General features: G+C 42.1%; 1 protein-coding gene across 1 annotated transcript; it reads left to right on the forward strand.

Annotated features, from left to right (window-relative positions):
- The first annotated feature begins 15,409 nt into the window (after positions 1-15,409).
- Positions 15,410-121,390, forward strand: LOC145406146 (ileal sodium/bile acid cotransporter-like). The gene is made up of 11 exons (XM_080277342.1): positions 15,410-15,475; positions 18,841-18,990; positions 29,549-29,716; positions 35,295-35,501; positions 86,590-86,776; positions 89,314-89,461; positions 96,516-96,521; positions 118,929-119,043; positions 120,321-120,507; positions 120,755-120,876; positions 121,277-121,390. Exons 1-11 carry the CDS (start codon positions 15,410-15,412, stop codon positions 121,388-121,390), a joined length of 1,470 nt encoding a protein of 489 aa, XP_080133468.1.
- The last annotated feature ends 20,363 nt before the right edge of the window (positions 121,391-141,753 follow it).

A 141,753-nucleotide genomic window follows, 5' to 3' on the forward strand; every position in this document is an offset into this window, starting at 1 on the left:
TACTGTACAGTCGTGGTCATATAATCATCTATCCTCCAGTACCCATTGCCTCAGGCTGGCTCCTTTATGCACTACAAGTCACAGTGGATTAAGAGGGGCTGAGAGGGAGGGGCCAGAAAGAGAAAAGAAGGTGGGTGGGACACGAACGATGATGCTGGGGTGGGGTGAGGGAGGGGACGGAGGGTAGGTAGGGGAGGGAGAATGAAATGCGAAGTGGTGGTCACATTACACTATGTATCAAAAAAATTTAAAAAAATCTGTTCCTGTGTAATAAGTACTATTTCCTTATTTGTTTTGTTCAGAACTATAGAGAACATATATCATCATCCTAAAACTTCTCTTTTGTAAACTGGAGAATAATTTTTTTTATATTTACTAATTTTCTGTAGAAAGAATGAGAGAGTTTGTCTTTTCCTTCGTGAGGAGCCAAACATATAAATATGAAAAGTGACATGTAACAATATTGAATATATAATGAATGAAAGCATAAAAGTCTAGAATCGAACATTTTTCGCGATTTGCGAATGCATAGTAGATCACTTTCACGAACCAGCCCCCAAATGTAGTCCCCCATCATGCTCACGTTATACTGTCCTTGGTATCTCCTCTCAAAGTCCATTATATCTTGATAGAAGCGTTCTCCTTGCACTTCAGAATATGCACCCATGTTGTCCTTGAATTCATCAAGATGGGAATGAGGCATATGAATCTTGAGTGACATTCTGCAGCCGTGGCGCTGTAGTTCTTGATGCGGTTGTCAGTCGGCTCCACATGGTCCCCATCCTTGTGATTTCCAAGAAAACAGCGAAACATTGCTTTCAGGCTGTCCCAGGTCACTTTTTCCCGTTTCGAAAGGTTGTTGGGAAGATCCTTGCGCTCCAGGATCATCTTAACCTGTGGACCGACGAAAATACCGGCTTTGATATTCGCCTCCGATAGCAGGGGGAAGACGTCTCGTAGGTACTGAAATGTTGCCGACCGCTTGTCCAGAGCCTGACAAATTGTTTCATGAAGCCCAATTTGATGTGTAAGGGTGGCATCAGTACTTTTCTAGGGTCCACAAGTGACTCCCATTTCACGTTGTTGCTCCCTACGGAGAAGTCGGTCTCCTTTGGCCACTGAACTCGATGGTAATGTGCTTCGGAATCTCTGCCGTCCCAAAGACAGATATAGCAGGGAAACTTGGTCCAGCCGCCTTGGAGACCCATTAGGAATACCACCATTTTGAAGTCTCCTATGACCTCCCAGTTGTACTTGTTGTACTTCAAGGCCTTCAGCAATGTCTTCACGCGGTCATCACTTTCCTTGAGATGCATAGAGTGAGCCAGGGGAAGAGTCAGGTACTTGTTCCTGTTGTGGAGAAACACAGGTTTTAGGCTCCTCGATGAACTGTCGATGAAGAGGTGCCACTCGCTAGGGTTGCATGCAATTCTGATCTCCTTGAACAGACCAGTTACATCAGAACAGAAACACAGTCCATCCTAACGGGTGAAGAAACTGGAAAAAAATTTTGGTGATGCTTCCTCTGACCAGAAACCTGCACGTCCTCACCCAACAGGTTCCACTGTTTGAGCCTAGATGTCAGTAGCTCAGCATTGGATTTTGTGAGACTAAGGTCTCTAATCAAGTCGTTGAGGTCTTTTTGGTTAGGGAAGTAAGGACGTTTTTCCTCGGCTGCTTCTGTGAATCCGTTGTCTGAAACTGCAGTGTCTTCCACACTCTCTGGTTCACTGCTCTCAGAAGATGGCTGTTATCTGGTGGGAGGAGTTGGTACAGGGAGCTCGAGGTAGTGAGGCACCGGGGCTATAGATGAAGGAATGTCCAGATAAGTGACCACAGGGGCATTCTTGCCAGCCTAACATTTAGAAGGATCCACTAAGCAGAAACAGCAGTCACTTGTGTGGTTTGTGGGTTCACGCCATATTCTTGGAATGGCGAACTTCATAGACATTTTTTCTCCTCTGTCCCGCCTGGAAAATAAAAAATAGTATTAAAACACACTGGTTTCACCATTAAGAATTACAAAACTATCCATTTTATATTTCAACAGCTAGATCATTTCAGTGTAATACGGACTTTTTATGGATCCAACTCACCTTCCTGAGTTTTTTTTTTGCAGTGCTCACAAGTGAAATAAGGTGCCCACAGCTTGTCTTGATCACCGACAGGCATGCCAAAATATGCCTTATAAGCTTCACACATCTTAACAGATGCTTCAACAGAATATATCTTCTTTCTCGTTTTAATAAATTGACCACAGATATAGCAAAACGCATCAGCGGAATGCTTACAACCTCTAGAAGCCATCTCTGAAAAAATAGATACATTCATGTTTGCAATGATCGAAAAAACAAAAACAATGGTATAGAATATAGAGTACAACAAAATTAGCACCGTTACTGTAAAAACCCACAATGCATCCGTAATTCGATAAAGATGTGATATATAATATAAATTTACAAGCCTTTTAACTCAGCTCCGCTCAGACTGACTTCATTTCAACTGACAGCTCCCACACCCGGAAAGGCAAGGCCCGTCCAGAAACGGTTCGTGTTCGAATTTTGTGCTTCATCCAGTCACCGAGCTCAGCAAAATGACGTGCAATGCTGACATCGACACATGCAAACACATGTAAAATCATTTATGAAATGAAGCTTTTCGTTCACCCAAGAACTCACGTCACTCTGCCTAGGCAGCCATTTTTCACGTGTTTGAAGGCATAAAAATCACTCTTCTTTTCACAAAAGCGAAGTCTGACGAGAGTAATAGCCATTTTTCATGGTTCTGAGACCGAAACTATCAGAAAATAACACCCACTACCAAGGAACAAAAATCGTGTTCGTGTTACATATTGTTATTTGTCCATTTTCTTTCATTCAGGACATGATATAAAGGAGTTAATATTTGGTAGATAATGCTGCATTACACCTTGTATAGCGGCGTCAGACAACAAGCTTTTGATAGGTGGTGATATCAACCTGGCTTGTGAGAGGAGTACATAGGAGTACGAAGAAAACCAAACAGCAACAGACCTTCTGGTCCTTTCGAGGCTGTTTGTTACAGCGTAGACTATGACTACGAGATCTAACTCTACATGCTGAAGGATAAGAATAGTAAAGCAAGAAGGTTCCCCCCGCCCCCAAACCCTCCAGTTAAAACTGGCAAGAAAAAGTGAGAAAAACCACCATGCAGCATGGGAAAACTGACATGGAAATTTCATAGGAAAGACTGAAAAGGAAAAGTTACACTCTATAATACTTTATCGATAAGCTACCAGTATAAATAACCTGAAAGAGAAAGTAGTAAAGTAAATTGAATAATCGAATAAGTACATAACTGACGCATGACCCTATGTACAGGGTACGCTGAGTTAACGGAGCGTCTGACGTGACAGATCAAACATTACTGCGGAGCCATGGAGACTGTGTGGCCCAGACTGTCAACGTCTGGGAGCCAGAGAACGAGAGGACACGGGCCCGCCTCCTCCAGCACACCAAGGACGGGTGGAAGTAGTTCAGACGAAACCAGCAAACCATCAACAAGACAACAATATTGTTTCCGTGAGGACTGCAAGATGTTATTGAGGCAGGAGGCCACTGAACAACTTTCTAAAGCTTTCCTGGTTGCGTTGGCTTGACCAATGTCGGGAAACACTGATATAGATATATTTTAGGACTTTGGGTAGGATTTTGTTTCATTTTCTCTCCTAACATTCAGTGAGAGGTAACTTTATTATATCCACCCATGTGCTCAGACATAATTTTTTTTTACCTTTTATGCACAATTATTATAAATAGCCTTTTCATATACAGATGCCATAAAATAGTTGACATGATGGTGACTGTATAGAGGGAGTGTATACCGAGACGATGATCGTTTACTCTGGACACAGCCATGTCAAAGGTTGCATATGATATTTAGTTCCAAAAATTAATTACATGCAAGTGTAGAGGACGTTTCCTACACAAACATTACAACATTACGGAAGCCAAAACCATCCAGATTCCATTCTGTGTCGGATGGCAAAATTCACGAATAAACACAAATATCTGGTTCCGCACTAATGTTTTCATCTGTCACGTCAGTATATTCCTCTCACGAGCCAGCCCTTGGCATTACCACCTATCTAAAGCTTGTTATCTGACCCCGCCATACAAGGTGTAATGCAACATTCTGTGCCGAATATTATCTCCTTTATATCATGCCATGAATGAAGGAAAATTGACTGATAATGTGACCACCACTTCTCATTTCATTATCCCTCCCCTACCTACCCTCCCTGTCCTCACTCACTCCACCCCCGCACCATCACTCGTCCCTCTACCCACCTTCTTATCTCTCTCTGGCCCCTCCCTCTAAGCCCCTCTTACTCCATTGTGACTTGCAGCGCATAAAGGAGCCAGCCTGAAGCATATTTTTTTTTTTTTTACGCAAGGCAGAAGGAACCAAAGGCCAGGAGCCTGCAAACCGTTTCCCCCCCCCCAAAAAAAAAAAAAAAAAAAATCAAGACCCGTTTACTTCGAGATGCCTGAACACACTGCGTTTGAAAGACTGGAGATCATAGGAAGTAGGATATACAGACAGAGGAAGATGGTTCCAGAATTGACTTATTGCATAAAGGAAGGACTGGGAGTAACGGTTAACTCTTGCATTAGAGAGTTGGACAGAAAAGGGATGAGAGTTTGTTGCTAGACGGGTGTTACGCACCCGTCGTAGAGGTGGAGGGATGCAAGCAGACAGTTCAGAGGAGCAGTGACCACTGAAGTAGCGATAGAAAAGAGATAAAGACGCATCAGTGCGGCGAAAAAACAGAGGTTGAAGGGAGCCAGTAAGAGGAGGAGAGTTAATAAGACGAAATGCCTTTGACTCCATCCTATTGAGAAGAGCTGTATGTGGGGAGCCTCCCCACACATAAGAGTTGTACTCTACACAGGGGAGAATAAAACCCCTGTATAAAGTCAACAACTGTGCAGGGGTAAAGAAGGTACGGAGTCGGTTTAGCACACCTAATCTGTTGGATGCAGATTTAAAAGAGATGCAGTATGATCTGTCCAAGATAAGTCCCGAGTGAATGATTCGAAACCCCAAGTATGTTCAAGGATGATGCAGGATTGAGCTGGATATTATTAAACATTAGTGTGTACTCTTGTGGAAGATTTTGTCGGGTTGATAGGTGTAAGAACTGAGTCTTTGATGCATTAAAAGCAACAAGATTATTTTTACCCCAGTCAAAGATACGGGCCAAGTCAGACATTAGATGTGCCATAGCCTCATCCTTTGTTTGCTGATGTAACTGCTGAGATGGATGTTGCCGGAACCGAATGGAAAGGTGAAGGGTGGAAGCAACAGCATACGAGTGGATAGGGTTAGATTTACGGCTTAGAAGGACATTGATGAGTAAAAGAAAGAGAGTTGGTGATAGGACAGGGCCCTGAGGAACACCACTGTTCATAGATGTAGGAGAAGAATGATGGCCATCTACAACAGCGGCTGTAGAACGACCAGAAAGGAAACTATAGATGAAGGCACAGATGGAAGGGTAGAAACCGTAAGAAGGCAGTTTGGAAATTAAAGATTTATCCCAGACTCGATCGAAAGCCTTTGAGATGTCAAGAGCAATGGCAAAGCTTTCGCCAAAGTCCCGAAAGAAGGATGACCAGGAGTCTGAAAGGTAGGTGAGAAGATCGCCAGCGGAGCATCCCTGATGGAATCCATACTGATGATCAGAAAGAAGGCTGTGATAGGAAAGATGCTTTAAAATTTTTCTGTTAAGAATTGACTCAAGAACTTTTGAGACACAGGATATTAAAGCAATTGGACGATAGTTAGACGGTTGGGAATGGTCATCCTTCTTTGGGACTGGTTGAATGAGAGTAAACTTCCAGCCAGAAGGAAAGGTACAAGTTGACAGACACAGGCAAAAGAGTTTACCTTGGCAGGGTGTAAGCACAGAAGCACCGTTCTTGAGGACAACAGAAGGGACTCCATCAGGCCCATATGCCCTGTTAGTATTAAGGCCCGTGATGGCAGAAAATATATAAGCTGAAGAAATTTTAATGTCAGCCTTGAGGAAGTCAGAGGGGGGAAGTGATGGAGGAATGGCACCGGAATCATCTAAGGTGGAACTGGAGGAGAAAGTCTGAGCGAAGAGACCTGCTTTATCAGTAGAAGAGATAGCTATGGAGCCATCAGAGTAGAAAAGAGGAGGGATGGATGATGAGGTAAAGTTGTTAGAAAGGTTTTTAGCAAAGTGCCAGAAGGAGCGCAAAGAACTCGAAATGCAGAGTTGAGAGCATTTACTACAGATGAAAATACTTATTTAGCAGAGCAGAGAACAGATTTAGCACGATTCCGTGCAGAAATATAAAAAAGATGTGATTCAGGGGTGGGTTGGCTCTGGTACCTTTCATAGGCCCTCTCCTTGTTGTGGACAGCATTAGAACAAGCGTGATTAAACCAAGGCTTTCTTGCATTAGTCAAAGGATATGAGAAGGGAATGTATGCTTCCATGCCAGAAAGAATAACGTCCATAATGCACAAGGCACACTCAGATGGCTCCCGGTCATGAAAGCAGTAATCATTCCAGGGAAAATCAAAGAAGTACTGCCTGAGGGCCTCCCACTCTCCAGCTTCAAAGTGCCACAGTCAACGTTTCTTTGCAGTGTCCACAGGCCATACCAGAGCAATAGGACAGGTTAAGGAAATAATGTTGTGATCAAAGGAACCCAATGGAGAGTAAAGATTAACAGTGTAAGCAGAAGGATTAGTTGTAAGGAAGAGGTCAGTGTTGGGGCTCTCTCCAAGGTGGTCAGCGATATGGGTAGGGTGCTGTACAAGCTGCCCTAGGTCATTAAGGATAGAAAAGATGAAGGTTTATTCACCAGTTAGATCAGTGAAAGGAGAGGAGAGCCAATGATGGTGATGAACATTGAAATCTCCTAGAATGGAGATTTCAGAGAAAGGAGAAATGGATAGAATGTGATCCATTGTAGAAGTAAGATAGTCAAAGAATTTTCATAGTCAGTAGAATTAGGGGATAAGTAAACAGTGCAGATATATTTAGTCAAAGAATGACAGGAAGCCGAAGCCAGAGAGTAGAGAATTCTGAAGAATCAAGTTCAGCAACACGAGAGCAAGACAAGTCGTTGCATACATATACACAACACCCACGTTTGGCTTTCAAATGAGTATAGGGAAAGTAGGAGGAAACAGAGAAGGGTTTGCTGTCAGTTGCCTCAGACAGTTGAGTCTCAGTTAAGAAGAGAAGGTGAGGTTTAGAGGAGGAGAGGTGGTGCTCAACAGAGCGAAAGTTCGACGAATGGCCGCAAATGTTCCAGAAATGAAGAAGTGAGTCATTCAGTGGTTCCAGACAGCTCGTTGAGTCGTCACTAGGAGAGGGGCGGATGGTGGGGGCATTTATGGTCTCCCCCCATGGGGACTCTGAGGCTTGGTTATTAGTCTCCATTTTTTTCTTTTCTAATTTTGAAAAGGAAGTGTAGTATGTACTGTGCATGTAGTTTGGTGTTGACAGTTAGAGAAACTTGTACTAGAGAGCACGCTGGCCTACTCTGTGTGTTACTGAAACACTGAAAAACTTCAGCAAAGGGGGATGGTCAGGAACTATTCCTGAGGGCTGATGAAACGGGAGCTCCAGCTCTCCCTGTCATCAGCTTTCCATCCACCTTGGGAGTACTGCCCTGCTCGACTGCTGCTACAGTCTGCTCCTCACCAGAATAGGTGATGATAGGTGATTATTAATGACCACGACTGTACATCCCTTCCACTACTATTATCCTGCTGTACATCCCTTCCTCCATGATTATCTTACCATACTCAGGCACGGTCGGAGGTGATGGCCAATACATCTCAGAGGATATCGATCTGGACCAAATTCAGAATGTCAGATGCTGAATCTCAAGATGGCATGTGTAAAGTTTCATTTACAGTATCATTCAGGAATTGAAGTTTTGCTAAATACATACAAACAAGGGCAGCCGGTGGGATCTAATACCGATAATCCGAGTCTGGTTCAGAACGATGTCCTCTGAAGTGGTGTTTTGGCTCCTAATGTAGCCAAAACATCCCTAATCTCTAAAGTTTTCTCTGTAACAACAACAACAACAACAACAACAACAACAACAACAAAAAGACTTATGTACGTTCAACTAATGAGATATTCTGGATTGGAGGAGTAATACAGAGTGTCCCAAGAGGAATCAACACAATTTTGGGAAATGATAGGTGAGAAAATACTTAGTAAAAATCCTTTATCAACATGAGTCCAGATCTCAGCCGTTATGGAGCTATAGTTACTGACGAACGAATGGGCAGTAACCCTTTCATTACAATAAGTCTACCCTGAGCTGAAAAAAATCGTCTAGAAATGATAAAAGTGAAGCAAAATAAATAGTAAAATAAGTAAATAAAAAGAGGTCACTGTAATAAAAGCATTAAGGATAGATGATCACCCTGCTCCCCTTGATGGCATTACAAAAAAAAAAAAAAAAAAAAAAAAAAAAGCCTCCAGTCACCTCTTGGGTGCGGAATCCATGCGCGTGGCAAGGACGATACTCCGAATGGGGATGTTCTAATCACTAAACCAAAAGAGAATATACCTCCCTCTCTCTCTCTCTCTCTCTCTCTCTCTCTCTCTCTCTCTCTCTCTCTCTCTCACACACACACACACATCATTCTATTCATGTATCGCCAGAAATCTTAATCGTACATGAAAATAATGGGCTTAAACAAATCGCCTCTGTCATCTTCTCCTTCGCCATCAACAGCCCGCCCTGCATCTTTCACCACCCTCACTCATATGCCTCTCCACCCCATCGCTGCGTCTCATCCTCGGTCGCCCTATCCCCCTCTCCCACTCATATGCATCTCCACACTATTCATCCACCTCATCCTCGGTGGCCCTATCCCCCCATCCCACTCATATGCATCTCCACCCCATTCCTCCACCTCATCCTCAGTCTCCCTCCCCTCCTTTCCCCCTCTACCTCACTTACTATAAATACACTTTCTTAGTCGACCTCTCATTGTCCATTCTCTCCACGTTGACAGGCCATCTACGGAACACTTTCAACACATCCACATCAACACGCAGCTTCCCTAACTCCTTCATTTGGGCGAAATCTTTTAATGGTGAATTCTTGCTACTCCCAGACGATTTCATTCAGCTTAGGAAAGACCTTTCGTGCAGTAGGGATTAATGACGGCTATATCTAATCCTTGCATTACGAAATTTCTCTGCCAAGTCAATAGAATCGTCTGATGGAAGCAGACATAAAATATGAACTACGTTATCAGATTTAAGAAGTAAACTTTATAATACTGTAAGTGGACACATACCACAAGTAATTACCCAGTGGTCTGATTAACAAGTGTCCATTGAAAGTTTTACGTCTTGTCAGACTGTTCGGAACCACAAATGGCGCATATATATATATATATATATATATATATATATATATATATATATATATATATATATATATATATATATATATTTTATGCAAGTAAGAAGGAACGAAATGCAAGGGACCCGCAAAACGTTCGTTCCAAGAGAGAAAAAAAAAAAGGAGAGCCAAATTCAAGATCGGACACACTGCGTATAAGACAGTAAACTTGCAGTAGCAATGTGGATTAATACTTTCAGTCTGATGACGCCTTTTTTGGATGAGGAACCATCTCTAGGAGCAGCTCTGTTTGTCTGTCTGTCTCTTACTAACGATTTTCGGACGCGGAATGCTTCACTCATTGACTTTAGCAATTGTAGGAAATCTACACCACACCACACAACGCACCACTCTCTCACTCTGCACCACACAAACTCACTCTCCCCCATCACATCATACCACATCACGGGCATTAACTGAAGAGTCCCTCCCACACCCAGTAGTTTTGTACATGTCACTTTCATAAGCTAGAGACAGACAGACAGAAACAGAGACAGACAGACAGACAGACAGACGATCTTGTAGTGAATGGGTTAATCAAGTCTATATCTAGCCTGTCCAATTGGTAGTCTCCCTTTACTTGAATATAAACCTCTGGTGGAAGCAAGAACGGACAATAAGACGACATTGTACTGAAGGGGTCAAGGTCAGAGCCTGAGTAAATGCACGTGAAGCTAAGGGCCAGAAAGTTTGTTTGTCACTTTTAAAGACTTTTTTTTTTTTTTTTAACGAGGAAGTGACGTATGAAAGTGGTGGACTTCAAAGTGCAAGGTCGCAGAGTTGCTTGCCAGACTGATGCAGGAAACAGTGAATTGATCTGAAATTGTTTTTTGTCTGCTTTTTATTTATACTCGTATTCTTACTCTTTTTTATTATCCCTTTAAATACGATTACTTTTCATCTATTTCTAGAGGATTTATGCACTTAGGAGAGATTTTTACACAGAAAAAGTCAGATGTAGCTTTCATTAACCCATTAACTAAAATAGGTACAACCTAAGCTGAAGAAAATCGTCTGGAGACAGCAAGAATAAAAAACAGGTTAAACCACTGACTCCTAATTAACCAACCCAGCATCGTATTTCGGCTATTGTACGATTTTATTTAGCTCGAAGAAAAGGACGTACGAAAAAAAAAAAAAAAAATGTATCGGGCACTGATCAAAGTTTTGGTGAAGAGTCACGAGCTTTGTTCTGTCCTCGGCTAACTCTAGACGATTTTATATTGCTCAGAGAAACCCGCTGCACCCAACGGCCCACTGACAGATCATGCAAATACCCCACTATACTCTTTTCACTCTGACGTGGCCTAAAATTACCATCTCTTCATCTTGAATGCCGAACTGAAAGAGAAGGCTTACAGTAGAATATGGTGCTACACACGAAGTGCAATGGAAAGTATGTTAATCCGCAGAACTGTCATAATCCGTTACTCGGCTTCGAGGAACTAACTGTAAAAGGACGGAAATCTGGATAAAGTGAAAAGATTACGATATCATCACATCACGTTTCAACGGGGTATGCCTAACACAGCATAGCATAGACGGTGGATATTGGTGCCAGAGTGGTGGCGAGTGACGGTGTGTGTGACGCCATCCGGTATTCGTGCACCAACGACTCAACCTCAGGAGTGGATATCCTTGCTTTTGTTCCGAACTGGATAAAAGTAAAAAAAAATCTGAACATGAAGTGCACGGAATACAGCCAAACATAGGATGGAATTTCCTCTCTCTCTCTCTCTCTCTCTCTCTCTCTCTCTCTCTCTCTCGCTTGTTCTCTCGCTCGTTCGCTGTCTCGCGTTTGCAATGATCAACCATACATCCTGCCAGGAATGGTCACAGGATGATCATGCTGAGTGACCAATATTTCCTGATAACAACATATAAGAACACACACACACACACACACATACACACACGCATATAAATGCACAAACGCAGGGAAGCACGCGCACTCACTCATGCATTCTTAGCCATATTCACATATAGTCTGATGTGCATTATTCACATATACACATACCCCTCACGCTCGCACACCCCAGCACTTACATAACACCCCCCCCCACACACACATTCAGTTACATACACAATCACTCTAATGTTATGCTTTTCAAAATGAGGTTCGATATGGGTTCACCTGAACATGTAAAGGAGTTCGCGGTTTATTATACCTTTGTGAGGAAAAAAGTCTTAAAGAGAAATTTACAAGTTTTAAGGGGATACTGTTCAACCAAGGCCATGGAGGTGGAGCTGCCTGCCATGACATTGTTTTGGAGAGAGGGTGACTACATCGAATCAGACTTAGCTAAATGGTCTCGTTGTGTTAAAATGTGTTGTCTGTGACCTGCAAGAGCAGTTTAGTCGCCAATCTCATCTATGCAGTCACCGGCACACACAATACACTCCATCTTGAAGTACATAATTCATACCCTACTGATGATTAACTGTCGGATTCTGAAGGACGTTGTGAGGATGGTGATCTTTTTTTAAGTAAACCCCTTGAAACAAAGACTGTTCGGTATTCTTTGCAGTGAAACAGATGCAGCCAAGGAGAGGCCAGTGTTTAATTCTGATTAGCATTGAATATGCTCTGGAGTAGTAATTCATGTTGCTTGTTTACACAACAGAGAGAGCCGGCCAACTACACTATCTTTCATCTTAAGTCATATTTAGCCAAGTGTTTCAAGGATAATTTTTGTGTGCTGAAAGCAGCATACCCGTCAGATATTTTTCTAACAATTAATTGGAGTGAGCTCAGTCAGAAAATATTAAGCCGGAAGTCTGCATACTGAGTGCGAAGAACGAACTTCGTGCTTTCAGACACAAAGCTTCTTCATGGAATGCTAACTGCAGGAAGAGGTCATTCATGTTTCTATTTTATCACCAGAGTTACAGAAAACATCACACCGGCTGACTCCCCCCCCCCCCTCCGGTACATCTGTATGCCATGACGACGTCAGAGAGTAATTCCCTGACCTTGATATCTCTCGCCTAAACCAGAGACCTTTGCTGGTGATATATATATATATATATATATATATATATATATATATATATGAGAGCAAAATTTGTGTGCATATCTGTCTGTCCTCTATGTAGATCGAAGGAGATATATACAAACTCTCTAAACAGCTCTTATAAGTAACTTTTCATGACAAATTTAGATGCGTGCATTACAGATGCTTAAGTGGAGCCCCTGATGGCCTAAGAACAGAACTAATTAGAAATAATCAACATCGTGGAAACCTGGTTGTTAATTTCCGTAGTTTTATACTTCTACAACCATATTATTATTAACTACGATGAGTTGGATGGGTGGACGGATTGGTAGGGAGGGTGGGAGGGGTGGGTGGGCAGTGTTAAAGGATTGGTGGGTACTGGGAAAATAGGTCCATGGGGAACACGTCCGTGGGGAAGTGGGCTCAAAGAGGAACCTAAGTTCAATTAGTAACATAGGAGCCCGGGAGTCCTCCCAGAGGGGGAGTGACCATCCAGGGTCCCAGGCAAAGCTATAATAGTACCCTATGCAAGATCATAGGGTTCTACTTGGGCAACGACCGGGTGCCCCTGGTAGTGAACATATAGATTTCAAGTCACGTGAAATCACTGAAATATCAAATGAAAGAGGACTGAAAAGTAGGATCGCTGCCATTATGACGTTATAGTTTGAGAGAGAGAGAGAGAGTATCCTATTACCATTTGCCACAGTGTGTGTGCGAGACGGGTTACTTCACATTCAGAGTGCTAAAAAAAACTCAGGAATTCATCTGGAGGTGAACCACTGCCTGTATATGCGCTAGACACATCAGCATCAAACACCGTATTCATAGATTGGTGAAGCCACCAAGTTCATCCTTCCCACTAATGAGCCAACAAAACTGTACGATTCGCGTTTTTAGTTATGTCCTTCTATACCAATTTGTCAAGGAAAGTATATTTTGTTGGAGTTGGGTACAGCCACGAATAAAAACTCGCCGACACATCACCGCCAGCCGTGGCAATGGAATCAGTTGCATGATCTTTTTTTCTTTTTTGCACAAACATCACAAAGTACACAACAAGAGTATTACAGGAAAATCTCTCTCTCTCTCTCTCTCTCTCTCTCTCTCTCTCTCTCTCTCTCTCTCTGTATATATATATATATATATATATATATATATATATAGTGTGTGTGTGTGTGTGTGTGTGTGTGTGTGTGTGTGTGTGTGTGTGTGTGTGAGAGTGTCTGTGTGTGTGTGTGTGCCTGCGCATGTGTGGATCCATGTATCTATGTACAGTACATGTTATGTATGCATATATATTTATGTATGCATGTTGGCTATAATATGAATCCGTCACTCTATATATGTATGTTTATACTGTATATATACTGATGCATGTGTACGGTTAAACAGATAGATAAATAAACAGAGACAAATATAGATATAAATATAGACTGCCAAACGCCTGAAGCCCGGAAGGGGTTGCCACAAAGGAATGACCTCCATGTAACCATGCTTTCCACCATCAGGCTACCCTCTCACACTCACACCCTCATCTCTCATATACCTCCCCATACCATCCCTCCAGCTCTTCCTCGATCTCGCCCTACCCATTCACACCTCAACCTCACTGTACACTCAGCTAGTTAGTCTCTCATTCTTCATCCTCTCGCTATGGCCAACCCATCTCAAGGTACTTCTCTTGATGCTTTCTTGAACATCCACAGCAACACCACAAGACTCCATTACTTCATTATTTGCCTGTCTCCCCACCTAACTCCACATGCATCTTTCATTTAAGTCATTTCCGCTGCTCACTCATGGCTTTTATCCTTCAAACACACACACACACACACACACACACACACACACACACACACACACACACACACACACACACACACACATGCACCTAGCTGTACACATACCCCCTTAGGGAAACTCCCAGGTTAAGAAAGGTTTTACGTCACAAGTGCAAACCTCACTGTGTACACAATGGCTGGACGCGCGCGTGCACACACACACACACACACACACACACTGTGGTGATGAGGTGAAGGCAACCCTTCTCAATATCCGTCCCAAATATTTGGTTTTCTGTTGGCGGGTTACATAAGAAAAAATTTTTCCGTCTTATAACGTACAGAATGTTATTTTTGCCACTGATTGGTATTAATCTTTTATTTGCACAGCTTGCTGTGACCAAAAGTTGAGGCACAAAAAACGGCCGCAATGCTGGTGGCTTCACAATTTAGGGAGGGCACTGTGGGTTGTGCGGCTGCTGCACGACACTGCCTGTTGTTGCTGAAGGAAGGTTGCACAGACGACTCGATGACTGCATGTCTTTACTTATATTACTCGTTGAATTTTCTTATTTTTTGGCTTGGATCCGTTAAAAAATCTCGCCTTACATTTAACTCATATTTAGAAAATCCTTTTGCTAGATAAATAGATTGCTTCAAAATTTAATGAAGTTGCAGTATACAACATGTACTGTACAACATCAATCGCTGCCAACATTACTCGTGAGTTTCAAGCACAACATAGCTTGTGAAGTGCATGTAAATATTTCGTATCGTACTGAAAGAGCAAGTTACCTTCGCACTCAGTTTTTTATTCATAATTACAGAATAAACCAGTCAATGGGCGTCACCATTTTACAGTTTCAAATGAAAATCCTCATGCGAGGTTAATCCATTCACGCTTAGTGTTATGAATTACTACCAAAGTCCATCCATCATTCAACTCCTTTTTCGCCCATCAGGAGCGCAGGGACCTGGGACTTAGCTATTACCCGACCTTTATAGGGAAGGCGAACATCTTCATACTTCCCTGAGTGACATTATGTGAGCAATGAACCCCAACCACTCCTCGGATGTAAACCCTTACAAGCCTTTTCTGGTTGGAGGGCCTTAACTCACTAGACCATCAGGCGTCAGTTGGTTATGTAGTTACCATCCAGCTAAGTAAATGGTGTCCTGGGTTGTAGAGACCATCTGCGTTGTTAGTTTAGAGCCACCTGAGGGCAACATTACAGTGAGTGCTGGATGATCCGCTGGGCATCCTGACCTACCACCTATCTTATAGTTATATTAAATACTGCCCCCATCCTCAGACAACGATGAGAAGACAGTACATGTTTAATAGACTTTGGCAAAAAAAAAAAAAAAAAAAAAAAGAAAGAAAGAAAGAAAAGAAAAAGTAGAAAGTTGATGGTTAGACAATAGAGAAAATTGGGAAATCGATGGGTAGACAATTAAACTTAGTTTTAAAAAGGAAAATACATAGCTAGTATATAATGCTTTGTTACAGTTACTTCGACAGATCTGCATGACAGCACTTTTTCAGGGGCTCCTGCTTCCTACTGTTTACATTAAATTTCTCATGGACTGTTTCTGCCCATTTTCTTGTTTGGCTTTGTGCTGGAGGGTGTGGAGGGACCTGGAAATGACCCCCTCCTATATTATCCTTTTCTTTTACTTAATGAATAGAGAACTAGAATGCCTCCGAGATGGGACCAACCGTCAGCTTGAGGTAGTTACCTTTTCCCTCCATTAATCATGACCTTCGATTTAGGGCCACAGTCTAACTTCTAGATAAGGTCTATAGCAATCAACATAAACACAGTGAGGTGTCTAGTCAAGGCATTCAAAGATTTAAACATAAAAAGATGGACAAACACACTAGCGAATAAACGACACCTAAAACACTTCCCACTCACTATACGGGCGGAAATGTGTTATTATATTGAGGCCACACCACCACCCTGGGGCCACAAACACTCTCTCTCACTCCCTCCCTCCCTCTCTCTCTCTCTCTCTGAGTGGTGTGTGGTTTTGCTAGTGTGTTTGTGTTATTGCTTGTCTTTGTTTGTGTTTGTGTTCAGGTTTGACATCAGTGTTCATCTTTACCTATCCATTTTTGTCTCTCACCTCTTAAATGTCAACTCATCTAACAATACAAGTATACACGAGTATGTGTTAAGTATTTTTTCTATCAAGCACCAGCTGATCAAAATATGATAATATACTGTATTATAAACCCATTATTAATATCTTTTCCCCTCTCTTTTCAGGTGATCTTCTACCCACGTCCACCTCCCAGTCTCCTCCCTTGAAAATAAAATAAATACAATAAAAATATATATATTTCCTTATACACAACAATACGTGACCTGCAATAAAGCCTATCATTCATATTAAAGTTATTTTGGATAAAAGTTATAAATACAACCCTTCCTAGCATTTTCGTTTTCTCTAAAAGTTCTCTGGAAATACAGAATTTGCCATCCGAGTTTCTGGTACCTAATACATGACAAGCGCATAATTTATGTTTAGTAATAATAATAATAATAATAATAATAATAATAATTGATTAGCTCTAAGAAAAATATTGCATCGGTAGGCTATTTGGAAATAACAATAATAATAGGCTAATAATAATAATAATAGTAATAATAATAATAACAATTGAAAGACATATCTATAGATGCAATAAACCTCTAGTAAAACGACTGATGAAAAAGATACTCAAACAAATAAACTGACGAGAAAAGAAAATTAATAGAAAATACAAAATTACAAAGAAATAATTTTAAAAGCATTATATCAAAATAAAATCCCAATTATAATATCCAAAACATATCACTTAAGCTGCTGGGAAAAATCAAGTTCAGGATAGTAATAATAATCGATCATGACCAACATCCATTTCTAAAACCTAACAGAAAAAAAGTTAAATCGTTCTAAGATAAAATTTCCAAGTGAGAGACAGGCGGAGAGAGACGGAGTGTTCTTGAAGGAGGTGAAGATGGTGTCGAGTGGCAGATGGACGTGGGTGGTTCCTGTGTTGGTGCTTCTACTCTCGGGATCTGTATGTTCTGTGGTGAGTAGGTGGAGAGAGACAGACAGACGGACATACAGACAGAGAAAGAGACAGACAAACAGACAGACAGACAGGGACAAGAAGACACAATGATAAACTTATTCAGTCCGGTGGCATATTTGTTTTATTCTTGTTAGCTTCAAACAATTTTAGTCAGCTTAAGAGTGAAATTTGACTGACTGTGGGATTCTGGTCACTGTTTTTAACCCGCTACTACAGACAGCTGCTCCAGAGTTTTAAAAAATCGTCTAGAGATGTCAAGACTATAATAATATAATTGCGTCATCAATTGTAGGGGCTATTTGTATTCTTGCTACCACCAGGTGATTTAATTCAGCTTGAGAGACGCCTAGTTGAGGTGTTAATGACGGCTGTACCTAACCCTCCCAGTTAGAAAACTCCTCCTAATCTCCAAAGAAATCGTCCAGAAATAAAAAGAATCCAGTAAGGGATACATCATTGGGCTGACAAGATTAATACAAGTGTCCTGACATTTTGAAATGCTTTACCGAGATGAAGAGTTTACAAGGATTGACAAATGGATCTACATAGGTATAGATGAACAGACTGACACAGACAAATAAACTGAATCAAACACTCAGATAGATAGATAATTAGACACAAATATATATGATAGGCTGATAGACAGATGGCCTAGGAGACTCACTGATAGATGCACTCGACAGACGAAAAAGGCAAACAGATAAATGGATAGGTAGCTTGGCAGACTCGTGAAGGAAAACTTTTGACAGACAAGTGGGTGGGTTAATGCCAGAGAGAGAGAGAGAGAGAGAGAGAGAGAGAGAAAGAGAGAGAGAGAGAGAGAGAGAGAGTGTTTGTGTTTGTGTTTATGTTTGCATGTTTTTGTTTTTTGTTTGAGTATGTTTGTGTGCCTGTGATTGTAATTGTGTGTGTGTGTGTGTGTGTGTGTGTGTGTGTGTGTGTGTGTGTGTGTGTGTGTGTGTGTGTGTGTGTGTGTGTGTGTGTGTGTGTGTCTGTCTGTCTGTCTGTCTGTCTGTAAGTTACTGACTGACTGACTGATTGTGTGTGTGTGTGTGTGTGTGTGTGTGTGTGTGTGTGTGTGTGTGTGTGTGTGTGTGTGTGTGTGTGTGTGTGTGTGTGTGTGTGTGTGTGTGTGTGTGTGTGTGTGTGTGTGTGAGTGAGTGAGTGTGTGAGTGAGTGAGTTACTGACTGTGTGTGTGTGTGTGTGTGTGTGTGTGTGTGTGTGTGAGTGAGTGAGTGTGTGAGTGAGTGAGTTACTGACTGTGTGTGTGTGTGTGTGTGTGTGTGTGTGTGTGTGTGTGTGTGTGTGTGTGTGTGTGTGTGTGTGTGAGTGAGTGAGTGAGTTACTAACTGACTGACTCTGTGTGTGTGTGTGTGTGTGAGAGAGAGAGAGAGAGAGAGAGAGAGAGAGAGAGAGAGAGAGAGAGAGAGAGAGAGAGAGAGTTTGCGAGTGTGCGTCCACAGGCCAAACAACCACTCAAAACACCACTTCCCATTTTCTTTCCGTCACACAGGAGGAGGTAGATGAAGAGGAGACTTTGGGGCTGGTGCAGTTCAGTCCTCCTGCCGTACTCAAAGTGCCGGATGGATCGAAACACCGAGTCCTGTGGTACACTAATTACACAGGCGTCGTGAGCAGGGTTGTGGCTAGGATGGATTCGACGGTGAGTGACTTATCTTTTTATATGCTATTCTCTTTTTGTCTTGACTTGGCCTAGATACTCGTCCTTTTTGCAACCTGGTCTGTTTATACCCCTAACCTGATCCACATTTTCGTCCTGTCGCAATACTATCTTTGTATGGCCCTAACTTGGCCCAGATCTTCGTCCTCTGGCAACAGTATCTATTTACAACCCTAACTTGCCCCAGATTTTCGTTCTTTCACAACATTATCTTTTTATAGCCCTAACTTGACCTAGATCTTCGTCCTTCCATAAGTGTCTTTCTATATGCTGTGGTTCTTTCACCTTAACTTGGCCCAAATTTTCGTGCTTTTTGGCATAATCTTTTTATATGCTATGCTCTTTTCATCTCAGCTTGGAAACATTAATATTTACTCCTAAATATTTTTGAGTAAAGTGACATAAGTCTTGGCGATGACTTTCTAAAGTAAATTTGACATGGAAGAAGTGACGGGACCTGGATAATGGGACATTACTTTCTTCTTTTTCTTTTTCTTTTTTTCCTTTGCACATAGGGTTCGACTCACTTCCCTGTTTTTGCTTGTGAACCATGCGATATCAAACACGATCCTCTAAACGATACTTGATTGTGTATCTAGTTTTTAATTATTGCTACCAAACACGTTATGTACTGCTAGGGAAGAGTTCAGAATTGATCTTCATGTTATATACATAGTGACATTATCAGGTTTGTCTTCAACGTTATTCTAAATATTATTCCTTGGGTTAATTGTAGCATCAAAGGCAATAGCGTTCGTACGAAATATAATTCCTTTTGCATCTCTTACCCTACACAAATCATACAAAATGAAAAGGTTCATCTCTATCTGGGGACTTGAGCTCTGGTACCAAGAATGTCTTTCTCAACCTAGGTATGACAAACAGCAGTTGTGAGCTCCTGACTTCAGTAAGCACAGTTTTTACTCGTAGTGGAGTAATGAAGAAAGTTAAAATGGGGACAGCCCCAGGAAATGATGGAGTGTGTGGTGAAATGCTGAAGCATGGGGGAGAGATAGTAGTAGAATGGATATGCAAGATGTGTAGCTTGGCCTGGGAGGAAGGTAAAGTCCCGGAGGATTGGAAGTCAGGTATAATTATTCCCCTGTACAAAGGAAAATGAGAAAAAGAAGTGTGTGGTAAACATGGGGGCAAATGTCTGCTTAGTGTAATAGGAAAAGTATACGGTAGGATACTGATGGACAGAGTTAGGGAAATAACAAAGGAATTAGTTGGAGAAGAACAGGGAGGTTTTAGAAAAGGAAGAGGTTATGTAGATCAGATATTCATTCTTCGGTCTACAGTGGAAAAGTTTCTAGAGAAGGGAAAGAAGTTGTATGCCGCCTTCATGGATTTGGAGAAAGTATATGACAGGTTAGATAGACAAGGATTGTGGAAAGTAGTAAGAGTATATAGAGTAAATGGGAAGTTGTTGAATGCCGTGAAGAGTATGCATGAGGGTGCTAAGGCTGCAGTACGTGTGGATAGTGAACTGAATTAATTATTCTATTTGTATCTGGGAGGTGAGGGCCCTCACCATCCACTCACTCAATGTAGTGCTGCCCTTGGGTGTCTGCCCTTTCCTCTCCTCCATCCTTCTTTCCTTCCTTCCTCTTCTGTCTTTCTTTCCTTCACACTTTCCTCATCCTTCTGCCTATGGGTGACTTTAGACTCACTCTTCTCTCTTTCTTTCCTTCATTCTTTCCTATTCCATATGCCTGTGAGTAACTCTACACTGAGTGACAAACCAAATGGTTTCCTGTACGCCAGGAAACCATTTACTACGCTGGGTGGTAACCATATAACCAAATTTTGGCACCTGGTGGTTTAGTGGGTAATTTTGGCTCTCCGGTTGGATTGAGCCGGTGAAGGTCTATATCCAAGGGGTGGTTGGGTTTGATTGCTCACGTAATGCCACTCAGGGATGAGTGAAGTTGGTCAGTCTCATCTTAAATGTCAGGACCAACTTGCCTAGCCCCGAGGTCCTGCGTTCCTCATGGGGATACGTAGGATTGGACGATGAATGAATGAATGCTGAATTTAAACAGGGATGTGTCATGTCCCCATGATTGTTCAGTCTATATATACAGTAGATGGGGTTATGAAGGAGGTACAAGGTAGGGCGGTGGATGTTGGAGCGACCCTAATGAGAGAGGGCAGTGTTTGAAAAATCCCTGTACTGTTGTTTGCAGATGATACTGTATTGTTACTTCGCCCGAACGGTGGCCGGCGAGGTATTGTTTTTGGTCAAGCCTCTTTGTTGGTTTCGTGTTTCTTTGTTTCTTTGTTTGTTAGTTAGCAATATTACGGGAAAACGGCGGAATGAAATCACATGAAACTTTCAGTGTATGTGGGCACTGGTCCCAAAAGAAAGTGATTAAGTTTTGGAGGTCATCGAGTGATCCTGAGAGGTTAAAATCAAGGTCACGGATTTTCAAAGGGCTATAACTTGAGACCGATTGAAGCTAGACATCTTCACTATTATCAACACACAGGAACTCCCACATTGGCTTTCATTATGCACCAGTACCTTTGACCTTAAGTGACCCTGAAAGGTCAAACTCAACGTCACGGACATTCAGGGGGCTGTAACTCGAAACTGGTTGCAGATAGATATTTACTATTATCAAGATATAGAAAGTCTCATATGGACTTTCATTTGGGACCATGACCTTTGACCTTGAGTGACCTTGAAAGGTCAAACACAAGATAATGAATTTTCAGAGGGCTATAACTTGAAAACGGTTGAAAAGGAAAGAACTACTGTCGGGCGAGGTTTGTTGTGCTTGGCACCACTTGTTAAGTGAAGACAAAGGGGACCTGCAGGGCTTGGTGAATGAGTTTGGGAGTGTGTAAGAAATGGAATTTAAAGGTGAATGTAGGCAAGAGTAAAGTTATGGTCTTCGAGAGAAATGAAATCACTGAATGTTCAGTGAGGCTGGATGAGGAGGATATGCAAAATGTGAGTGCGTTTAAGTATTTGGGTATTGTGATGAGTAAGGATGGGAGTTTAGAGGGTGAAGTGCGTGAGAGGGTACAACAGAGAAGAAATGTTGCTGGTTCCTTGAAAGCAGCGATAAGGAACAGGGAAGTGAACATGGAAGTAAAAAAAAATTGCTGCATGACAGTATTATTGTGATAGCAACCCTAACGTATGGAAGTGAAGCTTGGACCTTGTTGGAATGACACAAGTCTAGAGTGGGAGCAGTGGAAATGAGTTATTTGAGGGGAGCATCTGGAGTTTCGTGGAGAGACAGACTGACAACTGAGGAAGTGATGTAGATGTGATAGAAAGCGTTAGGAGAAAGACATTGAGGTAGTTTGGCCACGTGGAGAGAATAAAGAGCGAGAAAGTGTATGCGAGTGAGGTGAAGGGGGGGAAAGGGATGGGAGGCCGAGGATGAGATGGAGGAATGGAGTGGAGAGGTATAATTATGAGAGAGGGTGTGTGTGAGCTGGGCGCAGGACAGTGAAATGGCGTTGGACAGGGCTACATGGAGGAGATTTCTTTGTGGCCACCCCTTACGGGATTGAGGCTTCTGGCAATAGATAGATAGGTAGACCAACATATTATATTTAATGACTATAAATTCTGGAATACCTGTTAGCAAATTCTGCGCCGTACAAGAGTGAAGATACATCAAAAACTTCATTATACACAAAAGGCAAATTTGTGCTTGGGAATGCGAGGGGAATGGAGAATGAGTGACTGAGTAGGCCAGTATATGTGAGATGGAGGTGGAGAGGAAAGGGGAGACCAAGGATGTGGTGAGGTGATATAGTGGCAGTCGCTGCGATAGTCATAAATTATCTAGCTTACGAGAGATGGTGTTAATATAGAAGAGAGAGAGAGAGAGAGAGAGAGAGAGAGAGAGAGAGAGAGAGAGAGAGAGAGAGAGAGAGAGAGAGAGAGACTGATATAAAAAATGATCGAGAAGTGCAGGCAGGCGAAGATAAGTGTGCTGGATAAACGAACGTTCAACAGGCACAAACGCTGAAAATTACAACGAAAAAAAGACAGGGAAATATGCAAATAAAAACTACAATTGAAACCAATGACTTCTAGAAAATTTTTAGGTGGGTGAAACAGGTAAGGGCAATGATGAAAATAAGAAGGATGCTCTGCCCAACAAGTGTTACGAAAGCAGTTTAATCAGGTGAGGCACGTTATTGGGGATGGCATTACCTGTGGAATGATGATGAATTTTTTATAGGTTTTATTGCTGAGTGAAGAGAAGTGTGGCACATTTTCATTTGCCAGTCTGATGATAGTTATCCTAAGTTTGTTTACCTGTGTGTGTGTGTGTGTGTGTGTGTGTGTGTGTGTGTGTGTGTGTGTGTGTGTGTGTGTGTGTGTGTGTGTGTGTGTGTGATCCTAACTAGTCCATTTACAACGGTGAGAAATATATTTAAAACTTTCCACGTCCCTGTGGGAAATTTTCTTCTGTTTATCAGTAATACAGTATTATTATTATTATTATTATTATTATTATTACATATTTTAAAATTGCGATATTTCAAAGGCTATTCGGGCTAGAGCCTTCAACCTTGGTCAGCTTAGTCGGATAGCTGTCCGCATCAATCCGTCAGCCGGATCTCCGGATATTATCCGAAACACAGAAAAGGTCAAGATCATAATTATGGGTGTGGGCGCGATATCTCCTGAACCCCTAAACGGATTTCAACCAAATTTTTATCGATACAGTAAGAAGGGACGATGAACTGGTAAGGCCAGCAAGGTCAAGGGATCAAAGGTCAATGTAGGCGCGAAGTCTCCTGGACCCCTAGACGGAAAGACTAAATTTTTGTCAGCGATACAGTATTAACGGTCGATGAACTAATTATATCAGCAAGGTCATGCGGCCAAAGGTCAAGGTCATGAGCGGGTCGACTTAGGTTATCTTTAATTTCAACCCACAATGAACCCTGTCATGGAGGCTGTATAGCGAGTCCGTGTGCAAGACTTGGCGGAGGTATACCAAGTGAGCTTTGCGTCGAAGTATCCGGAACTTGATAATTAAGATGTGCGAATCACATTCAGATGAAAGGTAGTCTTTGCCAGAAAAAAAAAAAAAAAAAAAAATGAACGTGATCAAAACAGAAGAATCTTTACACTGAGAGTAAATGAAATACTGAGGAACCAACAGTATATAATTATGACTGACCTTCCAACTACATTCACCTCATTTCAGAAATCAAATAAAGGAGAGGAAATGCATGAAAGGTATTTGGTAAACGGAGCAACACCTCCTCCTTAGCGGTTTATTTTGGATATAGATGATTAATATCCTTTTGTACATTATTAATGCGGGGTGTAGTGAAACGGGAAGGATTTTTGTAACACAGAGGAGGACAGTAATGGATTAAAGAAATAATCAGGTAGGAAAAGATGTTAGGGAACTTCCTCAACGAGAATGTGGGGCTATGAACCTTAAACTAACGCTGTCTCTACGTAGGTTCTTGTTCTAGCTTAGGAATCGAAAACCTGGATCTTCAAGACGTCGATTTAACATGTACTTCCGTGAGCTCAAGAAATAATGTTAATCCCCTGTATGGCGTGTTTTAAATCTTTTTTTTTTCGCCTACCAAAAGATTTTATTTAACATACAAAAGACCACTTATACTAAAGGGGTATATGATGGATTGAAGTCTGACTCTAATCTCTCCATTTCCAAAGGGACGTCACCGGACTGAAGGGGCTAAGTGCAATGTTGGGGTCGTTATTATTGTTAGTTAAGAAGGCTTCCTAGCACGTCTTTCTTGCCTTCTTATTTCCCTCTATGGCTGGTTAATAATATTGAATATTATACCGATATGGGAAGGATTTAAGTAGTAGTAGTAGTAGTAGTAAGAAGAGGAGGAGGAGAAGGAGGAGGAGGAGGAGGAGGGGGTGTAGCAGTAGTAGTAGCAGTAGTAGTAATAGTAGTAGTAGTAGTAGCAGTAGTAGTAGTAGTAGTAGTCGGTGGTGGTTCTGGCGGTGGTGGCTGTGTTGTAGCCTCAGGTTCATCAGAAATGTGAACCCACTGGACTGCAGGCTTCAATTGTCCTTCCATTGTACACCGTTCTCGTTTGGGGGGACAGAGAGGGAACTGAGGGACGCTTTTATATCCGGGCAACTTCACATCCCAGTCATATCAGTGCCGCCACATGAAGGCGTCCCTCTCTCCAGCACCGAATGGCACATAAGAAAATATTAATGTGTAACAGGAAAAATCGCTTAGGGAGAGGTGTTAGGGAGCTTTCATAACCCACGAGAATCCGGTTACAGGCATCACGATTTTAATGGGTAAACCTATAGACGGCGACAGAAAATAATGGGTTGTATTTTCAGTGCCCTGGGAGAATTCGTAACACCTCCTTCTATGCGATTTCTTCTGCATTTTGACACCTTAATATTCTTTTGTATGGCAGAAATGCAGAGTGTAAATATTACCATCTTCAATCCTACGTAAAGAGAGAGAGAGAGAGAGAGAGAGAGAGTTTCATTACTATTATTTTGTATTTATCTTTATTATTATTATTTTTATTATTATTATTATTATTATAATTATTATTATTATTATTGCTCTTCAATCAATTTCACTAAGTTCAGAAGAGATTTCTTTTTTTGTACCATAAATAACATTCAACCTTCATTCACGTTTAACTGCATGCCTACTGCGCTAAAAGCAATAAAACTGTCTAAAAGTAGCAAGAAAAATATATATATATATATATATATATATATATATATATATATATATATATATATATATATATATATATATATATAATACGTTGTTCTCAGACTGAAGGGAGCACACATACTCCTATGTAGGTAAGATACTGGAGAATATCAAGGCGTAATAGGCAAAATAAATCGCTAAGGAAAAGGCTTTACTACGTCTCTTCTGCGAGCATGAACACAGCTCATATCACCACAGTTAAAAAGCGAAGATTTACATAAACAAGCCGTGTTCTGCAGGAAAAATAACAGATGAATTACGAGGGAAAGCGATTTACAACACACACTTAGGCTGAAGGGAAAATATAAGAGGGAAAAAGAAGGAAAATTTATATCTAAGTAAGGAGGACAAGGAGGCAGGGACAGAAGTAATTAAAAGCCAATGAGTAGGACTGGAAAAAGCTGAGAGGCATCTAGTAGTTTTATATAAGCTGATGAATATGTTGTGCAAGGTGTCTCACTCCCTGTCTATCCATTCATCTACCAGTCGTCTTATCTCTATCTATCCATTCATCTACTAGTCGTCTTATAATTCATTAGCACTTACGTCACACATTTTCGTCTCTCTCTCTCTCTCTCTCTCTCTCTCTCTCTCTCTCTCTCTCTCTCTCTCTCTCTCTCTCTCTCTCTCTCTCTCTCTCTCTCTCTCTCTCTCTCTCTCTCTCTCCACCTGCTGACTACCATGGCGTTTAATATAACATCAAGGTCACATACTTCTCTATTTAATTGTCATTCCCTCTGTTTGCCTGTTCATTTATATGCCTACGTATATATCATATCATCTGTTACCATGGTCTCTCTCTCTCTCTCTCTCTCTGTCACCGGTGTTTTATTGCTATGTGCTAAATCGCAGTTACATTGAAGCAAACACTGTCTTATGTATATAGTGTGTGGTGTGTACATATATCCTTACTTGTTAAGTGATAAAAGTACCCCTGCATTGACTGTGTGCCTTGTCTAACCTAACCAAACATAGCCTCATCACAGTCCCTTTTTCCTTAGGTAATCTGAGTTCACGCAGTCTAGTCGTTCTTAGCCTTATGTAACTCCATTCATCCTAACCTAATCCATATCAGGTTAATCCAGCCACCTCCAACCCTGTACCTAACCCTATATAACTCTACCCAACAAGCTTTACCATTTATAATTTTACCTAATCCTATAGTCCAACTATACCTTACCTAGTTCAACGATATCAAACTAAATCAAACACTATATTCACTTTAACCGAACGTAACTTGGAGAATCATTTTTAGAAGACTATTTATGAGGATTTTTTTTCGCTCCCTCTGTTAATCATCCTGTGCAGAAAATTCTTGGAGGCAATGCAAGATAAATTCTGCAGATGCAGAAGCGACTCTTTCGTCATAAACACTAGTAAAGAAGAACCTGACGGTGGTTGGCGTAAGAAAAAGACGTTACCCTGGTATAAGCAAATTGACTGTCTGGGTGCTTCAGTCTTGTCTACCTTTCTTTGCAAACCTGTTGCCTTCATACTTGTTCAGCACCAAACTGTAAAAACATAATCACTTCCGAATGTATGACGATCTCTTCTGCATATTCTGTGCTTCAGCCACTGATATCCCACTTGCTAGCAAAAACGCAGTTTTAACCGCACGACTAAAATTTTTATTATCTTTCCTTATCTGGGTGTTATTTGATCTGCGTGCACCGTATCTTTATTTTCAGCCACTTGGGCTTTTATCCCTTTGTACCCAGTCATTATGTTCATCCAAGTGCTGCTGCTTAGCTACTTTGAAGATGTAGAGGCCACAAGTGTTACTATAAGCAGTTCGGAAGGCCACAGGTATTACATGATTATTCCAGGAGCGGGAGGGAGGGGGGGGGGCACAGATGTTATCGTATTTAATCCTGGGGAGGGAGGCACAGATGTTATCATATTTAGTCTGGGGGAGAGCACAGGTGTTATCCTATTTAGTCTGGGGCAGGGATGTACAAATGCAGATATTTGGTCTTAGGAGAAAGGCGCACAGTTGTTAGTGTATTTAGTCCGCAGGAAGGGGGTACAGACATTATCATATTTAGTGTGGGGGAGGGGGCACAGATATTATCATATTTAGTGCAGGGGAGGGGGCACAAATGTCAGCTTATATACTTCAGGGAGGGCAAAGACGTCATCGTATTTAATCTGGAGGGGAGCACAGATGTTATCCTATGTAGGTCAGGGAGGCCAAAGAACGAAAAATTTTGTGAACCATTGATCTAACCCTTTCTACAGCAACCCAGTCTATCTCAGTCCAAGCTGATCTCACTTAAGCCAACCCAAACTGTAGTCTATTTGATTGACCTGTGCAGCTGAGATGTATTCAGCAAGTAGGGTGTGTTTGATACGCAGCTGTTGACTGGCCGCCGATGATGTCATTGAAGTAAATGGAGGCATATATTATTGTGCAACATGTGGACATAGGTGTACACCGTGGGAGGATATTATAGAGCAATATGCGGACGTAGGTACAGTATACACCGTGGGTGGATGTAGTGCATCATGCGGATGTGGGTGGGTAATTTATTTCAAACGTCACTCGTCGTTTTATGAAACTTTATAATCACCTTAAATTTTCTCTGATAACAGTAAACTTTTAAAGCTGATTTTGACCTCTTCACCTTCGGAAATTATTCAATATCTAATCTGGCAGCTTGTATTGAAGGCAGTTTAAAAATATAAATATATAAATGTTAAAATATGAAGAGGTGTAGATTTAAATCATCGGCAGCCAATCAGCTGCCGCGATTCAAACACACCCTACTCGGCGCATGCATCTCAGCTGCACAGGTCAGTCAAATAGACTATATTTCCTTCATATTAATGCAACTTAACTTAACCCTACTTAACCCAACTCAACCCAACTCATCCCTATCTAACGTAACCTAATGCAGATAAAGTAAGTTGCACTTAACCTGATTATATCCAGCTCACCTTTACAAAACCTAATCTAATCCACCCCAGTCTGAATCAACACCAAATCAAATCCAACTCGACTCTATGTAACCTAAGCTAACCTAATCCAGCTCGCCGTACTTAACCTACCCTAATCTAACTCAGCCTTATTAAGTTACCATTTGGTAATCCAACTCGACTCTATCTAACCTAATCCAAGTTAGTCTTATGTACCCTAGCCAAAGCCACTTCAGTCCATTGTCTATCTATCTATCTATATACCTAGGCTGCTTCCCACAAGGAAAGGGAGGTAGCCGAGACAGGACGACACACTCCCCATTTACTCATCCATTCAAACACATTCATTCGCATCTTTGCCCCAAAGGGGCAAGTCCATTGTACCCTAGCTTAACCTAATTCAATTCAACCCTAGCTAACCTCAGCCCTATCCAGCCGAACTTAGCCTAAGCCACTTCCTTTTTACCTAACCTAATCTAACAATCCTATTTAACCTAGCCTTATTCAGCTCAACAATACCAATATCTAATCCAGGTTAACCCTAACTACTCTAACCTAATCCAACTTAACTCTGTTTAACCTAACCTAGTCCACCTTAAGCCTATGAAACCTTGACTAATCTAACTCAACCGTACCTAACTTAATCCAGCCAAACCTAACCTAATCCAACTCAACTGACCTAACCAACCCACCCAAACTAATCTTATGTAATCCATCTAACACTTAGCTAACTTTTCTTACCTTACCTAACCCAGCCAAGCTTAACCTGATCCATTTCAATCCTGTCCAACCAAACTTAATCCACCCAAGCCTAACCTAATCGACTCAACTTCATCCAACCACACCAAAGCAGCCTAAACCCCCGAAGCCTGACCTCATCTCTCACCATTTCCCCTTAACAGATGGAGGCTGAGGTGATGGGGTACAGTGGCGTGATGGAGGGAGCCCCGGACAACTCTACTGAGGGGTTGGACCTGGAGGGCATCACCTACCACGGCTACGTCAACATCACCGCCCTCTTCGTCGGCTACAGCAACCTCCAAGTGACCCTTTACGACGACACAAACCAGGTGAGAGAAAACACCTGTGTATCTTGCAGGCTTAGAAGGCTTTTTTAGAATTTCTTCCCCATAGATTTTTTTTTATAATTTCTTCCTCTTAATTTTTTTGTAGAATTTGTTCCTCTTTCTTTTACCTCTTCCTCTTATGTATTTTTTTTCTTTTTTGCATATTACAGCTTATTTCTCTCTTGTATGTTAATTATGTCTTTTTTATATACTGTATATTGAAATGGAGTGGTAAAAAACATACAAGATTATATCAGCTTATCAGATACAGAAGTTTACCGATAAGGAAGTGGTGCTGGGGAGCCAACTTAATTACATATATCTTTCATCATCTCCATCTCTCCAAGTCGCTACCCTTTAGATGCTATAAAGAGCTTGCTGTCTTAATCAGGCTACAACCAGTCGATACTCATCAGCATAGAATATTCATGACAGTCATTTTTATCCGCTATAATAGATGTACTTAGGTAATATGCAAGGATTGTGAGAGCCATATTAAATGATATCTTTTTTACCCCTAGAATTCGGTGACGTATCCCACTAGTTTTTCTCTCGATAACTCAAGAAAGTTTTATTAATTGCAGGGTAGACCTTTAATATGTAGGGGTAAATGAAAGTTACATCTAATCCCTTAGTTTGATCAGTCTCTTAAACTGAATAAATTTTTCTGGAGGTAGCAAGGATTCTATCTATCTATCTATATACCTAGGCTGCTTCCCCCAAGGAAAGGGAGGTAGCCGAGACAGGACGACTCACTCTCCATTTACTCATCCATTCAAACACATTCATTCGCATCTTAGCCCCAAAGGGGAGAACGGACAGATCCTCACCGCATCACACCGCACAAGGGTCAACTGCGCAATGCAAGCAGTGACATCCACAGCAGGGCCCGACAGCAGAACTGGTTTACCCCTGCCACATCATAACAGACCCATCCCCTTACCCGCACCTGACCTGACTAGCTGATCAGACCAAATGCGGGAGAATATCCCCTCAGGGCTGCGTCATCACTTATTCATTCACAATTTCTCTCCATTTATTTCTGTCACGCACAGCCACTCTTCCTTGCTCAACAGACATCCCTCTCGCATCCAGCGCTCTCTTCACACTGTCCATCCATCCTATTCGTGGTCTTCCTCTCAGTCTTACACCTCTCACATCAGATCTAGTTATCTTTTTCACCAATCGCTCATTATCCATTCTCTCCATATGCCCAAACCATTGCAACACCCTCTGCTCAACTCTACCAGCCATCTCCCGAACAACTCCAGTTCTCCTTCGCACTTCATCATTTCGCACTCGATCCATACGCGTCACTCCACACATACTCCTCAGACATCTCATCTCCATTACATTCAAACTTTTCCTCTCTGCTACACCCATATTCCATGTTTCAGCCCCATATAACGCAGTCGGTACCACAACACCCTCATACAGCCTTCTCTTTACATCCATTCTAAGCGAACGACATTTAAACACTTTTTTCATTCCTCCCAGCACCTTTCCTACTTCATTTATTCTAAACTTCACTTCTGCATCTATTCTTCCATCCACAGCAACATGTGACCCTAGATATTTAAAACAATCTACCTCCTCAAGCAACTCACCATTCAAAACTATATTCATCCCCCTACCATCTATCAACCTCGTACACTTCATCACTTTACTCTTATTCTCATTTACTTTCAATTTCCTCCTTTCACACACCCTTCCAAACTCCTCTACCAACTGTCTCAATCTCTCCTCTGAATCAGTCACCAGTGCAGTATCATCTGCAAACAGCAGCTGCTTCAGATTCCACTCTCCTCCATCAACATTTACCAGACTCAGACCACCTAAAACTCTTGCATTCACCTCCCTTACAACACCATCCATGTAAATATTAAACAACCAAGGCGACATCACACATCCCTGTCGCAGCCCCACTCTCACTGGAAACCAATCACTCACAGCATTTCCCACTCTTACACACGCTCTACTATTTACATAAAAACTTTTCACCCCTTTTAGTAACCTACCATCAAGTCCATACAATCTTAAAACAGTCCACAAAGCCTCCCTATCAATTCTATCATACGCTTTCTCTAAATCCATAAATGCCCAAAACACATCCTTGCCTTTCGCTAAATACTTTTCACACACTTGTCTCACAGCAAACACCTGATCAACGCAACCCCTCCCTCTCCTAAAGCCACACTGCTCATCACTAATCACTCCCTCTGTACCCTCTCTAACTCTCATAATTAACACTCTACCATACACTTTACCTACAACACTCAACAGACTTATACCCCTAAAGCTAGTACATTCATACTTATCACCCTTGCCTTTATACAACGGGACCACACAAGCACTTGCCCAGTCAGCAAGGATTAATAAACAAAATGCATCACTATTTACGAGTATAATAAAATCGCTTGGTTTTGCCGCACAAATTGCGTGACTGTATCTATAGCAGTGAAAAAGTTGGACTCTTCACCTGATTCAAAGTCGTAGGTGCCAAAGGGGGCTCTCTCCTTCCGTCAGTCATTGTGTGCCAGTGTGTACCTGTCAGTCCTTCCGTCTGTCCACGTATGGTTTGGTGGTGAAGCAGTGCCGGCAGCAGTCACCACAGTTCCTCCCATTGAGCGTCATTATATCTCAACTGTCACTGGGCTAGGGTTGGCTGCCGATGAAAAAAATATTGCACCCCTTTACTGCAAACACTATTTTCCCTTATTTCACAGGACACTAAGGTGATGAGGTGTGTGTGTGTGTGTGTGTGTGTGTGTGTGTGTGTGTGTGTGTGTGTGCGCGCGCGCGCGTGTGCGTGCGTGCGTGCGCGCGTTTTTTTTTTTTTCAGGAAAGCCCCTTGATTTAATCCGTCTCTAAGCCTTAACCGTCGATCGTATAGCGCCCGATTTCATTAAGTGTATGGTACTCCACCCCCTACTCCACCCCAACAACAACCACTATCCTTGTCCATCCTGCCCATTCCTCTCCTGTTCCAATATACGGATCCGTCCCACTTAATGTACTGGGAATTAAGAGCAGACCAATGATGATGATGAGGATGAGGATGATGATGATGATGATATTGGTGATGATGGTGGTGGTGTTGTGGTAGTGGTGAAATATACTAAACATTAAAAACAGCGTGATCCGAAGCGAGACAGCCTTGGGAGGGCCATGACGGAACCACGCACAGCACGCCATCCATATCCCTACTGTTGCTGATAGAACGTCCCTGGCTTAAATCCCTTCAGTAAAATGACGTTCGTTTTTTAATTACATCGATATTCTTGTTATCTCCAGACTATTATATTGCGCGTAGGGAAGATATTTTTGAACTTGTAGGGTTATATACAAAAATAGTTGCAAAATTTTCAGGGTTTGTCCGCCCTTTTGCAGCTTCAGCCCATAAATAAATAAACACTTTCTAATGTTATTATTGCCACCTCCTTAGTATTTCACTCCTCTTACAAAACATTTTCATAGTGTTGGGGTTGGCTGTGCTGGGTAAAATTGCTTGGGAATAGCAGGAAAAAAAGGGTAATCGTATTCAAGAGATTAACCTACCGTACCCAATGACGATTTTTATTTATTTATTATTTTATTTATTTATTTATTTTATTTTATTTTATTTTTGCTGTGGTATAAAATTTTTCTCAGCTTTGGAGATACCTATCCTGAGCTAAATGTTTCTCCCGTACTGAGTGAAGTTATCTGGAGAGTGCAAAAATAAAATAAAAAAAGTGGTGTGATAGTAAAAGGTTAAGAATAAGGTCATACGTTTCCATTAACACCACTGCGATGACGTCTTTATGTTATATTCTTGCTTCCACCAGACCATTTCATTCCGCTTATATCAGACTTTTCTTTATGAAAGGGGGATTAATAATGTGTTTTAATCATTCCAGTACCAGACGTCCCCCCCAAGTTTGAGTAAAATAATTCGAAGATAAGCTAATAAACAAATAAAAGACATCGTCGTATTAAATAGGTTAGCACTTTCACTACGATGACCATTTTTTGAGTTCATTCTGTCTGTATTATTGAACCCAGTAGTATAAACTAGGTTTGTGAAGGCTGTGTCTTGTGTTTAAGCCCTACATTTCTGAAAGTCTCTCCAGAGCTTAAAAAGATCACCTGAGGATGGCATGAATGATAGGAAAACGGTGTCACCGGATTCAAGGGGGCTAACAAGCTTGCTCCCTTTTTCTTCCTACACTCCACATCTCATCAACCCTCTCCTATCTCCACCCATTTCTCCTGTCACCTCAAAACTCCCTCATCACCATCCTGTTTCCCATTCTCACAACTTGGCACTGGGCATGAAGGAGATAAGTGTCGTTTTCTTCTACCACAACATCAGCAACATCTCCACTACATCGTTCCCCATTCCTACAGTTCTCTCCCTCTCTATTATTGTCCTTGTATTTTCCCTTTTTTCTTTACCATCAACATCTTCCTTTTCTCCATATTTTTGCCCTAGTTTTCTCATCCTGTCATCCACCTTTCATCATCTAATTTTCACCTTCACTCAAACTCTCCACATTCTGAAAGGCGGCCTGCAGTCCTGATGGACCCAGGATCAAATCCCGGCTGGCGCAGGGAACAGTTTAAGGATTTGAATTTCCTAAAAGCAGACTTTACTGATCTACCAGATGACCTGCCGACATGTTAAAATACCCCCGCTAATACCAATACACCAGTCCTGTATGAGACAACCCTAGCATGTATTCAATATGGATGGTGGGTGTTAGCGCCGAAGTGGTGACATGTGGAGGCGCAGGAGGACTACTGGGCCTTGGGATAGGTCACTGCCCCTGAGAAATAGGCCCTGAAGCCTTTGCCCAGAGTCGGACACTTAAAAAAAAAAAAAAAAAAAAAAAAACTATCTTCCTTTTTTTTTCCAATCTTTCAAACTCACCGGATCTTATTTTCACATTCCAAATTCTCAATGTCCTTGCTTATCTTCATTTCTGTCCTCCTCCTCCTCCTCCTCCTCCTCCACCTCCTCCTCCACCTCCTCCTCCTTCTCCTCTTCCTCCTCCTATCCTTTTTTCTTAGTTAGCCCTGTCACCACTTTCTACGCTTATCTGTTCACCTGGCTTATCTTTATTTTTTTCATTCCCTCGTTTATCTCGAACTATCCCTACCACCCCTGCATTACCCACTTTTGTCTGTCCACCCTTATCATCTTCTTTCCCATCTTCTATACCTTACCATCTACTTTCCTATATTCCAGACCATATCATCTCCATTCACATTTTCCAGATCATGCATTAAATGTTATGGAGATAAGTGTCATCCTCCCCTCCTCAAAACAACACAAACTTCAGCTTATCACTCCTTATCCTTCCCTAGCTCTCCTGTTCTTATACTACCCATTATTTTTTTTTTCTATCACCCTCTCACCAAACTGTGACAGAGAGTATGATGGAGATGAGTCCCTTCTCTCCTACCACACACACACACACACACACACACACACACACACACACACACACACACATCTTCATTCAACATCTCACTAATTATACCTATCTCTCTGATCTCCCTGACACTCCCACGTCACTTCCTCCTCTCTCTTCTCCAGACAGTGGCGGCGGGTGTGATGGGGATGACGGTGATAATCTCGTACCAAAAGATCAACAACATCTTCACTATCCTGATGGCGGTGCTTATGGGCATCGTGTACTTCCTAATGGGCGCCACCATCGATCTGCAGGTGGTGAAGGGCATCGCCAAGAAGCCCATAGGACCTCTGGTGGGACTCTTCTGCCAGTATTTCATCATGCCCCTGGTAAGTGAGAGAGAGGGAGAGAGAGAGAGAGAGAGAGAGAGAGAGAGGGGGGGGAGGAGGGGGAAGACTGTTTTGACTAACAAATCCTGGAGTGAGAAGGAATGAGGGTAGGGAGATCGATGCAATGAAAGGGGGGGGGGGAAGGGAGAAAAAGATAGGTAATGGTGGTGGTGGTGATGGTAGTAGAAGAGAGGTAGAGACAGTGAATGGAGCAGAGGAGGGAGATGAAAACAGGGAATGAGAGGGGAGAAAGGAAGGAGGGTGATGAAGCATTGGTACTTTGAAGGGAGCGGTATGCGGTTTCGAAGGCTGATAGGGAACTAAAGTGGCATAAAACTTCCATCTCTCCATCTTATAAGCTCTGCCGTCTCTCCATCTTGAAAGTTTTGAGTCATTTAGTTCGAATAGGCCAATTAATCACCAGCCCACCCATAAGCCAGCACTTCCAACAGCACAATCAGCCTTTTTCAGAGGCTGACTTTATAATCCTTAGTGACATCTGCAGTGATACGGACCTACCCCTCATGGAAGCTTTGACCCCTCAGTCAGTGACATGGCTTATTCTGGCTTGTTTTTCTTCACACGCTAGATATGTTTACTGATGGTGTTTACGATAAAATGTTTGACTGCTGTGTTCGGTATAGAGGTCCTACTCCTACACCGACTGTGGATATACAGAGCGCTACTAACCTACAGGAGCAATCGCACTTTGGTTCCTTTACTTACTTTTCGGGTGTAAGTCTTATTTTAATAACTCATTATCTGACCGCATCATTTGACTGGACTTCGGCGATATATTTCCATTACTTTCCTTAAATATTATTACTAATTTTCGCTCGGTAAGATGTTTGATTGTGTCCAGTCGACAGCAGAAACTCGTCCTTATCACCGTGCGTGACGTGAGCCTGTTGATATAGTAACACTGTTGGGACTGTTGCCTGGTATGGTATAAAGGATTAATATGTAGGATATGGATGAAATAGCTGATACATAAGACATGGTTCTAATCAATAAAATTTAATGTGTTCAATGATAGGCTAGTAATATATCAATAGAAAAAATAATAATCATTAGGTGACATGTGTAGAATGAGTGTTACTGACAAAACTGACATGGTGAATGAAGAGTTTCAAGTACGGACACGGACGCACAGGACTATTATCACCCGCTTTTAGAACGCGGAGCAATAATATTTTTGCCTTCCTGTGTGTGTGTGTGTGTGTGTGTGTGTGTGTGTGTGTGTGTGTGTGTGTGTGTGTGTGTGTGTGTGTGTGTGTGTGTGTGTGTGTGTGTGTGTGTTCCCATTATATCTCATGGATGGCTTGAGTTATCAACATGAAACCTTCAGGGTATAAAGTCTGGCCAAAATCTTGGACTTGGCTAACAGCATATTCTGGGGGGTAATTAGCATTAGCCTCCCGAATGCTTTTCTTTCATTTTTGGTGATGTTACCAGCATGTATTATTTGAAACATTATGGGGCGTCTTCAGCTCTAATAACAAAATGCAGTACACTGATTATGGTTTATGGTTTAATGTTGTCGCTGAGCAAATTATATCGAAACCCTATCAAAGACTTGAATATCTCACGAAACAGTATTTCAAGATTTATATCGTTTCGAACATGTGCTTCGTGTCTAGTAAGAAGGGAGGTAGATGACGGCAGCAAGTGGAGGGAAGTAAAGCATGGAGGCAGGCATAGTGTGAGTATGGGAAAGGACAGATGTTAGAAACTGGTTTACTGTAAACAAACAAAGTATGACAAGATAAAATTTGTACAGGAAACATATAGTAGGTGCAGAGAGAAATAGAGAAGAGTACAGAACAATGCGAAGGGGAGGGAGGAGAGCAAGGAAATGGTCAAGGACAGAGAGGGAGAGGTTAAAACCCTGATAGTAAGTAACGTAGGGATGGTTGTTTGTGTGTAGTAGTGCTTAAAGCATAATATTTACAGTACAAGTGTTATACTGATCATGACACCCAGATGATTAGTTTGATTCCTGTTCACTTATACTCGCGTCATGAATATCCACTCATAATGAAGGGGTAAAACGATGCAAGAGTAATGGAATGAAGTTGAGGATGGGAGGACGAGGGGGACGAGAGGGGAGGAGTAATGGAGACAGATGGGACAGGGATGAAAAGAAGGCAAGGGTTTGGGAGAATGGAGCAGAAGAGTACTTGAAATTATTGAAAGAAAGGTAGATGTATGAATCAAAATAGAAGTACCACATAAACACATAATCTTATCTGTAACGTAATGACACAAACGTTAGCGAGTATGTTTTCGGGATTGGTAGGGGAGACTCCTTAACTCCTTTTCCTTAGCGATTTATATTGAATTTTTTTGTCTTTTAACCACCAAAGTATTCCCTTCCTTGTCGCAGCCATAGGAAACTTTAATGCACCTCCAGAGATATATATTTTTGCACATTAAGCTATTATATTCTTTTCTACGGGTATATATCATTTATATCTTCCCAATGTCGACATAGTGTGCATCAGTAATAAAAGGGAATACTACTACTTAGACAGATGACCTAGTACGGTATGTACTTTGGGCTTGCTATCCCAAGTTGTTATTATCTCTTCTTCATTCACATTAGCATAGCAGATTATTTTGTCCTCTTGCAGCCTATTTGTCGTAGCTCAGTGACAGAACAAGACAGTGTTACAGCTCTGCATTCTTTCCATGGCACTTCTTCTTGACTAGCACCATATTCTAAGGCTAATCTCCTGTCATAGTTCAGTATTCAAGACAGAGAGAGAGAGAGCAATTTTACATCGGTGTGGTGAACAGCGAATAATTTAGTTTTTTTTTTCTTTCTTTCTCTCTCTTTTTCTTGACGGGTTAGATATCGCCCTCAATCACCCATTCACTACTAGACGGCCTTCCTAATCTTAAAAAATAGTCTGGTAGTAATAATAATAAAAAAATAGACGTCGCCGTATTGAAGAGGTTCGTGGATGCCATATACGGCTTAAAAATGTAAAGAAGAGGTGCTAAAAACCAACGAAGCCGGCGAGAATAAAGATGCAGGTATGGTGTGGTGTGGTGTGGTGTGTTGTGCTGTGCTGTGTGTGGTGTGATGTGGTGTGGCGTGGTGTGTGGTGTGGTGTGCTGCAGTGTGGTGTGGTGTGGTGTGGTGTGTACGGTGTGCTGTGGTGTGGTGTGGTGTGGTGTGCTGTGCTGTGCTGTGTTGTGCTGTGTGTGGCATGGTGTGGTGTGCTGTGGTGTGGTGTGTGGTGAGGTGTGGCGTGGTGTGTGCTGTGGTGTGCTGTGCTGTGTGTGGTGTGGTGCGCTGTGCTGTGGTGTGCTGTGGTGTGGTGTGGTGTGTGGTGTAGTATGCTGTAGTGTGGTGTGCTGTGCTGTGTGTGGTGTGGTGTGATGTGGCGTGTAGTGTGGTGTGCTGTAGTGTGGTGTGGTGTGGTGTGGTGTGCTCTGGTGTGTCGTGGTGTGTAGTGTGGTGTGATGTAGTGTAGTGTGGTGTGGTGTGGTGTGCTGAGCTGTGCTGTGCTGTGTGTAGTGTGCTGCGATGTGGTGTGGTGTGTGGTGTGGTGTGCTGTAGTGTGGTGTGGTGTGGTGTGATGTGCTGTGCTGTGCTGTGTGGTGTGCTCTGGTGTGGCGTGGTGTGTAGTGTGGTGTGATGTAGTGTAGCGTGCTGTGGTGTGGTGTGCTGTGCTGTGCTGTTGTGGTGTGTTGCGGTGTGGTGTGGTGTGTGGTGTGGTGTGCTGTAGTGTGGTGTGGTGTGCTGTGCTGTGCTTTGTGCGGTGTGGTGTGGTGTGGTGTGGTGTGGTGTGCTGTGCTGTGCTGTGCTGTGCTGTTTTTGGTGTGGTGTGGTGTGGCGAGGTGTGGCGTGGTGTGTGGTGTGGTGTGCTGTAGTGTGGTGTGGTGTGACGTGGTGTGTGCTGTGGTGTGCTGTGCTGTGTGTGGTGTGGTGTGGTGCGCTGTGCTGTGATGTGGCGTGGTGTGTGGTGTGGTGTGCTTTGCTATGCTGTGCTGTGTGTGGTGTGGTGTGGTGTGGCGTGGTGTGTAGTGTGGTGTGCTGTAGTGTGGTATTGTGTGATGTGCTTTGCTGTGTTGTGTTGTGTGGTGTGCTGTGGTGTGTCGTGGTGTGATGTGTGGTGTGCTGTAGTATGGTGTGGTGTGGTGTGCTGTGCTGTGATGTGTGTGGTGTGCTGTGGTGTGGCGTGGTGTGTGCTGTGGTGTGACTTAGTGTGGTGTGGTGCGCTGTGCTGTGCTGTGCTGTGTGGTGTGGTGTGGCGTGGTGTGTGGTGTGGTGTGACGTAGTGTGGTGTGGTGTGTCGTGTTGTGCTGTATGGTGTGGTGTAGTGTGGCGTGGTGTGTGGTGTGGTGTGATGTAGTGTGGTGTGGTGTGCTGTGTTGTGCTGTGTGTAGTGTTGTGTGGTGTGGCGTGGTGTGTGGTGTGGCGTGGTGTGTGGTGTGGCAAGATGTAGTGTGGTGTGGTGTGCTGTGCTGAGCTGTGTATGCTGTGGTGTGGTGTGGCGTGGTGTGCGGTGTGGTGTGGTGTTGTGTAATGTGGTGTGGTATGGTATGGTGTGGTGTGCTGTCCTGTGCTGTGCTGTTCTGTGGTACGGTGTACTGTAGTGTTGTATAGTGTACTGCAATGCAGTGTGCTGGGCTGTTTTGTGCTGTTGTGTTGTGTTGTGAAGTGTAGTGTAGTGTACTGTGCTCTGCTGTGCTGTGGTGGTTTGTAGTGTGATGTGTTATGGTGTGGTGTGGTGTGATGTGTGGTGTGGTGTGGTGTGTAGTGGTGTAGTGTGATGTGTGGTGTGTGGTGGTGTGGTATGATGTGTGGTGTGTGGTAGTGTGGTGTGATGTGTGGTGTGGTGTGATGGGTGGTGTGATTAGTTGTGTGTAGTGATATGGTGGTGTGTTTGTTGTGTGATGTGGTGTGGTATGGCATGGTGTGGTGTGGTGTGATATGTGGTGTGGTGGTGTGATGTGGTGGTGTGATGTGGTGGTGTGGTGTGGTGTTGTGTGGTGTGTGGAGTGTGGTGGTGAGATGTGGTGGTGTGCTGTGTGGTGTGGTGTGGTGTGGTATGGTGTGGTGTGATGTGGGGTGTGTGGTGTGATGTGTGGTGTGTGGTGGTGTGGTATGATGTGGGGTGTGTAGTGGTGTGGTATGATGTGTGGTATGTGGTGGTGTGGTGTGATGTGTGGTGTGGTATGATGTTTGGTATGTGGTGGTGTGATGTGATGTGTGGTGTGGTATGATGTGTGGTATGTGGTGGTGTGGTGTGATGTGTGGTGTGTGGTGGTGTGGTATGATGTGTGGTATGTGGTGGTGTGGTGTGAGACGTGGTATTGTCGGATATAACTTGACAGAACCTGGCCACTGCCATGACGTGAATACTAAAACATGGTTGCTTGGAATTCGACGCGCGTTTGTTATGAGGCAGGAATGAATATCCTTGGTTATTATTAATCCCTTCAGTCCGATAGTGTATTCATTTTGTTCTTACTGCCTCCAGACAATTTCATTCAGCTTTGGAGAGGCTTCGAACTGGAGAGGTTAGATAGAGCCTTCATTTAGCCCCTTACTGCTTGAGACTATCCAAAAAGCTGAGTAAAAATTGACTGGAGGTAGTAAGAATATAGTAGTAGTAGTAATAGCAGTAGTAGTAGTAATAGTAGTAGTAGCAGTAGCAGCAGCAGCAGTAGTAGCAGTAGTCGCAGTAGTAGTAGTAGTAGTTTATGTTGGTGGTGGTGTTATTTTTTGCGGTTACTCCAGGTTCATCTGAATAGTGAACCCAATAGACTGCAGGTTGAAGTTGCCCTTATCCTGCAGTCAGCCATCTCCCTCTGGGATGGATAAGGAAGGAGCTGAGGGATGTTTATCTAACTGGGCAGAGGAGTCACCCATTTATATCTGTGCCATCACGTGAAGGGGTCCCTCTCCTGCACCAAGTGGCAAGAATAAATCAGTGAATCACGTTATCGGATTCAGCTCTACCCTCCAGTCTGACTACACTTGGCCATCAACTGAGCTGAAAGAGGTGAGGGGCATTCGCTAAGTTGGAGCAATTGCCCTATAGTGATCAGTGTGGGAAAACGATGTACGATTCCATTTATTTCTTGTCACACACACACACACACACACACACACACACACACACACACACACACACACACACACACACACACACACACACACACACACACACACAATAAATGCATACACATACATACATGCACTCATGTATACTGCATACGTACATTCATACACACACACGTACACACACATATATAGACGTACATAGGCTACATACATACACGCATACACATGCATTCATACACACAAGCACAAATACACACATACTGTAAACACACATGCTCACATAAGCATACTGTACACACTCTTACACACATACACATACACGGAATGAAGAAATAGACAGACAGATAAACAGGACAGACACAGACACAGATAGACAGACAAATAGATAGACAGATATAGGTAGATAAACAAAAGAATAGATTATTTAAATATACACAGAAACTTACGATGATCCCCAGCATCTCGTCCGTGGCAATTCAGCTCTACATACGGTAACACATTCATGGTCTGGGCAACTCTTTTACTCACCTAAAGTAGCTTATGATGGCCTGAGTCTGACACTGTTACCCTTCTCATGGTCGGGACAACTCAGGTATTTTATGCCGGCTAGCGTCAGACTGATTTATATAACCGAGTGTTACTGCTGTCTTGTATTTAACCTCTTCAGTCCGATGACGTTATTATTCTTATTCTTGTTACCCCCAGACAATGTTATCCAACTTGGGCAAAAATCTCTCGTAATGAACGGGTTAGTGAAGGCTGCATCTAATATCTATCCCTTCAAGTTCGAGAAATCCAAAGCTGAAAAGCAGGAGGAATACAATGAAAAAATACGTGACTGAGTGGAAGGGGTAAATTCGTCTGTTTATGGCAAGACAGTACTTAAAAATATGTCACCATAATGAATGAGTTTTCCGCTTCACTACGACGATATCATTCCAAAATCTTGATAGAGACACCATGAAGTGAAGAGGTTAGGAAGGATCTCTTTCACTGCGGTTAATGCACTGGGATCTTTTGTTCAGGCTAACACAGGAATATTTTGTTTAACCAAGAGCAATCCTGGCAGGCAAAGGCTTCAGAAACCATTGCCAATAACCCTATCTCTGTTACTCATATTTTAAGGAGATATACTTAAACTATCACCCGATGAATTTGTTCGTTAAGCTGAATAAAATCACATGGCAGTACTAAGAATATAATTTTAAAAATCGCCTTTGTCGTTATAGCACCCATACATTATTATTAGCCATAGTTTTGATACAGTTCTCTGGACACGTGGCAGATCAGGCTCAGTATTCCCATTATAACAGATTTCATTCATGTCATCCTCAGATTAAAATTACATAAGACTTTTCGAATTCAAGGGAGTTAGACAGAACCTTAATGAGCCCCTTCAGCACGAGTGGTCTTTTGTAAGCTGAAGAAAATTCTTTTGGGGACAGCAAGAACTGAACAGAAGAATACGTTCTTGAAATAAAGGCTTCATATTCTTTTGGATGTTAATTATGCAGTTCAAGTCGCCATACAAAAAATATAACTAAAATAGACGAGAATAAAACGTGTACTGCACGCATTTCACTCCTTCATTACCATGACATCAAATTTCAGTTTATTCTCGCTATATCCAGACGATTTTAATCAACTCAGAAAGGCTGTCTCATACTGAAAAGGTTAATGAGGGCTATATCTAATCTATTCAGTTCGATAAATCGCTCCTGGGAAGAAGCTCGTCCGAAAATAGCTAGAATTTAATATACAGTCTGTTTCGTGTATAGCACTCCATTATAAACTCGCTTGACAGTATCGTGTTGTGGGGACGGCTTAGTCTGCCGGTGTGGGTATGGGTGCGGCGGTGGAAGTATGGTATAAAAAAATGATCCAGGGTAGACATTGAGAACGCTGACTGAGCCGTACCCGCAACACACGAGAAATCGCCTGACAGTGGAAGAAGTGCGTTATATATGGACCACATTGCTTAAGACGTCCCGGGGCTAAAAGGAGGATAACCCCTTCTCTCGGAGCTTAGTTTATTCTTGCCATCTTCAGACGATTTCATTCAGCTTGGGAAAGACTTCTCGTAGTGAAGGGATTAATCAGTTCTTCACATAACCCTTCCAGTTCAAAAAGCATCTCCAAAACTGAATAAAATCGTCCGGAGGCAGAAAGAAATGAAAATATAATCGTGTCGTCAAATTAAAGGAATTAACTGTGAAGCTCCTCAATCTCATAAAAGTCTCTCCAAAGCTGAATAAAATCGTCTGGAAACAGCAAGAGTGAAATTTTTAAAAACACGTGAGGGACTGGATCGCTAATGTGGACGTGCCAGAATTCCACCCCAACCTAGGGAAACATATTTTGTGCAGAGTGGTGAAAAACAATATGGTTAACGCTTCTTCTTAAAATAATATAATAAACGAGAGGCCCTTATTTGTGAGGTGACGGTCATGTGAAGGACTAGAGGGAGAGAGAGAGAGAGAGAGACTTAGACAAATTTAGACTTAGAAACAGAGTAGGCAGACTTAAACAGAGACTTGGACGTGGACTTAGACCAAGATTTACACTTAGAGACTTAGGTTTAGACACAGATACTTAGATACAGAGAGACTTACATAGAAAGAGACCTAGATATAAAAAGACTTAGGCAGAGACTTAGACGTAGACAGACTTTGATTTAAACAGAGGCTTAGACTTTGACTGACCCACAGTAGACTTAGACAGAGCAGAGACTTAGAGGCAGTCTTAGACAGAGACAGAGACTTAGATAGCCTTAGACAGAGACATGGACTCAGATTTAGACAGAGACAGAGACTTAGAGACGTTCACGGAGATTTAGACATAGAGACTTAGACGGACTCAGAGAATCAGACTATGGCAGAGACTTGGACTTGAGCTTTGACAGAATGCAGGGACTTAAATTTCGACAGAAACTTAGACTTAGACAGAGGCTTAGACAGAAACTTAGACAGAGACATACAGAACTTAGACTAGACAAACTTTGTCACTTAGACTTAGACAGAGACTTAGAATTAGATAAACTTGAACATAGACAGAAACTTACCTTTAAACAGAGACAGACAGGCTTACACAGACAAACTTGGACAGAGACTTAGACAAAGACTTATACTTAGACAGAAACTTAGACAGATTTAGACAGAGACGTAGTATAAACAGAGACTAAGACAGAAACTTTGAGAGTTAAACACTTAGACTGAGACAGAGATGTAGATTTAGACAGACTTAGAAACTTAGACTTAGAGAAACTTAGATTTAGACAGACTTAGACAGGCTTAGACAGACAGACAGAGGCAGATTTGGACAGAGGCTTAGACTTAAACAAAAATTTAGACAGATTTTGAACAGAAATCAGACGTAGACTTAGACAGAGACTTAGAAACTTAGACAAAGATTTGAATAGAAATTAGAAGTAGACTTAGACAGAGACTTAGAAACTTAGATTTAGACAGATTTAGACCCTTTAGTCTTAGATAGAGATGTGGACTTAGACTGACACTTAGACAGAAACTCAGACTTACAGACTTAGACACAGACTTAGACACAGACTTAGACACTTAGAGACTTAGACTTAGGCAGAGACGTGGACTTAGCCTTAGGCAAAGATTTAGATAGAAACATAGACTTAGACAGGGGCTTGGACAGAAACTTAGATTTAGACAGAGACTTAGACTGACTTAGACTAAGACAGAGACAGATTTGAACAGAGGCATAAACTTAAAGACTTAGATGTGGACTTAAACGAAGATTTAAACAGAGAGACATAGACTTAAGCAGAGACTTAGGCAGAGACGTAGATTTAGACAGAAACTTAGGCTTAAAGAGAAACTTAGATTTAGACAGATTTAGGCAGACTTAGACTTAGACTTAGTCTGAGGGAGACTTGGACAGAGGCTTAGACTTAAACAAAGACTTAGACAAAGATTTGAACAGAAATTAGGCGGACTTAGACAGAGACTTGGAAACTTAGACTTTCACAGAGACTTAGATACTTAGACTTAGACAGAAACTTAGACCTACACAGAGACTTAGACACTTAGACTTAGACTTAGACGCTTAGACTTAGACAGAGACGTAGACACTTAGACTTAGACAGAGACTTAGACGCTTAGACTTATACGTAGACTTAGACTTATGCAAAGATTTAGATAGACACTTAGACAGGGGCTTGGATCGAAACTTAGATTTAAACAGTGACTTAGACAGACTTTGGCTAAGACGTGTGTGTGTGTGTGTGTGTGTGTGTGTGTGTGTGTGTGTGTGTGTGTGTGTGTGTGTGTGTGTGTCACTGAGTAACACGCATAACGCAGATCTTAGCGTGCCCTGTCCGAGCGCTAGTCTGCCTTTGGAGCAAGCAGACGTGTAAATAACCCCAGCACACACATGACTAGCTGTGTGTGCTCTACAACTTAAAATTCATCAAGTGGCAGGTTCTGTGTTTACCAGCTTAATCATTCTTAACCCTCCTGCTGCTGTCCACGTAACAGTTTTTTTTTTTTTTTTCGCCAAAGTTTATTTTGTGAAACTGACAAAAGTTCATCCATTTCAGAGTCTACTCTCCTTTTCGAAAACATATTAATCATTTTATTACTCCAGGCTTGCAAAGCAAGAGTGGATGGTATGCTTTGCTCGACGTTTGTGTGTGTGTGTGTGTGTGTGTGTGTGTGTGTGTGTGTGTGTGTGTGTGTGTGTGTGTGTGTGTGTGTGTGTGTGTGTGTGTGTGTGTGTGTGTGTGTGTGTGTGTGTGTGTGTGTGTGTGTGTGTCTTCACGGGAACACCTTGTCGTCGCGGGGGGCTTGCATGCCCTGTAAATCTGGCAGGCCGTACCAGTGGGAGGAGATCCCCTCCGGACTCAACAGGAGGAAAGCGTCACCCATGCTGGAGGAGTCATCAGCGAGGGATCAGACTAAGTGTTCCCAAGTCCACTGGCTTGTGGATTGCCCTTAGGTGGGTTAAGGTTACGGAGCACCTGTGGGTATATCAGGGGCTGATGTCTTGGCACATACCACTCTCTAAAGTCTAATATGCAAAATTCATCAGTGCCTATGCCCCAGTGCTTCATTCTGAGGACACTGTCGAAGATTCCTTTTATGACTCATTGGATGCTACCGTTCACTCAGTACCACCTAATGACAAACTGATCCTGCTTGGAGATTTTAATGCCAGGGTAGGAAAAGATAATCACCTCTGGCAAGGCATTATAGGCTGCCATGGTGTGGTAACATGAACAACAATGGTCTTAGACTGCATTCCTTGTGCTCAGAACACAGTCTGGTCATCACCAACACCATCTTTCAACGTAAGAATAAACACAAGGCCACATGAATTAACCCGCAATGAAGACATTTGCACCTAATTGACTATGTCATTGTAAGGCAGCAAGATGGAAGAGAAGTTCTCATAACCAGAGTTATGAGAGGTGTTAAGTGCTCAACAGACCATAACCGTATGGTTGCCAAACTCCAACTAGTCATATGCCCACAAACGAGCCACAGACCATCCACCAAGAATCTGAACTGTAGTTGTTTAAAGGATGTGGCAACTTGTAACAGATTCCACAGCACTATAACAGACAAGCTTTCTCAATTCCCACCATTTCATTCAAACAACAATGCAACAAACCTACTGTACATGCAGAGTGACTGAACATTAAGACTGCTCCAGGGCAATGCAGAAGAACCCTGAGCCTCTCCACTCACCACCATAAAGACTGGTTGGATGTAAATGCTGAGGGCATACATGGCCTTCTTGTAATGCAGAATAGAGCACATAACAACCGTTTGGCTCATCCTATCTCCTTAACACTAAAAACTGAATTCCAGAATCTCAGGAGTGAAACCCAGAGAAACTGCGTGACGTAGGGAACGAATGGTGGACTAAGTAAGCAAGGGAACTACAGAGACTGGGTAATATTAGCGACAAACATGAGATCTACAAGTCCAACCACCTATGGCCCAGCCAAACACAACATAAACCCTGTTCGATCAACCGAAGGAGAGATCCTGAAAGACAAGCAAGCAGTCCTAGAAGTATGGGTGCAATGCTTCAATTCCTTACTGAATCGAAGAAAACCTGATGGAGCACAATATTCTTGATAACATCCCAAACGCTCCTCAAGTGGCAGATCTCGATGTCCCTCCTACACTTGCGGTAACTGCTCAAGCCATCCGATCTCTAAAAAATAACAAAAGCCTGGTCCTGATGGCATACCATCCGAACTGATCGAAGAGGATGGTCAGTTACTTCACCACTGCCTCCATAATCTCATACTATCTGGAACCAAGAATAAATTCCATCTGAATGGCTTACTTCTGATACTATAACCATCTTCAAGATGAAAGAGGGCTGCTCAAATTTGACAGCAGAAGAGGTATCTCCCTCCTTATGAATGCTAGCAAAGTATTAGCCAAGATAATGTTATCTAGAGTGACAAAACATTTGACTGAGTCAACACTTCCCGAAACACAATGTGGATTTCGGAAGGAGCGGAGTAGCTATGATATGACCTTTGTTGTCCGGCAGATACAAGAAAAAGGCCACTAGCAGAATCATGACTTGTATATTGCATTCACTGAACTTGCAAAAACATTTGACACTGTCAATAGAAAGCTTTTATGTAATCATCTTTCAATATTTGGAGTTGCAATCAAAGTTCTTACCATCCTAAAGAGCCTACTTGCCAACATAAATTCATGTGTCTATAAGTAGGAACAAATCCTAGCCCTTCAGTGTGGAGGTGGGCATAAAGCAAGGATGTGTCCTGGCTCCTGTCAGTTTCAACATCTGTCTCACTGTAGCCACCCTTTTAGGTCACCAACAAATGAACCCTGATGATGAAATAAAAATCCACTTCCATTTAGATTGTAACTTATATAATCTCAATCGTCTTCAAGCATAATCAAAGACTGAAACGGCTCATTTCCTAGAGCTACAGTATGCTAATGATTGCGCTGTCCTCACACATACCACATCACTACAATAATCTCTCACCATCATTTCCAACATATACCATGCAATGGGACTCCGAATAAATGTCAATTAAATAGAAATAATATCCCAGAGAAACAAAGCAGCAGTGCCTCTTGTATTTCATATAAATGGCAATAATGTTAAACAGGTGGAAAATTTTACCTACCTTGGAAGTGTGTTCACAGATAAACATAACATTGGTACAGAATCCTCGCACGAATCAACCACTCCTCAGGCTTTTTTGGACGTCTCATATCCAGAGTCGTTGAAAACACCAACTTGAGAATCGGTCGAAGGTATCAGTATATACAGCTGTATTCCTCTCCACCCTCATATACTGTGCTGAATCCTGGACTACTTCCCAGCGTCACAACAAACGGCTTGAGTCTTTTCACGTCCGATGCTTACAGCACATCCCAGGACTCACATGGGAGGATAAAGTCCCTCATTCATATATTATCCAGTGGGCAAAGTACTTCAGCATAGAAACCATACTGGCAAAAAAATATCTTAGATGGGTCGGACATATGCTCCGCATGCTTGAGCACCGCCTTCCTCGTCAGGTTCTGTATGGCCAACTCCCTGCAGCACGTCGCAACCCAGGGGGGCAGAAGAGATATACAGATCATATAAGGACACTTCTTAAGAAAATGCAACATCATACCAAAAGATCTTGAAGCCAATGGCTCTGAGAGAAAACAATGGTGAGCCCTCTGATCAAAGGAACCATTCATCTCGAGGAAGCTCGGAACCTGGCCAGAGAAGGGCGTAGACAACTGAGATACAACCAAAACAGAGTTCTCCCAGCAAACCAGGACTTGACATGCCGAATGAGTGGCAATTAACCCATAATTGGTCTGCTCAGTCGCATACATTATCACCACAGACTGAGACACACCATCTTGGTGAATATAGCAGCTGTCGTCTTCTATAGTAGAAGGACTGCTTTAAGTTGTGTGTGTGTGTGTGTGTGTGTGTGTGTGTGTGTGTGTGTGTGTGTGTGTGTGTGTGTGTGTGTGTGTGTGTGTGTGTGTGTGTGTGTGTGTGTGTGTGTGTGTGTGTGTGTGTGTAAATACTCAGTTTTATCCGATTATAATCAAGTGGAAGAGTTGAGGGTCAGCCATGGATTTGACCTAATTTTATTATTTTATTTTATCTATTTATGTATTTACTTATCTATTTATTTATTTACTTGTTTGTTGCTTTTCGAATAACTTCCCCTAAGTTGCATAAAACTGTCTAGGGATAGCACGAATAAAACACAGAATGGTTATTTAGTGAAAGACATGACACTCGCGGGCTAGGACGTACTTAAGTGATTTGTTCAGACTATTATCAAACGATTTTATTCAGTTTGGAGATATACCAGTAGTCAAAGGGTTGAAAGTTACCTTGACTAACACTTTCGCTGCCTTGGATGTACGTAAGTATTTGACTGACTCTTTCAATACGATTATGTCATAGGCATTTTAGTTAGGCCATCTCTAGACGATTTTAGGTTAGGTGATACGGTTGGGGACTAGAAGGGTTGGATATTGGCTTTATTAACTCTTTCACTACTAGAGATTCTTCCAATATTTCATAAAGTCTACAGGCGGTAGACTAATTAAAATTAAAAAAAGTCGTCATGGGATTGAAGGGGTTAAAGTAAAACAAAACGATTCTGTTGCTGATGAACATGCCATCAGGGTTAAAAAGGCATAGTTGGAGGAGAGAAGGGTCAGTGATTCTTCCCAAAACCTATCTAGATCAAATCTATCCTAATTTTGCCACACTGAACTAAACTTGCGTCATCTCGATTAAGCCTCACCCTACCTAACGTAACGCAATCCAGCCTTACATCCCACAAAGCGTGATAACAGAATTTTCATATAAGCTGTACAGTACTGTGTTCACTATAACATGGCCTAAATTTACTATCACTCCATCTTGAATGCTAAGATATTGCTTGTATTTGCGAAAGCAGAGGAAATACAATTTTTATCCCTTCTGTCATTTCATAAATCGTAAGGGTGTCTGTAAGACAGTCTTTTCCAGTGAAGGAGAATGACAGTAAGAATTCAGGCGAGGTCACACGACCGTTTATTCCGGCTGAATATTGCCGACCTTGGCTGGCGACACCACATCAGTGCAAACTCGGTGAAAACACGGTTAGATTTACCGAGATTTTAACGATACAATTCTGCACGTCTTGTTCAATGTGTCCACTGGTGCTCCACCTGTGATGTTTCTGAGGTTAAAGAGAAGTTACTTACTGTCTATATATTGATAAATTCATTATAGTCAAGTGTGTAGAGTGGCAGGGATAGTACGTAGTATCACAAAGACGTTTTGAAGACTTATCTGACAATGATAAAACCTTTTAAAACGCTTCTTTGGAATTTAATATCGATATAACCTCTAGTCCACAATACATAAAACACAATCAATTAGTTATCCAGAGGCAGGCATACTGAAATCATGACAAGACACTACAAAAAAATAAAGGTCAGCTGACGGTTTTGGTGGGTGGGAAAGATCATGTACAGTGGGCTAGTCGGGTCACAGTGCGAGTCACCACCATATCGGCGCTTCCTTTCTTTCTCCTGTTCTTTCTTTTTTTGTAGGTCTCAGAGTATGGTAAAGACTGCAATGTGCTCATCATTTTCAATGTTGTGCTTGTGCTTATATACCGCTGAAAATTCAGGGTTGTTGTCTTTGTGGAAGGACGACTCAGTCGCAGCACCGAATTAAACAGACGAGCCGAAACGGCTCCAAAATGGCTGAACTCCGTGTCAGCAAAACTGGCTGCAGAGTCCCTCAAAATCGGCTTGGCAATATATTACCGGTAATGTTAAACCAGGAAGAGTGCCCGCATGACCGCGCCTTTAACCTTCCTTCTGCTGGCGAAGCCCGAATCAGAACAGTAGAGGAGCTTGTGTATATGAGAGTTGTGTTGTAATGACTGTGTTAAAACTTTCACTTTTTATATCTTGCTACCTTCAGATGGACTTTTCATTCGGATTTTTTAAAATGTACCTAGGGTCACTGTTTCAAGAGGTAACTTGTGTCCTTGTCCCGCATGGAAAAGTTCCTTGTCTCTGTGGAGTGAACGGAGCTGGGGCCTGATTAACTACTGCCTGCCTTAAAAGCTCCAGGCAAGGCTGCCGCACCACTCCTGACCATCCACAGTGTGCAGTGTGTGATTTTCAAGCTGTGTCTACGGAAGTCCCGTTAACTCAGCATACCTCGACATAATGTCATGCGTTATTTATTTATTATTTATTTGATTGACCACTACCTGGTGGAGGGAAAGTTAAGAGTAGGTAAGAGATGGGTGAGAGCTAGGAGGGTTAGGTGTGGCGGGGAGGTTTTGAAAGTGAGTGAGTTGGATAAAAGAGAGAAAAAGATAAAGTGTCAGGAGAAATTGAAAGATGAGTGGAACGCACTGAAAGATCAGGAAAATGGCAGTGTGGAGGAGGAATAGCAGTTCTTTAAGAGTGCTGTGGTGGGGCATGCAGAAGAGGTGTGTGGTGTGAGATGTGTGGGTGGTGGTGTAAGAAAAGGAAGTGAATGGTGGTGCGAGGAAGTAAGTATGGCTGTGGCTGAGAAGAGACGTGCATATGAAGTGTGGCTGCAGAGGAAGGATGAGATGTCATATGAAAGGTATAAGGAAAAGAAGAATAGGGTGAGAAGGGCTGTGCGTGATGCTCAAGTGGCAGCAGATGAGAGGTGGGGTAGGCAGCTTACAGAGAATTTTCAACAGAATAAGAAAATGTTTTGGAAGGAGGTGAAAAGGGTGAGAAAGGGAGAGTCTGGGAAGGAAGAACGAGTAAAAGCAGAGGATGGAAGGATGTTAATTGAGATGGATGCAGTAAGGAAGAGATGGGCAGAGTATTTTGAAAGATTGTTAAATCTAGAGGAGGAAAGGGTGGCTGAGATTGTGGCAGATGGAAGGGTGCAAGGAATAAATGTGTTGGGAGAGTTGAATGATTCTTTGATCACGAAGGAGGAAGTGGAGAAGGCAGTAAAGGAGATGAAAACAGGGAAAGCTGCAGGTATGGATGGGTGTGCTGTGGAATGCCTGAAAGGTGGTGGAGTGACCATTGTTGACTGGTTAGTAAGATTGTTGAATGTGTGCTTTGTGAAAGGTATGGTGCCAATTGACTGGGCAAGTGCTTGTGTGGTCCCGTTGTATAAAGGCAAGGGTGATAAGTATGAATGTACTAGCTTTAGGGGTATAAGTCTGTTGAGTGTTGTAGGTAAGGTTTATGGTAGAGTGTTAATTATGAGAGTTAGAGAGGGTACAGAGGGAGTGATTGGTGAAGAGCAGTGTGGCTTTAGGAGAGGGAGGGGATGCGTGGATCAGGTGTTTGCTGTGAGACAAGTGTGTGAAAAGTATTTAGCGAAAGGCAAGGATGTGTTTTGGGCATTCATGGATTTAGAGAAAGCGTATGATAGAATTGATAGGGAGGCTTTGTGGACTGTTTTAAGATTGTATGGACTTGATGGTAGGTTACTAAAAGGGGTGAAAAGTTTTTATGTAAATAGTAGAGCGTGTGTAAGAGTGGGAAATGCTGTGAGTGACTGGTTTCCTGTGAGAGTGGGGCTGCGACAGGGATGTGTGGTGTCGCCTTGGTTGTTTAATATTTACATGGATGGTGTTGTAAGGGAGGTGAATGCAAGAGTTTTAGGTGGAGGTCTGAGTCTGGTGAATGTTGATGGTGGAGAGTGGAATCTGAAGCAGCTGCTGTTTGCAGATGATACTGCACTGGTGGCTGATTCAAAGGAGAGATTGAAACAGTTAGTAGAGGAGTTTGGAAGGGTGTGTGAAAGGAGGAAATTGAAAGTAAATGAGAATAAGAGTAAAGTGATGAAGTGTACGAGGTTGGTAGATGGTAGGGGGATGAATATAGCTTTGAATGGCGAGTTGCTTGAGGAGGTAGAGTGTTTTAAATATCTAGGGTCACATGTTGCTGTGGATGGAAGAATAGATGCAGAAGTGAAGTTTAGAATAAATGAAGTAGGAAAGGTGCTGGGAGGAATGAATAAAAGTGTTTAGATATCGTTCGCTTAGAATGGATGTAAAGAGAAGGTTGTATGAGTGTGTTGTGGTACCGACTGCGTTATATGGGGCTGAAACATGGAATATGGGTGTAGCAGAGAGGAAAAGTTTGATTGTAATGGAGAAGAGGTGTCTGAGGAGTATGTGTGGAGTGATGCGTATGGATCGAGTGCGAAATGATGAAGTGCGAAGGAGAACTGGAGTTGTTCGGGAGATGGCTGGTAGAGTTGAGCAGAGGGTGTTGCGATGGTTTGGGCATATGGAGAGAATGGATAATGAGCGATTGGTGAAAAAGATAACTAGGTCTGATGTGAGAGGTGTAAGGCTGAGAGGAAGACCACGAATAGGATGGATGGACAGTGTGAAGAGAGCACTGGATGCGAGAGGGATGTCTGTTGAGCAAGGAAGAGTGGCTGTGCGTGACAGAAATAAATGGAGAGAAATTGTGAATGAATAAGTGATGACGCAGCCCTGAGGGGATATTCTCCCGCGTTTGGTCTGATCAGCTAGTCAGATCAGGTGTGGGTAAGGGGATGGATCTGTTATGATGTGGCAGGGGTAAACCAGCTCTGCTGTCGGGCCCTGCTCTGCGGATGTCACTGATTGCATTGCTCAGTTGACCCTTGTGCGGTGTGGTTTGGTGAGGATCTGTCCGTTCTCCCCCTGGGGCTAAGATGCGAATGAATGTGTTTGAATGGATGAGTAATTGGGGAGTGTGTCGTCCTGTCTCGGCTACCTCCCTTTCCTTGGGGGAAGCAGCCTAGGTATATAGATAGATAGATAGATTCATTTTACTTTACTACTTTCTCTTTCAGGTTATTCAAACTGGTAGCTTATAGATAAAGTATTAGAGAATGTAACTTTTCCTTTTCAGTCTTTCCTTTCAAATTTCCATGTCAGTTTTTCCATCCTGCATGGTGGTTTTTCGGGCTTTTTCATGCCAGTTTCATATGGAGGGTTTGGAGGCGGGGGGGAGCCTTCTTACTTTACTATCCTTATCCTTCAGGATGTAGAATTAGATCTCGTAGTCATAGTCTATTCTGTAACAAACAGCCTCGAAAAGACCATGAGATCTGTTGCTGTTTGCTTTCCTTTGTACTCCTTTGTACTGTACTCCTTTGAGGTTTGGAGCAACGTTTCAAACTCACTTGTTAAATATGGCCGTCAGTAAAATCTTTCGTAACTGGAATAAAATGGTTTACTGGAACTTTGAGTAAAAAGAAAAGCATAAACCATCGTAGTAAAAACAGAAGAGTTTCAGTGCGAGGCTAGGTTACCGTGGTTCAGATCATTTAGAGAATATATTAGGTGGCATGGGAAACTTCCTAGCACCTCTGCTGTGGTGATTCATTCTGCATATTGCACCTTAACACTCTCCTGCATGTTACTTATTTTTGTGTTAATACTAATGTACCTTGCATCAAAAACAAAGAGGAAGACACTGAGTTGCAATGTGCAGAGTAAATCACAAAGGAAAGAGTGTTACGAATCTCCAGTGCCACTCAGAATCCCACCCTTGAAGCGTAAGAGACCATACTTCGTTCCTGGCAACTTGCTGATTAAAAAAAAAAAAAAAAAATCAACTTCAGCAAAATCGTGCCGGTTTAGCACACGTTCTTCTCCGACGCGAGACCTCTATCAAGCATGTCACGGAAGCACCTCATCGTAAATAGTTGTTGTTGTGGCTCCAGCTTCACCTATGCGTGAAATTGCCTCTCTGCAGTCCACCATCCTGTTTTCCAGAGACAGGGAGAGACTTGAAGGACGTTTGAGTAACCGCCATTGGAGCTGCTTGGTTATAACCGTCCACCACGTGATGGCGTTCTTATCCGAGAGAGAAGCTGGTACAGCACAGTACGGTTCTAAACTCGTTAAAGCTGTAGCGTTGTAGGAACCAGTGCACACCTCTTGAAGGTGCGTGTATGGCACGTTGTTCAACAGCGACCCCAGTAGTGGTAGTTACTGCAACCCCAGTGTCATCTGATATGAAACCCTGTGTACTGCAGGTCGAAACTGCCCCTCTTCAGTAATCCACCAATCGCGGTAGAGAGAGTAGAGTGTGAGATGTTCGCTTAATCGGGTGGCTATACCGCTAGGTCATACTGGTGCCACCCCGTGAAGGCACCTTTCTCCAACACCACCGGCACAATACCACTATTGCCATATTGCAAGAAAATATCAACATGCTATTTGCAGGAGATAAATAGATAAAAGGAAAAAAAGTGGGAAGGAAAAGGTGGTAAAGAGCTTCTCATGTGAGGGGAGTACGTGGTTGGGAGTGGGAGGATTGGCATGTTATTGTCTCCAGTAAGTGTTGTTGTGCAGGTGACGAAGCGACCTCACTGTCAACAAACACCCCTCCTTCCGACAATCTCACTTCTCCACTTCACTTCCCTATACCCTCTCCCTTCCCCATCTCCCCCTTTCCTTTTCTCTCTTCCCCACTTCCCCTTCTTTCCTTCATCTCATATCCCCCCTTTTTCCCATTTTCATTTCTTTTCTCCCTCCTTCTCTGTTCCTCTACCCTTTCCCTTTCTCCCCTCCCCCCTTCTCTTTACTCCTTCCACTTCCTTTTCTCTTCTCTCTCTCTCTCTCCCCTCCGCTTATCCCCTCCCCATTTTTTCTTTCCTCCTCACTTCTTCCCTTACCCTTTCCTCTCCCCTTTCCCTCCTGTTCTTCTTCATTTCTCTTCGCTCTCCCACTCTTCCCCCTCTTTCTCTTGTCCTCTCCCTTTCCTCCTCTCTTCTCCCGCCATCCTTCTCCCTCTCTCCCCTACCCTTCCCTCTCTCCTATTCCCTACTCTTTCTCCCTCCCCTCTCTTATCCCTCCCCCTCTCTCTTTATTCCTCTCCTCTTCATTTCTGTCCTTCCCATTCTTTCCCTCGTCTCCTCCCCCTCCCTTCCTTCTCTCCTCCCCTTCACTTTTCCGATTCCTTCTCCCTTCTCTCTCCACACCCTTCCTGTTCTCTTACAACTGTCTCCCGTACGTTTCTCTCCCCTTCTTACCCCCTTTCCTTTTCCTTTCACTCCCTTTCCCCTTTCCTTTCTTTCCCTCACCCCCTCCCCCTCTCCCATCCCCATTTTCCCCCACTTCCTCACTTTTCCCCCATCTCCTTTCCTTTCTCCCTTCTTCTCAATCCCTCCTCTCTTTTCCCTCCTCACTCCTCTCCCCTTGCCCTTACTTCCCTCATCCCCTCCTCCTCTTTCTTTCTCCTCCTCTCCCTCCTCCTCCCCCATCCCATTCCATCCTCGTCCCCCACAAAATTATCAGCTTCCTGTTGTTTCCAAATGCTCACGTCATCGCTGCGAGAGGTGTGTGGTACGTAGAGAGGCCGCTGTGTGTCAGGTAATGGACTTTCAATATACAGTAGTTATGCCGAGAGTCGAAGATGAAAGCATAATAATGAACTAGGGATTTGTAAGAGTATTGGGCTCCACTCCTTAAACCCGATGACGTACAATATTTTAGCCTTGCTATTTTCTGATGCTTTTAGTTCATTTAGGATAGACTTTTTCGAACTGGAGAAGCTAAATAACGCCATCACTAATCCCCTCATTTGTGGTGACTATTTTTGGTGAATAAAATCGTTTGGTAACAGCAATGATATATACGCCATTGGAATACAATGGATAAGGAAGCAACCGCAAGGTGATTTAATTTAATTTAGGGAAGACCTCGCATACTGAAGGGGGTTAATGAGGGCGACATCTGATCCCTGTAGTTTGACAATATCTCGTAATTTATTCTTGATATCGTTTGGTGCTGACAAGAATAAACTAGAGGCCCACCCAAGGTTGAAATCACACCTGCCGCGAGCCGATACATATCCAGTTCGGCTCGGAATAAGTCCTTGACCTACATTCACCAATTTCAGATTCTCGGCTCTACTACACACCTGTAAAATTTTGTGATGATATCTGGAGGTTGCAAAGTTATCATGGTAACAGACACATAGACCCTGACCTACTTTCACCAATTTCGAACTCATAGGAGGTTGTCACCCCTACTACACACCTGTAAAATTTTGTGTTGATATCTTGCGCGGTTGCGAAGTTATCGTGCTAACAGACACACAGACAAACAGACAAATTGGAAACAATACTCATAGGAAATTTGCATCCCTACTACACACCGGTAAAATTTTGTGATATCTTGAGCAGTTGCGAAGTTAAAGTGGTAACAGACATACGGACCTTCACCTACTTTCACGAATTTCGAACTCGTGATCGATTTTTTCCCCTACTACACACCTGTACAGTGGTTGCCAAGTAATCATGCTAACAGACACACACACACACACACACACACACACACACACACACACACACACACACCTACAAGATTAAATCAATACCAGCTTCGCTATTGCGGCTGCAAAAAATACAAATTGTCACCTGGCAATATGGAGTTAAATTCTAACTACGTCAGCTTAATTAAGGAGAGAAAAATTCGGCTGTTGATGTTATTATATGAAAATTTAGTTGTCTGAAGTGTCTTATATAAGTTTATGAAGTGATCATGTAATTAGTACTCGAAATGTGGCGCCAGTTTATCATCGGAAAATAACCGAAAGCGTGAAAGTGTAGATGTGCGTATGTACTTTTTACAATTCTACGATTTTAGTACTAATTATGCTATCACATTTCCTTTTGTTTGATATGCTGCTCATGAATTTTTCTCTCTATTCATGGTACTTCCATAACATTATTACTGATATGTTCGCACAGTGAGTTGAAAATAGAAACATGATATGCTATCATTTGTTGTCACTGGCATTTCAAAACAGTCAGCTTCTAATTTGAACTGCGAGATAACTAATGTGAACGTGCCTACTACTTCTTTCTATCGAAAATGTTGTAGGATATCACTGTGTAGTGTGTACTAACAAAAAACCCATTCCCATCACTGTTTATGAAATCATCGAGAAGGAGGAAAGATCTGTATACAAATGCTGGATTAGGTGACATTCCTTTGTAGAGCTGTGTGTCTATTATTATTTGCATTGTATGCTCTGTGTTTGTGACATCATATCCATCGTTGTTTTACATTTTGTCCATCTGCATTTTATAACAATATTATCCCTAGGTTGCACATTGTGAGAAATGAAAACAGAGTCATGAAATGTTACCGTCTGCGGCTTATTGCATTTCAAAACATGGAGAAGTAATCTTCCTCTAAATTCAACTAAAAGATAGCTATGATCTAATCATGGCGATTGATTTATTCTCTTTTATATTAATGTATACTAAGTGTACACACACACACACACACACACACACACACACACACACACACACACTGCTTTATATTACATATTTTTGTCATGGCATCAGAGAGAGGGGGTGGAAGCCCCCAGTCACTCCCACACAGTCTTTTTCCATCAAATTTTGCACACACCTCCAGATGCGACAAAAAAGTCGCATGCAAAACTTTGTTAAGCACTCTTCACTTTGAGTTTTTTTTTTTTTTTTTTTTTAAGGGTTCAAGTTTTTCACCCTTTCTTCAACACACGTCCACCACTCGGCGTCAACAGGTGTGACGTCATAGTGGCGGCCGACAGCAGCAATTCTAAAGTCCATATTCCACTGGTTAACGGCACTGGCCGTAATGCTAACAACCCGCCGCCGGCTCAGCACGTCCAGCTTTCGACCTACATAGCTATTCTAATTTAGCAATTTTTTTTTCTTTTTGTACAATCTATTAAAACTTACATACTGCACTGACTAAAGGTTGAAATGATGAACGTCTGCCTTTCCTGTATAAAGTACATGCAGTAGACAGGTGTTTCAAGAATAAATGCTAGAGTAATGGAGTGTATGAATAACAGTGGCGAGCACAGTGAGCAAAACTGCAACGAAACGCATAGAGAAAACACACTGGGTGTTTCGAGAATGGGTGCCTTCACAAACTTAGGAGTCGTCAATGATCGCCGGGTAATTTAAGTAGGAACGCCGTCGACTACTCCCATCTAGCACAGCCATATATTTTCTAAAATCCCTTCCACGATATTTAGTGCTGAAGAATACATAACTTGTTCAATATTGTAATCGTTGGCCATTATACCAGTTTTCTATATACTGTATGAGTTACTAAGTAAAATACTGCAGAACAGTTATTAGAATGCATAAAACAAGTGGTCCGTTAGCATTTGTCACATATCATTACAAGTCTCGCTGCATGTTTACTTTGAAATGCATATCATTTAGTTATCAAAGAAATTAATGTTTCATCTGGCAAATGCTGATGGGAATATATTGACTATACGTTAAAAAAAAAAAAAAAAAAAAAAAAAGGTGATATTTATGAAGCCAAAATCATGCAAAGATGAAGTCGCCAACCAAAATCCCAAGTACCGATGTTTCCAGGAAGAACAACTTCATGTTAGCATATGTATAGACACATGTCCGAAATTTTTATTTGATTAAAGCTATAATCAAAGACATGGCTAGGAATGTAAGTAATCGGCTTTACACTACGAAGAATAATGTCCCAACGTTAAGCCCCTGTCACACACAAGCGACTCGAGGGCCTATCGCGGCGTGACTCAAAGTTGTAACACATTTTTTCATCGATCGTCCCATGATTCACAAACAAAGTCCGGACTCTTTAGAGCGCTCGTGAGCCGCTGGGACGACTCGTCGGGCCTCACGATTTTTTAACGCGCACATTAAAAAATCGTGGCCGCCTCACGACTCGCCAAAAGTCGTGTCACAGTTGTGTCATGGTCGGGAGTGTCATACGTCGGTCGTGAATCAGTCTTAGCTCAATCGGATGCATCGTGATGAGGTCGTTGCATGTCATGATGCTGTCGCCGACCAAAAAAAAAAAAAACGTTATGACTGCATGTCCATCATCAACTGACTAGACACAGGAGAGGTCCATGGCTGGGATGTTGTGCCCAAAGACCAGAATTATCGTACAGTATCATGAAAAATTATCTTATTTCCCCTAAAATTATCGTACAGGCAAGTTTTTATATGCAAATAATATCAAAGTGCTTATTTTTACTTTATTATTCTTATTTTACGTAACAAAAAAAAAAAAATCGTATTTCTGCAAAATGCTATGTACAACTCCCAAATTATCATACAAGTACGATAATTATCATGTACCAAACATCCCTGATCCATGGTGAAGCTCTGGGTGTCATTGGTGGTCCAGGTGTGATGCCCCACCCGACGCTGGATGTCAATGGCGGTCCAGGTGTGATGTCCTGCTCCATGGGTCGGTCGTGAGGGTGTCGTGGGGGGTCGGGGTGCATTCCTCAAATGCATCACTCAGTCATCTTGTGTTTGTGGGCTGTCGTGTCACAGTCATGGCTGATAAAAATTCGTTAAATTTCAAATTTGAAGACTCGTAGCTCCGTCACTTGCTGTCGCCTCTTGATCTTGTCTCATTCTTGAGGACGTCACGACCGGTCGTGAGGCAGTTCTGACGCTGTCGTTAGGCAGCCATGAACAGAGCAGATTTGGGGCCAGTAGGGAGACGTGGGAGCCAACTAAGACACGACCTTGAGTCACGCGGCGGTCGGACCTTGAGTCGCGTATGTGTGACAGGGGCTTTAGGCAGTTTCTTTTGTTAGTTTAGTGATTCCCTTCAACTTTATCATCATGAAGCTTCTTTTCCTCATTTTACTGAGTAACTATGTTCATAAAATTATACTTATGGACAGTGATAATGGAAACACTTACAAAATAGTAGTTTAGTTGACCACATTTTTATTTTTCAAAATATCAGATGAAGGTTGGCAACGTTCGGGAGTTTGTGAACGTTCCTATTGTCGTGACATCAAGAGAGAGACAGTGAGAGAGAGAGAGAAGGGGGGGAGCCCTCAACCGCTCCCACACAGTCGTTTTCCACCAATTTGGCACACACTTCCGGATGCAGCAAAACACATCACATGCAAAAATTCCTGATTTTCAATATACAACTTTATCATGTGTTGTGTGCCTGTTATAGGTCCCCTAAATTTTTTGTCAAGTTTTCATTCTCCTGGCTTACTAGAAGGTGCTGAATTTTCTTAAGATTCCTCACAGCAATAAATTTGGGGAACATGCTAACAGTTAAGGCAAACAGCAAAGAAAGAACTATTTAAAAAAATCTCTAACTCACCATGAATGCGTTAGTAATTAAGAAGGAAGTATGGATCCCAAGGTTAGGTGTATGTGTTGAAATAAGCAAGTAATCTGGTGGCCTCACTCCAACAGTGAGTCCGTCCTTGGAGTGCGATAATCATTTGGGTAGACACGGGGAGACAGTATCCACAAAAATTTAATGCTCAGGCATGCTGCAGATATTGTTAAAGTCTTACCTGACATGTTGCAGGTAGCAGTGGTGGTTTTATGGTGGTGATAATGATAGTGGTATTTTATTAGCGGTGTGGTAGTTGTGATATTGCAGTAATGGTACTGTGGTGGAGGTAGTGGCGGTATATCAATACGGACAGTACTGTGGTAGTGAGGGTATAGTAATAGTAGTGGTACGGATTTAAGGGTAGCAGAGATGGCATTGAACTGGCATTGCAGTAGCAGTTATGATAATTGTGGTTGTAGTCAAGCATTTAAACAATCCACACACAAAAAAACAAAACAAAATAAACTAATAATTATGTAGTTTGTGACACAGACAGAAACATAGAGAGAGATTAAGGAGCTGCTCATAATTAAGAAATTATACAGTAAATCCCAGACTGTGTTAAGTCTGATGGCATACTTTACTGCGTCGCAAGAGGCCAGGCATGCGAGAACAGCTTATCTTTTTGTTGGAGAAAACTTAGCTAAATGTTCTCTGTATCTATGGTCAGACGCCTTAGTCTCGTAAGGAGTGGCCACAAACAAATCTCCATGTCGCCATGTCCCCAGTCGTTTCGCTGCCCTCCCCCCGGCGTACACTCCCCTCTCTTGTAATGGGTGTACTCTTGTGGCCCCTCCACACCCAACCCACAGTCCAGTTAATCCCACCCATTTCGTTGTCCCCCAGGCTCATATACTTGCTCCTCATACTTTAATCCTTGGATATTATTTTGAAAAATTACTTTCACAGCACTCGGACTACTAATCCTGCGGCATACACGGTATACTTTTCGTCCCAGCACAACTGACCATCAGCATTTCAGTCCATCCCAACCAGTCTTTTGCACACCATACCCATTTCTTAATCACCCACCCCGCTTGACGATTTCTTGGTTCACCGAAAATCACTCCGTCGACGAATACGCTTGTTCTGTTTTATTCTTGATACTTCCTGCAGATGAGTCAGGTTTGGAGAGCAGCACACTACTGAGGGGGTTAATGAAGGCTGTATCTAACACCTCAGGTTTGAATAGGTTATCTGAAGGTCAATAAAATCGTGTATGAGGTATAAGGAGTAAAATGGAAAAGACGTTCCTGGGTTGAAGGGGATAAAATCAACACGTAATGAAGTGTACATACATCTACACTGAGTCCTTGGAACCCAGTAATTATACGGGTAGACAGATAGTTACAGTGCTACAATATCAACAAGATGTGGGACCATGCGGGCTGTAATGTGAGGCTCCCTAAATTCTACGACAGCAAAGGAGCTCCTTGGGTCCGAAAAACCATAAAAGAGTGTGACTGGCGAAATGGGCTGCATCAAGAGGTTCTCCGACATCCAAAAATTAACTGATATTGATAAAGCTAGACTTAACAATCTTAAGAACTGTACTTTTAAATGTGTGATACCATTACCCTGTCTGACCGAGCATTCTTTTTTTATTTTTACTTTTTTTCGTTACACTCGCGGCTCGCGAGACAATAACGGATGTTACGTTTTTATTAGTGTGTGTGTGTGTGTATGTGTGTGTGTGTGTGTGTGTGTGTGTGTGTGAAACTAATTCAAACAATTATATCCCATTGTAACCAAACTTTGTGGAATGCCTGAGGAATAACCAAGGAGCAAACCAACCTACTATTTTTAATGCTAGGGCAAAGGTTAAGGTCACAGGGCTAGGTTAAATATTGAACTAGCAAAATCAACTTAAACACTTTTTTTTTTATTAAATTTTGACCAGACTTGGGGGAAGGATTAAGGGTAAGACAAGAGAGAAAAGATTCAGTCTTTAGGACAGTCAGTGGAAGGTCAAAGTCACAAGACAAAATCAAAGTTCGACCCGTGTGTCTGAATGTCAAGATAATAACTAAATAGTTCGGATCTGATGTAGGTCCTACTTGGTGGATGTGTTGAAGATCACTTAAAGGTTTGCCCCCCCCCCTTTTTTTTTCTACAGTGAGTCAAATGTCAAGGTCACATGACAAGGTCAACTTAAAGATATTTTTCGATGTAGACTGAACTCTGTGGATGCGTTCAGGTTAAAACAAGGATGAAGATATTCGATTGTAAGAATAATAAGTGAAAGGTCAAGGTCACTCCGAAATGTTAAAGGCTAAGGTCAGTGGGCCAAGTCAATTCAAACAGATGTGATAAGATCTGACTGAAAGCTTGTGGAAAGGTAAAGAGTTATAGAAGGATGAAATGACTCGATTCTGAAATTAATCTTTCTATGGTCAAGTCACAGGGTACAATTAAACATTCGGCCTTTACACCACTTGATGATAGCTGGTGTGGCAGTTTCGGAGCCCCCCCCCCTTTTTATTTTTTCTCTCACCACGGATACATATTTAAATCTTGCTATTAGACTCTTAATTTCGTAAAAGATACCTGTCTGTACAAAAATACTAGTCAAAAATTCAGTGAGTGATCAAGAAAAATACTGACACCATCGTCAGAGCAACACACTGATTTATCCCATATATGTTACATCTCCTAATGTGCTTGTACCGCCGGAATCATTTATCCTTTCACATTGTCCCTGAACTGTATTTAAGGCCAGGGATGACCTGCTAAATTCATCAGTAACAATTAAGTGAAGTGGAAGACTTTTTCATTAGTTTCTCTTCAGTCTCTTGAAACTGTTAAAACTAAAGATAATTCACCAAGCTAATCAGTACTGGAGTTTAGTATGTTCTTTCATGTATTTTCACACGTTCGCACCATGTCGTGCTTCCCAGGATAACAAAATAGAATCTCTCACAAACACAATAAAATTACGCAAGAGTCAAGTGTCATTTGGGGCCCAGAGAACGCGGCTTGAATGTGAATAGAGGAGCTGGCTACCCATGAGGAACGTGTGTAAGTTGGCTGTGACTATACATTACATAAGGTAATCTAGCGGACAGGAATCTCACCGTGTCTGTTCGGAGCTCCAGCCCTGTAAAAGAACCATGACTACCACTTTGCGTAAAATGCAAAAAGAGTTTACAGTAATAATTAGACACGTTTCAATTTCACTATCATTTAGGACCCCCAAGTATGTGAAGGGACAGTTGACCGTCATAACAACAGCGTGGGTGAAATATAGCAGGCTTGAATCTCATTTCGCTATATCGGAATGCCAAGCACGCAAAAGGACTATTGACCGTGAAATTACGATCGTGGGTACAAGGTAAACAAGAACATGTGTTCCCCTACTCACAGACATCATGATGAATGGGTGTCCCTTGCGTGATATCCAAGGGGCGTGGAGCGACATCCGGCCATTGGAAAGGGACTGGGGATGCGTATAAAGGAGGGAAGGGGAATTAGAGAGGAGAGGAGGGGATGGGGAGGAGATGAGTAGAGGCAAACGGAGGGGAGGGGAGGGGAGGGGAGAGGATTGGGAGGAGAGGAGTGGAGGTAAACTGAGAGGAAGGGAGGGGAGGGGAGAGTAGGACAGGGAGTTAGAAGGGAGGGGAGGGTGTGACAACGCTTACATCTGAGAAAGGGTGGAAGGTAGGAGTCGGGGTGGGATGGCAAAGAACTGAGAAGGAGGGACGGATGGGGTATAGGAACTGAGGTGTGAAGTACTGAGATAACTTGTTCAGTCCAATGACGTAATTTTTCGTCCTTAATTCATGCTACAACAGATTGACATTATTTAGGAGCGTTACCAAAACATAGAGGAGTTAAACATAGTATATTTAATCTACCTACACCGAAAATTTTCCCCTTAGCTGAAAACCATCGTCTAAAAGTATAATCAACCATGTGATAAAAGTAATCAGAGGGAAATAAACGAACACACACACACACACACACACACACACACACACACACACACACACACACACACACACACACACACACACAAATAAAATAATGGGCCAAAACGGCTGGAGTGAGAGAGGACATTGTGACACTAATAAAGAGGGGAAGAAAGTGATTAGGAAAAAGGAACCAGACAATATAAATATAGAAGGAAGAGAATAAAACACTGGGGAGAATTGGTGACCCAGTTAACATTAAAAGAGTGACTAGTGGAGAGGGTCTTAGCTACACAAATAACATAAGAAGGGAGAAGAATAGCACGCACATTCCGAAACTGTCTAATGTGAGGATAAACATACTTCCATAATGTAGGTACTATTCTTCCGTCGGAATAATTAATAGCACTTTGAAAATACGAAGATTCACGAAAGAGAAAATAAGAGAGAAAAGTTTCAAAATACTGAAAGAATGAGAAATAAGAGAAGCACGAGAGATGGGCTTGATAACACGAGTAAAAAAAAAAAAGAAAAAAAAAAGAGAAAAGAAAAGAAAATAGACTAAGACAGATATACGAAGGAAAGACAGAGAAAATAATTGGGGGAAAGAAGGAAGTAAAAATTAAGGTAACAAAAGGGGGAAAATAGAGAAGTAGTGACAGTGATGGGAACGATAGAGAGGGAAAGAACAGAATAGGAAAATTGGAGCATAATACTACTGGCAGGAAATCTGGTGAGACAAGTCAGGAAAGGAAAACAAGAAGAGTTACTACGCAAATAGGAACACGTGTGGAGGTAGAGGGGAGTGAGGGAACCAAGGAAAAAACGAGGGAAAGAGCTGGCAGGAGGAGGATGTGGGATTACGTGAAGATTAAGGAAGGAGGGAAGAGAAGGGGAAAAAAGGGGGGCGGGAGGGAAGGAGGTGGACAGAGAGGAAGGAAAAGAAAGAAAGACAAAGCAAAGGGAAAGAGAAGATGGGGAGAAAGACAAGACAGAGAACAAGAAAAAACGAAGGCATAGAAAGAGACGGAAGAGGTTCAAGGACAAGGAAGGTGTGTTGAGGGGAAGGGAGGGGACAGGTGTGTATGTAAGGTTCTTATCTATATACGGTATGTTTATGTATATTACGGTAAGTGCTTGTGTATATAGGTGTTTCACACGGATATACGAGTAATTGTGTGTGTGTGTGTGTGTGTGTGTGTGTGTGTGTGTGTGTGTGTGTGTGTGTGTGTGTGTGTGTGTGTGTGTGTGTGTGTGTGTGTGTGTGTGTGTGTGATGTGTGAATATATGCATGTATTTATGTATGTATTCGTGACATGTGTGGGTATACGGATGTGTATGTATGTCTGTATGTTGGGATGTGCGTGTTACAAAGCTATAACCACTTACTGGAAAGTGACGAATCACCCGCGTCACACAACCCTCAACAGGTGTGTGTGTGTGTGTGTGTGTGTGTGTGTGTGTGTGTGTGTGTGTGTGTGTGTGTGTGTGTGTGTGTGTGTGTGTGTGTGTGTGTGTGTAGTTGTGTGCTTGTTTTTGTTTGTGTGTGTGTGTGTGTGTATTTTTGCGTTTGCGTGTGTTTGTGTTTCTTGTGATTTTCTGTGTGTGTTTTTTTGTTAGTGTGTGTCTGTGTGTGCAAGTTTGTGTGTGTCTGTGTATCTTTGTTTTTGTGTGTTTGTATGTATTGTGTTTGTGTATGTTTCCGTGTTTGTGTGTGTTTGTGTGCTTCTGTTTGTGTGTGTGTTTGTGTGTTGGTGTGTTGGCTTGCTTGTGTGTGTGTGTGTGTTTGTATGTGTATTGGTGTGTGTAAGTGTTTGTGTTTGTGTGTTCGTGTGCGTGTTTTATGTGTTTCTGTGTGCATTGGCGTTGGCATGTGTGCTTGAGTGTGGTTGTGTTTGTCTGCGTGTTAGTGTGTTTGTGTGTCCTTATGTGTATGTTCATGTGTGTGTGTTTGTATGTGTCTGTGCGTTTGTGCTTGTCTGTGTGTTTGTGTGTGCTTATGTCATGTTTGTATGTGTTTGTGTGTGTTTGTGAATGTGTTTGTGCTAATGTGTTTATTTGCCCTAGAGTGTGAGTGTTTGTGTGTGTGTGTGTGTGTGTGTGTGTGTGTGTGTGTGTGTGTGTGTGTGTGTGTGTGTAGAGAGAGAGAGAGAGAGAGAGAGAGAGAGATTACAACACTGTCACAACAAATATCCACGGCGTCACCAAACCCTCAACAACAGATACTTGAGGTGAAGGTGGAGGCGTCTTGAATGAGGTGTGTGTGTGTGTGTGTGTGTGTGTGTGTGTTGTGTGTGTCGATGAGTGTGTGGCTGAGTGGGGAAGGGATGAATGGAATAACCTAAATAAGAAGTGTGTGTGTGTGTGTGTGTGTGTGTGTGTGTGTGTGTGTGTGTGTGTGTGTGTGTGTGTGTGTGTCGATGAGTGTGTGGCTGAGTGGGGAAGGGATGAATGGAATAACCTAAATAAGAAGTGTGTGTGTGTGTGTGTGTGTGTGTGTGTGTGTGTGTGTGTGTGTGTGTGTGTGTGTGTGTGTGTGTACATGTGCGTGTGCGTGTGTGTTTGTGTGTGTGTGTGCGTGTGCGTGTGCGTGTGCGTGTGCGTGTGTGTGTGTGTGTGTGTGTGTGTGTGTGTGTGTGTGTGTGTGTGTGTGTGTGTGTGTGTGTGTGTGTGTGAGTGTGTTTACCTGGTGCAAACTTAAAATACTTGCTGGACATCGAAAGCCCCGAGTCACTCATCCTTCAACAGGTGGTGTTGTGGCGATGATGGCGACATGTGGAAGAGTCACGAATCGGGCGGACGTGGAGGAGTGGAGGGGTGTAGGTGGATGAAAAGGAGCGTGTGGGTGGATGAGTGAATGAGGGAGTGTTTATGGGTGAAAAGGAAGGTGAGGAATGAATGGATGGATGAGTGTGGGTGAGTGGAAAGGAAGATGAGGGTGGATGAATGGATGGGTGAGTCTGGGCGAGTGAAAAGGAGCATGTGTGTGGATAAGTGGATGGGAAGTGAGGGTGGATGTGTAGATGAGCGAGTTATATTTGTTGATGAGCGAAGAGGAGTGTGTAGTAGATGAAAGGGTGGATAAGTAATTTTGGTGATTGACTGAATAAAGACGAGGAAGCAGGTAGATGAATGAAAGGGTAAGTTTTATTGGTGGGTGGGTTGGTGGATGAGTGATAAGGAGAGTATGGGTGGACGAGTGGATGGGTGCATACTTTTGGTGGGTGATGAGTGAGTGGACTTAGGGAATGCAGTAAAGGGCATCTGGGTGGGTAGAAACTTTTTGTATAGATTAGCAGACATTAATGGGGTTCGTGTGCTTATAGGTTGGTGAGAAACACATGAGTAAGTGAGAAACAACTGCAGAAGTGGGTAAACGTAGATGTGGATAAGTGGGTGAATTTGAAGACTTTAGTGAAAAAGGGGTTGATGCAGGCGTAGGTGGATGAGACTGGATATGAAAGTATATGTGAATGGATGAACAATGAGAGGGTGGTGGTGGAGGTGGTGTCACATAAATAAAATGGTGTGGATGGATAATTGTGGGAGGATGAGTGGATTGGAAAAGTTCACTTTGATAATTTTTTTTTTTTTTTTTTTTACCGCACCCACAGGATTCCGTCAAACATAGTGTTTGCTCCTACCTGTGTCACCCAATCACTTACTCTCTGAGTTACAATACAGTGTTAAAGGATGGGATCAGGGCCTTATACAGTAAGAGAGGTAATGGGAAAACGAAATTTAGCACAAGGATAGAACTTCCCCCGGGGCAGGTTTCAGGCAGGATGGAGTTGATGGGGGTTTCGGCCGAAGCTGTTAGGCACAGTTACTTACTTGCCTAGAAACACGAATTTTTGCAGTGCTAGAGCTTCACACGGGCCAGGTTATAAGTAGAGTGGGACCCGCATGGGCCGCCTCCCATGGTGGAGAGGAGAGTAGAGGCGACCCCAGGGGTTTTTCAGCCATATTAGTTGACGTTCCCTCCGGCCACGTTTTTGGCAGGATGAGACCACTGAGGGTCGCTCCTGGGGGGAGAAGAGGTGGCGGTGTCTCAGTCAATGACATTTTGCAAGGCCACATTCGTTTACCTAGGAGCTAGGAGCACTAAATTTTGTACAATGCTAGATCTTCATTCTGGCTAGATTTGAGACAGGAAGGGCCCCCAAGTGGTGACCCCTGCGGAAGAGAGGGCGGGCACCGGGGGGGTGGGGGGGGACGGCCGAAACCGTCATGAACATCCATAGTTTTTAACCTAGGAACAGGAAATTTTGCACATACTGTAGGTAAGAGTTCACCCAGGAAACGTTTTAGGCAGAATGGCAATCCCGAGAGCCACCCCCGTAGCCCCCACGAAGGACACGTTCTTTTTTTTTTTCTCTCTAGGAACACAAAATTTTACACACTGGTAGATCTCCATCCTGACCAGAAGTTAGGCAGTGGGGTCCCTGATTTATGGGGCCTATCCCCCATAAATCATTTCTTTCCTCTTATAAGATTGAAAGGGTGGATGCAACCTTTCATAGGTGTCCTTTGATTTGTTTTTAAAGTAATAGATAGCCATCGACAACAGTTTTTATACTTTCGAACTGAAAGAATTAGATAATACCTTACTAGCACCTTCGCTATACGGGGGCAATATTAAGCTGAATGTGATCATCTGGTGTTGCAAGATAATATTGAAAACTTCATCATACTGAAGGGTTTGCTAATAAGTGAGTGAGAAGTTACTATAAGGAAAATAATAAGATATTAGAGGAAGAATATGTGTACAAGTGAGTGAGGATGTGGAAGGTGGTGTGTGTGTGTGTGCGTTTACAAAAGAGTGGATGGGGGCTCGGGAAGGTTGGTGAGTATTAACACTCCCAGCTAAATGTAACCATCTGGCTTTAGCTGCAAAAGAGAGCTAGAGGGTTGATGAGATGGTTCATATCTCTTTTACTGACAAAATTAAGAATTTCTAGACAGCAAATATAAACCCATCCAGAGAATCCCAACGTTAAAAGAAAGCTGGGGGGGGGGGAGTGATATACGCCTACTTACTCATCCCCTGTCTTGGACATACTTCCAAATGAAGAGAAGATCTCAGTCGAGTCTTGCCAAAATGTTGCCCTCAGGTCAGATTTACACATATTCATAAAAATACCTTCAAAACAGGCATCTGAACTACGCTCCTCGATCACTTTCCGTTTCACTTGCTCCAGGAGTCAGGCCAAGTAAACTGGGAGTAAGTTCCGAACTCTCGAGGGCAGAATCGCGGAATATTTAGGTCAGTCAACAAGGACAGGTTGCCCAATATAGTTAGTCACCTGCACAGTCTGCCACAAGGGAATATTCTGTTTCTTATGAATCTAGATAAAAGCCTGGTGACTTTACCATCATCGGTAGTAGCAGTTATTTAAATTTAAGAACGCTGGAATCTATTCACATGAAAGAGAGATCCTAAATTAAGTACCCATTCATATCATTAAAATATTTTATCCTGAAATGTAATTGTTGTTTGCCTTGTATTTTATCATGTCGTTTTAACTCTAAAACAAGTAATAATTGGCTCTATCATAATTTTAGAGTCCAATGATGATGACTTGATGGCAAGTAGAAATGTCTGGACAAATATACAATGCTTATTTCCACCCTGAATAATGATTTTACGGATCCCAAGGAACAAGGCATCATCAGAATCCTGTAAGAATATTTAGGTTCAAATTAATCTAAATATATTTACTACGATGGCGTCTTTTGTATTATGCTCTAGTCATCACCAGACGATATTATCAACTTAACTCCTTCAGTTCGAGAACGTCTTTTCGTTTGTTCTTCCTGTCATCCATCACTCAGTCTTTTTTGTCGCATCAAGAGCGTAGGAGTCCGGGGTTAGGCTGAATTTCCTTCTGCTTGACGATGTTGAATTTCCTCCTGCTTGACGATGTTGTTTAGCTATGGGAAGTCTTTCATAATAGTAGATAAATTGATGTTCCGAGAGATTTTCTTAAACGCAGACACAATCGTCTGTGGGTACCGGTACCAGGAATAAAATAAAAAGTAATACTGAACAGGTTGACACAAAGGAACTGGACCCAATAGGTACCCTAAGCCTTCTTTAACCCATTCAGCCACTTCTCTCCATATCATTATTTTCTGCTCAGGAGAAATATTTCGAACAAGAGTAGTAATAGTTTTCCTTCTTTAAAATCTCCTAATATTGAGAAAAACAGTTTAGATGTAGCAATAATTTACTTTACTACTAAGTCATCATAGCGAAGAGACTAACCCCTTCACTTCAAAGCTCTGTAAACTGAATAAAATATGCAGTTATGAATAAAAGTAAACTGAAACAAGTCGTCATACTGCTGAATGGGTCAAAATAAAGTGTATACTTGATTTATGAAAGTGTGAATGACTTGCATTTAAGTCTGTGCAACAAACAACACAGTTAGGAAAATTAGAATATGTTGCTGAGCCGAGAATGACGTGTTTAAAGACTTGATCCTCCTTTCTCTTCATTTCACCACTTTCTCTTCTCTCTCTCTCTCTCTCTCTCTCTCTCTCTCTCTCTCTCTCTCTCTCTCTCTCTCTCTCTCTCTCTCTCTCTCTCTCTCTCTCTCTCACCCTACCCGTACATCACCGGTCTTTTTTTTCCCAGAGTATATACCTTCTCCCTCTGTCCCCTCAACGGTACCCGGAGCTCCCCTGTTTGCACTCAGCTGCCCCACACCTCCCTCAACCAACGCACAGTCACGTCACCCCTCCCCCCACACACCCCTACTTCCACTCCCTCCATCCTACCTCTCCTAACCCACCCACGTCAACCACTGCAAGACCTCCACCTACCCTGCTTCCCATCTTCACCCCTGCCTCTTCACACACACACACACACACACACACACACACACACACACACACACACACACCTTCACATCAGCAACTGCAAATCTTCCACTTCCTATGTCTCATCCTCTTCTCTCATCCCCTCACCTCTTCCTGCCCATTCATATCAGTCAGTGCAGCTTTTCCATCTACCATCTGCTTTCACCTCTGCAACCTCTCCTTACCCACAGCACCTGATGCAAGCCTGTCTCATCTATTTCAATTCATATTCCAAACCATCCCTCTATCCTTACTTCAAGAGAGCCTACCTGAATCCACTTGCGCCTCCACATCTCTTTGTCCTTCATTTCTCCTCTTGTTTCCATTGTGTCCCCCCTCCTGCCTCCTCAACCTTCCCTGCCCCATTTTCACATCCATTTTTCCACTCCACTCCTACGTTAATTTCCTATCACCACCTTTACTATAACCTTTGTTTCCCTATGTCAAACTCTGCTCACACTCCAAATCCCTCTTCCACACTCACACCCCCACTCTTCTCACCTCTATCTCTACGATCATCCTTACCTCAACCCCTACCTCACCCCTAATTCCTCACACGCCCACCCTCCATCCCCATCCCCACCACTATGTCAGCATCACATACATACTCAACACCTGACTACCTAATCTCCAGTCCCAGCCTCTGTCTCCTTACTCCAACCCTATCTTCTCTCTCCACTCACCCGTACCTTTCCTTTTATCCTCTGTTACATTGCTCTCTTCACCTTACTTCCACATGACTTACATTTACTCCACCCCCTCACCCTTACTTCCACTTGCAACACCTCCTTCCACCTTTGCATCTGTCTTCACCTTCCATTCTTCGTTCTCCAACCTCTCTCTTTTACCTTCTCCTCAACCCTCTACCCTCCACACCTCTTGATCCATCCTTACACATTATCTCCACCCCTCGCCACCCACCTTTTATTCCACCCCTCTCCTTTAACCTTTATTCCACGCCTCTCCTTCCACCCTTCATTCCACCCATTTTCCTCCACTCACATTCAATCGGTAGCCTCCATCATCTACTTCTATTCACAGGTCACCCTCTACCTCCAATCCTCACCCACACTCTCTACCTTAACTTAGTCACAACTGAATCTCGCCTTCTTCCACTGCCCCTCTCCACCCGCATCCTTCACCTCCACCCCTCTCCACGTCCTCCACCCAGGTCATCCACCCTCTCCTCCACACTCCTCGTTCCTTCCAGTCATCATCCCAGTCACATCTAGTCATTCCACTCCCTTCTCACTTTGGTTAATTCCCCTCCACCTCCAATGCGTCATAGTAAGTTACCCATATCCTTAATGATCTCCCTTAACGTCCGCATTACGATACATCCTTTATATTCTATTCTCGTTACCATCATACGATCTCAATGCACTCCTTCATATTTCTTTTACTTCCTCTTCACCTTTAATGCGTCTTAATACCCGTCTTCGTGATATTCTCTTCTTACCCTAAACAGTACGATGGCTTAAAATTTTGCTCCTTCTACTGATGTAACAATTTATTGATGTCCGCAATGCCTGCTTAGTCGTCCCTCAGTTTCAGTACGCCATAATTAGTGTCATATTCGTAGTTTTCACCCTTTTAACCTCCTTACTACGATGACTTTATTGTTTAATTCTTTCTACCAACAGACGAATATATTCATCTACAGCGAGATCTCACAGTGAAGGGGTTTACAATATTAATCACTACATATCTAGCTGATCTCAAGCTTCCCCTATGCTGAATGAGATCGTCTGAAGATAACGCAAATAAAGTAAAACAGACGAACTAACATTATCTTTAGGAGGGGTTTCTCGCAGTAAAGGGGTTATAAGAGCTATATCTCACCTCTGCATTTCTCTCAGTTCCCTAAGGACAAACACTATCGCCTGGAGGTAGCAAAATCAAAACGAAAGAGGCGTCATCGTATTAAAGGAGTTAAATAGCTGAACACTGAGCCTGTATCGTATGGCCATTAGACCCTCATCTTGCCCTGAGTTAGTTCTCTTGTTGCCTTTGTTCCTACTGACGTTTTTCTTGAAGACTGTAAGGGTAAGATTTCTTTTACTTTCTGCATGGCCATCGCTCCTCGATTTCTGTCTGGATTGGACTACTACAGAGAGAAATTGTTCTAGGTAGACATGATTTCGAGTTCAAGTTTCTGTGAGGGTTAGGCTAAGAGTGTATGACTTCATTCTAGATGGAGCCTTTATCGTGTATAATTTTTAGCTGGGTATAAGGCCACTATTCTCCGGATCTAATTTCGAGTAGTGTTTTAGTAGTGATTATGCCAATGCTGTCATATTCTAATGTACGTGGATGTTGATTAGTAAATTATTTTTGAGGATTAAGCTACTATTGTATTATCAGAATCTAGATGGATCTGCTTTCGAATCTAGTTTTTCATTGGTGACTGGCTTACGGTAATGTGTAATTTCATTCCAGAAAGACATGTTTTCGAGGCAGTCCACACTGAAAGTCAGAGATGTGTTTCAAATTTTGTTTTTCCTTGCGACTAGCACCGTAATTTCAGGGAAGCTGACAAATCAGTTTTATATGCAACATGAAACTTTCACAGGCATTTTTTTTTTATTGTCGACCTAATACCATAAAGGAACTTCAGAGAGGTGGCTCATAACAAGAACTTTCTGTACGAAGATGAAATTATTAAAAAGTTGGACTGTTATACTATAGAAAAAATATTTTGAGTCATAAAATCACATATAAAGCATATTTAGGTAAGACCAGACGATTTTATTTAGCTGAAGGAAACTCTTCGCATAACTCGAGCGAGAACAAGACAACAGTCCAACAAACCAGAGTAGACACTAAACATTTGCATAGGAAATAATGGTGTTGTAATCAGTGTCCTCATGCATATTCGAAGAAGGATGAGGGAATGAATACAAAGAAAGGGATGAAAGGGGGACTACAGGGGAGGGGGAGGGGGAAGTACTTGGAGGAGGGAGGCTTGGAGTGGCAGTGAGTAATGATTTGTGGCAATATGGAGGCTTGGACGAATTTAATCCAGGCCATCTAGCGGTCTATCTATGTATTGCCTGACGCCGCGCCTGTGAGGGGTGGCCTTGTCAAAAGACCCTCCGGGTGTTTCTATGGCTACTCAGATTCATAACGCCTAGATCACGTAAGACGAATTCTGGGACCATCGCAGAGCATCGTCAAAAAAATCAACTCATATGTTCTCGTATTGTTTGTATTGCAGCGGATGGCTTGCAGACACCTGACGTGGTTGAACAGCTCTATTATATCAGTGTTGTATAGGTCTTGAAGGGAAGCTGATGAAAAGGGCCGAGCGAGGGAGACCACTTTGTAGCTGGAGAAGTGTGAAATGCTTTTGGAGTGTAGAGTGAGAAGCAATTGTGCAAAATTGTGCTGTTGGTGAGGCTATGTTTGTGACAGAAGGTTTGTAGGACAGCTATGTCATCGAGAGATCCTTAAGGGGAGTATGTGGGTGAAATACAAAAAATGGTCAGAGAGGAATGAAGAATTTACCATATATATATTACCTTTCAAGGGACGTATTTTGGACATGTTTTTAATTTTTTGGAATATTATTTCGGAGGGGAAATGCGATTTGGTGATTTTTTGGTTATTTATGTCAATTTTCGCAAACTTTCAAAATCTATCTAATCCTACAATTTTCCATCAATTTGGCTGAAATTATTATATAGTCTCTATGTAGAGCATCAAAAAATTATCCCAGATTTTCAATGAACGTTTCAGTGTTTACAGGAAAAAATAATAATGATTTTAAAAATGCATTTTTTCAGCAGTTTGAACATTTGTCATAAAAAAGACTTTGTAGTTACTTGTAGAGAAGTTATATATATTAGACTTGTGGACGAGCGGTTGTTATACTTGAGTAGCTTTGTAAGTGGATAATCTTCTTTCCCATTTGTCTTTCAATGACAAGGAGGGGTAAAGAATAGTATGGGACTATTTTTATTTGTCTTGGAAATATTAACAAGTCTCTCACACAGAGCGAAGTATAAAGTAGAGTCCCGCTAGCTATCTCCTGTCTCGCTCTCTCTCTCTCTCTCTCTCTCTCTCTCCAAGTTGCTAAGCCCTTCTCCCTACTACCTGCCTGTTCTATGGCCTGTCTCCTTCTGAGCTCTCTTTCCCAAATTCTGGTGTAACAGGAGTCGTATCACGTGTGTTCCCTGTGGTTGGAAAGTTCAAGAAGCCTGTGTGTGAGTATGTGTGTATGTGTGTTCACCTGGTGATCGCTGACCAACTAACTGCATCATCTCCTGACTGGCTACTTCCTAGTCTGTCGTCAGCTTTTCCTCAGTGTAACTTGCAAGATCATTTCCCATTCCCAGGCTCGCATAGAGCTGTCTATCTGTCTATTTATCTATCTATTTATCTATTTGTCTATTATGATTTGTAATTATAATATGGAGTCCTAACACATTTGCCATACCCCCAAAACATGCGGTATTAAAAAAATAATAATAATTTTCTTGCAGCAGACTCATGTTTAAGAAGCTGACAAAAATTCATGGTCCTAGGTTTAAAAATAAGGAAGTAGATGGCCGCTGAATGTCAACAATTACAAGTTTTCAAAACGTGTATCTAAATTACATGAGATGCTGCCGTTATGACCTTTTGTGGTATGTATATATATTTATACCTAAACAGAATCTGGTACCTGGTCACCTGAGATTATACATATACCTTGAAGGCAATAAAGCAATAGATATTCCCTCCAAAGTGTAAAATTTTAATACCTTCAAGGCATCAGAGGGCACCAAGATGCAGAAGTAAAGATGACTCGTACCAACAGTTATGGTCCAGGGTTGTCAACATGCAAACCTTGCTCTTTTACCCCTCTACATCATAATAATCATAAAAAATCATTAAAAAAAAAAAAATGGATTATGGGAGAAAAATATTAATAGCATACACGGTGCACTCGACCCGTGTTTTTACGACGGGCTCCTGGGTTAATCATACAAAAATACCCATAGTGCCCCCCAAAAAATCGACGAATTGTAATACTTGGCACAGCTGCTCAGAAAGCCTGCCTGAACGTACAAAACTTTTTTTTTCGATAATTTTCACATATTTCGCCCTGATACTCCCCTTAATGGATGTAAATATATAGCCACATATGAAAGTATATATTATTACACTCCTATATTGTCCACCTCCAGGATGTACATACAACTTATACCGGTGTATAAACAGATGGATCTTTTGGAAACACAATGACTTTGAGATCCCAGACTTGTGCAAGTGAGGTGTGACGTAGCTCTGACGTCACGCTGCCATATAAGGAGGTGAGGGTTCCCAGAAGACACCGTGGCTTCTGTTGGCACGAGGTCTCTGCAACACGGAGGGCAGGGGGCGAGGGTGAGGGTGCAGGTGAAGAGAGTAGGTGTAGGAGTGAGGGGTGTAGGCGTTGATGTTAGGACGGGGGTGAAGATATACAGGTGAGGTAGGGAATGTAGGCGTATGGGTAAGGGTATGGATGTAGGCATAGAGGCAAGGTCGGGGGTGAAGGCACAGGGGCAAGGGCGGGGGTGTAGGCATAGGGTCAAGGACTAGTGTGTGAGTGTAGGGGTGAGAGGGTGTTGATATTGAAGACAGGTAACAAATGACCATCCAGTTCCAGTCAGTTATTCCTTAATGTCTTCTTAAAACTATGTCGGACCCAAGAGATCTGGCTAAACCAACAACATAATATTCAAGTGGGTTGGAAAAAAGTGAGAGTCTGGCTTCATTAGTCAGAAATTCACACGTGTTGAGGCATTGGTAGCAGTAACCATCTGCGTTGTACCCTATGATTAGGTGTACAGATGTGGGTGAAAGTGTTAAAGTTGTAGATTAAGTGTAGGATGTACTCATATGATATGTAGTTATGGAAGAAATGTGTGTGTGTGTGTGTGTGTGTGTGTGTGTGTGTGTGTGTGTGTGTGTGAGAGAGAGAGAGAGAGAGAGAGAGAGAGAGAGAGAGAGAGTGTGTGTGTGTGTGTGTGTCTGTCTGTCTGTCTGTCTGTCTGTCTCTGTCTGTGAGCATGTGCGTGAGTATGTTTTTGAAGGAGAGCGTGCGCACGCGCGCGCTTTCCAAGAGCTTTCACCCCTATAAAGGGAGGGAAAAGTGTTTGTGTGAGAGGGTGTGACATCCGCTAGACAGTACATTTCATTAAAAACGTGATAACTTTATTTTAACATGAGAAGAAAAAGGATTAGACTGCCTTAACGCTGAATATACCGTACAGCACAGCAGTACTTAGACATAACCTAACCTGCAGTAGCGAATAATCTCACTGCACAGTATAATACCCTCAAAACGATGACTTATTTGTTATAATATCTATGAAACCAACTTAGGACAGATCCTCTAGTGGTGAAGGGGTTAAAGAAGGCTATATTTAACTTCTATGATTCGAGAAGTCTCACCAGATCTGCATAAACTCGCTTGGTGGTGGGAAGAGCAATATAGTATACGTCACTGGGATGAGGCGGTTAATTACTTTAGTGCGATGTCTTTTTGTTGTAGGGATTTTAAGCTTAAGAGAGACCTCTCGGGCTGAAAGGATCAGAGGCAATCCCCATTAATCTCTTTACTACCTTACATTATTCTCTCTCTCTCTCTCTCTCTCTCTCTCTCTCTCTCTCTCTCTCTCTCTCTCTCTCTCTCTCTCTCAAGCAGTGCAAGAATAGATTAGGAGGACATTTGAGACGGGAGAAGCTAACCCCCTTGCTGTGATAACCCGACTTAGCAAATGAAAGGATGCTCCAGTATTGATACAGACACCACACTACACAGTATTAGATAAATGCGAAAATTTAATTACTGTCGCCAAAGCATTGTCGAATCTCACCGAAATTTTGAGGTCGGAAAAAACTGACACACACCCTCAGGTAGCCTTAAAAAAAAAAAAAAAAAAAAAAAAAAAAGTAACGTTAACTGGAATATAATAGAAATATGCCGACGCGAAAGAGTTAATTGTGATAATATTCGCCTTCTCAGCTTCCTGTACTCATTCTCAGCCAAAAAAAATGAAAAAAAAAAAAAAAAAAAAAAAAAGGATCGTCTGACGCGAGCTACAATAGAAAACTAGAGCTTTGCCAAGGATAGGTGGCTTCATTTCTCCAGATATGGTGCCAAAAATAATAAAAACTATAACTATGATAATGCCCACCTTCGACTGTTTTCATTACCACAAGAAACGATGACAATTTCTTCATATTTTTGGGGTCACTCCATGATAATTCTGTACAGCTGCAACCATGAAGATGTAGAAGATTGTGCATTTTACTTGAGCCACCCCTGAGCGAGTTGACTTAGCATTGAAAACGATGACGACGTCTGTTTATCTCTCTCACGATGGCGTCATTTGCACTGCTTTATTTTTACCGCCATCAGGCATTTTGGTCAATCATAGGAGCCTTAATGTTAGTATGTCTCTGTTAACTCTCTCATGGTTGTGTTATCCTTAGTGACCATCTTATCTCTCTTAATCCTCATGGTCTAATCAGTTGCACAAAGTTATATGGGCTGACACAGATGATTTTATATAACTGAGGGTTTGTCATAGGAGCTGAGAGTGTTAATCCTCTCACGGCTATTAATTTTACTGTTTTAATTTGGACAGCAGTCGAGTTTATACAGCTGAGGGTGAATCACAGGAGCCTCAGTGTTCCACCCCCTGGCCATCATTCGCGGCTGGAAATGTATTTATAAAGAATCCTAACCAATATTCACGATAAACAAGCCGCCAGAGCAGCTTAGTAATTTTTAAAGTCGTATTTCTTTCACTTTCAGTATTTTAGGGAGTCACTTTGTCCGATCGTATTGTTTTCACTTTAATTTGGGATTTTAAGAAGTCATTTGGTTTGGCCGTATTTCCCTCCATTCAATTTAGTATTTTAAGGAGTCATTTTCCTTGGTCGTATTTCCTTCACTTTAATATTTACTCTAGTTTAGTAGAGATGGAGAGGATGGGAACTGCACGAGCGATGCCAAACGTACGAATGAGCAGTCTTACGTACAACTTGACTGATGGATGGAAGAAATGATGGAAGGATGGCGTGATGGATGAATGGATGATTGAATAATGTGATGAATGGATGGATGGATCGATAGATAGATGGATGATGTGATGGATGGATGAACGAAGTGGTGGAAGGATGACGTGATGGACGGATGGGTGGATGACTGAATGACGTGGTGAATAGATGGACGATGTGATGGATGAAGAGATGAATGAATGTCAAGGATGGGTGGATGGTTAATGTGGTGGATGGATGGAGGGATGGATTAAGCTTAGGGGAGGTTGTAAATACAGTCCATTGATCTGTCCTGCACAAGGGGTAAACAATGTGGAATGCCAACATGTCTCCGGTTGTTGCAAAGATGACCAGCACATTTACACTGTCTCCCTCCCATTTATTTACACTGGACTCCCGCAGCTTATGAAGAGCTTACGACAATTTGTCAGTAAGAACACGAACACCATGATTTTACACAGGATTTTGCGAATGTCTTACGTGAGTTTTGCAGGAACTGGAGTCATTAGCCTTAACAATTTTTAAACATATGAGCTTTTACTTATTTATTTTAACCTAGCACGGCCACCTGTGAAATTAAATCTTAACTCTCTCCGGCTTCTATTGCCCATATGCTCTTCCGTTAATGCTTCCTAGTAACTCTCTAATACCAATTTAATTTTGTATCTGGAGAGTTAATAGGCCGCTTTGTTTATGGTATTTACCCAACTGTGCCGATAATAAAAAACAAGCTAAATAACAACAACAACAAAAAGATATCAGTGTATAATTTCCAAGCTGTATCTCTGACGAAAAGTGCCACAAAAGCTTCTAATTCAACGAGAATGCAGAGCTATGACACACCCTCATCTAAATATAATTGTCTGTCTTCAGCTGGAATGAAATACTTTGGCTAAACAAATATTGGAGTTGTTCCCACCAAGATAGGGTTAATGTGCTCCCAAGGCCGTATATAATCATCCAACGTTAACTGGAATAAAGTACGAGAGTTGTCCCGACGGCGAGAGGGTTCATGGCGACAGTATTAATATTTTCAGGCATATACGGGGTGGCCTAGCTCAATTAATCGTGTTACGTTAGTTGTTTTTTACTAGAATTGTTCCGATCATAAGAGAGTTAACACAGTCGGTCTTATTTTATGCTTCAGAACTGGATCACTCCCACAAATTTAATACGCAGTAGCGGCTGCATGAATTTTTCTGAGCTTTCCTTATGAGGTATGAATGAGTTCGTTAGTTGCTAGTCATATAAATCTTCTATATAGTCAGACTACCTTTGGCCATCAGGTGGGCTGGAAGAGGTTAGGGATCTTATGTCATGTTAGAACAAACGCGCTAAATTAACTGAATGCATCGTAAGACTTTTTTGTGGTTCTGATTTCACCCTAAATTTCCAGTAAATGTCAGTTGTACTTTCAATATGTAATGAAATATGAGCTGCATAGAATGGAGGAGATACACTTTTTACTTAGTGAACGTACTGTAGCTGATGCTTGATTATTATTAGTAGGAAATGCATAACACTATTTCTACCCCTTTATTTTTGGACGTAGACAAGTTACCACCAGCACGAAAGGCAAACAAGGACTATGTTTTCCCTATGCCTGTGTGATTACCGAAAATCTTCTAGATTTTGAATAACTTTGAGGAAGTTTCTGTTGATCCAGTGATGAAGTACTTAATCGTTGATAAAAATACATCAAACGACAAGTACACAGTGGCATCTTCAACTGTTTAATCCCCTTTACTGAATACCACGGAAAATGGAGGTTATCGTTTTATCCTCGTCTCTCAGTCTTCCTTTTAGATGACGGAGAAGCTTGTGGGAGGAAGAATATGAAGTTCCTAATTTTGAGTATACCCGGTACTTTCACCACAGTATATTCACGTCATCCTGGACTCACTAGGAACATCCACACAACGGTAGCTGCATCACGATCCTTCCGTTAATAATCTTTTTTGTTTTCTAATATGACAGACACAAAGGCAGATAGATTGGTGGAAACATAAGCTCCATAACCTAAGTAGATGTAGAGAAAATAATACTGCGTCTGTTACATCTTAAACTAGTATAAACAAAGTGCTGTATAGTCAGTGGTGATTCAGACGTAACACCATGAAATGTAGTTGGTCTGATTGCTGTATTAGGTCGGGAATTAAATTTATCGCAGGAAACTCGGAGCCAAAATGAACGGGGTAATTAAAAGCCTACACCCTCACACCACTAACTCTTCATCACCCTGCCGGCAACTTAAAAAACCAGATGACTTATTACGGCGTCAACAGGTGATCTATCAGTTCTCACTTGGCCTGCGAAGACCCCCACCTCTTTCAGATTAAGTGATAGGCCTATGGCTCTCAAGGGTGTGAAATTCTGAAGAGTTGTAGGCCTATAATATGAGACTGTAAGAGTGGTGCTAATGGAGAGGGATTAGAGTCAAGGTCAAGGTAGAAGTTATGGGCGGTTATCTTACTATAGGCCTACCATTTTCACCTTTACTTGACCCAGATTTTCGTCCTTTTGCAGCTTATTTCATTATTTCACGTAGCTCAGTGTCGGAAAAAGACAATACTGTGGCTATACATCCTTTCCGTATCGCTTTTCCATGACTAGCTCCATATTCTAGTGTTAATCTATGGGTACCACTTAGCACTGAAGGCGAAGAGTTAGAGTGAAGAAAATGAAGGATAGGAGGCTTCGTAACAAAAGGATATTTGGGTGTAACAGCAGAACAAATTGCCAAGGAAGAGGTGTTACGATATCTCCAGTGCCACCTAGAATACGAGCCCATAGCGAGGGGGATGTGTGGTGGGGGTTAGGGAAGAGAAATGCTTGGAGGTGCTTTTGTTAAGTCTATCCCTCATCGGATTAGGGGTCAAACGATAGATAGATAGATAGATAGATATAGGTAGACAGATGTACATAAATAGATAGGCAGTCAGACAGTTAGATAGGTAGGTAGTCAGATAGTCAGACAGATAGATAGATAGATAGTCAGACAGACTGATTAATTGACTGATTGATTGACAGACATATAGATAGATAGACAGGGAGAGAGTCAGTTAGATAGATAGAAAGATAGATAGATAGTCAGACAGTCAGATATACAGATCGTCAGATAGACAGATATATAAATAAATAGATAGATAGCCAGGTAGATAGATAGATAGAAAAATAGATAGATAAATAGTCAGACGTTCAGACAGATAATCAGTAGCATAGACAGGTAGATAGACAGTCAGACAGTCAGACAGATAGTTGGGCAATCAGTCAGATGCATACATATATACATACAGTACATACATTCATACATACATACATAGACAGTCAGACGGTATGATAGTCAGACAGGCAGATAGATTGAAAGGTAGATAGACAGATTAATTGACTGATTGACTCATAGATAGTCAGATAGACAGATAGATGGATTGAATGAGAGAGATAGGTAGATGGGCAGACAGATGAGTCAACCTAATTTCATAGTTCTAAAAGCGATTCCTAAGTTAAGTAATTTCTCAGGCGTTAGTCGGAATAATACAGAAAATATATCATAAGAGTGAATACGCTCTTGCATGTGACAACCATTTTCTGTTTTTTTTTTTTGTTTTTTTTTTGAACGGCAAGGACGGTGTGCAGCCAAAATACCATGCCATAAACGAAAATAAACTGGTAACGAAGGAGGTTTTAGAGAGACTTCAACGTTAACGAAACTATGGCACCGTGGTCTTCCTTTCCTCCTCCCCCCACCAGTATCACTTACATAACCTGCCCTCTTTTGGTATTAACACTTACTGCGATGGCGTCGTTTTGTAATTCATTCTTGCAGCTACCAGACGATTGTATTTATGTAAGAAGAGTCCCCTGATAGTAGAGAGGATAAGGAAGGCCTTCTTTAACCCCTCTACTCCGAAAGTCATTAAACTGAATAAAGCCGTCCGGTGACAGCATGAATAATATAAAAAACATATCATCGTATTGACTGGGTTAACCTTTCATTTTCCACACGATACCCAAACAACTTTCCTACATTTCACTTTAATACTCATCACTTTTTTTTCCGCCTTTTCTCAGTTGTCATTATTATATTTGGCCAATGCCAGATGAAGTCTGGCGAAATGGTGAAGATGAATTATAATCGTCTGGCTGTAGCTAGAATATAGTCCAAAGAACGTCCTCCACCTGAAGAGATTAATGAAATCTACTGCCATCCACCTCTCCTCAAAGGTTGCTAAAATTGCGAGTACAAAGTACGTCTTCAGGCAGAAGGGATTAAAAACCCATCCATCCACCCCATAGTACAGGGGCTGGGCAGGGAATTTACATGACCCTGCATTGTTTGCGTAATGCGTAGCAAAGACAAGTCCAATCCAGCAGTCAGTATGACTGCAATTTCCAATGGAGTTCTAGAATGCTTTAATATAAACTGGTAAGAAAATACCAAGCAGTTGTAAATTAGACCAATGTAGTAAACGTCATTGATAATAGTGTTGGTGGCATTGTTATGCCCTTTTCCAGTCTAAAATCAAATACCAGCATTGCGGCAACTTAAGCACACAACACACACGTACACACACATCCGGCACGCGACACTGACACTGCTTTCTGTTTATCCATCGACCGGTCCCTACACACTCGCTTCCTCTTAATTGTGCTTTCACCTTTATTCGCTTTGCGTTGTATTTCCCTCCGTCCTTCTACTTCTATCACTTCCTCTCCCCCGCACACTCACTCCCTGGGACCTAAGACAACGAAACTCGAGAGTCCTCCCTCCTCTCTCCTCTTACTCGTTGCCTATACCCTGTCCTCCTTTTCCTGGCCTCAAACTGACTTTTCTCCATCTTGAATACTGAACTGTAACAAGAGATGAGTTATTTGAGAGAAGCATATGGAGTTACATGAAGAGACAGACTGACAAATGAGGAAGGGAAAGAGTGTTGTGGTGTGAATGTGGATGCGACAGAAAGCGTTAGGAGAAATACATTAAGGTCGTTTGGCCATGTGGAGAGGATGGAGAGTAAGTAGGAGAGTGTGTGAGTGAGGTGGGGGGGGAGAGGAAGAGGGAGACCGAGGATGAGATGGAAGGATGTAATAAAGGGGTATATGAGAGAGGGGAGTGTAAGTTGGGAGAAGGGCGGCGAAATGGCAAGGGACAGGGCGACATGGAGATGATTTGTTTGTGGCCACTCCTTACGAGATTGAGGTGTCTGGCTTTAGATAGACAGATAGATAGATAGAACAAGAGATTAATACTAGAATATGATGTTAGTCATAAACAAGCCAAAGGATAGGATGTAGAACCAAAATGTTGTCTTATTCTGCCACTGAACTAGCTGTGAGAATAAGCTGCAAGAGGATGAAAATCTCCGCCAAGTTAAGGGGAGTTGTTCATCATCACTCAAATCCAAATTCATCTGTCAAGTGTCATTTTACCCTCGGGCCCGCTTTCATTACACTTACGGCAGTAGTCCATAGGCTGATGGTGGAACACAGACAACCTACTATAAGCTTGTAGCAGGTGAAGGGACAGTACGTACTTCCGACAGATACAAGGTCCAGTCATTTTATATGGAGTGTTATCGAATAAGTAAACGAATAAACACACTTGTTACACAGCCGAACCGATAACTTTACTTTCTATGTTCACTGATTGCGTTTACACAGACACACACATCTGTGAGATATATGTCGTTAGGCTAAATGCATACAATTATTAGACAGATAGATATGAACAGTATGTATAATAATACCGTAACCATTCTTCCTTGTTACTCTCTCCCGCAAATTAATGAAAACCTATTAAGAGTCCTTGTTCCTTCCTCTGGTTAATGGCAGTGAATAACTGTGTGGTCCATTTTACTGAACATGGTGTTGATACTTCTCCCAGTTTTGTGTATTCTCTTTTCTTGTTTCTGCATCCTTCGTCACCGCTTCTCGAGGTGAAAATGAGTTATGATGATGATGATGATTGACTGATTGATGATTCCTTGATTGTCTGATTGATGATGATGGTGATGTTGATGATTTACGTATTCTCATCAGATCTCCTTCGGGCTGGGTGTGGTACTGTTCCCCGATGACGACTTCAGTAGCCAGCTGATGCGCCTGGGTCTGTTCCTGGGGGGTTGCTGTCCCGGGGGCGGCGCATCCAACATGTGGACCGTCTTACTCGGAGGATCGCTCGACCTCTCTATTATGATGACTGCTGTATCTACCACCTTCGCTTTTGGTGAGAGACATTGTACAGTAGTCTTGGTTGGTGAAGAGAGTATTGAATGAATATATTATCTGAACTTAAGAGCATAACGTCAGAATCAATGCCGTTATTTTAGGAGACTCGTCACATTTCCTCTTATACCAGTACCCTGTGTTTCATCGTCATATTGCCTTACTTGTTATTGATGCAAATAATGTCCATGTTAACAAAATATCTCTGTACAGTAAATAATATTCAAGAGTATTAAGGCATAATCTGCAACACAAGGGCCGTTTTACTGCAGAGTCATTCTACCTCCTCTTTCTGACCACCATCACCTACCTGCTTTGCTTTTTGGTAAGAGACGACTGCGGTTTGCTGTTACGCCGCCATTGATGTTTTTTCCTGTCTCAGTAATCTGATAGGTAAGAAAAAGGTTGATACAGATTTTCCCGGTGTTATCGTCTTTAAGCAGCTGAGCCCTACGGTGTGTCCCTTCCGTAATTACAGGTACATAAATTGGTGTGAAAGAAGATACTGGAAAGGATTTTAATTACTGAATTCTTCCTCCCACCACATATCCCTATTTAGCCTACCGCGATATAAAACAGTAAAATTTCGGTAATCTTCATAAAGATATGTAGATTAACCTTGAAACGGATTTGAATGTTAATACTGGCATGAGTTCCTGCATTTATCCTTGATCTGAATCCCTAGGTCCATGCCAGCCTCGAAATGTACTCATGTTAATCTTGTTACGGATCCAGATTAAGCCTTGATACAGATAAATGTTAATCTTGATACTGATTTCTCTTAACACTTCATACGGATCACTATTTAGAATGTAATGAATCTTTACGTAGATCCCTTTTTAAGAGCATTAGAGTCTCCGAGGAACATCACATTCTGCTTTTGGGTGGAACCAGTGATTTTATGAAAAGTCTGGAAAATACATCATACAGTAGCTAAAATAGGCCTTCCTGATGCCTTGTAGATACGGCACTTAACCCTTCAGGCACAGAAAGTCTATTTCAATTTCTTCTGGCTGACCTCACGAGGCACTGATTTTGCGGATGGCCGGATTTAGATGTCACGGATTAAATTTTTCGAAATGTTGTATAGCGATAGTGTTGTATTTTGAAATTACAGCTCACAAGCAAGCCTACTTCCGGTATAATCCTAACCTAACCTAATGCCTCCTCTGTATAACATTTCGAAAAACTAAATCCGTGAATCTAAATCCGGCAACCAGTAAAATCACAATGCCAGACATCACGCAGTAGTAGTTGTTGTTGTAATCCCAGGTTCATCTGAATGTGAACACAGTAGACTGCAGACTGAAGTTGCTCCTCTTCTGCAGTCCACCATTCACCTTTCATGGGATAAGGAGGGACCTGAGGGATGTTTGCATAACTAGGCAGCTGAGTCACACAGCTATGTCAGTGCCACCACCGCATGAAGGCGCCCCTCTCCAGCAACATTTTGTTGACTAAAGGAGGCTAATTTTTGCATAAGCAAGAAATTATCTCTCTCTCTCTCTCTCTCTCTCTCTCTCTCTCTCTCTCTCTCTCTCTCTCTCTCTCTCTCTCTCTCTCTCTCTCTCTCTCTCTCTCTCTCTCTCTCTCTCTCTCTCTCTCTCTCTCTCTCTCTCTCTCTCTCTCTCTCTCTATATATATATATATATATATATATATATATATACAGTATATATATAAAGAAGATAATACTTGATGATTATTTGTAATATTTTTAGGATTGTCATGTACTAAAGTTAATATACACCCGTCATATCAATCTGTCATATAGTGAAGTTCATTTATGCCATTCATATAAAACTGTCATTTACTGAAGCTCGTTTATACCAGTGATGTCAAACAATGTCTTAATATGGTTTTATTATATCATTAACTGTCATAACCATCATATTGTTACCGGAGCAAAGTATCTGTTTGAAATCACAGGTCCCCATGGTTGCCACATGTCCAAATTGTGGGTCGCAAGCAAAAAAGGTTAAGAAATACGAGTAAATTCTGAATCCCTCCATATCACGTCACAAGCACTTCAGACTTACCTGATTCAACAGCTCACTCTTCATTCGTTGGATGCGATGACGTCTCCTTTTATTTTACTCTTGATGTCTCCAGACGGTTTTATTCGGCTTAGAATAGACCTTTCAAATTGAGCAGGATGGTTTGAAGAATTATTTAAAAAAAAAATCATCACAATGAAAGGGTTGACCTATCTCTCAAGCATCGTTCACGCTTCACTAATGCAGGTGGTTACGAAACGGTGTACAGGGTGGTCCGTATGTTGTGTGTTGCGGGAATTCAGTCTGCTGGTGTAAGGAGCGCATATAGTTTGTCTGCTTCTTGAAATCAGTAATCAACCATAAAATCAATTGACATAAAAAAAAAAGCATAAACCATAAAACAAGAAAAGAGTTAGGGGAAGTTGAAAATATGCAAAACAAACACTGGCAACGCTGACCGAGCCTTTCCAAATTCTCTAACAAGGCAAGGGATCTGCAGTTCATCTATCACTCTATATATCCCTCTCTTTCTCCTCCTCAGCCTCCGTGCCACTGTGGGTGCTAACGATGGGCCCCCTCATCATCGACGCAGCAGCCTTCGTCATCCCCTACTCTGATATCACCGTCACCGTGGTATCACTCCTCGTGCCGTGCGGTTTGGGGGTAGCACTACAATTGTTCTTCCCAAAGTGAGTGCGAAGGATACTCTTACCCTAATTACCACCATCACAGTCATCATCACCATCATCATCACCGTGGTCATTATCATTATTATCATCACTATTGTCCATTACTATAGCCATCATCATCACTTCCACTTTCATAAATTGATTGTACGATTCAAAACAGGGAACAGAAAACACTCCAGCAGAACTATCATAAGAACCCAGTGGAAATGAAGTCGGCCTATATCTCTTCTTATAAGTTAATTTGTTTAGCTTAGGTTGGAGGCTAAATGACTAGGGAGGGATTGACCATGACGCCGTGATGACCAGGAAATGAATATTCCCCCCTCATATTCCTAAAAGAAAGTCGTATCTTAGTTGCAAGTAGTAGTAGTTGTTGTTGTTGTTGTTGTTGTTATTGTTGTTGTTGTTGTTGCTGTTGTTGTTGTAACCCCAGGTTCATCTGAAACGTGAATTCAGTGGACTGCAGGCTGTAGCTATCCTCCTCCAGTTATCCACCATCTCCTTTTGAAGGACAGGGAGGGAAGTGAGGAACGTTTGTATAACAGCAGTCAAGCCTCCCAGTTATATAGGTGCCACCACGTGACGGAGTCCCTATCCAGAACTCATCTTAGTTACAATAGGAGAATTAGCTTGAAATTTAGGAATCCAGGCTTGCTTTTGCTCACCACACAATATTGACTCCTCGTATAAATGTGGTAAAACTATGCAGTTTTCACTCACATTTTGGCTACAACTATTCCTGAAAATGCAAGATATTCTGGAAAAAAAAAAAAAGGGGGGGGGGCAAATTCACCTTTAAATGTACAGTAGGAATATAATTATGTGCTTGGGGCGGTGAACTTTATTCTTAAGGATGCTATGAAAGCATTAATCTTGCAATGCTAGGCTGATTTGGATTTTTATTTCGTAATGCATTTTCGATTACATTTAATTCAACTGTCAACCACTTATCCTCGATGATGGATTATTATTATTATTATTATTATTACTATTATTATTATTATTATTATTACTACTACTACTACTACTACTACTACTACTTTTTTTTTTTAAATACAATCACCTCCATCCATTTGTGAATTACCGGTATACTGTGAAGATCAAAACCAACCTTCCTAATACAGTTCACCATTGGAGTTGTAATGTGAAGGTTAACACTAACCCTCATATTACTACTACTTCCACCACCACTACTACTACAACTACTACAACTAGTACTACCACCACCACTACTACTACTACTACTACTACTACTACTACTACTACTACCACTACCACTACTACTACTACTACTACTGCTACTACTATTACTACTACTACTACCACCACCACTACTACTACAACTACTACAACTAGTACTAGTACTACCACCACCACCACTACTACTACTACTACTACTACCACTACTACTACTACTACTACACTTATTGTTGTTATTGCTACCACCAGACGATTCTAGTCAACACTAGGGAAAATTTTCAAACTGGAAGGATCAGGTACAGCCTTTATTTACTCCCTTTACAACTAGAGCACTTTCCTGTGCCTAGTATTATATCAACTACTGCACGGATGAAGAAGAAAGGCACCACCGGACTGAAGTGGGTAACGTTACTGGTATCTGGATTACACATGAAGGCGTTCACAGAAAACACTGCATCGAATATTCCAAGACAAATGATTGAAAGGGAATAAATGAATACAAACGGTGGTGAGGATATGGAGAATGTGAGTGCATTCAAGTACTTGGGTAGTGTGATGAGTAAGGATGGAACTTTGGGGGATGAAGTGCGTGAAAGGGTACAGCAGGGAAGGAAGGTTGTTGGTACACTGAAAGCAGTGATGAGAAATAGGGAGGTGAGTATGGAAGTTAAGAAGTCACTGCATCATAGTATTGTGATCCCTACCCTGACGTATGGAAGCGAGGCATGGACCTTGCAAGAGGGGAACAAGTCAAGAGTGAGAGCAGTGGAAATGAGTTACTTGAGAGGAGCATGTGGAGTGACGTGAAGGGACAGGTTGACGAATGAAGAAGTGAAGGAACGCTGTGGGGTGGATGTGGATGTGGTTGAGAAGATTAGGAGAAATACACTGAGGTGGTTTGGACATGTGAAGAGAATGGAGAATGAAAGACTGACTAAGAGGGTGTATGTAAGTGAGGTGGAGGGAGGGAGAGGGAGAGGTAGACCGAGGATGAGGTGGAGGGATGGAGTTGAGAGGTATATGAGGGAAGGGGGGGATGAGTTGGGGGGAGGGTTGTCAAATGGTGGGTGACAGAGCGACGTTTTGTCTGCGGTCACCCTTTGCGGGATTAGGGCGTCGGGCTTTAGATAGATAGATAGATAGGTAGCTATTCCCAACCCCTTCAGTTGGGTTACTTTTCTTTTCATTAATACTCGTTGACTGTACCTAAGACTGTTTGATTCAGCTTCAGAATAGCCTCTCGTAAAGAAGGGGCTAATGAAGACTAAATATAATTCCTCCGTCTGAAAAGTCTCTCAAAACCTGAAATGGGTCTAGAAGTAACAATAGTAAAGACAAAATACATCATCGGACTGAAGGAATTAAAGCGAGAAGAGAACCTGCAGGAAAGACCCAAATTTAAGGAAGGTAATTATATAACAGCTGTGAGGAGAGAAATTATTCAGCAGCTGCCTTTCATTTTACGTAGAGTATCAGCAGTGAGGGAGAATGGTCAGTGATATTTATACCCTGAGACTGTTTGGCCACGTGGAGAATGGAGAATGAGATATTGACGAGGAGGGTGTATGTGAGTAATGTGAATGGAGGACTGGGGAAGGGGAGACCAGGGATGAGATGGAGAAATTGCGTGGAGAGAGAAAACTGGATGAGTGAGGGCTATGTTTGTTGGAGGGAGGGCAGCCTGATGACAGAGGACAGAACGAGACAGGCGATTTGCCTATGGTCACCCATTCCGGGATGAACGCATTCTGGCTGTAGATAGATAAATATACATATTGAAATGTACACAGGTATGCATCAGTAATGACGTGAATGAATAGAGTTTCGTTGTCTTCTAGTTCTTAATTTCCATTATTTCGCATATTGTAGCCCTTTAGTTTGGTGGCATATTTTAATTTTATGCTTGCTGCTGCTAGATGCCTTTGTTGTTTTTATATACAAGGAAAAAGGAACCAAAGGCCAGAAGCCCGCAAGATTGTTCCCTCAAAGAGAGAGAGAGAGAGAGAGAGAGAGAGAGAGAGAGAAATTCAAGACCCGTTCATTTCGAGATGCCTGGACACACTGCGCTTGAAAGACTGGATGTCATAGGCAGTAGGATATACAGACAGACGGAGACAGTTCCACAGTTAACCTGTTGCATACATAAAGGACTGGGAGTAACGGTTAACTCTTGCATTAGAGACTTGGACAGAAAAGGAATGAGAGTTTGTTGCTAGACGGGTGCTACGTACTCGCCGTAGTGGTGGAGGGATGCAAGCAGACAGTTCAGAGGAGCAGTGGCCATTGAAGCAGCGATAGAAAAGAGATAAAGATGCAACAGTGCGGCGAAGAGACACAGGGTGAAGGGAGCCAGTAAGAGGAAGAGTTAATGAGATGAAAAGCCTTTGACTCCACCTTGTTGAGAAGAGCTGTATGTGGGGAGCCTTCCCATACAGAGTTGTACTCTACACAGAAGCGAATAAAACCCGTGTATAGTGTCAACAACTGTGCAGGGATTTAAAAAAAAAAAAAAAAAAAAAAAAAAAAAAAGGCATGGAATCGGCTTAGCATTTCTAATGTCTTGAAAGCAGATTTTATAAGAGGTAACATGATCTTTCCAAGATAAATTCCAAGAGAATGAAACCCCAAGTATGTTTAAAGATGATGCAAGTTTGAGTTGGATATTGTTAAGAATTAGAGGATACTCCCGCAGAAGATTTTGTCAGACCGAAAGATGTAAAAACTGAGTTTCTGATGAATTAAAACCAACAAGATTACATTTACCCCAATCAGAGATATAGGGCCTCATCCTTTGTTGTTGAAGTAATTGCTGAGATGGATGCTGCGAGAAGTGAATGGGAAGATGAAGGGTGGAGTCATCAGCGTATGAGTGGATAAGGTTAGATGTACAGCTTAGGTCACTGATGAATAGAGGAAGAGAGTGATGGGACAGGGCCCAGAGGAACATCACTAATGATAGCTCTAGGAGAAGAACGGTGGCTGTCTACAACACCGGTTATAGAAAGACCAGAAAGGAAGCTAGAGATGGAGGCACAGTTAGAAGGATTGAAACCGTAAGAGGGCAGTATGGAAGTAAATGCCACCAGACACTGAAGGGGTCAGCGAAGGCTATATCTATCCACTCCAAATCGAAAAGGCTCTTCAAAGTCAAATAGTAAATGCATGAATTTCCACCCATTTTATGATCAAACCTATCATTCACTGACACACAAGACCCCTGCCATTATATGACAAAAGCACAGTACAACTAGGCACATACAGCCTTCACCGCCCAAACATTACCAGACCCTCTTTGACAACATCCCACCTCCAGACGCTCCTACACTAACACTTACGCACCCACTTGATGAGCAGGGCAGTGCAACTCCTCGATCAGAACATTATACTACTAGTCTCCCAATCCTGATGTCCAGCCATCAGGGGTATCCTTGTCACGGGTTTTTTAAAATATCACTGTGTTTTTAAAATAAATGCTAAGTATTATTTAATTGATAATAATATTCAATAATATTAAAGAGCAGGGACAATGATTGTCTTGCTAAATCGAGCAACGATTCTCTAAGAACAAGAATTTATAAACTTTCTCAACAGTACACAGCAGAGACAAATTTCTCACAATTGCTGAATTACTGTACTGTTAGCCTCTGGAGAAAGTTACTTCACCCCTGACAATAAATAACTAATACTAATAATAATATCAGGTCCTTGCTGATGCTTAACTCCTGGCACAACGGATTTTAAGTTAATACAACAAGACTGGTCTAAGTACCAGTTATGAATAGTAAAAACGTCTATGCAAGCTAGGAGCTATGTGGAAAATAAGCTTAAATATGGAGAAATGAAACAAGAGTTTACTTTACATTAAGCTCAAGAAAAAGAACTGTTAAATTTATTGATTACAAAAAATAAATTTAACGTTACAATTCAAAATCAAATTAATGAGATCGCACTCACTCACTCACACACGAGCTAAATTCTTACGCCTAGGAAAAACACCTTAACTAAACTCTTAAACTAGGAAAATACATAAAGGAAACACTAGTCGATGAATGCTGCGTATCACCCAAAGCTGAACTAAGGATGAGAGCACTGGGGATTCCTGTGAAGTGGAGTTTGGGTACTAGCTGACCTCTCACACTGCTGGCACAGGACCTCTCTCCGTCACAGCAACAACTGGACTGAATTCAAAATACATTGTATGGGCAGGACGCACAAGCCACCGGAAGAAGGTGTGGCTAACGGTTGAGGCAAGCAGGGGCGAACAATAAAGAAACAATAGTATCGCTCAGTAGCCACTTAGTGACATGCATTAAATCGGTCACTTTTGAACAGTGACGAATGTTTTGAAAAGTATACCCCGAAATGGAGAGAGAAACGGTTAACCGAGCGATACACAGTGAGTTTTCCACTAATAGTGACATTACGCCCCTACAAAATTAAATTTTTTCCTTATGGGAAAAAATTTGTGGATATATATACATATATATGTATACATCCTCACTCAGTCACACAAGATTCACACTGTGGTGTGTGTGCTATCCTGCTACAGGAGAAAGTCACAGTCGCCAGTGAGCGAAAAAACCTCGTATTTACGTTAATAGAAGCAAGCTTGAGGGAAAAACTCCGTGACGACGGTGAAAATCCTGTACTCAGGTCAAACTGAGCGAAATGTCGCTATATTTACACTGACAACTAATTGTTGTGTAGTGTGATGTATGTAATACACGGTGTAGGTGTGACAGTTGTAGTGTAACTGTGCCTACGTGTAAAATGACACAGTAAATAATATGGCGACGACGAAGGCAGAGGAGAAGAGGTGGCAGCGTGCGGCAGACAATCAGCTGGCCCGCACAGCAAAACTGCTACGCCCATTGCTGTACCTGCAAAATTAATTGAGGTGGAGCATCAAAAGTGTCAATAAGACAAAATTTTATTATGTTACAATTACTCTCTCTGCCTAGCAGTCAGTGCTACGACGTACATTCGAGGTCGCCATTAATTATAGCACACGATTATGGTCGGCAAGTTGAGAATCCTTGTGCAAACTCGGGTCTTCCATAGCCTCGAACCGCACATGGGTCCTCAACCTTTATTCCTAAATTTCCGACAGAGGATGCCTATCCTGGTGAAATATTATTCGCCCATCACCAACTAAAATAGAAAATGGGAGGAAGTGCCTTAACCTACAGTACTTATATTAATATCGGGGAGCTGAGAATCCTTGTGCAAACTCGGGTCTTCCATAGCCTCAAGTCGCCTCTGCGGAGTTCTCACTTCCCCCTTAACCTACAGTACTTATATTAGTATCGGGGAGCTGAGAATCCTCAAATAAAAGCTGGAAACCCTGGTGAAATATTATTCGCCCAGTCTTCTCCCTTAACTTACGGTACATAATATGTATGTACAGGCCCTGGACATAATGTGTCCTGTGGGGCCAATGGGCGAGACGTCAGGTCTGCACCCACTTCACCACTACCCTGTCTCTCAACTGTCTCAGAGATTACGGGTGTGGTTACAAATGGCACAGGAAGGGCATGTCCCTGATTAGTGGTGATACTTTGGCACACACTGCAGGAACGGACAAAACTATCTATGTCCCGTCCCATCCCTGGCCAGAAAAAGTCAGCTCGGATATGGCCCTGGGTCTTCTTTTTGCCCATGTGACCTCCTGAGGCTGAACAATGACCCCATTGTAACACTGCTTGGCGGTACTTGGCGGGAACGACAAACTGCAGTCGAACCTCACCCTCGGGTGTTCGTGACTCACGGAAGAGCCGTCCTTGTTTACGAAGGAACTTGGCTCGACCTCCCCGTGAATACTTAATCACTCGACCCTTTTGTTTGTTCCGCACAGCAGCAAGTGTTGGGTCAGAATGTTGTTCTTGTACAACAAGTTGACTACACATCAGATCTTGCGGCGATTCAAAGATCACTGGGGTGACACAGTCTGGAGCCTCAGCCATGGCTCGTGTTACCGCAGCAGCCGAAGTCTGAGTAGCGTCATCATCGAAGCAACTATCCTTGACTCCTTGAATATTGCCTACTATAAGGTCAAATAGAGGCTCTGGCATGACAACTGCAAGTGTTGTACCAGTATAAAATGGAGATGCCACCTGGATACATGCCTCAGGGAACAATCTCACTGATCCATCAATAAGGTTTGCATGGATCTGTCGACCTGTATACTGCTCAGGCCGAACTAAACTCTGCTTGACAGCAACCTGAGGAACCATTATCTCTCAGGACCTTCACAGGAATGTCTCCCACAAACCCTGGCTGAACAAGGAAGGTACTGTCACCTGCGGGAGGGCCTGTGGAGGAAGCAGCTAGCCACTCATGAGGCTGCTGAATTGATGCGGCAAACATTGTGCCTTGAGGGTTATATTGGGAAGATGGAACATTGGCCATCTGTGGAGGGGGGTTCACTGTCACTGTGGGACTAGTGAACTGTGGGGAAGTACCCACACTGGTAGGGACGTGACCACCGTGCTGCTGCTGAGGAATGAAGGCTGCATTCGCTTCCTGCCTCTTTTGAGCTGGTGGTGAATAAGTTTGTCCCGACAGTCGGTTGCGTGGCTGATACTGCTGCTGATTAGGGTACCTTTTGTACCTCTTCCACTCAGGTTTCTGAGTGTTTTGCCCCAGGTCCTTCTGTGGTTTGCTTGGACCTTGACCATTACTCTGAGAACGGCCTTGGTGCTGGAATTCAGTCTGAAACGGCTTCCCAGATTTATCAGGTTTTCTGTTCCAGGTGTTTTGCTTACGAGTTTGATAACCGTATGCAGTAAAGAATGCGTCAGCCTTATCTACCATTTGGCTGGCATCTTTCACCTGGCAGATCTTAAGCTGTGCTATGAGCTCAGCAGGCCACGACCTCTCTAGCTGTGTACGCAGCATAAGGTCAATTATCCCCTCACGCGTGGAAGGAGTTTCATCTTTCTCCATCCACTCATTTAAGTAAGCTGTGAGATGATCAAGGAACTGAACAGCTGTCTCCTTGTCTTGGAGACGAGCTCGCATGAACTGAACTTTGGCGTCGTCTACTGTGAGACCATACGCCTTAATGAGTGCAGCTTTCATCATCTCATATGTGAGATTGTCTCCACGAATTCTGTGGAGAATATCGAGGGCAGGGCCCTCAAATAGGCTAAGAAACTGAAGCCGCTTAGCTGCCTCATCCAGTTGATACATGTCTGCCATGTCCTCAAAACGAGCTAGGTACGGCTCGATTCGCTCGCTTTCCTTGTATGAAGGAAGCTTGATGCGTGGGGTCGCCAGGACATGTGCAGGGAGAACGCTCGTGGAGCTTGGACCAACTGCAGCAGACGTGTCTGAAGCCAAGGAATCTCGCTTGAGCTTCAGCACTTCAAGTTCATGTCTCTCGCGTGCTTCTCGCTCGGCCCGTTCGTGTTCTCGTTCTCTGTCTCGTTGTTCACGCTCGTATTCGCGCTGTTCTCGCTCTTGTACTAGCTCGAGTTCGCGTTGTTTTTGATCGTGTTCGTGCTGTTGTCGCTCTTTTTCTAACTCGAGCTCGCGTTGTTTTTGTTCGTGTTCACGCTGTTCTCGCTCGTATTCGCGCTGTTCTCGCTCGTATTCGCGTTGGTCTCGCTCACGTTCACGAGCATCTTTCTCACGTTCTTGCTCGTAATTAAACCGTGAGAGAACGTAACTCTGTATTTTCTCTGGGTCAGTGAGACCCATATCTTTGGCTTCCTGTACATAAGCACTGGCTGCCATGGCGCTAATTTATTAAGCAAACCGAAATTGAGTACTGACTGCTTCGCAAACGAATGCTAATAATACAAATAAAGAATACAGACACAAGCTAGTGGTGACCAGTCTTATCTAGTTAACTGGCAAAAATTAAAGCAAAAATGCAAATGACTGGGAAGACTCAATAATAAACACAATGGGTACGCTGACTTCCCAGAAGCGAATAAAATCGTCTGGCGTTACCAAAAATAAAGTACTAAATAGAGTTAAGTACTCTATGGATTAATAAAGCAAAAATTAACTTGCTAAATTAACGGTAAACACCAGTAAACTTGTGCCTATAAACTTTAATTATAAATACCTAAATATGAACGAGTGAGCACTATCTCGTGAATAGCTTTATAGCTAGGAGTTAATATCCTGGAATGAGGTCGCCAATTGTCACGGGGTTTTTATAATATCACTGTAATTTTGAAATAAATGCTAAGTATTATTAAATTGATAATAATATTCAATAATATTAAAGAGCAGGGACAATGATTGTCTTGCTAAATCGAGCAACGATTCTCTAAGAACGAGAATTTATAAACTTTCTCAACAGTACACAGCAGAGACTAATTACTCACAATTGCTGAATTACTGTACTGTTAGCCTCTGGAGAAAGTTACTTCACCCCTGACAATAAATAACTAATACTAATAATAATATCAGGTCCTTGCTGATGCTTAACTCCTGGCACAACGGATTTTAAGTTAATACAACAAGACTGGTCTAAGTACCAGTTATGAATAGTAAAAACGTCTATGCAAGCTCGGAGCTATGTGGAAAATAAGCTTAATTATGGAGAAATGAAACAAGAGTTTACTTTACATTAAGCTCAAGAAAAAGAACTGTTAAATTTATTGATTACAAAAAATAAATTTAACGTTACAATTCAAAATCAAATTAATGAGATCGCACTCACTCACTCACACACGAGCTAAATTCTTACGCCTAGGAAAAACACCTTAACTAATCTCTTAAACTAGGAAAATACATAAAGGAAATACTAGTCGATGAATGCTGCGTATCACCCAAAGCTGAACTAAGGATGGGAGCACTGGGGATTCCTGTGAAGTGGAGTTTGGGTACTAGCTGACCTCTCACACTGCTGGCACAGGACCTCTCTCCGTCACAGCAACAACTGGACTGAATTCAAAATACATTGTATGGGCAGGACGCACAAGCCACCGGAAGAAGGTGTGGCTAACAGTTGAGGCAAGCAGGGGCGAACAATAAAGAAACAATAGTATCGCTCAGTAGCGCACTTAGTGACGTGCATTAAATCGGTCACTTTTGAACAGTGACGAATGTTTTGAAAAGTATACCCCGAAATGGAGAGAGAAACGGTTAACTGAGCGATACACAGTGAGTTTTCCACTAATAGTTCGTGGCTTCTCACAAAAGGGGAATGTCGCGAATTTGATTCGTGACAATCCTTAAAGAACTTATCAAGTTCACTGAACTAGACTTAGATCATATCATCATCTACTCCTAAGTTATCAGCTGAAGATTCCATCATCACCGGAGGGTAAATGCCGTGGGACACATAGCCTCACTCACTCTCGGACTTCATCCACTTGAGTCCCCTTCGTTCAACCCTCCAGGCAGTGACCCTTCCCCCTCTAATTCTCTCTCGACATGGATGGTCATCCTGCACCAGCCATGAGTTCCGCGGCCTTCCCCTTGGTCTCCTCCACCCTGGGTCAGCTCTTTCAGAGATCACAACTGTGGGCAGGGTATGCCTCAGAAAAACTAGCCACGTGCCCATACAACTGTAATTAGTGCTGATGTATTATGTGGGTAATAGGCCTCGACTCGGTCTCACAAAGCAGTTGTTCATTAAGGACCTAGTCATAACATCTTGTGAAGATACTTAGTATCAAAAGGGTCAATTTTCCACTTCAAGTCATTGCCTAGTATCCATGTCTTACAGCCATTGAGTAAGACAGGGAGCACCAGTGCCTTGAAGATAGGAATCTTCGTCCTTCTACACAATAACGGTAACGCAAAATACCTGTGAGTGAATTCAGAATCCCATGGACCAGACTGATGCAACAAGAAATCTCATCGTCTGACCTACCATTGTTATTTACCTCACAACAAAACTAGTGAATCTTTCCATGACTTCCACATTCTCACCACATACTTGGACAGATCGAATTCCTTCATCCGATAAGACCCCTTGGTCTTGGCCCAAGAGACCATTAATCCCAGTGGCTTTGCAATCTGCTGATATTCTTCAAGGGCACTCAGTAGTATCTTCAGTAACTCCACTAGGATAACTGCATCATTAGTAGAGTAAGAGTCACACTCTAAAACTGCCAATTGATACTTCACGGTGACTGAGTCACAGCCCAGCAAAGTACCCAATCCTTGCACATGTTGAAAAGCATGGGAGCAATGACACATCCCTGCCTTACACTGATACTGGCTGTGAAGAAGTTGGATATTCTACCTCCACACGTGACGGCACTCTTAGTGTTTGAATACAGGTCAGCAATCAGTCGGATTTTCCCTGTGGAGATCCTATGGAAATACAGGGAGTTCCGTTAATACCTCGTACTTCACCGAGTCAAATGCCTTCTTGAGATCTCACATTCATTTGGGTCGTATTGGAAAAATCCGTGACCAGCCACTCTGAAGAAGGGTTTCTCTGTGGAATTATCATCCCAAGACATATTAAAATGATTTTAGCGCCTATGTACCTAACAAAAATCCAGACAAACTCAGGGCCGGCCCGAAATCCAAAATGGCCGCCCCCTGGCATGTCCAATAGAGAACTTTCTGACCTGAAACCAAGTGTTGTACCATCTGTTCACAAAACTTTGACATCCTGAATTCATTGCTGGTGTTTATTTTATTATCATAGCTAATTTTGGGGCCATTATTACCTCATACGGACGAACAACTATTTCGCCCATATGAGGTATAAAAACTGTATGAGAACTATGTAAAAACTCTGTCACAGCCTCCTGTATTTGCCGGCTATGATGCAGTTTATTTTGTTATATTGCAGACAAGTCTTTTTATTTGTATGTATATTATGTATTTAGTTTGATAATATGAATTAGTATTGATGTCTTTCAAATGTACAGCACGATTTGCAGACATAGCCTAATTCAGTTGGGAACGCTGATAACTATTTGTCTATTTGACGACTTCATATATATCGACAGATTGCTTGTTATGGCCTTTCTCTCCGACTGACTTTCCTGTCGACCACCTGTACCTCTTTGTATACCTTGTCACGTGTGTCTGCCCCGTGACAAACTAATCAGATGTTCAAAATGTGGCCGTGCTTACTTTAGTGTGGTGAGCCATGTACTGACTCTGATTCGATTGCCAAAATTACAGCTGATAAGTGGAATAACGTAAAGGTGAAAGCTGAGAGGTGAAAAAGTCTCGATAGATTTGGTTCAGTGTACTGTGATGTAGATTGGCATCGAGGCCCAACTGGTCTGTATATGCACAGCAGATGCTGCATTGCCCTCTCAGGGAATAGAAATCCACAGTACACACAAAAGTGAAAGGAGTGTGTTGAGGCTGAGGACGCAAAACATGGCAACAGTAGTTCTGTGTGTGATGATGGTGAGATAGTGTGGCTAGTAGGCCAACTAGGAAGACCGAGGATGATCCGCTACCCATGAAAGGTATCAAAAGTGGATGTTTGAATGATAAGGCAAAGTATGTCTGGTGTTTAAAAGGCGAAGACACTAAACATCCCTCCAGAAATCAAAAGTTTCACTTGATTAAATCACTCAATGCATGGTCAGTGTTCAAGCAACACAGTTTTCTTGGAGGACAATGACATGCGCAAGTGCATAGTAACTCTGATAGCTGCTGTTGAAGCGCTGAATGATCCATTTGCAAAGGAGATTAGGTACCATATGGTTGCTGGAAAATGTATAATCTCCGAAACTGGTGAGAACAAGCTCCATCTTCAGAATGTTAGCTTAATTAAAGCACAGTCAGTCTTTTTTCGTCATGTGACTGATGTTATCTTCTCTCAGCAGGAGATCCGTTCTCTTCAGAGTTTGCTGTCCGACTGCAAATCCTGCCTTACAAACTGAGTCCACGATGCTTCAGGTGTCAGATCCTCATACTTGAAGAATTTGTTACTGAGGGAATATGGAGATGACAAAATTGGATGCCATGCACGACCACACCGAAACAAGAGTGAGGTAGTGCATGGTAAGCATGGTGGTGCTTTCTACATCGAGGCTGCATTGCGTCTCGGGCTAACAGATGAGCAGCTGGCCAACAATGTTGCTGATAGGATCCGAGCCCAGGTAGCAGTGTGTCAAGGCTCCCAACTATCGCCGAACTGGAGAAACCTAAGTCTGTGTCACCAATACTTGTCCATTTGTTGACTTCTCTTCATAAGCCAAAAAGCACCAAAACTGCCCATAGCTTAAAAGTGTTTTCTCTTGCCTCACTTCTCACCCAGGACATCATGAAGAGGTGCAATGCCACAGCAATATATATCAGTGTTAATGTTCACACTGTGACTCTCAGCAAGGAGCTCGTGGAAGTCCTGTACAAGCATGGATGTGGTATCAGCTACACTGATGTTTTGCAGTTGCTTGCCACCTGGGTGTTGCATGAGCTGCAGCAGGCAAGGGTATGCCCAACAGAGCTAGCAGAGGGGCTCCCAGGGATATGTATCATAGACAATGACAACCTCCGTAAAGACACGCTCACTGACTGTGGCACCTCACACCGAACCAGTGTGATGTTTGTACAGTTGGAGGCATTTGAGGTCGTTCCAGGGGAGCCTGACACTCAGGCCATTGATGCACACAATATCTCTGCACCTCGCACTCCAAGAGGAGTAGACTGTAGCACCAGTCGAGCAGGGCTGTACTCCCAAGGTGGATGGAAAGCTGATGACAGGGAGAGCTGGAGTTCCCGTTTCATCAGCCCTCGGGACTAGTTCCCAATCATCCCCCTTTTTCAGTGTCTCGGTAACACAGAGGGTAGGCTAGCCTGCTCTCCAATACAAGTTTCAACTATCAACACAAAACTGCATGCACAGTACACACTACACTTCCTTTTCCAAAATTCAAAAAAGTATTCACGACGGCAAAATACATAGCCTCAGAGTCCCCAGGGGGGGGGAGGGCCATAAATGCACCCATCTTCCGCCTCTCTCCCGGTGACGACTCAAGCAGCCTGGAACCACTGTCTGACTTACTTCTCCATTTCTGCAACATTCGTAGCCTTTCCTCCAACTATCACTCTGTTGAGCACCTCCTCTCCTCCTCTAAACCTCACCATCTCTTTCTAACTGACTCAGCTGTCTGAGGCAGCTGACAGTAAACCCTTTTCTGTAACCTCCTACTTTCTCTATACTCATTCCAGAGACAAAGGTGGCTGTTGTGTATATATACTTGACTTATCTTGCTCTCGTGTTCCTGAACTCGATTCTTCTGAATTCTCTACACTCTGGCTTCGGCTTTCCTATCATTCTCTGACTAAATATATCTGTGCTGTTTACTTATCTCCTAATTCTACTGACTATCAAAAATTCTTTGACTATCTTACTTCTATGATGGAACACATTCTATCCATTTCTCCTTTCTCTGAAATCTCCATTCTAGGAGATTTCAATGTTCACCACTACCTTTGGCTCTCCTCTCCTTTCACTGATCCACCTGGTGAACAAGCCTACACCTTTTCTATCCTTAATGACCTAGAGCAGCTTGTACAGCACCCTACCAGTATCCCTGACCACCTTGGAGATAGCTCCAACATGCCTGACCTCTTCCTTGCAATTAATCCTTCTGCTTACACTGTTAATCTTTTCTCTCCCTTGGGCTCCTCCGATCACATCCATATCACCTTAACCTGTCCTATCGCTCTGGTACAGCCTTTGGACCCTCCAAAAAAACGTTGCCTGTGGCACTTTGGAGCTGCGGATTGGGAAGCCCTCATGCAGTACTTTTTTGATTTTCTATGGAATGATTATTGCTTCCATGGCCGGGAGCCATCTGAGTGTGCCTTGCGCATTAAGGAGGTTATTCTCTTGGGCATGGAAGCATACATTCCCTTCTCATCTCCTTTGACTAATGCAAGAAAGCCTTGGTATAATCACGCCTGTTCTAATGCTGTCCACAACAAAGAGAGGACCTATAAAAGGTACTGGAGCCAACCCACCCCTGAATCACATCTTTTGTACGTTTCCGCCAGGAACCGTGCTAAGTATGTTCTTCGCTCTGCTAAAAATAATTTCATCCGTACTAAATGCTCTCAACTCTCCAACTCGAATTCTTCCCACTCCTTCTAGCATCTTGCCAAAAACCTTTCTAACAACTTTACCTCAACATCCTTCCCTCCTCTTTTCTACTCATGGCTCTGTAGCTATTTCTTCTACCGATAAAGCAGATCTCTTCGCTCAGACTTTCTCCTCCAATTCCACCTTAGACAATTCCCATCACTTCCCACCTCTGACTTCCTCATGGCTGACATTAAAATTTCTTCAGCTGATGTATTTTCTGCCATCACAGGCCTCAGTACTAATGAGGCATATGGTCCTGATGGAGTCCCTCCTGTTGTTCTCAAGAACTGTGTTTCTGTGCTTACACCCTGCCTAGGCAAACTCTTTTGCCTTTGTCTATCAACTTGTACAGCTCCGTTCAGAAGTTCATACTACACCCAAAGTGGAAGGCAGAAGCCTCGGTCCGTTCTTTCTGGACGACATGTTAATACCCCGAACCTCTCGCCACCACGACAGCAGCAAGTACCGGAGCAGTTTCAGTCACACGACGAATGCGAAATTTGAGATGAAACGGATATTTATATAGATATTGGCAAGTATTGTTACCTATTAATGAAGGAAATATGTGGACATTATGCGATTGTGATGATAATATGTATACAAATAACAAGTTACAATACACAAATAGAGGGAAATGAAGAAGTCTGATACGAATCAATAAGTGAATTATGAGTTGACTATCCTCTCTCTGAAACACACACACACACACACACACACACACACACACACACACACACACACACTCAAGAACAACAACAATAACAACAACAGCCACCACCACCAACGTCTCCGCCACCTGCAACCCACCACAACCACCCACCACCACCCCACCACCACCGCCGCCAACACCCACCAACACCCACAATCCACCACCACCACCGCCGCCGCCGCCGCCGCGATCACCGACCACCACCGACGCATTAACAAAGCGCATATGGAGGAAAAGACATTGAAATAGTTTACTTCATCTGTCCTGTTTGTGTGGGAAGGCCAAGGAACACATTATATTTATTACGTCTGAGTGATCTTGCTTCTAGTAGGCGGTGGACAGAAAACAGATGACTGCAACGAAGACAGAGCCTGGAGGGGGGGCAATAAGAGTACGGAATTTTATCAGTAATAAAAATGGTAATACCATATACCTGGTGTAGTTTCTCCTCCAGCAGTGAACTCTACCATGCGAGGTGGAGGAGCGTCATGCAGCCTTCGCCCGAGTGTCAGCGCAGACACCTCTAACTGAAGACTGTCCCTTATGGCCACCGTGTTCGTAAGGGTAGTTGCCTCTGCTGCGCGACAATAGCAGCATCTGCAGCCTGGGTGGTTCTTCGAGGGGCTCCCGTCCTTTCTAACATGAAAGTATTCGCTATTAGTAAATATTACACTAATAAAAATCAACGCCGAAAGTCTAGTTTGGAAAAGCATAACGAGTATATATACTTGTGTTAAGATAAATTATATGATATGAAACTATTGTTACAAGGGTAACAGTTGTACTAAACAAACTGCTTCCTATAAAGCTATTGGCGTATCGAGACTAAATGCAGCTCAAGGCCAGATATCCTAATTTCACCTCATCACAGCACGGGACAGCTCTGAAGCGATTGCTTGACTGTGGTTCATGGCTCTGCTTGGCCAGACAGACCAGAGTTAAACAACAGCAGCAACAGCTATACATCAAGAGATAGGAAATGAAGTCTCATTCTTAGAATGACTAGGACAGATTTGTATGTGATCGTCATAAGTCAAAACCCTGTCAGCTCCTTCCAAAGAAACGTAAACACACAAATATCCATTCCATTGAGATGCCTGGACACATTGGGTTTGAAATAATGAGGCACTATCATCTATGCTCTGGAAAAAGACATGCTAAAACATTTCAGCAAATAACTAGTCGTATACAGGAAGTGCAGATTACTAGTTAACAGTTGCATTACAGAAGGGGTGAGAGGATGGGGCAAAGCTGGTGCCTCGTTTCAGTCATAATGGGGGAGAGATGCAAGCAGAGAATTCAGAGGAACAGTGGTGTGTGTGTGTGTGTGTGTGTGTGTGTGTGTGTGTGTGTGTGTGTGTGTGTGTAGAGAGAGAGAGAGAGAGGGGGGGGGGGAGCGAAGGGAGTCAGCAGAGTTAAGGAGACGAAAGATTATAACTTAGCCCACTAAGTATTAAACCTGGAAAGTGTGTGTATTCCGCATACTTTGGTCTGACATGCATCTGACATGGATAAGTTTCATGAAACACAAAACAAAGCCTTAAGAATAAGTACAATATGCATCAAAATCATTATTATAGATCACTTTCATCAAGAAGCAAAATTATTTCCAAAGATCATATGAATACGAGAGACAGTTAATTGCTTTTACTCAGTATCCATCTCACCCTTGCAATTTCATGTTGCATCACCGCCATCCAAAAACAAACAAACGAACAACTGTCCAACACTACACAGAGTATCTCGGCAACATACCCCCTTCCCCACCCAACGTTACAAATCACAGATCACACAACACTGCAAATCACAGATATAGCCTACAGTGCATAAACACAGCCATTAGCCACCACAGCCATCCAAACCCTTCAGTCAAACAGCATCCTTCGTGAACCACCACCAGACATACACGCTTCAGAAAGAACCCTACCCAGAGGGACACGAGCACACCTATACTCATTTTTTTTTTTTTTTTTTTTTTTTTTAAGGCGAAGATGCACTTGACAGGTTGGTGATGATTGGCTGAATGCAACATGTCCGAATAACATCCTTGTATTTCAAATAATTACCAGGTAATGTCACATTATCGGTAATTATTTGATATACAACGATGTTATTCGGACATGTCGCACTCAGCCAATCATCACCAACCTGTCAAGTGCATCTTCGCCTCAAAAAAAAAAAGTAGTCAGTCTGCGATGTAGTCACCATCGTTCCCTGCTACGGTACCGCCACAAAATACAACTCACAAACAAGGTACTTTGCCCGCCCCGCATAGCAGCCCATCAACACCACAACACATTTATTCACCACATGCACATCACTACTGGAACACAGTCTTTCAGTACAGTTTCAACCAAAGACTTATGGAAGTGACGGGTAGAAGCTTCTATTTTGTACTGGGATAGCAACGACATGAATTTGGGTTTGCAACAACGACAACTACAACATCCAAACCTCAGCTCAGTTTAAGTCGAATTTACTTTTTCACCACCTTATCAAGATCCATTCTTTCATCATGCCGAGCTATATATATTATCAACAAGCTTCCTCACACCAACAATTTTTCAGTTCATAATATTCATTATGCAATCCACTTTACGCACGCCACACACATTCCAAAACAGTCCCATTTCCAATGCCCTTACTCTAATTTCGTCCTTATGCCATACAAAGAGTTTCAAGTGATTACACACTCACACACCCAAACACACCCACACACACCCACACACACACACACACACACACATACACACACACACAGTGTGAACAATGCATCACTGAACCGAAATCTGATATTTTGTGAAACATCAAGACAAAGTTCAGCAAACATTGGCTGGGAATGTATCACGGAACATAATATATTGCATGTAAATCATAAATTTACTAGGCATAATGAATATTCAGGCGTGAGGTGTGTGGATGTGAAAAAGGCTTCAGAAGCAGCGAAGTGAACATCGGCCACCGTGCGTGACGCCGTCCACTGGCTCTGGCAGCCACTAGTAATTGTGGATGTAATGTAGGGTATATCTGGCCATAGAAATACTGCACAATAATTTTTACCATTTTTGCACCTGTTGTAGATGCTTTACATTAGTCACCAACACCACGTCAAAAAGTAAAATGGGAACGTTGATTAAATAGGATGCAATTTTATCACTCTCCCCAAAACTGATGCTCGAGAAGGTTGCAACTCCACTCCCACCCCCTTTCTACGCCTCTGTACGAGTATATAGCTATTTTCACTGAAATCTTCCATAGAGACTGAAAACTAGTTTTAGTTTGTATTAGCACTGGAATATAATGGTGAGGTATTGTTCATAATTATTCATTATTAGTATAACACTACAGTAATACAAAAAGACTTATGACTTACTTTGGTCCTGAAGGTTGCCACTCTCCTCCCATCTCTTTATCCACTTCATCACAGTTTTTGTAGTGAGGCCAAGTTGATGGCTATTGCCCTGATGGGAAGGCCATTATTACGTAGAGCGATAATTTGACCTCTAAGCACTAATTTGTCGTCTCGCCGATTCTTGTCCACTGGGTGAGGCACGTGAAGGTAATAATTTTGCCTCTGAGCAGAGGATAGCCAAAACACCTCGGTTGAACCCCCCCACCCCCCAGAGAGAGAGAGAGACTGACGGTTATGTAGGGGAAACATCATGTAAGCTACTTCATCATAAAAAATATGATTTTCATTATTCCTTAGACTCCAACAATCGTCTTCATCTAGTTTTAAATATGAATATAGTTTTAGCTGTTCATATATTTCTTAAATGTTTGAATACGTTGACTGCATACAAATTATTTTTGGCTGCTTGGATATTCTTTGAAGCGGTAGAACAGGTCATAGATACTGAGCTAAGATGGTTAGCTGAAATACTGCCCGTGTCTAGGGATTAAGACATGTGTTAACTCACTAGCTCGCCTAATCACACTGATTCATAGCCGACCTTCTTATATTCTGTTATGTTCATTTCTGCTATAAGTACTGTATTATATTTTTTAAGGAACACGAATATAAACATACTTTCATCATTTAATCAGCAGTAAGATTGACTGATACCAACGAATATGAAATTAAAATTTTCATTTCATTTAACAGTCGGTGAGCGAATGACACTGATTCCATACTAGCTAAATTCTGGTTCTCGTGGGAGGTTCGAAACTGTAACCTGTCGTCTGGGAAGGAGGGGCCGAGACTAGCGCATTCCACATGGGTGTAGTACGAATTTCTGAACGGAGCTGTACCTTTCCTTCTTGCTGGAAGTTTGCTCTCATTCAGCCAGTCCCAAAGAGGGGTGACCATTCCCAACCCTCTAACCATCATCCAATTGCTTTAACATCCTATATCTCAAAAGTTTTCGAGTCAATTCTCAATGGAAAAATTTTAGAGTATCTGTCCTATCACAACCTTCTTTCTGATCGTCAGTATGGGTTCCGTCAGGGACACTCCACTGGCGATCTTCTCACCTACCTTTCAGACTCCTGGTCATCCTCCTTTCGTGATTTTGGCGAAAGCTTTGCCATTGCACTTGACATCTCAAAGGCTTTCGATCGAGTCTGGCATAAATCTTTAATTTCCAAACTACCCTTTTACGATTTCTCTCCTATCTGTGCCTTCATCTCTAGCTTCCTTTCTGGTCGTTCTATAGCCGTTGTTGTAGACGGCCATCGTTCTTCTAGATCTATCAACAGTGGTGTTCCTCAGGGCTCTGTCCTGTCACCAACTCTCTTACTTTTATTCATCAATTACCTTCTAAGCTGTACGTCAAACCGTATTCACTCATACGCTGAAGACTCCACCCTTCACCTTCCATTCAGCTCCTGCAACGCCCATCTCAGCAGTTACTTCAACAAACAAGGGATGAGTCTATGGCACACCTAATGGCTGACTTGGCTCATATCTCTGACTGGGGTAAAAATAATCCGTTTTTTTTTTTTTTTAATACATCAAAGACTCAGTTCTTACACCTATCAATCCGACCGACAAATTCTTCCATGAGTATACCCACTAATGTTTAATAATATTCAGCTTAATCCTGCCTCATCCTTGAACGTGCTTGGCGTTTCATTTACTCGGGACTTATCTTGGATAGATCATATTACATCTCTTGTAAAATTTACTACCAAGAGGTTAGGTGTGCTAAGCAGACTCTGTTACTTCTTTACCCCTGCACACTTGTTGACTCTATACGCGGGTTTTATCCGCCCCTGTGTGGAGTACAACTCTCATGTGTGGGAAGGCTCCCCACATGCAGCTCTTCTCAATAGGGTGGAGTCAAATGCTTTTCGTCTCATTAACTCTCCTCCCCTTACTGACTCCCTTCAACCTCTGTCTCTTCGCCGCACTGTTGCATTTTATCTCTTTTCTATCGCTACTTCAATGGTCACTGCTCCTCTGAACCGTCTGCGTGCATTCCTCCACCTCTCCGACAGGTGCTTAGCACCCGTCTAGCAGCAAGCTCTATCTCTTTTCTGTCCAACTCTCTAATGCAAGAGTTAACTGTTAACCCCAGTCCTTCATTTATGCAACTGGTCAACTCTGGAACTGTCTCCCTCTGTCTGTATTTCCTGCTTCCTATGATCTCCAGTCTTTCAAACGCAGTGTGTCCAGGAATCTCAAAATGATCGGATCTTGAATTTGGCTCTCTCTTACGTTTTGTTTTTCTCTTGGAAGGAACAATAATTGCGGGCCGGTGGCCTTTGGTTCCTTCTTCCTCGCTTATAAAAAAAAAAAAGGCAGATGCAAACAGTCATTTCTCTGTGAAGCGTGACAAGCCTCCAAGTCAGAAGGGGGCAACATGAGTGGAAGCTGTGACCTGTAGTACTTAGGCACAATGGAAGCAAGGAGTCATCCATGCCCTTGCTCGAGCTCAATGCAACGATGAGGGCCCAGCAACATCAGCTTAACAAGTACTGACTTATAGTGGGTTTCATCCAATGTCCTCGCCCCCTCCTCCGAAAAGCAAGCCATATTTCCATCACACGTACAGTGGTCCTCCCAGGAAGAGTGTGTTGTGTGATGTGCTTGTAATGGTTGCAAATGGGATCAAGGAGAAGATGCCCTTTGGTGTGACATGTGGTGACCAGCCTGTGCACACCTTGATAGTGACTGAGAACCCAGATAAGTTCGGGAAAATCGATCACTGGCTAGGACCATTTCATACAGGATGCTCTATGATCTACTGCATATACAAGCATTACAACCATAATAAGCTGGCTGACGTGCTTGTAGCTGCTGGTGTTGTGGCAGAGGGATCAGTCAATCAGACACTGAAAGGGAAGCATTATCGACATGCGCTGAGATGCCTTCGAAGCTGGTATGAGTGTGTACTGCACTGGCTTCACAAGAAACGCATGCCCGGTTGAGTGAGGATGTGCAGAAGCATCTAGATCTACTGAGAATTTTGGGTCGGGTAGAGTAGAAGGAGCTTGTGACTGTGCATGCTGAGCTGGAGGAGAGTGAAGAACTTAGCAAGTTGGTCTCGAGTCTCTTTGAGAATGGTGGGGAAGATATGACTAACTACTGGACTGATTATATGCAAATGTGTGATGCACTCTTTCTTTCCACACATGCTCATCATCCTCGTAAGATTGATTTCTTTGCTGCCCAGCGTGCCATGATGTCATGGATGGTGTTATATGACAATGATAAGTATGCACACTGGCTGCCCCACTTCTGGGCACAAATTCGGTCTTTGCCTGAGGACAAGCTGCGTTTTTTTGCATCAGAATTTTGCACACTCGCTCACTGACAGCGCCTTGCCTTTCGACATGATAATAGAGGTTACTATGACCAAGGGCTCAAAGCTTAAGAGTGGTTGGCTGTCGATACTAAAGAACGAGAAACAGCTGCTGGTTCACAGCAAGATGGTCAACAATGTGTCATGTCCGTGTCACATTCCACCTCAAAACAAGTGTAAGCAGGTAAAGTACAAGCCAATTGACTGCACACCAGAGAGACTGAGGGCTGATGAGCTGGCTGTGCAGGATTTGGGTGCTTGTATTTTTTTTTTATGTGTCCGACTTTGGGCATAGGCTTCACAGCCTGCTCCCAAGGCCCAGTAGTCCTCCTACATACCATACACCTCTACATGTCACCACTTCAGCGTTAACACCCATCATCAATATTGAATACATCCTAGGGCTGTCTCATATAGGACTGGTGTATATTGGTATTAGCGGGGGTATTTTTACAACATGTCGGCAAGTCTTCAGGTAGATCAGTAAAGTCTGCCTCTCATGAAATTCAAATCCTTAAACTGTTCCCTGCCCCAGGGGGAATTTGAACCTGAGTCCATTTGGACTGCAGGCCACCTCTCTACTGACTGAGCCACCACCTCCCCTCAGATGAGTTCAGCTGCTACCCATTTGATCCATTATCTCCCACTTTGCACACACAACAGTCTGCCTTGCCAGCATCCCCACAGCTTATGGTCAATTTCATATCTGCTCATGCTGATGGCGAGAACAAGTTGGATACATTCCTACTTGAGTGCTTATATTCCAAGACCAAGTCCCTGCATGATAGAATAAGCCACAGAAAGCATAAGACATTCACAAATGACAATCAGTCTAGCAGTGAACCGGGTATTAGTCAGAAATTGGTCACAGGAGAGATGGAAAGAAGAGCTTTGGCATCGGTTTTGGAACTGGTTGAGACCAGTAAGCTTGTCAGTTTGCCAGAGTTGATGGACAACAGAGTGACAGAGGAGTGTCTGTCTATCTTCAGCACCAAAGGCAGCATGCGGAAACTGCAAAAAAGCAAACTACTTGAGAAGTTCCCCATGAAGTATATAGAGGTCAACGACTGCATAGCTACTGTTGGCATGAGGATGATGTGGAGAATGGCACTACCCACTGGTGAAGACAAGGAGAAGGGGGATGGGGCAGAGTATACATGGGACGATTACATTTATGTTGTCCAGATCATGTTTGCTCGAAACCAAGATGCAACTGGTCACATCATGGTGAATGATCTTTATGGAACACTCAGTCAAGGATGACGAGCGTGGCTGCCGTGCTCATGGCATCACAGCTCCCCCAAATGTGTACATGAAGGCACATAGGAAGATTCCAAAAGGTGCCACTTTCAAAGCTACCATGGGTAATTCAGCGAACAAGTGTCAGCTGCCGAAATTCATCAAGGAGAAAGTAAGAGCAATGGCTGTGGCCAAGGGCACTGAGGTCCTGTACTCTGTGGGTGCTACATGTACCGACCTCAAAACTGGTGAGCATGAGCCAGCTTTTGAGTTCAAACAGGCTGAGGCTGACACTGTCATGCTGTCCATGTACACAGCCCCATGAGCAATTGGCATTACAGATACTTGTGACATTGACACTGAGGACACAGATGTCTATGTCCAGGCAGCTGCCATTTCCCACGAGCTTGGCGATGTGTTTGCTCTCAAGATGAGAGGAGCCAGTATCGGCACGAGATCTCTGCAGTAGAGAAATGGCAAACTACATAGTTCAGCTCCATGTCATGACCGGTTGCTACAGCAACAACAGCTTCTATGGGCACGGGAAAAGCACAGTCTATGAAAAGATTGCCAAAAGCTGTGATGCTCGTGTATTGCTCAAGTGAGTGGGAGCCCAGGTTGACCTCGGCAATAACCTGAAGAATGACATGAAGATGTTTATCATCTGATTCATGTAGTATGATTTACTCATTTCAGTGCTGGGTCAGGCCCGAGCTGCAAAGTGGAAGATAATGAAAAAGAAATCTACACTCCGCCTCTGTCCTGGAAACGATTGCCTGACTCACTTCTGTCAATGCACCAACTACCTGGCCTACATCCAACTGCATCCTGAGGTGAAGGATCATCTTTCTCCCTTGTTCATGGCTGGATGCCCATTCATGGTCATTGCCGCCCGGTGCATCACACACAGCCTCCCCTCCCTGCACACCTAGCCAGTCCTGATCACGAGCAGACTGAGTAGAAGGAGCCGGATGAGGAGAGTTCAGCGTCTAATGCTTCAAATGATGACGATTGTGATGCTGAGTAGTAATCATCTTGCACTAGTCTATCCGTTCTCAGACCGAAATAACATTTGTAATTGTGATTATAGTAATTGTAATGTGATGTGATGTGTGTGTGTGTGTGTGTGTGTGTGTGTGTGTGTGTGTGTGTGTGTGTGTGCGCGTGTGTGTGAATATGGCCTGGGTAGTGTTAGGATTGTGGTAAAAGTGGAATAACATGTTAATCTAGACTGTTTCAAAAGCTACAATTTGGGAATGGCCTAACGAGGGTGTTGACCGCCCTAATGACTCCAAATTGGCCCCAGCCATAAAATACACACAAAAAATGCACACCAGAAATGAATTCAGCATGTACTACCATTTTCGTGTGAAAATGGTATTACGTGTGGTTTCAGATCAGTTAGTTTAAAAGTTCTGTATTGAGCATGGCAGGAGGTGGCCATATTGGAATTCGGGCCAGCCCTGAGTTTGCCGGCATTTTCATGAGGTACATAGGAGCTAAAATCTTTTTAATATGTCTTGAGATGATAATACCACAGAGAAACCTTCCTTCAGAGTGGTTGGTCACGGATTTGGGTAATACGACCCAATTAATAATAGGCTGCAACCAAATCTTGTTGATACTCAAGGCGGCGTTCCATGAGAACTCAAAGAACTAGGATGTGGTATACTGTAAACTTCTTGAGTGTGGACCCAGATTACTCAAGCTTCTGAAACTTTAGCAAATGGTCCAGATACACATCAGGAGAATGTGAGCAAGAACTTTGGCTGGCACACTGAGCATTGTAATACCGCGGTAGTTACTACAGTCACACTTGTATCCTTTCCCTCTCCAGCTGGGGTGACCAAACCCCTTGTCCAGTCAGAAAGAACGTTACCAGTTCGCCAAAGGGGTTCTATGACTGCATGTAATGCTCTGATCCTGACTTAAACCCCAGCTTTGATCTCCACCAGGATGCCACAAACACCAGCTGCTCTACCACTTTTCAACATATCCAATGCCTTCTTGATTTCCTCTACAGAAGGCACAGTGTTATCAAGTGTAATCAGTTCTTGTACACCAGCTGACGGATCTCTCCAGTGAGAGGTTTGGCGACATACAGCTGTTCAAAGTACTCAGCCCAACGAGCCCTATACTCACTCGCCCCCAATAAAAGCCATCCATCTGCTGTCTGAACAGAGTTAACCTGTGAGGTGGGTCTGAAATGACGCTTCTTCAGGGCTCGATAAGCACATCAAAGGGGTCATTAGCATGGAAACGGAATTTTATCTCCTCGGTATTTCCATGACATACCTCTCTTTATCCCTTCTCTACAAAATGTGTGCCCATCGAGACAGAGGCCTGTGCTGATCTCGTTCCCCAGCCAGTCTGGCGGCATGACTCTCCTCAGTTGTGGGCCAGTGTCCTCAGCGAGACAAAACCTCTCCTTGACCTTGTGTGCTGTCCAGTTCACCCATCAGCCACTGGCAGGGTAGCATGTTAAAGGTATTCCAACCTTTAACAGGGTTCTCAGCAGTACTGAGGACTTCAAATCGATTTAAGACTATCACTGCATACTCATAAGCACACTCCTCATCCCTTAGTTTCTCAAGACGAACTGTTTTTGGTAGCATCTTGAGCTTCTCTCTCTAAGTTTTGATTCGTAGCATTAGCGTGACAAGTCTGTTATCAGTAGCGAAGGACTCTGCACTCCTGAAACCCCTGTAGTTCTGAAGGATCTTTCAGCCAGTACTAACAAGAATATGGTCAATCGTCTTTGCAATCTCTCTGGTATTGAAATAGCAAGTTCAGCGGTGAAAATCTGGCCACTGGAACCAGGATCCAGCACTTCTCAGTTCATGGGATTTTGTGAAATCCAGAAAGTAAGGACAATTGAAATTCTTGGTTCCAGAGCCATGGGGACCTACACATTCCTCAAAGCCTTCCCTGTCTTTACCAGTAACCGCATTGAAGTCACCCAGGACCAAGAGTGTATGCTGCGAAAGACACTTTTCCACAACAGTGTCAAGTTTAGCATTGAACAACTCTTTCTCTCCAAGATCTCTCACCTTAGTTGGAGCATACACGACAGTATGTGAGATGAAGGCCAAGGAGTGTTTCACCATCACCAGCATTATATGCTCATCAATCAGAATAATGCTGTCGACACAACAGGCAAAGTGAGCAGCAATTACCATAGAAACACCTCTAAGCTGGGAACCATCGTCGCAGCCAAACCAGAGTTATATATAACTATCGCTGCTCATCTCGCCCTGCTCGGGCCCCCTCACTTCAGACAGTGCAGCTATGCCAACCCCCAACTCTCGTGGCAACAGAGGTAGTCAGTCATTCCTTGAAAGGCTTAGAATGTTCCAAGCCCCCCCTCGGAGTGCCTACCGAAGGTCAAACCCACGCATGGTTCTATGGGTTCGTCTGTCCGCTGCACCACTATGTCATGTATCAAAAGCAGGACTGAGACAAGGAGGTTCCCCTCCCATTATCTGGCTGCTGGAGTCCCATATACTTTACCTAGCAACCATCATAATTGGTGCCAGCATTACAGGACCCCCAAAAGTCCCGTTGGGCTGGTACCCGAAAAGGGACCCCCCAGCAAAACTGGGCCGGGTCAGGCAACCCACGCTGACCCTGATCCCTCTTCCTCTTATCAGGTCGCACGAGATGTAAGTTCTTACAGGAAGGGGACACAAACTCCACCCATACCTCCCAAGTCAGTGAGGGGTGGGGTGGGGGGCTCACCACTAGCCTATGAACAGAAGCATGAGATCCGTGACACAGGCTATCCAGGCTGATTCAGAATTTTCCTTCTCTTGGGTGGACTACCAATCAAGGCTAACGAGCTCCATCCACCCTGCTAGATGGCCACATACTTTTACAGCTCATCTGCCCTTTGGCAGGTCTTTTTTTAGTACTGCAGGGTGTCTAACCATCTTCTTCACTGGTCTTCGGCAGAAGGGTTGCCTTATTAGTCGCCTACGATCCGACCATGAGGTAGTACCGGTTTACATGTTGCCAGTACGTGGCAGAAAAGTGTCTGACCTGACATCACTGTTCTGGCTTAGATCTGGGTTGAGTAAACTCACAGACGACGTGCGTCCCAGTTGCAAAATAGGCTCACACAATTTAACACACATATTGGGAAACTGAATAGCACACACTACACTAAAACATAGAAGCAATATAGGAAACGTATTGGACAATCCTATAACGTGGTTGCTTATCTGTGGTCGAAGGGCCTGCTTCATCAGACAGCCTGGGGTTAAGCAACAACTTAGCAACATGAATTAAGTTATTGAGCAATGTCTTCATACATTGCCCGAGACAATCAAACTCGCAGCTGAATCTTAATAGCATGAATCTATTATGCTTCACTCATTTATGTAGGTTATAGGCTACTACGCAAATCTTGTATGCATTGCATGAACTCGTAGCGCTTTCCAATTCAATATATAAACTCCAATTATAATATATAATATATGAAATATATCAGTCAAGCATGACAGTAGTACTGTACTTAGTTACTGAAACAAGCAACTGAAAACCGCAATTATTCCTATATTATAAACATTGCCAACGTTTTCTTCGTGATAGAAACTTTAATAGAAAATGGAAAGGGACTAACTATTATATCCTTTTGTCGCAAGTTATATTCACACGTCGTGTACGGTGATATTGCTTTATTTTTCGGTTATCAAATAATACTCACATATGATAGTAATTTGAAAGCACATATTGGAGCGCAAGCTTAGGATACCACTCATTCCTATATGTCAGTCTTTAATTCATATTATTTTGTACACTTCAATCTGATTATCAAATTAATGTTTAAAATATGCAGAAATGCATATCAGAGGTACTTATCACGGAATCATCAGTTTTACAAGCAAACCACGCCTAATGGTGACATGTAGAGGTGTGTGGAATGTAGGAGGACTACTGGGCCTTGAGAGCAGGCTGTGAAGCCTATGCCCAGAGTAGAGCACATTAAAAAAAAAAAAAAAAAAAAAATGGAGCCGACTTAACCATGACAGTAACAGTCGTCGGTTCTAACTTTGATAGGCTATCGTGTTAGTTACTTCAGCAGAGTTTGGGTGTCATAAATGAATTACACTAAAAATCTTTGTCATATAATTCAACACCTGTGAATGGGAGTTTCCCGAGATGTTGCCCCAAACTGAGCTTAATAGGATTAGGAAAGGTTTACAGATGCAGCATTCCCGGTCCTGTAGGCATATGTAAAACTGTAGCCAATATACCTTCTTTCGGAGACGTACTCAGTCCCTCTTCACACATGTATACTCGCAACAGAGAGAGAGAGAGAGAGAGAGAGAGAGAGAGAGAGAGAGGTCATCATTATTTCTCATTAGCACATACAGTGAGTAGGATCCAGAAATAGGAGAAGGAAAGGTACAAAGCTTTTCTGTCACTATCTCGGGCTTTTTCAAAGTACCTTTTTCTCACAGTAATTATGTAACGCTACGAACTTTCTTATCAGACTATCAGTACCATCCTCATCCTTGGTCTCCCTCTCCCTCTCCCCAGGACGGTGCCATACTGCAACAAGGCGGTGACGCCCCTCTCAGCGTTCAGTATCGTGATCACATTCACGTTCGGAGTCTATGCTTACCTCTACGTCTTCACACTCTTTACGTGGCGGGTAAGGTGGAGAGAGAGAGAGAGAGAGAGAGAGAGTCACATTCATATGTGAAGTAACCTATATTCTTATCTGAGAGAGAGAGAGAGAGAGAGTGGACTAACCTTACATTAAGCCCAGTTGCAGAGAAGGCAGAAGAATGGTGGAAGCTAAATCATAATTAACTAGATAACCTGAAGCTAAATGTCAGACTAAAAAAAATCGTTATTCTATAGTTTTGTTCTATATAATTAAGGTTAGAGTGAAGTATGGATTAAGTTAGCATCAGATCAACCTATAGCAAAGTTAGAAATGAAGGTAACCCCAAATTTTAGCTCTCTGGCCTATTTTCATATGCAAGTGTCAGGGTTTTAAAAGGTCAGACTATAATTTTGCTCTAAATTGTATCTGTCGAGTATTCAGCTTGCATTAAATCAAGTTAAGAATCAAGCCAGGTTATGAAAATCCAAAGTTAAGTTCAGACAAGTTAGAATCAAGTGCGGGTAAGTGGCTGAATTCTAAGTGGCAGTTTAGATTTCGTAGCATCTTTTATCAAGCGATTGTTTTGCACCTTACACCTCATTATCCTCTTGTATGTCACCGATGCAGAGTTTGTCAATAGAAAAACGATGTACAGCACAAGAGATACTGGTCAGATGTAAAAGGCGAAGTAAATTGCTTAGGAAGGGGTGTTATGAAACCTCTTGTGCGATCAAGAATACAACCCATAGTTAAAACCAGTTACGGGATGAAGTGAAAGTTGTGATCAGCCAGATTTACAAAGGAATTAGAGGGGTTAGACATGGAGTGCATTGTTTATCATAATTTTAGATGCCAGTGAGCTTTGGTAATATGCCAAGTTATAATTCTGTTGTGTTTAAGTTAATATGAGTTTCCGATTATCTCTGAGGCAGACCAGGTTAAAATCAGTTCAAGACAGGAGTAGACCAAGTTAGATTCAGAAAATGTTAAAAGTTAAAAATAGTTATAAGATCAACTCATTGAAGGTTAGAAAGTTAGGTAGATCCCAGATTCTAACTTTCTACCCCTATTTTCAGATGTTATCGTCAGGATTCCACGAATGTCCACGCTATAATTCTGTTTTGTTTGATAAAGTTAGTATGGATAATGGAGTTGAACATACAGAATTAGGGTCAGACCAAATTAGAATTGGACCAGGTTAGGAGATGGTTTGAAAAATAGAAGATAAAGTCAGTGAACATGTAGCGATGATGATACAGGGCTACATTGGAATTAGATGAAGGTAAACATCATACTCACTCTCTATCTCTATTTTTCAGATGCTGGTGTCTGGGTTCTGCCTGCCTTGCCTTGGCTACCTCTCTGGCATGATGTTCGCTCTGCTGTTCCGCATGCCTCTGGACCGCGTGATAGCCATAAGTATAGAGACGGGAATACAGAATTACAACATAGCCATCATCATCCTCTCCCTCACCCTAGAACCACCTGCAGGGCAACTGGCTGCCGGTGAGAGAGAGAGAGAGAGAGAGAGAGAGAGAGAGAGAGAGAGAGAGAATATATGTGAGCGACTGATAGAATAGGAAAAAATATGGAACTGTGGGTTAGAGAGCAAGGGGTGAGTTTGAGACATGGTTAAAAGTGAGAGAAAATGAAACGTTCAGTGAGAAAATTCATGTTCACACACACACACACACACACACACACACACACACACACACACACCATCAACTAACTCCCTCACTTTCGTCCCCAGCCATGCCGTGTTCCTCCGTCATCTTCACCCCGGGTCCTTTGCTGATCCTGCTCATAGCCAAGATAACGTACGACAAGATGAAGGGCGGCTCATTAACCATCACTTCACCTAAAGAAATCAAGGTAACCCATATTCCCGCTACATAAATTCACTCACTTTCTGGGCACATAGATCTTATCCTTTTCAGGTGACTCATTCTTAGCTCATCCATAGAACTCAAAGTGACTAATTTTCTCGCGGCACAGAATCAGTTATTTTCAGTGGCTTCTTTATCATTTTACCTATAGAACGCATGGTATATCACATTCTCCCTGTGCAACATTTTCAGGTGCATTTTCCGTCACCATCATGAAAAGAATCAGGAACAATTCAGTCACTTTCAGAAGACTCTGTCAGTGCCTATCAAAACAGAGTTCCGGGTTCATTAGTGTGTTTTCGGGTGTGCTCAGGAGCGCTAAGTGACAACAATATACGTGTATTGTAAGGTTTAAATAACTAAAACTACCTCGTTCACCCATTCAGGATGCTCCCAACGACAAGTCCCCGGCCCCGGTGCAGGAGAAGGAGAGCAACGGGAGACTGGGGCCAGAACGAGGCATAGACAACCCCGCGGCAGACCTCAGGGACAATATTTGAAGAGCTGCTACACAGGAATAACAAACAGTTTTTACAAATTTCGCTAAATGTACTCTCAAAAGGTGTTAGAAGGACGTCAGAGTTATCAAAAAGTGTTTGAACGTCGCTGCACTTCATCTCAAACAGTGTATCAAGATCTCTAAACTTGGTTGTAAGAACTTCTACATTATCGTTAAACTTGAAACAGTGATGAACGGTTGTAAGCACAGAATACACATACACACACACACACACACACACACACACATATATATATATATATATATATATATATATATATATATATATATATATATATATATATATATATATATATATATATATATGACTGCAGCGAATCGTGAAATCTTAGGGCATCTCTGAGTTAGTACAAAAGGTGAATCATGAGAATCTTCATGTGACGATGTCTGGTTTTCTGTTTTAATAAGATTAGCACCACACAGTTTTATTCTGCTTAAGAGACCTCTTGTACTGAACAAGTTTGAAGGTTGTAGTTAACCACTCCAGTTCGAAAAGTTTATCCTAAGCGGAGTAAACTTGTCTACTGGTGTCAGTTTCACTTAGCTTAACCCTGTTGACCAGGGGATGACCTTTATTTTTTTTTATTGTTCTAGCCAGCACTTGATGATATTTTTCACCTTAAGAAAGGCGTCTCAAGGCTGAAGGTGAGAAACATCTGTGCAAGGACACACACCACTGTGCAAGAGTGAAGTGGATGGAAGGAAAGGGAAAGGTTGAACGCTAATCAAGATGAAGATGGTTGAAGCAGGAAGTGAAGGTTGTAAGGGAGTTTAAACAGGGGAGGCTAAAGATATATGTTCAGCTGCTTCTTCGGTGCTATAGGTCTCCCCTATATATATATATATATATATAAATATTTTTTTTTATGTGTCCGACTCTGGGCATAGTCTTCACAGCCTGCTATCAAGGCCCAGCAGTCCTCCTACATACCATACACCTCTAATATTGAATAAGATCACCTGGTTAATATATCTAATAGAAGAAAATTACAATACCTGACAGGCTCAGATAGAAATGAGGATGTCTGGAGGATACACTTGTGATTTTTAACCTCAACATTTAAATTCATAAGAAAAACATTCAGTTGCAACCCTTTGGCTGCTATGGGACCAGCTTTGGTATTTTCATATTAACACTAGATATCCATGTCACTTTGTTTCACTGAAGCTCGGGACGATATATATATATATATATATATATATATATATATATATATATATATATATATATATATATATATATATATATATATATATTACGTGGGCGCCTCCATAAATTATTTGCCTATAGTCATAGTCACACACTTTGAGGCAACCATCGAGGTGCAAGCGAATTTAATTTATCGGCCTCCAAACTATTTAATTCCGCTTAAGAAATAAGGACTCATATGAGAGAGACTAATTAAGGTTATTTTATCTAAACCTCCTTCCCTGTTAGAAATTTCACTCTTGAGCAATATAAAACTGTGAGGAGATAGCAAAAATAAAATATAGCCAAGAGCCACCACGGTGCAGGTGTAAACATCGGCTGTTTGAGCCCCACGTTGCCGAATTTAGTATTCAAATGCATTTTTTTTTTTTTTTTTCAGTTAGGGAAAGGCCTCCCTTAATTCAAGGGCTGATGAAAGGTTTATCTAACCCAAGCAGGTCAAAATACTGGAGACAGCAAGAACACATTGTAGAAAAAAGTAACTGAAGTGACGTTGTTATTATCGGCTGCTCAAACTTCACCCCCTCGCCCCAGCTCCCAGAATTCATCACCCTGTTTCGAATCCTCTGAACCCCTGAAGCCTCTCTTTCATCTTTATTCACCTTTGTATGATTTTATACAACTGAGGAAAACCCTCTTGTACTGGAGGGGTTAATGAATGCGATGTCTAACCCCTGCAATCGAAATATCTCCCCTGATGTATATAAAATCGTCTTGTGTCAGCAAAAATTAACCGGTGAAAGAAGTCATTGTTGTGCAAAAATAGTACTGGCAATTTGAACCATCCCTCGCCGAGCTCACCACCATGCTTCAAATCCGCCGAAACGTTGAACCCTGCCGGGCTGCCTCATTTGCCCGGCAGAGGTGAGAAAGGAAGGACCCACCGGTCATGAGCAAGGGTGAGAGAAGTTTGATTTTACAAATACCATTTCCAATTTTTTGTTATGTACGATAGCCTACTTACGTTATATGTCTGGATATAATATAGTTATGGGTGTTTATTGTTTACTGAGGACTCTGAATTGATTTACGTTCCGGCATTCACAGCAAATATACACTTGAATGTTACACGTTACACTCTCGCCCATCAGCTACCCTGCTGGGGGAGGTAGCGCTCTCCTGTCCCATCATTTAAGCGGGGCTATATGATTGGTCAAGGTCTAGCTCGGGGAATTTGCTTCTCCATTTTCTCTCGCCCATCATTTTGAACTACTAAACATGAGACAGGAAGAAGCGAAGCAGTTCCAAAACACCCACCTGTCTGGTAACTGTGTGTGAGAGTGGAATTATGGGAATAGGAAGATTAGGACAGTTGATTCCTCCTCCTCTTCGTTCCGCCTTCGCCCTCACACACAGTTAACAGCTATGTGACTACTGCTTCGCTGCTACTTGTCTCAGCTTCAGTGGTTTGATATGGTGGGCAAATGTATGAGCTGGAACTTTTCTCGAGTGTACTTTTTCTGGGAAGGGGGAGTGAAGGTATAAGCTTTTGTCCTCATGTATATTGTGCTCAGCATTTGGGCTCCTATGACTCACTCAACTGAATAAAATCTTTGATGTAAATGGGGAAAAAATAAAAAGTAGTAGAGATGTCCCTACCCTAGAAATGGTTTATGGTGACCACATTCACTCAGGCTCCTATGATTCAGTTATACTGGAATCAAATCTTTTGAGGTTAGTTAGAATAGAGTACAAGAGCTGTCCCATTCAGTGTAAGAGCTAATGGTGAACCGTGTTTACATTATGACTCAGTGTCAGCTGAATGTTATCGTTTGTCGTTAGCTGGAGTAGATTTAGTTACCACAAAGAATATGGCCATGAGAGGGTTTACAGCTTTATATTTCACCCCCTAGTGAGTATAGCGAGCTGGGGATGATAATATTTTAACATGAGTGTCTCCCTACACCTTTTCTGTAGTCACACTTTTTTTAGACAGTCTGTTTCTAGTAATGGCTCTGGTCAACTTTTACACACGGTCACAGATTTCAAGGCAAACTGGTCTTGATGTCAGCTTTGGTATTATTTTTGCCCTTTCTGAGGCAACCTGATCCTTTTAGCTATGGTACAACTTTTACCCAGTCACAGTTCATAGTGATAGTTGTATTACTTTCAACCACAGTGTTACTTTTTAACATATACTTTTTTACACCTGACTTAGTTGCTTGTTAGTACAGCACTAATAACCAATCCCCAAAGTCCGGAAGGGCGAAGGCACTCTGGAAGGGGTGGTCAGTAAAGTGGATGAGTGAGCTTCGAGCAGGACATCTAAGTAACACGTCTTTGCATGAAACAAAACATGGTCGTAGTCATTGACCTTTGAACAAATGTTCCCCACCGGGGTCGATGTATGACTTGGTCGTGTGCCTTGTGTGTATCTCTGATTTAGTGTGTAGAGTTGACATTATAGATCAATTTATTCTAAATCTTCGGCTGCAACAAATGCAATATGGTATTTCATGTAGACTAACACCAGGCACTCCCTTCTGGTAAGAGATGAAAGCAGTAGAAAGTTTTTAAGTTATCATGAGGAGAAATGTATGCACTTTTCAAGCTCTTATTAATTTCTACCAACTAGCCTTTTTTACAATGGTATTTATGTGGACACATTCTCATGTGCCTCATACTCCCATAATTAATACTGTATGCTCATGCGCCACAAATCCCACATACTTCCCTAAAGCCGTTTTATCGTTCCCCTAAAATACTTCGTCGCCCTTCTTCCTGTATGATTGATTTTGTAATATACTCTTTCTCGTGTTATATACTGTATGTATATATATATATATATATATATATATATATATATATATATATATATATATATATATAGAGAGAGAGAGAGAGAGAGAGAGAGAGAGAGAGAGAGAGTAGATGGGAAGTTGTTGAATGCTGTGAAAAGTATGTATGATGGTGCTAAGGCTGCAGTGTGTGTGGATGGTGAACTATGTGAATTTTTCTCTTTGAAAGTTGGGTTGAAACAGGGATGTGTCATGTCTCCATGGTTGTTCAATCTGTACATGGATGGGGTAATAAAAGAGGTGGTACAAGGTAGGGTAGTGGATGTTGGAGTGGCCCTGGTGAGAGAGGATAGTGTTTGGAAACTCCCTGTACTGTTGTTTGCAGATGATACTGTGTTGTTGAGTGAAGACGAAGGGGAGCTGCGAGGCTTGGTGGATGAGTTTGGAAGAGTGTGTAAGAAACGGAATCTAAAGGTGAATGTAGGGAAGAGTAAAGTGATGGTCTTTGAGAGAGGTGAAGTCAGTGAATGTACGTACAGCGAGGTTGGATGGTGAGGAATTGGAAAATGTGAGTACGTTTAAGTACTTGGGTAGTGTGATGAGTAAGGATGGAGGTTTGGAGGGTGAAGTGCTTGAAAGGATACAGCAGGGAAGAAAGGTTGCTGGTTCTTTGAAAGCAGTGATAAGAAACAGGGAAGTGAGCATGGAAGTGAAAAAGTTACTACATGACAGTATTGTGATACCAACTCTAACGTATGGAGGTGAAGCTTGGACGTTGTTGGAAGGACACAAGTCAAGAGTGAGAGCAGTGGAAATGAGTTATTTAAGAGGAGCCTGTGGAGTCACATGGAGAGACAGGCTGACGAATGAGGATATAAATGAGCGTTGTTGTGTGGATGTGGATGTGATAGGAAGCGTTATGAGGAACACACTGTGGTGGTTTGGCCATGTGGAGAGGATGGAGGGTGAAAGACTGACGAAGAGAGTGTATGTGAGTGAGGTGGAGGGGTGAAGAGGGAGGGGGAGGCCGAGGATGAGATGGAGGGATGGGGTGGAGAGGTATATGAGAGAGGGAGGTGTGAGTTGGGAGCAGGGCGGTGAAATGGCGGGGGACAGGGGGACGTGGAGGCGTTTTGTTTGTGGCCACCCAAAACGGGATTGAGGCGTCTGGCAAAATATTATATATATATATATATATATATATATACATTATGTAACGCGACGTATGACAAAAACTTCCACCAATGATCTAGCATGCAATTTTGAGCATATTATGTTCTATAACATATACTCTCTGCGGCCCCCGTTCAGTACCCAGCATTCGGCTGATTAAGTGTAAAAGTTTCGTGGCTTGCAGGTGCCATTGGGTGAGAGCTTCGCAGGGCAATGAGAGACGAGTATTATTAGCTTATACTGTACTGTACATAAAAATCCCATATCCTATCAGTACAAACGAGTTTTAAGAAGCATTACGTAGTCTATTGATTCTTTAACATCGTCATGCATTTCTGCAATTCTTTTGCACAAATCGACTATAAATTAAGGATTAAAATCAAATTTTATGGCTTTGCGAGGGAGTAGGGTGGGAGGAGAGGGATTGGTGTGTTGTTGCCAGTTATGTAATGTTTGGTTTCTAGGATATTGCTACCAGCATTATCATAACACCCACAGCTCATTCAATGGAAAAACGTTATTGTAAAGGGATATTAGCATCACTTTATGTCAGAAACAATATTATTTATTACAATTTTGCCACTGCAAATAAACGTGGTGCCACTGGGTATCTCCACCTGTATTCCTCTCTGCAGCACTGGCATTACCATTGCAGAATCCGTAAATATAGACGATATCTGCATATTCTTCATTGCTGTATGTATGTGGCATGCTGTTTCATGAACAAGTTGAAGCTGAACCCAGTGAACAGTTGAAAGCGGTGAACAGTATTTGAAGTGTGTGCCTCGCCTGCAAATTTTCCCGATCAAATGACAGTGGACGCAGGGTTGCCAAGTCCCTATCTTCAATCTCGCTAGTTTAGTCCTGAAAACTTGCTAGAATGTCGCTAGATAGCAAACACAGCAAACCATCACTAGAAAATACGATTAAATCTCTAGAATATCACCTAAAAATGGCAAAAATATCCAGAATGTAGCTTGATATCATGTTGCCAGATGTTAAATAGTGCTGCTAGGTAGAAGCAAAAAAATAGGTCTAGCTGCATACTCGTTACATTGACAACCCTGCGTCACTGTTCTCATGTCATCATCATATGAAAGCAATGGTGTCACGTTTACTTGCAGCAGAAAAATTTTAATGAATAATAATATTATTCCTGACTTAACCCACCCTATCCCGACCACTTTTCCACCGCTGACTCCCCCCAATCCCGACCATTTTTGGAAAAACATTTTTTGGGCTCAAACCTCTGCTTCTGGTGAGAAACATCGAAAATTCATAGAGAAATCGCTCACCTGAGGTTTAAAATACTCGATCCAGGTAGGAGTACCTCCTTACCTTACAGGGTTTTCTATCAGGCTGGCTGCAAAGAAAACGAGTTCTATGGGAGGATAACTATTCCACACCACTCCTAAACGGTATATATTTATTTATTTGGTACAAATTTATATGTAGTACGAGAGTATATTGGTTTTCAAACGGTAATATAGGCATTATAAGCATTGTTTCACTCACTAACTCATCACCATACCTGACCTTTTTTTGCCACATTACCTGATCATCATTTCTGACTGTTTCTTCCTCTAATGTTTGTCCTCCACATTGTCATCGATTGGGGAATCACTCTGGCCCTGAATTTCGTACCGTGGCATGACATGGCTTTACTGGCCAGGTCACTGATAACAGGTGAATTGCTGAGAAAAGGGCATGCAGGGGGGGGTGAGGAGGTCATCCTGGGTAAGGCATTGTCCCTGCCTGGCATCTTGTAGAGGAAGGTGTCCCGTGTATACGTGCCAAAAATCACTCGCAAAAATTGAAAATTGTGCAAATTAGGGACCTTGCAATTGATTCGCGTTTATGTACGTCGACGGGATTGGCAGTGACAAAACGTGTGGACGTTAATTCACGTCGACGGGACACCCCGGGTTAAAGTGATGCTAGTCACCAATTACAATAATGTTTTTCCATTGAATGAGCTGTGAGTGTTATGATAATGCTGGTAGCAATATCCTGGAAACCAAACATTACATAACTGGCACAACACACCAGCCCCTCTCCTCCCACCCTACTCCCTCGCAAGCCATAAAATTTGAATTTAATCCTTAATTTACAGCCGATTTGTGCAAAAGAATTGCAGAAATGCATGACTTTATGTTAAAGAATCAATAGACTACGTAAAGTTTCTTAAAACTCGTTTGTACTGATAGGATATGGGATATTTATGTACAGTACAGTATAAGCTAATAATACTGGTCTCTCGTTGCCCTGTGAAGCTCTCACCCAATGGCACCTGCAAGCCACGAAACTTTTGCACTTAATCAGCCGAATGCTGGGTACTGAACTGGGGTTGCAGAGAGTATAATTATGTTATAGAACAAATTATGCTCAAAATTGCATGATAGATAGTTGGTGGAAGTTTTGGTCATACGTCGCGTTACACCCTGTATATATATATACACGAGGTGCTACCCATAAGTTCCAGTAATTTGAACAGAGGGAGCCAACCGTTTGCAGTTTTCCCTTTTGCCACTAGGAGGAGTCAGCAGCACCCCTTGTCCATCAGTGTGGCCCCGGCCGTGTCTGTGAGCAGACATTGTTGACCTACGCTTACTATTGTAACGTGGTGTGTAGGTGGTTTGGCAGTTTTGCAATGGCAGACCTCACGGAACAAAGAACCTGCATCAAGTTCTGCTTCAAAATCAACAAGACAACGCAGAAACTCACCGGTTGCTTCAGCAAGCCTTTGGTGACAATGCCATGTCCCAAAGCAGAACATTTTTCTGGTACAAACGGTTCAAGGAATGACGAACGTCCATCGAAAATGATGACCGTTCTGGACAACCGTCAACAGCAACAACACCAGAAAACGTTGGAAATGTTTGTCAGGGTATCCTTGCAGATCATAGACGAATTATCCATGATGTTTGTGGTATCACTGGACTGTCGTACGGGAGCGTGCAATGCATTTTGTCGGGTGTGTTGGGCATGAGACACATCACTGCAAAATATGTGCCAAGACGGCTGAGTGACGAACAGAAGGCAAATCACGTTGCAGTTTGCAGAGAGCTCAAGAATCAGGTCAGAGATGACGCCACCTTCATCTCCAAGGTCGTAAATGGTGAAGAATCATGGGTTTATTGTTATGTCCTGGAGACAAAGTAGCAGTCATTGCAATGGAAGTGTCCCAATTCACTGAGGCCAAAAAAATTGCATCTAGTTCGTAGCAATGTCAAGTCGATGATGATCGTTTTCTTTGATTTCCAAGGGATTGTTCACAAGGTATTCGTCCCTCCCGGTCAATCTGTCAGTGAAAAGTTTTATTGTGAGGTTTTGCAGTGTCTGAGAGAACATCCGCCGCAAACGTCCAGAACAGTGGAAGAACAAGGACTGGGTCCTTCATCATGACAACGCCCCCGCCCACACATCAATTGTTGTCCTGCAGTTCCTGGCTTCCACTAACACGGTAGTCATTCCCCACCCACCGCATTTGCATGACCTTGCCTCCTGTGACTTTTTCCTGTTTCCCAAGCTGAAATTATGACTAAAAGAGCGTCGATTTGACTCGATTGAGGAGATCCAGACAGAATCGCAGGAGGTGCTCAAGACCATCACGCCTGAAGCCATCCAGGGATGCATGGACTCGTGGAAAAAACGCTGAGACCACTGTATACATGTCCAAGGGGACTACTTCGAAAGTGACGGAAAGAACTAGGAGGTAAGGTAACTTATTTTCCTACAATATTCAAATTACTGGAACTTTTGGGTAGCACCTCGTGTGTGTGTGTGTGTGTGTGTGTGTGTATATATATATATATATATATATATATATATATATATATATATATATATATATATATATATATATATATATATATATATATATATATATATATATATAAATAGATGGGAAGTTGTTGAATGCTGTGAAGAGTATGTATAATGGTGCTAAGGCTGCAGTGCGTGTGGATGGTGAACTATGTGAATTTTTCTCTTTGAAGGTTGGGTTGAAACAGGGATGTGTCATGTCTCCATGGTTGTTCGATCGGTACATGGATGGGGTAATAAAAGAGGTGCAAGGTATGGTAGTGGATGTTGGAGTGGCCCTGGTGAGAGAGGATAGTGTTTGAAAACTCCCTGTACTGTTGTTTGCAGATGATACTGTGTTCTTGAGTGAAGACGAAGGGGAGCTGCAAGGCTTGGTGGATGAGTTTGGAAGAGTGTGTAAGAAACGGAATCTAAAGGTGAATATAGGGAAGAGTAAAGTGATGGTCTTTGAGAGAGGTGAAGTCAGTGAATGGACAGCGAGGTTGGATGGTGAGGAATTGGAAAATGTGAGTACGTTTAAGTACTTGGGTAATGTGATGAGTAAGGATGGAGGTTTGGAGGGTGAAGTGCTTGAAAGGGTACAGCAGGGAAGAAAGGTTGCTGGTTCTTTGAAAGCAGTGATAAGAAACAGGGAAGTGAGCATGGAAGTGTAAAAGTTACTACATGACAATATTGTGATACCAACTCTAACGTATGGAAGTGAAGCTTGGACGTTGTTGGAAGAACACAAGTCAAGAGTGAGAGCAGTGGAAATGAGTTATTTAAGAGGAGCCTGTGGAGTCACATGGAGAGACATGCTGACGAATGAGGATATAAATGAGCGTTGTGGTGTGGATGTGGATGTGATAGGAAGCGTTATGAGGAACACACTGAGGTGGTTTGGCCATGTGGAGAGGATGGAGGGTGAGAGACAGACGAGAGAGTGTATTTAAGTGAGGTGGAGGGGTGAAGAGGGAGGGGGAGGCCGAGGATGAGATGGAGGGATGGGGTGGAGAGGTATATGAGAGAGGGTGTGTGAGTTGGGAGCAGGGCAGTGAAATGGCGGGAGACAGGGCGACGTGGAGATGATTTGTTTGTGGCCACCCCAAACGGGATTGAGGCGTCTGGCAATATATATATATATATATATATCTATATATATAATATATATATATATATATATATATATATATATATATATATATATGTATATATATATATATATATATATATATATATATATATATATATATATATATATATATATATATATATGTATTTTTTATGTGTCCGACTCTCGGCATAGGTTCGCAGCCTGCTTCCAAGGCCCAGTAGTCCTCCTAAATTCCATACACCTCTACATGCCACCACTTCGGCGCTAACACCCACTGCCCATATTGAATATATGCTAGGGCTGTCTCATACAGGACTGGTGTATTGGTACATAGATAGATAGATAGATAGATAGATAGATATAGATATAGATAGATATAGATAAACATAGACGTGTATATATATATATATATATATATATATATATATATATATATATATATATATATATATATATATATATATATATATATATATATATATATATATATATATATATATATATGATATTTAATATTGATATCCTTTGCTCACATAGCATGTCAAGGTATATGGTGTTGCAGTACTAGTGGCTGTTGTAGCCCCAAGTTCATTGGAATCATGAATCCGGTGGACTGCAGGCCGAAGCTGCCCTTCTCCGGATGTCCATCATCCTCTTTTCGGTAAAAAAGGGTGTTTGAGGGACCTTTGTATAACCATCCAGCTCCACTACGCACCTATCCAGGGTGTCCCGCGAGATTTTATAGAAACATTAGGGGGTTATTTTTATGGGTAATTTTATGTGAAAATGTTAACATCGATTTGGGTCCAGTTCTCACCTGTTATGGAACGAGATTTATTGATGACTTTGTGGGCGGAAATGATCTACCTCATAATTAACCCACCATTAGTAACTGTAGCTCTGTGAAGGTTGATAATTGGATCCACATTAATATAGTAATTTTCACTCACCCTTAAAATAATCCTCTGAAGGTAAAAAAAGAAATAAAATAAAAAGCCAGAGCATGAAGGCTTATTTCCCCAGAGCCATATGAAGGTATAACAAGCATTATTAATCAGTGAGTGAGATGTGTTGCAACATCTCTTGAGGATCGGAAATATTCCCCTCCGTGTTCCCTCTAATTATCTCGCATCTGTGCTCTTCATTTTTATCTTCGTAACTTATTTTTTCGCTGATGAACAGGATATTAATCAGAGCAGCAGTTCATTACCGACCTCACCTGGCTTTCCCCTCCTCTCATCCGCTCCCGGGAAGTGATACAAAATAACACCTTACGTGTCATGTTGGGTGCCTCCCACTGGACCCGCCTTGTCAATATGAGACTGGAAAGCGGCCTTCCTTCTCTAGAACATAGAATATCGCTCTGTGCCACTGCTGTTACGGTCTGGCTTAGTCAGCACCAGCCACACCTCCCAGTTTCTGCACTTTTGCAACAGCTTCTGAGCAGACCCCCTGACCCGCTCCCCCCGCAAGACTGGGCTCGGGAGACTGCCGCTCTCATCCATGACCTGGAGTGGCACCTGAGGTGTGTCGTGCTTCTGACCTGCCCTGTCCTGGCTACTCCCCCCCGGCCCCATGGGCACCTCCCCTTATGAGATCTTGTTCCCTTCTGAGCAAAAGCCCCGCCATACCATCCCTGCATTGCTCCGGCAGGAGAGGCCCAGCAGAGTTGCCGTCCTTAACTCCACTGCTTTGGCAGCCTATTTCCCAGATGGGTCTGTTGGCGCTGACAGTTCTGAGGGTGCTGCCTTTGCCCTTGGGATCCACACGGAATCCTGGTGCCTCTCCATGGGGGTTTCTGCTTTTCAGGTGGAGTTCGTGGCCCTGCTTAGTGCCCTATGCCACACCCATCGCCAACAACATGGACACGTGGCAATCCATACTGACTCCTTGTCATCGTTTCAACGGCTGCAATCTTTCTCTGTTAGGGACCACGTTTTTCTTCTCTCCACCATTCACACATTGGCGTCCCTCATTCAACGGCAAGGGGGTTCTGTTAAATTTCACTGGGTCCCTGGGCATGTTGGTGTTCACGGGAACGAGCTCGCCGATGCTGCTGCCCACTCAGCCTGCTCTCTCCCCAAGGTTACCTTCCCACTCCACCCCTGTGTGTCCCATATCGTCTCAAAAGTGGCCGCCACAGTCTCCCACTTCAGTAGGGATGCCCATGACCTCTGTGTGGCGGAGGGCTCTTGCTCCGCAGCCTGGTATGTCACAGCCTCATCACATTAACCGCTTGTCATCCCCCACGGCACTCCTAACTACATCCTTGTCAGGCTCCAGCATCTGTGTCTGGGATTCCTCTGCTATCGCCAGATTGCGGGACTTGCCCTTGAGCCATGCCCGCACTGCCTAATGCAGTCTGATGAGCCCGTCTGCCACTACATCCTTCACTGTCCCATCACAGCCCTGCTCGATTTACTGCCTGGCCAGTCCTTTGCTTGCTCCGGCAACGATCTTGCCGACGCCCCAAGGCTCATCAACTGTAGTCCTGTACCTGCGCTACTTCAGAGGATCAAAGACTATCCGCCACCTCGTTGACTCCTGTTCCTTGTCATTTTTTTGTTTTTTTTGCCCTCGTGCTAACTCACACTGCCCAACTCTGACGGGCTCTTAGTTTGCCCGTGTCCCACCAAGTGTGGGACGAATATTCACAAACAAACAATCATTACTGAGAGAAAGAGAGAGAGAGAGAAAGAGAGAGGGAGAGAGAGATTGATTGATATTTATGCACTATTTGTTCAGGTTATTCATCATATATAGAGATATCTTTTGTGCCGACTGCATGTACTTTTATCCTCAGCGCTGTTTTATCACTTTAAGGTCAACAGTCCATGACACAAATCATTTAACGCAGCAGTGGTTGGAAGTGAATGTTCATTCTTCATGGGAACAACGTTTCGATCCCTTGTTTATTATTAAGTTAAAACATTAGTCAGCAAATGCATATACTGTATATGTAAATAAAAGAAATAACCACTGAGCCCAGCATCTATAGGTTACAATACCTTGACAGAGCATCAGGAGCTAAAATAAGATGCTGCCCTGATTGTAGTAAAGCTTCGTGAATCACCACTTATGACTGATACTGAAGGGCGAAGGCTAGATTTCAGTTCCTCACCTGACACCATCAGTGATGGACTATTGTTTTAGCTCCAGACATTTATCAAGGTATTGTATTATTTGGGGGCTCATTGGTCATAGGCGTATGCGGCGGAGGATCTGAGGGGCAGCAGACTCCCTCCGCCCCAGGACTAAGAGTTTTTCTTTTTCTTAGATCAAAAGCTAATTTTCAAGGCAAAGGATTTTTTTCGCGGGCAAAGATTACTTTTTGGAGCATATCGTTTTGTTTCTGTACTGATTCATGTATATTTAAAAAGAATTATGGTTCATGTTATTTTAATCTTCATATTATTAAGAAGATATTCTCCTCAATTAGTGAAGGCAAATTTATTTGTTTCTGGTATCTTTCACATACTACTCGCTCACCATCAATTTTCATGTGCTTAATATTTTAAGCCAATAAATTCTAGCTATCTCTACAGCTGTAAGAGGTGGCCACACACAAATCCACTCCATATCGCCATGTGCTCTGTCATTTGGCTGCCATTCCTCTAGCTCATGCCCCATCTCTCACATATCTTTCCACTTCATTCCTCTATTTCTTCGTTGGTCTCCCTTTCCCCCTCTACCCCTCCACCTCACGTGCATACACTCCTTAGTCAATCTAGCATTCTCCATCTTCTACACATGGCCAAACCATTCCATATTATATTATTGCTGCCAATTACATCCGCACCAATACCACAATGCTTCTTTATTTTCACTTTTGTCTGTCTCTCCACATATCTCCGCATGTCCTTGTCAAATAACCCGTTTCCACTGCTTTCAGTCTTGACTAATGTCCTTCCAACAGGATCCAGGATTTGCTTCAGTACGTGAGAGTGATCACAATGCTGTCATATAGCGACTTTTTAAATTCCATTCCCACTTCTTTCTTCCTTATCAGTGCTTTCCTTGAACCTGCAGCCTTTAGTCCCTGCTGTACCCTTTCAAGTACGTCATCCTCCAGACTTCCATCCTTGTTCATCAAATTACCTAAGTACTTGAATGCATCAACATTCTCCATTTCCTTTCCATCCAATCATACGGTACAGTAGAAACCAAACGGCAACAGACTGTAGTCCTTTCATGACTGCTGTTGGTAAGATTACAACTAACAAAATTATTTTATGATTATAAAACAAGGATAGGAAAGCAAGAAGGCTCTCTCTCCCCACCCACACTTCATTCTATAACTCAATTTTTCGGACCAAAAATCTACTCTAATCTACAGTCACATTTAGATTCAGTTTCTACATATACTCCCCAACTCATTCACCAAGATCTCATTCATCTACACATAAAATACGGTATCGTCTGCAAACAACAGTACAGGAAGATGACAAACTCTACCCGTTTACATTAGGGACACTCCAACATCCACTGCCCTGCCTTATATCTATTTTATAACTTTATAACTCTATCTATATATAAACTGAACAGCCACGGAGACATGGCACATCGCTGTTTCAATCTAATATTCAGATCAAAGAATTCTGTTGACTATCCACATGCACTGCAGACCTAATACCCTCATACATAGTCTTCACAGCATCCAGCAACTCAGTATATTTTAATGCCTTCCACATTCCTCCTATATCAATTGCCATGTGCTTTCTCCAGCTCCGTGATGGCAGCAAACAACTTTCCACTTCATCTCTACATGCTTTTCCATTATTCATCTTAGAACGAATGTCTGATCTATGCAACCACTTCACTTCCTAAAACTTCCTTGTTTTTCAGCCACTTCTTCGGTTGTTTCTGTAACTGTCAATAAGTGTTCTACCACATATTTTTCCTGTTACAGTGAGTCGACAGTACCCCAGTGACTGCAACACATTTCTCTTTCCCCTTATACTTGTATGGGGGAACATTTATACCTGACTTGCAATCCTTTGGGAATCTACCTTCCTCGCAGGCCAATCGACACATCTACCACATCCAATCCGCCACAATGTATCCCTTGTATTTCAATATTTCGTCACACTATCCATCAGTTCCTGGAGCTTTTACCATTTTGACTTTCTTAATTTTTTCAGATACTTCCATCATACTGATCTCTTCCTCTTTACTCGCCTCTCTTCCTCTTCCAGACATTCCTTAGCGTACTTTCCAGCTGCTCAGTTTTTCTCCCTTTTCCACCAATATCCCACCACTTCTATATATCACTCCTCTAACGCTTCCCTTACCACCCTGTCTTACATTCTTTACTTCCTACCAAGCAGTTTTTTACATTCCCTCCACTTTACACTAGGATTTCCTCCAAACACCACGTCAACTCTTTTCTTGCTCTCACCTCCTAGTCTTTTCACCTCTCTCCCGTTCTTTACATACGAGCGCACAGTAACTCTCTTTTCCATCTCTCAACATCCATAGTTCATGAACTTACCTTCGAGTCAGTATGTGCTTATTTCTCTGCCACTGGTCATTTCACCTCTTCCTTCCTTTCCGCTGTTCCATACTCATCGTTGGGTCTTCTCTTCACCCCATACACTACCATATATGCTACATGGATTTCTTCTGTGAATATCATACACCTGCTTTCTTCCTCCTACATCTGCTCCAGATCATATCTTCCCAGTTGCTCCTTTACGTCTCTCTTGCATTATTTTTTTAATACTCCTGTAGCCTTTCTGCTCCCTCTACAGAAACTGCTTCCTACTGTCTTTCTCTGCCTTTGTTCACCCAACGCTTTTGCACCTGTATCCTACACTAGTATACAGTGATCCGATAGTCCACTCCCCCAAGTTCTGTACACTCGTGTCAAACATAGATCTTCTCATTCGCTGATCCACACAAACATAGTAACTCATTGCCTTCCGTTCATTTAAATCACCACCCATCCTGATCATCCTCGCCATGTATACCTGCGGATCATTTTGTGCCTAAAGTAGGTATCATCTGTTGCCAAACCCTTTTCTGCACGAATGTCCACCAACCACCCGATCTACCCTGAACTTCTCCACCTTTCCATCTATATTTTAAGTCAAGAAATCTCTCACACCTCTCGAGATTTCCCAAGAGTGCTTCCACATTCGCCCAGCACTCATCTATAGCATATATTTTCATATAAATTATAGTTTTTCGTCCTCGTGTTCGTATACTGTGCATATTTATTACTACTGTGTATGGCATGATATTATGGCATCAGGTTTTCTGTATTGTTTTCAAATGAACTTGTGATTTCTCAATGTCAAGATATTTTATGTTAGTTTCAACATTTGTGTTATATCATACACATGAATTAGTGTACTTATTTGGAGATCACCACGGCACTTCAAGTATATTCAGGGCAAACATCCTCCCCCACCCCCAGTGAAATGCCTTGCCGTATACGCTTGTCAGTGGTTATTTATTTCATATACATACACACATTTTTTACAAGTATTTTAACCTGATGATGAACGAAGAGGATAGTTCTTTTTTTTTTTTCCCCAGTGAACGAATAAACATGCTCTTCACTACGTAGTTTCTGCTGTACACTTTCATAACCAATACGTAGTTTCCTACGGGAGAGCCTCTAGCATATATAGGGACATAGAAATAGAGGTAGATTGATTGACTGACATACTGATTGGCCGATTTTTTTATTTTTTTTTCGGCAATACATCTTAGAAATGGGAAATGAAATTAGATATTTTTCAGTCATGAACTTGCATTACGTTATTTCAGTACAGAATATTATGTTTCCACATGAAAATCGTTAAGGTTCAGTGATAACCTTAATGCATCGTTATAAAATGGTGTGGTAAAATACGTTGTTTGGTTTATGCTGATGTTTCCGTGTGGTAAAGTTTGTAATTTGCCTATTCATATGCAAAAGTTGTCTTGTTTCGTGTTGTGTTTTCTCGTTACTTATGTTTCTGTTTTGCTGATTTACACCTTGTATGAAGATCCCCTCGTAATTTTAGCCTAGTGATCCCTATTATCTCATTTGCTGCCTCTGACGCAATTTTTTATTCATACTAAATCCAGAACTATTTTACATCAGGTGAGGAAATTTAGGCACTGTCAAGGGGAATCGAGAATCGTTAGTAGCCCTTCTCAAGTTTCCGTCATGTGAATATAATCGCCCGGTAATAGTTTCAGTAAAATATTATGCGTTCAAGGCTAAAGAGTCATTCTTTACCCGTAACAAAGCCTCTCCCAGAATTACAGAAATAGGTCTGACGGCCTTTTTTGTTTATAAACTGTCCTACTTTTTTATGATGCCAGTTCATATCCTGTTAGTGTCTGAATCAGTGTAAATACCTGTAAAAATTTGGGCTGTCGTGGTTTTCTTTGAGTTCAGTCCCTGCAATCCAATGGTATATATATATATATATATATATATATATATATATATATATATATAGATAGATAGATAGATAGATAGATAGATAGATATAGATAGATAGATAGATACAGATATAGATATAGATAGATAGATAGATAGATACGGTACAGATAGATAGATAGATACAGATATAGATATAGATAGATATATAGATACGGTATAGATAGATAGATAGATACAGATATAGATATAGATAGATATATAGATACGGTATAGATAGATAGATAGATACAGATATAGATATAGATAGATAGATAGATAGATATACGGTATATATATATATATATATATATATATATATATATATATATATATATATATATAATAATATATATATAATATGTATATAATATATATAATATAAAATATATATAATATATATAATATGTATATAATATATATACATATATATATATATATATATATATATATATATATATATATATATATATATATATATATATATATATATATATATATATATATATATATATATATAATATATATATATATATATATATATATAGTATATATATATAGTATATATATATATATATATATATATATATATATATATATATATATATATAGTATATATATATATATATAGTATATATATATATATATATATATATATATATATATATATGGATAGATACATCGATAGATAGATATATAATATATATAATATATATATAATACGTATATACACAATATATATATATATAATATATAATATAAAATATATATATATATATATATATATATATATATAATATATATAATATAATATATATATGTAATATATATATATATATATGTATATATATATATATATAAATATATATAAATATATATATAATATATATATATATATATATATATATATATATATATATATATATATATATATATACGTATGTATAATATATATATAGATGGATAGATAGATCGACAGGTAGATATATAATATATATATAATATATATAAAATATATATATAATATATATATAATATATATAAAATATATATATAATATATATAATATATATAATATATATAAAATATATATATAATATATATATAATATATATAATATATTGACAATATAAATATGGATGTGATAGGAAGCGTCAGGAGGAATTCACTGAGGTGGTTTGCCCATGTGGAGAGGATGGAGGGTGAAAGACTGACGAAGAGAGCGTGAGTGATGTGGAGGGGGGAAGAGGGAGGGGGAGGCCGAGGATGAGATGGAGGGATGGGGTGGAGAGGTATATGAGAGAGGGGTGTGTGAGCTAGGAGCAGGACAGTGAAATGGCGGGGGACAGGGCGACGTGGAGGCGATTTGTTTGTGGCCATCACGAACGGGATTAAGGCGTCTGGAAGTAGACAGAGTTCTCGACGGAAATGTCAGTCAAGACAGGTTTTAACTTTTCTTTCAAGCATTTATATGAATTTAATAGCCTAAAGTTTCCCGAAAGGAAAGACTTAAAGGTCAGATACAGCAGTCAAAGGGTTAAGTTGGAAAGTGTAAGTTGTTACTCAGAGGCGTTATACCGTACTTAAGTGTTTGTCTGTCATTTTATGTGTGTACTTATTGAGGTGTAGAGAATTGTGTACATTTAAGTGCTTTACAGCATCCATAAAAATTATAACGATTTTTTTTTTTTTTACTTATTTAAATATTTATGGTTTTAAGCATCATCGTCGGCTTTATCATATCCTTAATGCTTACCCAGGAGGTGAGAATGAGGTAGGATCCAGAAATATAGGAGGAAAGTGCATGAAACTTAGAGAATTATCAACCAGCACACTTATTCAAACATGAAAGCCTTCGATATCCTGGCTCTACCCCATACACAAAACCGTCAGACACACGACATGATAGTCATTCGTTCACTACCGAGATAAAAAGGGATGCAACTCATGACATTTACTTACTCCCTACTACTGCGTTCACTACGTGGTGTCAAGCGAAATATTTGACTGATTTTTTTTATTTGCTCCTCGGAAATTTACTTAAATCTAAGCTAACCTAACCTAACCTAAGTTAATCTTATCTAATCTAAACACAACCTAGCCTATTCTAATCTCACTTCACCCAACCTTACATAACCTAACCTAACCTAACCTAAACCAACCTAACCATAACTTAACCTAACCTAACCTAAACTAACCTAACCATACCCAAATCTAGCCTAATCAAGCCGTACCTAACGTAACCTCACCTAACCTAACCTTTCCCAACCATAACCTAAATTAACCTAACCTAACCAAACCAAACCTCACCTAACCTAGCCTTAGCATAGCATGAATTAACCTAACCTAACCTAACTAAACCTCGCCAGTTCCTCCTTAGTCATATACAGCACACAACAGCTCAGATTTTTAGTGGTTCTCTCTTTGCAGTTATTTCACAGGTTCATAATTTTGCTCGACACCAATCACCCAAAAGTGGAGGAGGTCGATGTCATTGCACTAAGAATACTGATATATGACAGAGTCTTGCAATGCGAGTAATTTACACAGAGAGGTGTAGTCTTACCATCCCTACACACGCTCGCACACATGCACACGCTCACGCATACACATACACACACAACATACACACACACGGTTACATACACACGCATATAAATACACATATACACACGCATATACATACAGTACACATACACACACGCATATACATACACATACGTACACACACGCACATAGACACTAACTGACTGGCTGACTAACTGAGACACTGACTGGCTGACTGACTGAGACGCTGATTAACTAAGGCTGAGTGATTGACTGACTGACTGACTGATTCGCAATCCAGTATGGATGGAAAGACATATTCTCGTTTAGTGAGCCAGTC

Source organism: Coenobita brevimanus, chromosome 69, assembly GCF_032717465.1.
Source record: "Coenobita brevimanus isolate Jiangsu-jjx chromosome 69, ASM3271746v2, whole genome shotgun sequence".
In the NCBI taxonomy this organism is placed as follows: Eukaryota; Metazoa; Arthropoda; class Malacostraca; order Decapoda; family Coenobitidae; genus Coenobita; species Coenobita brevimanus.

Excerpts from the sequence above, each read along its gene's own strand:
- LOC145406146 (XM_080277342.1), top strand. The coding sequence starts at position 15,410 with ATGGTGTCCTGGGTTGTAGAGACCATCTGCGTTGTTAGTTTAGAGCCA. Across the intron at positions 15,476-18,840 it reads CACCTGAGGGCAACATTACA|GAGGAGGTAGATGAAGAGGA; the intron begins GTGAGTGCTGGA and ends TCCGTCACACAG. Across the intron at positions 29,717-35,294 it reads TTTACGACGACACAAACCAG|ACAGTGGCGGCGGGTGTGAT; the intron begins GTGAGAGAAAAC and ends TCTCTTCTCCAG.